General features: G+C 40.0%; 1 protein-coding gene across 6 annotated transcripts; it reads right to left on the bottom strand.

The window, feature by feature from the left end:
- Positions 1-61,858: 61,858 nt before the first annotated feature.
- trak1a (trafficking protein, kinesin binding 1a) lies at positions 61,859-120,087 on the bottom strand. Of its 6 annotated transcripts, none has more exons than XM_033640127.2 (17): positions 119,921-120,087; positions 106,831-107,257; positions 95,523-95,717; positions 80,473-80,549; positions 79,031-79,147; positions 78,814-78,914; positions 78,270-78,378; positions 77,805-77,883; positions 77,530-77,660; positions 75,915-75,989; positions 75,442-75,579; positions 75,270-75,346; positions 74,915-75,154; positions 74,268-74,596; positions 71,230-71,715; positions 68,933-69,035; positions 61,859-63,382 (listed from the first exon to the last, which is right to left on the bottom strand). In XM_033640127.2, the coding sequence occupies exons 4-17, from the start codon at positions 80,521-80,523 to the stop codon at positions 62,329-62,331; spliced, it is 3,090 nt and encodes a 1,029-aa protein (XP_033496018.2). In that variant the 5' UTR covers positions 80,524-80,549; positions 95,523-95,717; positions 106,831-107,257; positions 119,921-120,087; the 3' UTR covers positions 61,859-62,328. The 6 variants fall into 6 exon arrangements, with proteins under 6 accessions (XP_033496018.2, XP_033496016.2, XP_033496017.2 ...); XM_033640129.2 differs by lacking the exons at positions 106,831-107,257; positions 119,921-120,087 and adding exons at positions 68,394-68,490; positions 99,415-99,553 and having other exon boundaries at positions 63,247-63,382; XM_033640125.2 differs by lacking the exons at positions 106,831-107,257; positions 119,921-120,087 and adding an exon at positions 99,415-99,553.
- Positions 120,088-121,567: the final 1,480 nt, after the last annotated feature.

The raw sequence follows: 121,567 nt of genomic DNA, 5'->3' as shown, positions 1-121,567 counted from the left end.
AGAAAACATACTCATTGTATTATATTCCATTTCTGACAATATATATCCCTGTAAGTCTTACACACTGGACCTTTAAGTTAGAATAGCTATGAAGCTTTTGAACATATTGTGTTTTTGATGCCACTTCAGTGTTTGTTTGATCATAATTTTTATTGCCTTGTTATTCAGTGATATGGTGGGTTTTATAGGTGACTGTGAGGTGTGAGAATACCATGGCATGCATACAGAGCTGGGCCATGCTGAGTGGAAGATACTTTCTGATAGGTCTGAAGCAGTTAAAATGTGCTTTTTTTTTTTGCAGATATTACACACTTGTTTAAGTGAGTCTACGATGATTCCCAAGTACCTGACATTGTCAATCTCACTGATAACCTTGCACCTTAAAGTTGCAAGCTCTGCCTTTAGATTTGAACTCTCTTTTAAAAGCATCAACTAATCAGTGATTGACTTCTTTATCCACATAACTAAGTGTTACCTCAACAGTGTCCTTACTTCAAAAGTCAAATCACAAAACTATTTGAGAGAAAAAATAATTAGTCAAATAGTGTTTGGTATGCAGCAAGTCATAGACACACACAACTGTGCTTCACTTGCCAGAATCCAGCTATTATTCCTGTTATGTCTATTTAGATCCTGATTTGCTTGCAGGTCTTGTCCAAATCATTTAAAATTCTCCAGTCGTTCAGCTGCTGGCGAGGTCACAGGAAGGCTCTGAAGCATTTTTGAAAAATGTTTTCACTCTTAAGCTTTGTGTAGTCCAGGACCTGAAACTTTAGCTCCCCAGAGGATCTTTGCTGACACACAGGCTTAAATGGATAAAGTTATACTGTGTGGGTCTGTTTTGTCATTGTTTTTAGATGTCCTTGGAGTACAACACTAAGGCAACAGTGGACCAAGTTTTCAGAGTATGAAACTGAAACCAGTCAGAAATAAACAATACTGACTAACAAAATGTATAATGCATGCAACTATCTAACTATGATGTGGTAATTTCAAAACTGTACTGATGGATACTTCCCTGTATATTTACTTTTCAAGACATCAAGGATACATCTAACCATTTTGTTCTGTCAATGTTAAAGTGACTTCAAGGGTCACAAGGGTACTGCTGCAGACAGGTTACACTGGCAGTGTGTTAAATGTAACTGTGAGAGAGACTCTCTCTCTCTCTCTGTCTGTGTGTGTGTGTGCATGATGTGATGTGTGAACATGTCAGACTATCTTGGTCTGGCCTGGTGTGTTTTTAGCTCTACTCCAGTATGTTAATGAGTCTAACATTAGCCTGTGTCCTAACACTGTCATTAGCAGGTGTTTCACTTTTGATGGGACAATCACCTACACACTGTCATCGGCACCTGTCTTACTTCCACCAGACATGTGCACAGACACAGCATTCTGAAATTGCTCACCATGTTCAAACCTCCTGACCAGCTTTTGGGGTGCACAACAACATTGAACTGTCATGAATAATGAAGCTGCGCAGGGTTGAGAGGATAAAGGAAACATATCCAGCCAGTTGCTCTACAACATAGCTTCACCTTTTGTGGAAAACATTTACTGTTTACCTGCTCCACTGTGTTTCAAAATCTCATCCATAGATTCTAAGACACTGAGTGTGCTTTTGTGCAAACAGTCAACTGAACAAATGGCGCTCCTCTCCCACAGGGTTTCATTACAGAAGTACAGCTGTAGGCCTCATCAGACAGCTTCTGTCTGCTGTTCTGGGGGAAAAGATGAAGAGTCTATAAATAAATAACAGGTGTGATGATGCTACATTCTCTGTTTTAAAAACTTTAATCAGGATCACACTTTTCTTTTACCTGCCCTCTCACATCCCTCCACTCATGTACACATGTACCACAGTACTCTTTATTCTTCTACAACCTCCACATGCAATCAGCATAATTATTTTTATACACTGCATGGATATTTGCCTACAATTCTGTTGCATTAACTTGGCATTTGCTATTGTCAGTTTTCTAAAAGATACACCAGCAATACTCACAGTAATACTGGCCTGCGGGCCAAATGTGGCCCATCGACCATTTTCTAATTTACAATGAAAATATATTGATTCACAGTGGTTTTTATGCCTCTGCGCCAGCAATAGCTGCGGTCGGAGGCATGATATTTTCCAGTTGTCTGTCTGTCCATTCATCCGTCTGTCCGTCTGGCACAAATGTTCACTTGGACTCAATGATGAACTGATTAGACTTTGGTCATCAGAGGTCAAAGGTCACTGAATGCAACATATCAAGAAGGCCCTAAAGGAGTTTCCTTGTATGTAGCACAATATCCACATTGATTCAAGAACAAACTGATTAGAATTTGGTGGTCAAAGGTCAAATATCATAATAATTCAAAAATTCATACACTAATTATGACAAAATTCCACGTACAGTACAGGCCAAAAGTTTGGACACACCTTCTCATTCAATGCGTTTTCTTTATTTTCATGACTATTTACATTGTAGATTCTCACTGAAGGCATCAAAACTATGAATGAACACATGTGGAGTTATGTACTTAACAAAAAAAGGTGAAATAACTGAAAACATGTTTTATATTCTAGTTTCTTCAAAATAGCCACCCTTTGCTCTGATTACTGCTTTGCACACTCTTGGCATTCTCTCCATGAGCTTCAAGAGGTAGTCACCTGAAATGGTTTTCCAACAGTCTTGAAGGAGTTCCCAGAGGTGTTTAGCACTTGTTGGCCCCTTTGCCTTCACTCTGCGGTCCAGCTCACCCCAAACCATCTGGATTGGGTTCAGGTCCGGTGACTGTGGAGGCCAGGTCATCTGCCGCAGCACTCCATCACTCTCCTTCTTGGTCAAATAGCCCTTACACAGCCTGGAGGTGTGTTTGGGGTCATTGTCCTGTTGAAAAATAAATGATCGTCCAACTAAACGCAAACCGGATGGGATGGCATGTCGCTGCAGGATGCTGTGGTAGCCATGCTGGTTCAGTGTGCCTTCAATTTTGAATAAATCCCCAACAGTGTCACCAGCAAAACACCCCCACACCATCACACCTCCTCCTCCATGCTTCACAGTGGGAACCAGGCATGTGGAATCCATCCGTTCACCTTTTCTGCGTCTCACAAAGACACGGCGGTTGGAACCAAAGATCTCAAATTTGGACTCATCAGACCAAAGCACAGATTTCCACTGGTCTAATGTCCATTCCTTGTGTTTCTTGGCCCAAACAAATCTCTTCTGCTTGTTGCCTCTCCTTAGCAGTGGTTTCCTAGCAGCTATTTGACCATGAAGGCCTGATTGGCGCAGTCTCCTCTTAACAGTTGTTCTAGAGATGGGTCTGCTGCTAGAACTCTGTGTGGCATTCATCTGGTCTCTGATCTGAGCTGCTGTTAACTTGCGATTTCTGAGGCTGGTGACTCGGATGAACTTATCCTCAGAAGCAGAGGTGACTCTTGGTCTTCCTTTCCTGGGTCGGTCCTCATGTGTGCCAGTTTGGTTGTAGCGCTTGATGGTTTTTGCGACTCCACTTGGGGACTCATTTAAAGTTTTTGCAATTTTCCGGACTGACTGACCTTCATTTCTTAAAGTAATGATGGCCACTCGTTTTTCTTTAGTTAACTGATTGGTTCTTGCCATAATATGAATTTTAACAGTTGTCCAATAGGGCTGTCGGCTGTGTATTAACCTGACTTCTGCACAACACAACTGATGGTCCCAACCCCATTGATAAAGCAAGAAATTCCACTAATTAACCCTGATAAGGCACACCTGTGAAGTGGAAACCATTTCAGGTGACTACCTCTTGAAGCTCATGGAGAGAATGCCAAGAGTGTGCAAAGCAGTAATCAGAGCAAAGGGTGGCTATTTTGAAGAAACTAGAATATAAAACATGTTTTCAGTTATTTTACCTTTTTTTGTTAAGTACATAACTCCACATGTGTTCATTCATAGTTTTGATGCCTTCAGTGAGAATCTACAATGTAAATAGTCATGAAAATAAAGAAAACGCATTGAATGAGAAGGTGTGTCCAAACTTTTGGCCTGTACTGTATATGTCTAAGAGGATATAAAAAGTGATTACATTTTGTATTCAAATGGTCAAAGGTTAGCTTCACTGTGACATCATAATGTTCTGCTTAAAACTCTTTTCAACATCTCAGGAACAAACAGGGAGACATTTGGTCGGACACTGAACTTGTGACATTAATCCTGGGTGTCCACCTTGAAACTGTGCTGGTTGTTGGATCCTCTGTGCTGCTGGGAGGAAGAATTGTGTGAAGCATCTATGTTTTTGCAGACATGCATGTAAACTGTTCACAGAGGCCTAAAACCACGACACTAGGATCCCCAGAAACCCCTGACATAAGTTTGGGCTAAGCAAATCCTAAAAATGCCCCTGTGTACACCTGACCTGGCTCTTGGCAAAGATGATTGAGGACAGGCAAATCATTTATTATACTGAAAAACAATATCAATGTTTGTTTATTAAGTGGCCCCTGGCCTCCTGTCATTTTGCGAAAGTGGCCCCTCGGCAAAGCAAGTTCAGTATCCCTGCAATACACGTTCCAATCAAAGTGGGTGCTACTGAACAAATTTGGGTTCAGTTTCTGGACAGGTGACACCAGAGGAATGAAGCAAGTCAAACACACACAGTGAGCTTGCATCCTATAGGACCTCTTGGGGTAAAGGTCTGCCCATGGAACAACAGAAATGCACAGTAATTATTATTATTATGTTACGGCTCACTGGACACTTGAATAGAACAGAGCCATTGTCATGACCATAGTGCTTCTCCACCTGTGCTGTGCTATGACAAGTCAAAATGTCTACTGTGAAAAAAAGGCCTGTTGCCATTTGTCTGATATCGGTTGGAAAATATTTTCCTCCACTTCTTAATTTCTTCAGACATTTGAGCCACAGCTCCACTGTAACTGAGGCTATTTCTCCCACTCTTTATAGAGAAGCTACTAAAGCCTGTGAGCACCTCTACACTCACAAATGACATATTGACTGGTGGAAAAAACAAACGCACCCTCTGAAGGTCTTGGAGCTGTGTTTGTTCTGTTTGTTGCTTTTTGCTCCTGAAAATTTGATGAAATAACTGTGAACTTTTGGAGCAGCCCCTCATGAGCACTTTCTTATAATCTGTTGGATCATGTTTGTGCAGCTCGGCAATAATTGATAAAACATATTGAGCTGGAGAGAAAAGATTTAAAAAGATATAAGGGAAAAAAGTGCTCTGCTACTACAAGCAACCACACACCGCCGTCTGAAATAATCATTAGCAAATATAATTATAATCATAAATGAACAAAATAAATTACCATTATTATTATTACTGGTTCTAATATTACAGTGTAGTGCAGTTCTGGACGGGGTTTGTGCAAGTGGAGTTGCTGTATCCCAGCAGAAACTGTTGCTCGACTGCTGTGAGAAGGTACAACCAATGTCAACCTCTTTCCTCTTTCTCCTCTCTCATTACTTCCACATAAAAAGCAGGAAACTAGAGCCTAATATGAGTGTAACGTAGGCTAAAATTAGGATCCATTAATTAACTAGTGTTAAAACTTATTGTTTGGTTACTGTCGCCAGTGATTACACTTCACTTCAGTAAAGGACATGCCTAAAAAGATGATGTGCACGGCATGGCACAGTGGTGCAGTGGTGCATTGTCACCTCACAGCAAGAGGGTTCCTGCTTTGGGCCCAGGGTGGGAGCCCCTCCCCAAATCAGCGTGGGCCCTAAGGCTGCTCCGACTTCCTCCAACAATCCAAAGACATGCATGTTAGGTTAAGTGGTGACTTTGAATTGGTCATAGGTGTGAATGTGAGTGTGAATGTCTGTCTGTCTCTCTGTGTTAGCCCTGCGATAATGGAGCTATGGTTGTAGACATAAGATAAATATTTCAGTAATTGCATGGAATGAAAACAAACACTTGGTGGTGAAAATGGGACGATTAGCAAGTGTTAATGAATCAACCAACACTAATGTAGCTATTATAGATGCGTAACCTGCAGTAAATTAGCCACACATGCACTTGGTGACCAACAATGGTGCCCACATGTGCATTCAACTAATGTTAATGTCTGTAATATCTTATTAGGTAGCCTACATTCAGTGCAGGTAAAATTATTTATGTTGTACTGCATATGTGATTTTTGTAGATAGTATCAGTAGCTCTTATTAACTGCACATTTTTACAATACACTGTATAGCAGTACTTTTGACATGTTTTTGTGCAGGATAGTTTGATGGAGGAAATAACTGAGTTTGCATCTCCTGCATGTCGTAGATTTCACTGGACCATCTGTAGTTTTATTTTAGACATCTTCAATTGAAATAACGTTGTGAATGCATTGCTGATATCTTAAATGTAAATCCTGCCTGCCTTTGCCACACCTGCAGACTGTTTGCTGTTTGTCGGATCACCTGCTGCGCCTCAAACGCACCTCAAAGGTCAGAGGTGTCATGGCCGCGGTGTTTTTGTCTGTGCTGGACCAACTCTGAAGGATTTACTCTCCATTGTGATGAAGAGGAGGATCACTGTTTCGCCTCAGCAAGCTAAGTCTTTGCTGCTTGTCCTAACGTGTGCTGTCGGATAGTGTTTTGGCCTTTTTCACTTGTTGCTCGTGTGTTCATGTGCTCGTTGTGTGAAGTTGCTAACTGCCAGCTGCTGCTGATATCTAACTAACTATGTGCCCAGTTTGTTTTGGGAATAATTTTCCTGCAGTGTTTAGGCTCCTTTGGTTGTTTTCTTGGGTGTACATTGGTTTTATAGTATTAGTATGCTAATTGATGTAGTTAGTGGTTAAAATATATCCATGTTGGCGTTTTGTGAGTAAGCTGTGTAAGTCATAGGTTGACATGGTTTACATATTTCCCCTGAGGTGGTTGTTGTGTTTTGGTTTAAGAATAATATGGCAATTTTCTGTTGACTTCAGTGATGTAAACACGACCTTCATCTTGCTCACTGCTTATTCACATATTCATTGGCCTGTAACGTTATTATTTGTTTCTTGGGGAGCTCTGTATGGTCTCGCTCTACACCATATGCATTTAATACAGAATATTGATGGCTGGTTTATGCTGATGTTAGTGACAGCTGTATTCATAACCACTCTAGCCTTTGATGGCTACGATTATAAACCTAAAAAAAATTGCTGTTAGTAGTAGGCCTGCTGTAACTTTTATTTAGTAGTAAATTATTGTGGTTGGGTTTTATTTATTATGTAAATTTGTTTTGTTTGCAAGAATCTGAATCCAGTTTATTGCCAAGTAGGTTTCCACATACAAGGAATTTGTTCTGGTGTATTGGTGCATGACATAAACACAGTGAGAGAAAATGAAATAAAAATAAAAGAAAGTGTTGCAAAAATCAAGAAATATAAATATTAAAAAAAAATTATAGATTTTAATATACTTAAATTTATGAAGAGTTAATATATTGTTTAATTTAAAGATTAACTTTGCTTTTGTAAAAAAGAAAGATATTCTTTGTTGTTTTATGGTGTTTTTTTCTTTTCTTTTTTTTTTTTATTTGAAATATCAGTTCAGCCCAGGCCTAGAGTTTCAAAATTTAGGGCTAAGGCCACTTGGCTTTCAGTGGTTCAATTTTTTTTGAGGGCGCACAGTACACATGCCTGGGCGTCAAGGCCCTGTGTTAAGAGTGCAGTTTTCATTTCACATTAGGCGTGGGAAATTGATACAGCATAGTATCGCAATATATATTAATGGCAGTATCACATCAACACACTGATGGCAAATATTGATTTTTTTTATTATTTTAATTATCAATATCACAAATACAAATTAAACTTTTAGTAGCCCACTAGAATAATAAAATCAGTTGCTTTTACAATGTGCTGCAATAACAGTGACTGACATGAGATGAATAGTCTAAAATCAAATTCAATAATACAGATGTCGACAAAGCCTTCCTTTGGAGACATATTTTGCAGTTGAAAAAAGTTATAAATTGCAATATATCACGATATTTCTTCACAATATTTCTTATAGCAACATATTTAAAATCCCAATAATATTGTATCATGATTCAAGTATCGTAGTAATATCATATGGTCGTGATTCCTATCCCTATTTCATTAAATACATCAATCCACTTCTATAAGCATTAATAACTTTTCAATAGGCAGTGTGACATCAGATAAATGAAAACATTTTTTAGCAAAAATAACTATTTATTCAGAATGTTATTGATTTAGACTTTTTAAACTTTTAGAGTTTTAATGGGTTCTGGATGCAGTCTGATATGATGAGTATACAGTATATAGTGACTTATATTTACATCACATCTATAAGCATATATGTGTAGTCCAGACATATACTACTACTGTATGTAGTTTACATATTGCAGGAGCTAAGTCTGTCATTTGCAGTTACTGAGACGTTTCACCTGGCCTGACCTGGCAGATGCGCTTGCCTCGGTTGATGCCAAAGCTTCCTCGGTTGTGTTGTATTCAGAAAATGAAGTGCATGCTCCAGTTGCATCACAATTATCATATATATTCATACCAGCACACATAAGGTTGAATAAATGTCAACTTTTTCATTTTATCCAAAACCAAACACACAACTGTCAGGATACTGCACAACCGTCATGCCACAGTGGTCAAAAACAATTTGCCCTTCCTGGGTCAAACACCTGACAGCAAGAATGTCCTTCCTACCTTTATCACTGAGCTCAGGTTACATACAGTATGGTAAATACTATTAATGTCTGCTAAGTAAAATTTGCCCACATATTTGGCTCTTACGCATATTTGATCATATATTAGATATACATTTATGTATGGGATTGTTCTCTAAGGAGAAAAAGTTGATAACATTAATTAATATAACAAGTTTAAGACATTTTTCCTCGCTCAGTCCACCTGTCTGTGGGCGTCGTGGCTGTTAGTGATATTTTCGCCCTTGTTCAGGCAACGTTTAGGTACCAGCACGGTTTTAAGCACCGGTATTGGAAAAAACCCAAATGATACCCAACGGTAGCTATACACAGGTCTGTGGTTCATGATGACATCAAAGAAAACATATGCATGTTAGGAATGCATTCATGTTTATTCCCTCTGTCTCTCTCTCCCAGCAGTGAGTCATGACACTTGAGTTAATTGCAGCGTTCTGTTGTGTGGGACAGAAACCTCTTCAGTAGATGGACCCTCTTTTCTGCTCTAATCAACTGGCTCATTCTGTATGGTCAGACATGAAGGGAAGGCCGGGGGCAGAGATGAAGATAGAGGGGGATAGTGGGCAGGGACAGAAATAATGTTGATGATAAGAACATTAATCTTTTGAATCATCTTTAAAAAAAATGTGTATTACTTTTGAAAATAATCTGTGGCAGACTGTCTGAGGCCAGTGGATAGCAAAAGGGTCAAAAGAAAGATCTGGGAAGTAGTGGAAAGACTGATGATTTTAAATTGAAGAGGAGAAATTGAAATGTGCTGACAATGGGACACAGTCCAAAAATTAGAACATCATTTTGAGGCACATCAAAACTTAGCCTATTTAGCATTTAATTTGATAATACTGAACATCATGATTTTCTAATCGTCTGTCATCATCTGGATTGTTTTGATTGCAGATATTACCTCTAAAGTCTGTCAGCTTAATCAGAGTCTGCACATCCAGGTGAACAAAACCCTGTAGGAAGACCTGTTGTTGTCTCAGTCTGAAAAAAACAAAACAAAACAAAAAAACATTACTTGTTTTTTTTATGAAAATGCACTTCCAAGACACATTTATGAAGACCTACATATTCCTCACCACCCTTCACACACACTTGCCTAGTTTCATGATGGAATGTGTGCGATTAGACTAGTTGACTGGTTGAAAATGCTGCCATCATTGCTAGTCGGCACCAGAAATACTAGTTTTTCAGTATTGTACAGTACAGTATATGTTTTACAAAGGATATTACATAGTCCTATATTTGGGATCTCAGCTGTCACAAATATTTTATCAAATTTCTTAATCCATCTTTTGATTTATTGTCAAAATGAGTCAAGCTGTTCTGCGTGAAGGTCTTCATTTTTGATGTGATTTGTTGATATTTGTTTTTTTTTTTTATTTTGTTTTTTTTATTTTATACATACATGTTCGAAAATAAAATTCATTCATTCATTCATTCATTCATTCATGTTACAAATCTTTAAACCTACCACTGAACCTAATACTGTGTTTTTTTACTTTATACTTGCACTTACCTGTTAGTAAAATGTTGAACAACCATATTCCTGCATAAAATCTACATCTGCATGGGACCTCATATATCCTACTTACTTTATACTGAACTGCAATGCTTGAATAATCAGTCTTGAATTTGATTAAAATAACTCTTGAAAGAGTCTTGAAAAGCTTCTACAAAAAGTTCTGAATGAATTTTTGGGACAGTATGTTGTGCACATCCATTTCATAGTGCAGAGGCAAACTCTGGCTAAATGATTTGTGTATTAATCTAAAAAATATCGTCAGAGTAATCATAGTAGTGAAAGTATTTCTTTGTTGAGATATTTCAGTCTAGAACAAAGTGGTGGACTGACCAGCACGGCCATCCGCAGAGCCAGGCCGATGGCATGGCTAAAAATGGAAGCTTATCCATCATTAGTGAATCTCCTTGTAGGGAGACATTGAACCAAGAAAAAACATTAACCTAATTTTACAACTTGTAAATGGTATATTACTGTAATTACGGCCCTTATTTGTCTGCCCAAAGTGCTATGGAAAGTAATGCGCCCCAAATAAAATTAAGAAGGGCCACCCTATGATTAAATGAATGAATTCTTTCCTGGTTTGATGTCTTCTTAAACTTCCGTACTTACAATGCACAGACTTTGAGTTATAGTCCACAGGTGTTGCTGTGCAATATTGCTCGTTGAACTCCCCTTTCTCAGAGGAAATAATGTTGCCGCACTTTGCTGTCCTCTCTGACTTTCTGCAGTTTGCAGTGAAACTTTCTAACCAACCACTAAATCCAATTTGTCATGTGCAGTTTTATCAAAATCTGGAAAAGGGCTTAATAAGATATGTTCACATATTTTTACTATTTTGAGAATTTATTGAAATGGCTGTAAGCTATTTAATTTGAAATAAACAATCTGTGAGTTCAGGCCTGGTGCGCAGAATTGCGAGGTGTTGTTGAAGCATCTTAAGAATGAGTTTCTCAGGGGAAATAACGCAAGCCTGCATTCAGCCGCTTTTTCTAATAGATCCTTTCATCAATACTAATGCTTCTCTCTGGGCCATAAAAACTGTGTGTGCTCTGAGTGTGTAGCCTTTGCAGTATCAGTTGCATGTGTCATGAGTGTGTGTGTGAGACGGCAGTAATGACAGTAAGTTTCGTGGCACTTGGTTAAACAAGGGAGAACTGTGTTGTTATTAGGAGAAATATTCAGTCTGAAATGTTATTAAATGTTCCAGGAAGTCTGCGGAAATATCCTTAACTGTTCTGAATTATTAGCAAAGAGGAACTGCAAAATGCTGTCCTGGGGTGGACTAATTTTGTCTTGCATAACATACAATAAAACAGAAAGCGCTGTGTAAGTGCTGTTTCAAAATGTTAAGTTCATTCAGGTTAAAATCTCAGTCATATGCAAGATTTCTGTGGTGGAACTAAAGTTCATTGTGAGGTGTGCTGCTATGGCAGAAATCGCTGTGGGACCATGTACAGCGCAGTGTTGAGAAAGTCTTGCTAGACACAGCATTCTTTTTGTAAATGTCTGAGGCCGAAGTGAATAGTTGGAAAGACAGTTGGAGAAATGTTTGAAGTACTTTAACAGCTTTGGGAAACTCTTTTCATGCCAAGCAGCCAACGAGGTATTTTATTCCACTTTGTTTGTCATGATCGCACTGACCGCCATTTCGTTGTCTTTTCTGTCATGTTACAGTTTGTACACTATTGATGCATTGATGTTTATTTTTAAAGATAATTTTCACTGTGTGACGGTGTGACTAGAAGGAGATGCTTCAGAGAGACAGAAATGCCCACATAAATGCCCGTTTAAGAAAACCAACCTCTGTCTGTGTTGTTGTGGCACCCTGACACCTGTTTTTCTGCTGAGGAAAAAATGCTTTGTTGATACACGCCCTTACACTGAGTTACAAGTTCATTTGGTACACTCAAAAAAAAATAAAAAATAAAAAAGGGATTTTCAGCCAGATATTTCCACCAAATTTCTATCAACAGTTTAAGACTGTAAAATATTTTATTGAAACATCCTGCAAAATAACAAACTGACACACAAATTACATGAAAATATATTATTACGCAAGGGGAACTTTGCTGATTTTCAACCAGCCCTGTGTCATCGTAGTGTGTAGATGAACAGGGTTTGGAATTTGGCTTCCCTGTGTGCTGCGGGCTCCCTGAACAACCTGCTTATTTGCTGGTGGACGTATTGTCAAGGAGCTCCGGGCTGACACAGCACAGGGGTGGGAAGCCAAATACCAAATTTGCAATCAAATTTGCACACACTGTGATGACACAGAGCTGGTTGAAAATCAAAGTTTCCCTTTAAGTGCTCTGGAGGTTGTACAGGCTGGTGTGGAGCGTGTTGTGCCCATTTTTTGGTTTCACTTTATTGTTCTCTGTATGTGAAAGTTCACTCTGTGGCAGAGGAGTTGTAGAAACAAACAATACAATCTCTTTGCGTTGTGTTCTCAAACACAATAATTGAATAATGGTTGGTAGTTTCTCCTTGTGCTGGTTGCTCAGGCACAGTGTCTTCACTGCTGGCAGCTGAACTGGAAGATAATTCGTCTGTTGTGCAGATTTTCTCAGCTGAAATGTAACAAAATCAATATTGAAAAATAACTAATGGAACTAACTTTTTCATCAAGACCAGACATGATGCTGCATTCAAAGAAAAATCTTTGTCAGTATCGGTCAGAATACCAGACACTGTGATGACAATGTGGTTGTCAACTTGGTAGAAACTGTGAGCTCTGACTGAAATATCAATTCAGTCATTACTTGATAGGGGGTTTGGAAGGGAGGAGGAGGAGGAGCGGAACATGGATACCTTGAGTTTGTCTCATCCTTGTTTGGGTCAAAGGCCAAAATGATCCTCACTGGTTTGAACCAACAGACCTCCAGGTGCATCATCTGGGTGCAGTGAGTGAAGCCAACCTGTTGTATTGAGGCACTTTTGGGAAACATTTCTCAGTGTAATGTTAATCAATGCTACTGTGCAGATCAATGCAACCTTTTTTTTGGACTACTTTTTTCAGTGATAGATTTTGTGATAGATTAGTTAAGAGGCCCTGTGCTATTTACAGTTTATATCCTGAATCAGCACTACAGCGAATGTGGAGGTTGCCATTTCTGTATCTCACAAAGAGAGAGATGCTCGAGACAGAGAGAGGGCAAACTGGAGTCTCTCCTCCTCTCCTCTCTTTTCTCCCTTTGTTTTGACAGTTAGTTTAGACAGTTATATTGCCAGCCTGAGGCAGTCTGTCACTGGCAGGAAATGGAGGGGTTTTGCTGGATGAATGAAAAAAACGTGTTGGAAGCAGTGTGGTGAGAGGCTGCACATGTGCGCGCGCACACACACACACACACACACACACACACACACACACAGATGGATCTACAGGAGAAATGCAAGACTACATTGACATTAGCTGAAGTGAGGCAAGGTTACACCAAACATATGCATGAATACATTTTGTGACAGTTTGAGGAATTGGTGGTATTGATATTTTTCACTTGGCCAAACAAATATTTCTGTCTATTAAAGCACCTGTGTGACAGGCATTTGTAGTCTATTGTTTGAATGAAAAGACTCCTCCGTGTTAGTTTTCACTGGTTATCTAAATTATTATTTTCACTAAAAGGTTATTGCTGATGGTGAGGTGATTTGAGAGGTGCCCAGACTACATTCTGCACTATGAGAGTGAAGTGCAGTAAGAATAACCAAACGATATATGTCCCAACAGCGCTCCTAATGAACGGTCCAGTTCCAAAAAATAGAAAATCATTACGTGGCAGCAAATGTTGTTATCGTGGCGGGCTGCCTCAAATAAATGAATGTGTGGGAAACCCTGTTGTTCTGCAATGGTCAGATTGCGGTATGTGTGAAAATTTAACTATATCTTTGCCATTTTGGGAGTGAGGATGTATATTCTCCCATCCTGCCTCAATGACACCACAGTATACTGTAAATTGGCATGGAGAGGAGATATGTGAGAGAGCCCAATTTGATGTATTTTCATCAAAAGTATGTATGTGCTGTTTGGATATAATGACTAAGTGGGTAAATAATAGAACAGCTTTAAGAGTGTAGTAAGTTCAGTAAATTTCATAATCTTACTGTAATATAGACTTTAGGAAAAAAACACCATACTTTAATATTCATCTAAGATCATATCTAGTCTTGTGTCCTGATATTGATATGATATCAATGTATTGCTCAGCCCAACTTAATATGATAGTATTATTACTTCAGGGAGCCACTACACTACAGGATAGATTGGTCTCTGTAGGCTGGCCAGTATGTGATCCATCGTTACAAAGATAATGAAATAACAGCAAAGCCAGATCACCGACTCACACACGTACACTCTGTTACTCACCGCTTGCTATCTGTCCTTATAGCTCCCTATGGGTTTGAAATCAATACGAGTCCCAACACCCACCAAAAGGGGTAGGTGAGACCGACTCAGGAGAAGCCACTCCATTCTGTGATTAACCAGCAGGCGCTGGCTATATTGTTCAACTCCCACAAGGGGTGTGAGGTGTCACTGTGTGGGTCCGTCTGAATCTGTACCTGTCATCTGTCTGTGTCTGTGTGTGTCTTCCTCCAGGCAGCATGGCACCAATATAAAGGTGACAGGGACACACCATTCAAAAGATAAACTGAAAAGGGGAAATGAAGACATGACACCTCAGAGACCAGCCAAGGGAAGAGAGAACGAGAAAGAGATGCATGTAATATTACAAAGTGCTCGGAGAGAAACAGGTGCAACGTTATTGCTGCACTTTGTTAGAAATGTAAGGTGGTGCCCTCTTTTTTTTTCTTAGAGGCACCTCCAATGATGGTCAGCAGCTGAGACTTAATTCTGTTAGGAACACGACAAGAATCATTTCTTTCTCATTGTGTCGCTTTTATTGATTTCACAGTTGAGTCAGGGCATTCACATCAAGGTTTTATCCATTTATCTCAGCAGTAATGTGAGTTTGGCATTTGTCAGGCTCTTCTAATGTGACGCTCCAAAAAAAAGATTTGTGCAGGCTTGATGCAGACTGTCCCAGAGCTCACAGACGCCCCAGACACATCATTAAATGAACATGAACACATGTTGAAAGAAACACAAAATTAATGCAAGCCTAAAAGCGAGGGGCTGGTAAATTAGAGGGAGTTGAATTTTGCAAGGCATTGCTCGCAGTTGGTGTATGCAGTTAGAATGCCAAATTGTTCATATGAACCAGGAAGTCATTTTAGATTGAGAAGTTGTGGTCATATATGACTGCAGTGGTTCCATGCAGCATCAGAGCAGTTGTGGTGAGAATTAGAGATGATAAACTACATATGTTGCCACTAAGGTTCGGCGACATCTGCCGAATTTGGCATATGATGAAGTCCACTGTAAAACACCAATGTGGACGATGACATTTTTTCTCATGATGTTGGGTTCAATGATCAATGACTGACAGCCATCAGTGATGGAAAATCATCCATCAGCCCAACCCTGGTGGCCACATGATAAAGCTGAACTGAAACAAACAGTCATTCAAACTATATTCTTGTTTGTTTTGACTTTTTTGGTCAAAATTATAGTACACAAAACTTTCTGGCAATATTTAGAAAGAAAATATCCTCTTGAGACTTGAGTTTTTGTTTGGTATGCATGTTTAATTTGTCCTAGCTGTTTGGGATCAGCAGGACTCAAAAAGTATTAATAAAAAACTCTTATTACATTAAACATTATTAACATTATTAATCATAAATAAACAACTTTCAAGCATAAAATGTGATCAGGTTTTGGACCTTGTCGACTTTTGTGTCTGGATCGGCTGCAGACTGAATTGGCAGAGATGGCTGCCATTTTGTGTTTTTGATGGATCAGTGTATTATGCTCTACTTAGCACAAAAAAGCATCCAAGAACAAGGACAACAGGTCTTAGTTAAGTAGAATGAAGTATAAGGGTCAAGTAAACCCAAATGCGATGTCCTCATATGAGGACATTGGGTCTCAGGAGGACATACATGTGCAGACAACAAACACATAAGACACAATCAAGTTACCATAGACATAAAAGATTAGGTGTTATCTATTTTTTCTGAACTCTCAAATTTCAGTCGCTGCCAAAGTAAACACCCACTCAGAGACCTGAAGCTTAGACATAACTATGGACCTAACTAGGGGTGTAACGGTACACAAAAATCACGGTTCGGTACGTACCTCGGTGCACAAGTCATGGTTCTGTTTTTTTCGGTACAGTAATGAAAAAAATAGACAACTATTAAAATATCATTTACTTATTGGTAACCTTATTAAAACATACCACCACAGCAGTTAACTCTTTTTACACAATTTTTGAATGAAACAAATATATATAAAATCCTGCTTTTTCACATTGTTTGAATGAAAATAGAAATATAAAAGTGAAAAATAAAATCCTGCTGTTTTTTTAACACATTTTTTGAATGAAAAATATAAATATACATTTCTGCTTTAACAGTTTTACTCAATTAAAATAAAAAGTTACTTACTGCACTTTGTTAAATTGCAGTAAACAAAACATGCTTATATCTAAAGTGCAGCTTAAACAATTTTACTCAACTCCAATGGCGTTAATTATTTCTTTAGCACGATGGTCAGGGAAATGCTCTTTCTTTTTAAATGACGACGATAACGTAGTTTGCACCAGATTGCTTTTTCTAGTCGTGCCGGTTAACGTTCGGATGGTGTCGCTTTAGATGCGTTAGCATGTTAGACGTGTTTCCAAGTACATACCCGACCGCTGTTCTGCAGTGTCGACACACTGCTTTTGTCTTGTCAACTTGTTTATTTCCATCTTCGTATTTTACCCTGAAACCAAAGCGTTCCCAAACGGAGGACTTAAGGTTTGCGGGTAGGTCTTCAGGTTCGTCAGGCTCACTTGCCATGTTGTCAAAATGCGAGAATGCGCTGCACAAAGTGAAAGCGGAGATTTACGGTCGGACTCAGTCCGTCACTCAATTATGTCCGTCGGGGAACTAGATATTTTAAATGGTTTGGCTCGCAAAAATGGAATTAAAATAAAACAAAATAAAATAATATCCTGCGCCCAATAATTCGGTACAGGGTCATGCCGAACCGAAAGTCGTGTACCGAACGGTTCGACACAAATACATGTACCGTTACGGCCCTAGACCTAACCAATGTCCTAAAAATGATAGTAATATGTATTTACACACAGTAAAAAAAAGCAATTGTATCAACGCTGAATCTTCCCACAAGAAGAAATACAAAAACCTTAAACCAAAATAAAACTAATGGACGGGTGCAGTGGAAACAAATTGAGCAAGTAAATCATGGCATACAGTCATAACATACCGTCATTGCATAGGCTACTCTAAGCTCTCTCTGTCACCTCTGGATGGCTTTTCTTCTGCTTATGCTGTTAGCAGAACTGGAACAAGAGCACATAGCTGTTATATTAACTGTTCAAAACTAGAGTTGTTCCGATACTGATACCATTGGAAATGCTGCTGATACTGCCTAAAATGCTGGATTGGCTATTGGCGAGTACGTGAGTTCATGCACTAATTCGTGGTTTTACACTCAGATATCACAGCAGTTGTCCTGGAAATCAATTGCCTTTTGCTGCTCTAAAACAGTAGCTTGTGCAGCAGGTTGTCCTGTGCAGCTACTGGCTAATGATGCTTTAGAACAGCGAAGAAGAATTGATTTCCGGTGAATGGTGTAATGTTAGCTGCGAGCAAAATATCAGCAATTTGGCAATATTGAAACACTGTAAAGTCCCATCAATTCAGGGTTTAACCTGAGCCATGCCATTAAACAATGATAGCAATCATTTCACATTCTTACAGTGTTAGTAGTATACACTACAGCTGTTAATTTTTTTATTAATTGGTAAAGGGACATCTCATCATCATTTAAAAACTCTTGATTCTTGATTCCCTCTATTATTATTAATGCATTGTTTTCCTTTGTTTGAAGTTTGACTGGCACTCTTTTGATGATGTCTCCTTGTTGCACCCTCTGCAGTGGCACCTGACTGGAGAATAAGCTCCACTTACAGCAGCTTTCTGGGTGAACCAACTCCCAATATTCTCATAACAGTGCTCGATGGAAAAGCCGTTAAATTTGCGTTTTCATTTGCTGATTTTCTGAAAATTCAGTTAGAATATGCAGTACATTAGGATGGAAACCCAGCTATAGATAAGGAATACTGTTCCCTCGTCATTCCCTATTTTGCTGTGTATGTCATTTTTATGTCTCCAGACAGTGACTGGGAAGCAGTGGTGGGTTCATATTGGCCTTAATGATCAACATAATGTGAGATGCACCTGTGAATCAGTTACACAGGAGAGACGTAGATGTGATGAATAACATATTTGATACTTTCACAGTAGCTTTGTGGTGTACACACACACACACACACACACACACACACACACACCCTTACACAGGGGTATTTGTGAGCTCAACAACCTCCACACAGTAGTATATATATTCACAGTGCCTAATGTCTAATGATCTCTGCTTTGCATGTTGAACATAGATACACAGATTATACAGCACACTGCTGCATTTACTGTCCTCTTTCATCTGTCTTATATAACATTGACATGGTGTTGATGGATAGTATAAGCTGTTCTTGAGTGTCCTTAGTTTTACTTTTAGAACAGTGCACACACACACACACACACACACACACACACACATACACACACACTCTCAGTGACCTTTGCATAACCACAAGGATGAGATATGCTCCAGCACATAGGTGCTGAAGACACGTTGCACTTAGTCATACATTCATTTTATATCCAAACACACACACACAAATCAAACAGTGTTATCATTAGTGTGGGTTTGATGATCTGTCATCATAATGCAGACGAGAGTTGCATGTGAATCACTCGATCAACAACCTATTGTTACTCTGGTCTCTATGTAATTTGATAGAGAGCAGCTGGATGAGCAGCACGCATATTCCTCATTGATCCTGCTCTCTCATGACGAATTTGTTCTCTTAATGGGGTCACAGATAAATCTGCATTTACCTTTTTAATTCTGCTCTCAGCATCAGCATTGTCTCTCACAGCATCATATATGGTCAACTGTTTAGATAGCGGAGGGTTTCAAGATTACTCATCCTGTAACTGTATTGTACTGATTTCCTCTGGTGACTTAATTTACATTATGCAATTCACTGAGCAACAGCTGCTCTTCAAGTGTGGAAAATTGCATTGCAGTGTCAGAGCATGCACATTTGTAGGAATAGTTAGGCTAAACATTTTATTCCTGATATTGCTTGGAATTAGATGAGAAGATTGATACCACTCTCATGTCTGCTAAACCCAAAGCTACAGCCAGGAGACTGTTAGCTTAGCATAGCGCAGCACAAAGACTTGAAGCAGAGGGAAACAACTTGGATCTGTTCAAAGGCACCTCTAACTAATGTCAGAGTCCTGCAATGGTCTGTTTTTCAAGCCTTGTTCCTCAGCTAGAACTGCAAGGTGCAATACAGTACCCACCCCGCCACCCACACATATGACAGATTGGTTCCACGACCTGACCCGAACTGCGAACACAAGATCTGCGGCCCAACCTGAAACTGCAAATCCAGTTAACTGTTCAAGTTGGCAGCACGTTTAAAGTGATCATTTCAGGACATTTCATACATGTGAAACTAAGACAAAAGGAAAAACAATTCCAATGAATATATTTTTGCTTACTCTCATCATATTGAGCAGCACATCTCCACAGTTAACATAACTGTTAGTGATGCACCTGACTGAGGCAGCTCTTATATTCCAGCTGGTGCAGAAGACAAAGCTGATAGACAGAGTCAGCAGTCAGGGGATTAAACTTCAAGACATTAGATTATTATTATTCTCATTTTATTTTAATATATTCATCATCCAACACCTGTGATCCAACTTGCATGTTCATTTTTCACCCAGAACCAAACATGGAAATTAAGGATAGACCGATACATCAGCCGGCCGATATATCGGGCCGATATTTGAGTTTTTTACTTGTATCGTGGATTCGCGGATTTATTTTTCCCTGGCATGATTTACAGACAGGCATCCACGGGCAGCTCTGTGTTGCCGGAAGACCCTGCAGCGCACATGCAGCGAATCCTACTGTGTACAGTAGTTGTTGTTTTATTTATGCTTCAGCTTAAATATTATATACATTACTGGAAGATTTAAGAGCACTGAACTCTTTTTTTTATTTGAATGTATAATAATAATAATAATATTTAATAATAATATTCTACCTGTTCTACCTCAACTTTCCATCTAGTTTTAGTATTTTTTACTGTTCAATAAATGTTTCTTATTTAAACTTGAGGCCTGTAATATTTGTTATCATTGTGTCATTTTTTTGATGTAAATTGAGGGAGCAAAAGCAGTATCGGCCCCAAATATCGGCTCAAGAAAATCGGCAGTCCATAATCGGTCATCGGCTAAGGGTGATGGAAAAAAATCGGCATCGGCATCGGCCCTAAAAAATCCATATCGGTGTATCCCAAATGGAAATGAATTCAAGACAAAAAACCTTCCTGGAATCACCTTTTTTGTGGGTCACCTGTCCGGCTTCTACGGATACCCGACCCAGTGTAGGACACTAATTTCTTAGCTAGTTGTGCCAAACCACGCTAACCAGCTCATATTTATCACAGAGACAGGTGAGTGGTGTTGAGCTTCTCATCGGCAATAACTTTCAGCAAGAAAGCAAAATGGTGAACTATCCCTTTAAAGATTGTTAAACTAACAAGTTATCTGCAAGTTTAATTCAGAATTAAGCTAAAATAATTCTAATGTTTTTATTTGTCCAATAGTTTATTAATACTGCTGCACACTAGTGTTCTCGTGTGCCTTTCATGTACAGGAAAGAATCTAATATTCATTAGTTGCTGCTTCAGACTATCGCAGCTGATCTGACATTAAATCTTTGTCCTGAGACATCAGAGGGAAATTCAATCAATTTTACAAAAGCAATGACCGAGGAGGATTATCATAGTTTTACACACATAATTCCTCATAATCGTGTTGAAACAAAATCTTCAATCAAATGATCAAATCATCATCAATGAACTATTGAGACAGATGATTTGGTCAACATCCTGTTTTTTAGTCTGTAGTCCTTTGATGCATTTTGTTATGGTTCAGTTTCCATCAATCAGAGGCTAAATTTCATTTGAAATTGCTTAAGTGGAACTGTTTAGTCACAGTTAAATGGATCCTTTTCATGGTAGATTGAGATAAAATGGGTACTGGACAAACAAATCAGATACATCATTCACTGCACATGAACAGACTTGCAGGCTTGATTCACTTATTATAAAGTCTAAATACATGAGGCAAATCTCCATTAACAGGGGTCTGAGTGGGGTGGATTACCAGTCATAGTTTGAATGGCTGTTTTATTTTAAACATTTCAATTGCCCACAGGTGATCTCATAACATCACATATGTTATTATCACACATCTGAGCTGTGCTTGGGAGTGGCTGTTGCAAACTGTCTCCTAATTGATTTACACACCATTGAGACAATTTGTTAATTAGAGGAGGAAAATTAAAAAAAAAAATAAAAAAAAATAACAGAGGACATGGAGAGATTGACCGTTCTGCACTCAAATTGGAAGCGTCTGGCATTTGGTCACTGGAACAAAACAGATTTACATATTTCTGTCACGACTGAGTGGGTTTGATCTTCAGACAGGCGTGGGCATTTCAGCTGATATGTTTTCTTAACTTCCTAAACAAATCTGTAGACTAAAAAGGTCATGCATTTTTCAAGGTGTTTGATTTTTCACACACATTAGTGAAGTAGGGTCAAAGAATGGCAGGATTGCTGGTCCCAATCCAGAAGGTTTAAAGCATGCAGCCTCAGGTTCTGATGGGTGAGACAGATGATTCGAGAGGCTGGAGGAAGAAAGGCACAGTGTGAAGGAGAGAGGTTTAAGTGGATCAGAGCCACTCTGTAGAGTCACTTGTCTTTCATTTGGGACAAAGAAACACTCATCTGACACACAGTGACAGGGACAGTCATTTAAGAGACACACACACACACACACACACACACACACACACACACAGTGAAATAATGGCTTGCTGACACACTGGGATGGAGTGTTGTGTGTTGACCTTGTCTGTCTTTCAGTTTGACTAACAATCTCTCTGAGTGTTAAAACAGCCTGTCCGAGGATTAGCCTTGTGGAAAAGAAAGACCAGAAATGGCAGCTCTTATTTTTGTTCAGAGTGTTGTTTCATTCATATAATCCGTGACCAATTAGCAGATAACTGGTTTATAGAAACAAACACAGCAGAGAGTGACAGAGGCTGAAAGAGAAACAGAGGAGAGGGGACTCAGCACAGACAGTCAAGGTTATTGAAAGATAGAAAAACAATAAGAATGGCAAAGTTTGTCAAGAAAAAATACAGTTGTAGAGTTTATTAGACGCCTGCAGACATTGTGTAGGCTATATGTTGTGCAGCAAATCAATAAGGCGAGAGTAGAAACAGACTTCTTCATAGATAACACATAAATTCTGATGGTTCCTGGGGCTGAAGTGACAAAATCTATGTACAAAGCAGGGAATCAAATAGCACATTATTCCCTGAGCATCCTATGTGTTTTTTATGCCAAGAAAAGTCATGATTTTAATGTGTGTAAAGCACAGGCTCATTAAAAGTTTACGTACTACTCAAACCAGACATAGTGCATACTAAACACAATGTAGTGCACACAGGAAATGGAGATTTTCACTGCTGGGAAATAAAATTAATAAATGGTGGGTGGAGGTGAAACGTTTCTTCAAAGATCTTGGAAAACAAAAGTATTAAATCTGAAAAAAGACATTTTGCTTTGTGTTTGTGAACTTTGGCAGTGACACTCCAGAGTCACAGTTTAATGGATGTCTGACATGGCCCACGTTGTGTCTCTTCCTGTCAGGGTTTCTGGAGGATTCTCCCTGGCTCTTTTTTTATTCAGAGTACCAAAAAATGCCCTGTGTCAATCAGTTTATTTTTTATTGTGAATTAGAAGATGGTTGGCAGACAACTTGGCACTCTATCAGGGGCCAAATCTGGCATGCGGGCCTTAAGATGAATATCACTATAAATCAAATGTCCTGGGACTCAGTTTAGAAAGGAAAAAACTCCAGATCAGACCACCAGAGGAAATTTAAGGAAGCTTTGCTTGAGCTGTACCGGCCTTGATCCAAAAGTGAGTGTTAATGGAAGCCATCAGAACAAGGACATTGCTCCTTGGTTTTCAATTTTGTTAGAGATGCACCAATTTTGAAATTCTGGATCAGTACCAATGTTTAAAATGACAATTTGGCTGAGAGCTGATATAGATATTTTGTTGTTGTTTATTCTGTTTTTTGTTGTTATTGATTCCCCTTTTGTGCCAGGGAAACAAAGAAATCTGCACTTTAAGAAATAACTTAACTGTTTAAAAGTAATTAAGCCCTTCATTATAATACCTTTGAATGAGCACAAATTCAATCATACAAATGTATGAAACAGGGAGAGGCCTACCATATATAATTCCTCTCTAATATCTATTTATTGCTATGTGAATATCAACAAATTTCTCCTTCAAACAGCTGTATTTATTCAACTTTCTTGCAAAAAAAATATATTTTACAATATTACATTAAACACATTATACGACTACTATAATTTACCTTTGCCCAGTGCTCATGTTAACTGAATAGACCTTGAACATATCATAATGCAACTTTGGTGCATTAGTTTTGGGCACCGGACACAGATTCGCTGTTATCAATGGAGCATTATCAGAGAAGCAGTAGGGTGCGTCCAGTGATGTGACACTAGTGAGTTTACTGTCCTTGTTTCCGTCCATCTCTGCTCGTCCCAAATACGTTTTCTTTTGTCCTTGGGACCTGTAGGGAAATTAATCTTTGACTCAGGAGCTGCAAATGCTGCCTTACAGTAATAGTCCAGAGGAAAACAACACTGCACATCAGCCATTTATGTACTGCATATAACACCAGCACACAACAGAGCACCATAAATGAAGCAAACACAACTCTGAAAGCATCAAGCGACATGATTTAAAATCTTAATGGGGTTGGGACGAATACATTTTTAAACAATTCAGTTCAAATTTGGGCATCCTGTATCATCTGCCTGAGAGTAAAAGGTCGTACTCAGTGTGAAGAATGTGAGAAGAGTCAGACAGAGCCCATTTGCCAAAAAGTCATTGTATTCTTGGACCTGCTTATTAATTTAAGTTTGTGGCTGTTAGTCTTGAGCCCTGTGTTTTAGCCTGTGCAAAACTGATGTGACACAACAGAGAAACATTGGCCACTGCCATTGGTGAATGTCTTCTTATTTGATGATAGGCCAATGGCAGTCAACAAGGCAAATATCTGCCGATACCAGTGTTCAGCCCATTTATCGGTGCATCCCTAAGTTTTACAGTATCTGTTCCTAAAGAACAGAAATGGGCGATATGTTATCGTCTGCGATATACCGTCAAAAAATGTCCCCATGGTAAGAATTTTTCATCTCGCGATACAAACGATAAATTCCCATTGATGACGTATGTGCATGATGAAGTGTGCGTGACGCACTCGCAGCCCAACTCCACAATGTGTAATGGCGGAAGACAGAGCGGACACGCCGGACAGCGAGGAGCTCTTTCCTAAACGAGCCTCGGTTTGTGCCTCATACAGATCTGCTGGTAAAGTTAACTAAGCGTTAGCAAGCGTGATAAAAGACGGCAGAGAGGCGACGTTGTGCAAATAAACCAAAGACTTATTAATTTTCTGTAGCAGTGAACACATGGGCTGATAACAAATGTGTTAACTAACTATGCTAAAGCTTTACAAGCTATTCAGGGCTGCCGACGATAACATTAACATGACAAACAGCAAGGCTACGGCTAACAAGTTAACGTACTGACACTCCTCAGACAGACACACACACATACCGGAAAGCCTCTCAGTCCTTAGCCGCTAATGTTAGCTCATGTAGTACAATACAGGTACCACACAGAAACTTTTACAAACGGTCATAATGTGCTTCTAGTGACTGTCAAATGCCAGCGAAAGTTGTTTAAAATGCGGACATGGAGAGCAGCTGTTGGTGCCTGCTCTCATGGGACAAAGATCCTCTGCTCTGCCGCCAGGAACAAAATGGGAGGCAAAGATCCTCTCTGAGGAAGAGGGTTCACTTTGCTGCAGGGTTCACCAAAACGTTTTTTTTTTTCTTTTAAATAAATTGAACACACATTAAAGGGACATTGTGTAACATTTTCAGTTGTTTATTGGCAAAAATTGATGTCTGCATTCATAAATATGTCATCACTGGTGTACTATTACCACCACCAATAATCTGACTTATTCTCGTAAAAGGAGAATTTCGGATTTGTTTGTACATTGTGCGGGTAAGTCGTCTGTGGGGTTCCATTACGTTTCGCCATCTTGAGAATACACCCGCCAGCAAGGGACATACAGCACCGCCTTCGGCGTTTTCGTTGAGAGCCCGGCCAGCACTGCGTGACTGAGGAGCCGAAGGAGAGGAGCAAGAGGCGCTTTGCTACTACCCTGGCAAATCTGAAACAAAGTCCCGCTCTTTGAGCATAATGCAGGATCATGCATATGCAGCATCATGGGAGACGGAATCCTTGTCGCCAAGAAAGCACAAAAGGGAATAGAAAAGGCAGCGTGACCGGCGAATTAAAAAAACTACTGAGGGAGAATGGTAATGCAATCACAGGCCAGCGCTGCTGTTGGCTGTTAGCCACTGTTAGCGGCCAGTCGCTAACAGCCTCATCCCTCTCCTCGCATCACTGCACCGCTGTTAGCTGTTAGCGGCTGTTAGCCGCTGTTAGCTGCTGTTAGCCGCTGTTAGCGCTGGCCTGTGATTGTATTACCTTTCTCCTTCAGCAGCTCTCTCCACCTGGGAAAGGCAACCCCAATGCTGACCCTTGTTTTTTTAATTCGCCGGTCACGCTGCCTTTTTGATTCCCTTTTGCACTTTCTTGGCGACGAGGATTCCGTCTCCTGTGATGTTGCATAATACATGATCCTGCATTATGCTCAAAGAGTGGGACTTTGTTATGCGGCAGTAGTGCCGCTGGCCACTAACAGCTGTTAGCGGCGCAGTAATGCCAGGAGAGGGATGAGGAGTGAGAGGTTGAGCCACTTGTCAGTTGTCAAAGGACAAGACGTGATTGGTTTGTTTCAATTTAAATCCGCCCCAACAGTCCTACGTTGTAAACACAGCCAGCATGGTGAGGAGGGGGTTTGTCAACTCGCGTCGCGTGTGTCTGTGTAGGAGCCTGAATGAATACTCCATGTAGTATCGGATGACATGGTTTCATCAGTGTTATCATAGCTTTTTGGTACACAGCGGCTACAGTTGTTGCAATACGTGTTTGAAACAGTGAGGTGCTAGAGTGCGCCATCTGTTTGAATACAATATATGATTTCAACGTTAGATGGGAGAAATTCCTACACACTGTGGCTTTAAAGAACATACAAGCTCATGTAGTGAATTAATACATATAATATTATACAATAAACACTGTCAAATTAAATGAAGGAAGAGTATTTTTCTTTAAAGGCAAATAAAATATTGGGGATTTATGTAAAAATATACATAGAGACATATAAATAATTACATAGTTAAAGATATGTAGGCTATGTTAGGTGAATACTCCTGTCAAATGCATGGTGTTGAAATGTTTAATTTTGATCTTCCTTAGTCCATTTAGACTTTATTTTATCATAACAATAACAATGAATATTATGAATTGTTCACATTTTAATTTCATTTTAATAACAGTTATCACACAGCATTTTGTGGGAAAGTCAAATGTTCAGTTTATAGTTTTAATAAACTCAGTACTGTTTTTCAACACATATATTGCAGGGGTTAAAGTTCCCCGGCACAGCGCTGGATTTCCGGCATGGAGAAGTTTCTGTCCGGCACGGGCAGAAGTGCTCTACAGTGCGAGCATTTCACTCGCATTTGCCCCTAAAAATATATACATGTGCGAACCGGGAAAATGATTTAGGCGCACAGTGTGCGAGTAAACACAGCCTATTGTTTACCATAATCAGCATCGGATGTTTTTTCTTCGATAACCGGTCAAATAAATGTATTTTAAAACTCACTCACTCATTCCTTTGGCTCTGATACAGCTGTCCCCACTGGGCTTTGTAACAATGTCCCGCCTACAGCCCCCTCTGATTGGTTATATGGCACAAGTGATAGCCAATCAACACTGAGGCCTGTGAATGCTTTCACATCATGTCACATTGAGACACAGAGCACAGGCGGAGCAGGAGAGGCTCTGGTAAGCCAGTGGTAATTTTGAAGGTAAGGTAACAGAAACCAGACAGAAATGAAAGTTGCAATAAAAGTCCTCTATGCTGAAGTTTTAAAGTCACCACCACAACATTGTATGATCCATTTCAATGATGACATGCTTGCCCAGAGGCGAGATTTTGACATAACTGCCTGTTTAATTCACATCAAGCGCGATACAATTTTGCATACAGCCTAAATGATTTAGCTTCTAAAAATAAATAGCACCAAGGCAAAAAAGAGATATAGGAGCTATAAGTCAAAAAGTCTGGTAACCACTGAAAGTTTAATCGTTATTTATAAACTCATTAAGCTATAAAAGTTTAATTTGAAAAGTAACTACTAAAGCTATAATCTTTTTGTTCGTTTTGATAATAAACACGTTCCTTTGCAACACATACATTTCAGTTTCTTCATTTTGTGACCGCAACACCAAGCCCCCCGCTCCGGAAAAGATTTCAGGCACACAAATTTTTTTCTTGCTTCAACCTCTGATATTGTTTTGTCTTCATTCAATGTAATTAGCACATATTGTTATTGTGCCATTGGTTTTGGCCTTGGTGCCCCACACTTTGGCCGTGATGCCCCAATAAATTTGTATTTATCAAAGGCCAAAGTGGCCTTGCCCTAAAAATGACTTAATTCCAGGCCTGTAACACCACCAATTTGTTCCATTGATTTCATAAGCTAAGTTATTTTTGCTGTTTGCACTGTTTTGCCACTGCCTCTGTGCCAAAAAGTTTGAAAAAAATGTTGAATCTGTTCTCACATTTCAGACTTCTTTGATTGGTGTCACTCACAACAGTTTTGCAGTACAGGTGTACTACTTAAACTTACTTGGTGTAGTTTAGTAGCCTTTAGTATTATTTTAGGGCTCAGACTGAATTTGGTGATAGATTTATAGTCAAAAAGATGAGGCTGAATTGGTATTTTTTATCGTCATCGCAATAAATACCAGAAATTATCAGGATACATTTTTTGGTCCATATCGCCCATGCCTACTAAGGAAGTCCGCTACTTGTTGTCCTGCAAGAAAATGCAAGTAATTGTTGCTCTACCGTTCTGCTCTTACCACCTGCCATCTTCCATGACATATAATGATTCATCATTAGCAACTAACAGGCTGTTGTACTGTTTTTTTTCCGCAGAAATCATTCAGAGTACCCACTAAGTAGTGATTAGTCACAATGCTGTTGGTGCCTGACAGGAAAAGGACTTCCATTTAAAGTGTGACTTGCACATTTTTTCACTTGAACCAGTTGCTATCAAATATATAGACAGGTTGATCAATATGCCTGATAATAGACTTACTAAACAAATTTTTTTATGGGATCTCTTAAACAATTATTCTTGGGCCAAGCAGCTTGAAAAATTATTTGGTATGGCTGGTCTTCAATATGTATATAGAAATAAATTATCTTGTTCTGTCAGTCAAATTAAAAGAGTATTATTTGAAAATTATAAACAAAAATGGTCAGAAGAAGTTCAGTGTAAACCAAAATTGAGAACGTATCGTCTGATCAAAGGTAATTATGGCCCAGAGCACTATGTCACCCTCAACCTATCCAGAGCTCAGAGGTCAGTTTGTGCCCAGCTGAGGTGTGGTATTCTGCCTCTGGCTCTAGAAACTGGACGTTTCCATTCGATCCCTGAGGAAGACCGAAAGTGTTGTTTGTGTGATCTGGGAGAAATTGAAAATGAATTTCATTTTTTGTTTTACTGTCCTTTGTATCACGACCATAGGCAAAGGCTTTTCTGTAAAATTTTATCTGAAAATGAACCGGATTTGTTTTCAATGTCTGATGAAGGCAGACTCCACTATTTATTTTCAGAAAAGGTATTCCTATTAGCTAAGTTCATCCAAAATGCATACGAGCAGCGTAGGAGTACACTATATGTGTGAAACACTATTACCACCTAACATTAATATGTATGTAGGTGAGAAATTTCCATGGGTATATATATGTATGTATGTGTGTATATATATGTATATGTGTGTAGGTGGGTGGATGCATATATGAAAGCATCATTTCCTGTGCTTTCCCTCTGGTTATGTTGTTCGGCTCCTTCATGTCGATTTAAGTGTCATGTAAGCCCATGAGGGCTGGGCACCTTTGGTGTATGACACTTGGAAATAAAAAAACAAACAAACATATAGTGATGAGAATTAAGACAGTATTCAAACTTAACCTCTGAGACAGAAGTGGCTCTAACAGAATTTGATGTCTTAGTCTTGCCAATCCTCCATAATATACACAATGTCCTCTGTTCTAAATGTTTGCGTATTCTGAACCTTTAAATAAGTTTTTTATTTGTTATTTTCTTCCACTCAGCTGTTGAAAAGTTTAAGCTGACACTTCATTACCCTTGAATAGAGATTTTAGCCAATGTTCCATATAAAACTGTGGATTTACTCTATTTATCCATCAGTGTGAAACTAATCTTTAGTCCACATCATCCTTTCATGTGTTTTATCTCTTATTACAATCATCATCCATTGGCCAGCTCAGCGGATGTGTCCATCCATCTCATAGCTGCTTTACCTTTACTTCCACCTAATCCTTTTCGAACATTTCTGGGGTTTTTTTGTTTGTTTTTTTCCCATTTTTTTGTTATCACAACATTGTTTTAAACTTTGGTTCGATATAAAGTCATTCATTCATAGCTGCTAGTTTGGCACTTAGACTGTCATGATATGATCACATTTAAGTGTTTAATGTCACATTTTTCTTATTCTGTGTAACAGCAGCCAAAAAATGGTGTTCACTTCCCCTCAGTGAACACGTCCACTTAAATCATCTTACTGATTTAAACCAAGAGAAGCTGAACTCTGTTGCTTAAAACCATTACACAAGATGGAAGATGAGTTATAACAGGGTCCCCTAACTAAAGCTGTAACATTTGTGACTGGCTTTAAACAGTTTAATGTGCAAAACATCAGAGTCGCAAAATGAGCTTTAATTAAAAATGGATTCATTGCATACGTTTTCAATAAATGACAAAAATTACCTGAGATGTAAGTCACGTTAGAAACTATGATGTTTAGTGATCAGTGATGCCTTTAGTTAATTTTACTGACTGCTATCAATTCAGATTTTAATTTCAGCCCCACACAGCTTCTTTCACTTACAGCACGAGCACCTTTGACCTGAGAGGGGAGAACTAATGAGAACCACTGCTACAGTCCATTCATCACCAGGAAACCATAAAAAACTGACTTCATAATTCCTGGTCTCTGCAGGCGGGTGTAGACACATGCTGACAGGCTGATTAGTGGTACAGTTTCTCCCTGTAAACTCTCTGTGGGGATTAACCAGTTAAGCTTATTAAATCAGGAAGTACCACAATCCATGTAAGTGAAAATGGCCTCAATTGTGCTGGATCAATTCTTTTAAAGCTATCTGACATTAAAAAAAGAAAAGGAAAAAAACAACAGAGAAATATAGGGCTTTACATAATGAGGTGATGTTTAGGATCACCACAGGAAGTAATCCGCTGAAATTGAATCTTTGACTGCTGTGACTACTGTTGGAGAAACATTCAATTAATTCACATCTATGCTTTAGAAAAGAAAGCAACCTCAAAATAAAGGAGGAGACTGTGTGGCAATGGAGAGCCCGTCACCCTTTCTTGGTCCAGTGCTAACCCAGAGAACCTTATAGTCTGCTGCTCACATTGCCAATCATATTTTTTTTTGGATGAGGGAAATGAGGGCTGCTGTGTGCAGGGTTTCCTGCGTTCTATAGCAGAGGTGAGCTTGGGATAAAGACAACCTCCAGTAACATCATGGACATTTTGAAATGAAACATTACCTTCAAGAAAAAGAACAACAACTCAATAAATACATGGCATTTCATACAGCAAATGTCATGTATGTAATTAGTGATGCGTATTGCTAAGGGCCTAAACAGCCTTGAATTAATGACAAGACGAGATGTGTCAGGATCTTGATGGCTTACCACCTCTGCTGAAAAATGACCGAGGGGACACTGAGATGTTTTGTACCAGAATGAAAGAGATATATAGATGGTGGTACAGAGAGCATTTGTAGTTCAGTGTCTTTTGGAAGATGTGACTGTCAGAGCTTTATTTGACTGAGCAACAACCTGTGTGTCCCAGACAAAAGGTGTTTGATTTCTATGTGTTGTTTTTTCTCGAACTGCAAATTATTAGGCTTTTGTTTACCACCTGGTTTAATTTCTTGCCTTAGATGACACTGTCCTGTTACTTGTGTGCAGGAATCCCCTAACAAATGATCAAACTATCCAGTAGGGCTGACCAATACAAGAAAATATTCTAAGTGTGATTATTTTTATTTTACCTCTATTGTGATTTCTGATTTAGTATGCATTTTTTTCGAAGTTCCTTATCTTATTATTGCTATTATTATTATAGTCGGAAAATGAATATTTTATTGATCTCAAGTCAGTAACAGTATTTTAGCAAATCTCAAGCTGAAGTGTACACAGACTATGGCCACTGTGAAATATTTAGATACCTCAAAGCCCCGTTTAAAACATGTTAACTGTTCCTGCCTCTGTTTCCAGACCCTGGTCAAGTTGTTGATGCTCACTTTAGGGCTTACCCAGGGCCCAGGAACATAGTTCAGCCTTGCCCTCAATTTTTCCCAGTGGGCACTAGCGGTTGCAGTTCTACCTTGAACTGCAACCCACAAAGTATGACTCTTTCTATTATGAATTTCTGATCTATGATGGATTATATATTTGTAAAACTTTCCATGAGCCAAGTAAAGCAATTTAAAATCTTTGGCATCAACTCAGTATAAAGTCTACAAGCCAGCCAGTATGCACCAGAAGAGCAATCCTCACTGGACTGAATAGGCGCCATGTTGGGGTCTGGTATGTGGTTATAAACATCTGTGAGCTAACCCCCTTCACTTAGCCAGCAGTTGAGAAGCAAAAATACAGGAGCTTTACCTGGTCTTGAGGAGCTGCAGTGTGTATTCATGGACAAATTGAAGCCCACACTGTACCATTACTACCACTTAACAACTTTACCCCTAATTTCCCCTCAGCTCCCATCACCAACACCTGTCTGCTCTAAACGCATCCACTGTCCCTCTTCCTCGCTTGCTTAACCACATACTCACTATACACACATGCTTCGCCCACACCACGCACTATTCCCCGAGCTATTCCCCTCAGGAGTAACACCACTCTTACAACAATTCTATTTTCACAAGTCAAGTACTTTTCTTCATCTACTCTCATTCACATATGTCACGTTGAGCGTAGGACAGCGTGTGTGCACGTGAAGCCCATAAGGACCAGCTTTTTACGGCTCTGGTTGGTTAGATTGTTGTAGCATTAAAAAATCAGCACATTTGTAGTTTTGAAATTTCGTTCAATTTCATCAATTTGAACTCTATAAATTGTTCAGCTCTAGCAGCCGGTTTATAATTTGATATGATTTGCAGCTGTGGATCACGTCGACTCTGAATGCTGAGTGAATTCTTAGAGGACAGCAAAAGCCCAGACTGGAAATCATCAAATAATAATGTCTCTTCTGTTGGTCAGTAAATACAGTCAGGAGCCTCTTATCAACAGAGAGAACACAGTACACAGACACAAACATGCACATACACAGGTAACACAGATAGTAACTAATTAATCATTATTAATCACTATTAATCACTAAGCAGTAAAAGAATTGTATCTTTGCCCTTCACATACACACATAACTAATGAGCTCCATCAATAATCCAAGGTACTGCTCTGCTGACAAGAACCAGCTGACACATCAGTGGGAACACACACTTGTGTCTACCACACACACACACACCAGCTTACACACACTACCTGCTGTCTCCTATGATTATTAACATAATGGTTTCCTGTGAGAATGCTGAGCAGCATGATGGGTAAGGGTCATTAGTGGTACAGGTGGGATCATAAATCACATTTAACACTGGTGAACTTTTCATTAATGATATATGCACACAAAAAATCAATATTACATTGCATGTGTCCACTTATGCAACATGCTCACAAAGAGCCAGCTGAAAATGAAATAAACAGCAGAGATCAGGTTAATTTTTTGACCTTCTAATTGCAAATTTCTCCCAGACAAAAGGGAAAAAACATGTATGATACAGATAATATCCACTGTCAAAGAAAGGAAGAAGAAAATATTCCTTCATCCAAAATATGCTCCAAAAACAAACATTTTTGCAGCTTGTGTAACCTGCTCTGTTTCAACTGCATCACGTGTGAAAGACGTCTTATTATCCTCCCATGGGGCACTTTGAAACCTGAGACAGCTGAATGTTTAATCGTACAGACTTTATACAAAAAAATCAATACGCAAATGTCTCTGTCTCCTAGAGGATCATAAAAGTGTTGTCCATCTATCAAGTGTCTCGACTGTAGTATACAGTACAGTGTGAGAGCAAGCACATATTTATTCAAGAACAGATGTATTAATGATTTTTTTTCCATTGCTGTGTAAATGTTGGATTATATTGTTGATAATGTTACATAGGGAGCCAAAGCAATAAGACTCGGGTACAGTATCACGACTAAAACAATAGACTCTGTACATTTAAGAAAATTAATTCCTTACAATTTTGATAATTGACCATTCTTTTAGGTAAATGCCAATCAGTAGCTGTTTCTAGCCCCTTTAAATGTGAAGGTGTACAGCTTCTCCTTTGATTTTACATCTTTGCAAATTAAATGTCTGTCAGCTGCAGCTCCACTGCACCTTAGAGGAATTCTCATAGCATTGGCAAAAATGGATAGATGCACAATAAATAGTGATAGTAACATTAGAAAGAAATGCACGTTGGGTAGAAACCATCTCACTTTCACAGAAGCAAACATCAGATCTCCAGTTTTCTCCCCACTTGACTCCTATTTGATGCACAGAAGTGCATTTGGAAGTGCTGTTATTGACACCATTGATTCAAAATCCATGTTTGAAACTACCATGAATCTTTAGTTGGAGCATGGTGGCAGTGAAGCAAGCAAAAAAAAACAATACAACCAATATTTAGTTATCTGGTGTAGTGTTGGGCGACATGATGGTATACACTGTGCTTTGGTATAAATGTGTTGGTGTCACTGGTTGAAATTTGGTAATACCTGTCTGTTATTCGGAGCTGACTCTATAGCAATAGCATTCTCGAGTGGTCTTGTGAATCCACAAGTCAGTGGGGTTTGGGCAGACACGGAGGAGGAGAGTGAAGCTGTAAACACAGAAACCTGCAACACCTACAATTATTGTTTTCAGGAACCTTAAAGCCTCCATTTTAAAAGAATTTTATTTTTACTCACCATTAATATGAAATTACATACAGTGATAGGAGATTTTTGCTGTATCTCCCACCCCCAGTCTGGTGTATGTGATTCTTTTCAAACCCATAATTTTTTTCTAACAATTCATAATCAAATCAGCAACACAATCATTAACACGGCAACGTCTCAACTAGGGCCATAACGGTACATGTATTTGTGTCGAACCGTTCGGTACGCGACTTTCGGTTCGGCAGGACCCTGTACTGAATTATTGGGCGCAGGATATTATTTTATTTTCTTTTGTTTTATTTTAATTCCGTTTTTGCGAGCCGAACCATTTAAAATATCTAGTTCCCCAACGGACATAACTGATTGACGGACCGAGTCCCGTAAATCTCCGCTTTCACTTTGTGCAGCGCATTCTCGCATTTTGACAACATGGCAAGTGAGCCTGACGAACCTGAAGACCCACCCGCAAACCTTAAGTCCTCTGTTTGGGAACACTTTGGTTTCAGGGTAAAATACGAAGATGGAAATAAACAAGTTGACAAGACAAAAGCAGTGTGCCGACACTGCAGAACAGCGGTTGGGTATGTACTTGGAAACACATCTAACATGCTAACGCATCTAAAGCGACACCACCTGAATTTGAACGTTAACCGGCATGACTAGAAAAAGTAATCTGGTGCAAACTACGATATCGTCGTCGATTAAAAAGAAAGAGCGTTTCCCTGACCATCGCGCTAAAGAAATAACCAACGCCATTGGAGTTGAGTAAAATTGTTTAAGATGCACTTTAGATATAAAGAGATATAAATAGAGTATGGTGAATGTGCTAGTAAAGGTAGTATCAGCATTGCTTCTGCCTGGAGCTCGCATAAACGGAGCCTGGGCTTGGTTGAAGTTGGCAGTGCTGTTTGGGCTGAGATCACTGTCCAGCCTCCTGGAGGTGTCATTGTTGTGAGGGCTCGTCCTGGGGAGGTAGACTGTACAGCCTAACCCGGCGGGGGAGTGTGATAGCCTAACAAGGCTTCCTTCCCTGGGTCTACCTCCTCTGTGGTAGTATAGGTAAGGTAAAGGAGGTTGTTCGGTTAGTGTGGGGAGCAGTGAGACCTGGCATTAGGGGAGTGTCTCTGGGACGCCAGAGATCACTGTCTAGCCTCCTGGAGGTGTCGTGGGACTAACTAGACGAAACACCGGTGAAAGGAGGTTCCCACCCGATGACCCCAAAGACATGCTAGTTATCACTGCTCACGGGTCTGTATAGTTAAGCCTTGCCATAATAGCTTATCGTAGGGCTTAGGAGGATTATTCACTGAGCGCTGATCCCTTTTTTTTTTTTTTTTTTTTTATTATTAGAGCACAAACTTCTTGTGTTTATTTGAATTTAAGCATGTTTTGTTTACTGCACTTTAACAAAGTGGGAAAGCTAAGTAAGTTCCTAGTAAAACTGAATCTGAGCAGGCTTCAAAGCTGACCAGCTGCACTATACTTTTTATTTTAATTGAGTAAAACTGTTTAAGCAGAAATTTATATTTCTATTTTCATTCAAACAATGTGAAAAAGCATTATTTTATATACATTTGTTTCATTCAAAAATTGTGTAAAAAGAGTTAACTGCTGTGGTGGTATCCAATAAGTAAAAGATATTTAATAGTTGTCTATTTTTTTCATTACTATACCGAAAAAAAAGGAACCGTGACTTGTGTACCGAGGTACGTACCGAACTGAGATTTTTGTGTACCGTTACACCCCTAGTCTCAACCATGGGGGTCAACTTAGGGTCAGTTCAGTCATTTCAGAATGTAAATAGAAACTGCTTATGTTTTACTAATAATGAGCCCTTCGTCACATCAGTTTGTGAACTTTGTAAACAAGTTTTTGGCTTTCAGAAAATTGTACTTTTCACAAAAAGGGTGAATATGAACTCCCTCCATCCCTGATGTATTTCAATTCAATGGGATACTGCTGGTGTGTCTGTTTAAAGATTGATTTTTGAATTATCATATCATGATTTAGCCAACCTCTCAAGATTGAATCACTCTTTATTCATAGGATGTATGAGGGCAGTTAAAGTGGAAGACACTTCTGATTTAATAGCAGAAGCCATTAAAGTGCAGATCCCCCAAGCGATCCACCAAGGACCCTGTTTGGTTCATTTTATCAACCAGAAAATCATAAAGCTGTATCACATTTACAGCTGGACCATAATATTGTTTTAGGGAATATTTGTAGTGTGTATAGTGACAATTTGAGAATTTTAGCTCACCATCACACAGCAGTTTAAAACTCACATTAAAACTTGTGTGTTCACTATTCAACCAAAGACATAATAAGAGAGAATGATGCAGGCTGCACTTGTGACCGACCGTGTTCTCACAATGACAGATGGAGAGAAAGAGAGTCCACTCATGATGTGAGCAGTGCTGATTAGCAAAGCAGTGTGCCTGTGCATACTAACAACTGGCATGAACTCAGAGTTAAGTGGCCGCATGAAACAATAAAACTAGCAGCAGAATAACTGCATGTTTGTGTCAGTTTCTTTTATGTGTTTCTATGATGGTGTGTGTGTGTGTGTGTGTGTGTGTGTGTGTGTGTGTGTGTGTGTGTGTGTGTGTTGCAGTGCTGTTATGTGTGTGTAAATGTGATGTGCGTATGTATGCGTCAGCACAGTGCTTATGAACTTGCGTAGCAGATGATGTCATACGCTTTGGTACGGGGCACTCTCACACTGGGGGTAGGACACAGACACAAACACACATGCATTCAAATGAGTGCATCTATTTTGGTTTCTGTTACTTTTGTGGCATGTTGGCTCTATGAGATAGTACACCACAAGTAATGAATCTAGATGGGAGTGGAGAAAAAGAAAAAAGTGCCTATGTTCAAACCTTGAAATTTGTGTATCTTCAAGATAATCTGTAATGTTTAATTTTGAAGTTTAACCTCTCGGGTGATGTTTTAAGAACCTCATGTCTGTTTACTTCCTGTCAGCTAGACAGTAATGTGACTTTCGCCTTCGACCTTAGTGATTAAAGTGCTTTTTTATCCTGAGGTTAAGCTAGTTAATGCAACTTCACTTTTCACATTTAGTTGCAGTTACGTTGTACATATTGTTGGTAGGATTACATTTGTGTTTGTGTACAGTGTTATTGATCATTTTTATCATCTCAGCCTGAGGTTAGTCAGTCAGTCAGTTAGCCTGGCTGGCTACTAAAAATAAAGAAAAGCACTGTCAGGTTTATGTGGAGGTTGGTCAATGTTATGGAACTTATAGGGTCGTGTCCACCAAAACGTTTCCTTGATGCTTTGCAGTGGGAGGGCTTTGTACTTACTGTACACCATGCTACAAACACTGTTGGGCCTTTTTTTTGCCTGAGCGCCAAGACTTGACTAACTGTGCAAAGTGAAGTAACTAACTTAAGCATGAATAAAGCATTTTGATCTCTTTGATTAAGTTGGACACACAGAAAAGGTTACTGTAGACAGAAAGTAAACACATGAAGTGGGTAAAACGGAAATAGGTTACACTAGATTGTGCAAGTAGAGAACAGCTATGTTTTCTTTATATAGCCTTACAGTCATCTCAAAATGGTTTTCCTCAATGGTTGGATATCATTTGGAAACAGTGCATATTGGTTTTTAATCTTTCTCAGAGAAAGTGGTATTTCTGTCAATGGGACGCTTTGAATTGATGATGGGACATTGGCTTGACGTTGCTTGATAGTTACATAGGGGACATTTCTTATTAGAATGCCACTTCAGGTTAGACTCGAGCGTCCCAGACATAGTAATCATGGTGCCAAAACTCATCATGTAAATAGTCCAATAAAGGCTCCAGCTCTCAACAATAAGACTCACTGTATAAGGCCTTGGAGCGATTCTCTGACAAATACACACACACACACACACACACACACACACACACACACACACACACACACACATCCAGACCAACATCTCAACCTTGAATTATAAAATGAAGGATAATAGATCAGTGTCATATGACTGTTCGGATAAAATATGGATAAAAGAATACGGCATACCAAAAAGGTACAGCCCAACAACAAGATATCCAACATCTAGAAATATAAGAACACCTATACACAAAGACAAGAACCAACCGATTCATAAATCCTGGTTCTTAAATGAGCTTTAAAATCAGCGAGTTGTAGCTTTGAACCTTAAAGGGGCAGCTCACCCCCTAAAAATAGGCCTACCACTAAACAAAAATATATAAATGTCAACACTTTTATTTTTGCTCCTGTTTTTCAAGAGTTGAAATAAAAGATTAAAGACGTTTTTTATGCATACAAAAGACTTACTTATATTTGAGTGAGCACTTACACTTTTGTCACGATAATCCATCCATATAATATTAAGGTGCTGATAAAAAACAGCCAACTTGCAACTTTCTTGCTAGATTTAGCAACTTTTCAGACCCTCTTAGCAACTTAATTTTTTTTTTTTATTCAGACCAACAGGGGAAAAGTGAGGGATACATTCAAATATATTATATTGTATATGAGTGCATAATGTCATCCAACTTTTGGAGCTAGTACTGACATTGAGAAAGAATTGGCAACACTAAATTAAACAGCATCATTACCAGCATTACTGTATCACCACATGGAAGGCAAGCTAACGTTACAGCTCAGGTGAGGAGCCATTAATGTTTATATCCTTTGCTTTCACAAACATGAGCCTTTCATGCATGAGTAGATGCACACTTCCTTCTGCACAGTGTTATGGTTGGTTGGTGTAGTTTGGTAGAAAGATAGTAGATCCAACATGAAACTGCTTACAGCAAGTTCTGTGGAGCAACTGGGTCATGATTTCTATAAAGAAACATTGGTGTTGAGTTTTTGGTGCTTTGAGCACCACAAGCTCAGGCTGATATCTCCAACACAGCAACTCACACCAAAACAAACTAGATTAATAAATAGCACTACAGGTAAGAGGAAAAATAAGCAGTTTTGTTTTGGGGGTGGACTATCTCTTTAAGAGAATTATCAACCAACAATACAGTTCTTTTCAGCTCTGTGGAGCATTTCAGCTCCTTGTTTTTGTTGTACAGCTTGCAGTTTCACTGTGTCATTGCTCACGTACCATCGGTTTCAAACGCTGCAGTCAGTCAGTGACCTTGATATAGTGGAGCATTTTGCAGCTAATCACACCATTTATTACAGGTTATTTGCTGTTCCCATATTGCCAAAATAAACAAAACTACAATAAACATTATTCGTAACCTGGTTCCTCTTCACAAACATCATTTCTATAAGATTGTTTTTATTTTTGAGGTATATGGTCATGAGAGTGCAACTGCAAAGAAAAAAGAAAAAAAAAGGTTTGAGGTTTGTTTGTTGAGGAGTTTCTGACATTGATTACCTCAGGTTGTTACCTCTGTCAGACGGTCTGACAGCTCTCTGTAAGTTACATATACACGTATCCTCTGCTAAAAATAACCGTGTCAGTACAGAGTTGTTGCTAACAGTGGCCCATCAGAGGGAGATGCTCTGATTGGTTACTCTATACACAAACGGTTCTGCACAGGCAAAGACTGAAGTCCTAACACCAAATATGTGACATAAATCACACAACAGACAGCAAAGATACACACACAGAGCACACTTTCTTTCTCTTTGCTTTTTCCTCTCCTCTCCAGTCCAGCTTTCCTTCCTTCCCTCTCCTCTGTTGGTGACCATTACAAGCAGCCATAAAGACATTAGGATATCACCAGAGGAGATAGGAGCCATAAAACACCACACACAGAGTAGAATGTGACCCTAATGTGTATTAAGTACACAGATCAGCAGGATCCATCTGATATCTAAAGATAAGAAAGCTAACAAACTTCAGTTATTACCATGTAAGGTGTAGGTGGTTGACATGAAAACCTGTGTGTGGTGGTTTAATACATACTGTACAATAAATATATCACATTATCATTATTTATTGGTCAAGTTGGGATTTATTGAATGCAATCCAGATGTCACAGAAAACTCGTCTTATTTACTCCCAACATACAAAATCTGTAGTCATTAATAGTCTTAGTTTGATTATATTGCCTCAATAAACATAACAAAAATTAATTTTCCAAGCTCTAATGACAAAAAAAGTGTATAGTTGATATTGCAATACAATAAACATACAATATATATTATGCATATTTTTTTGAGCATTTGTAAACTTTGGAAATTAACAAAAACATTCAGTGGATCTCAAATGCTTTCCTTTTTTTAATGACAAAATATGCTGCTGACAGATTACCTCGTGAATGAAGAGTAGATTATCTGATATTTGAAGGGTAAAGGTAATTTTGTAGAGTTTGGGTTGTCCCCCTCAACTGTGTCTGGTATATTGTCTTGATTGGTCAGTCAGGGTCCTTGAGGTTTTAAAAGCTGATCCATCAGCACTTTCACTTACTTTTTTCAACTGGCATCCACCCTTCATCCTCTTTTCATTTTGCACCTACTTCAAATCCATTCTTTCATCCCCAACATTACGCTGCTTGCGTGAGCAGAGTTACTCAAGCGTGGCGTGGCTGTACTCAGCTGTGAAACATCTAGGGAAAAGGAGTATCGCCTATTTGCAGCATGATGCACATGGTTTCCAGCAAAAATATACAGTGAAAATGGTCTTTTGATCATTATATTGACGTTATCTAACCTTTCAGTACAGTTTCATCTGTTACAGACACAAACAAAAATAAATATTTCTTTTGAACTCAAACTTTCCTGTTACCATTTTTGAAATAAGACCCCCCTTACAATGTGTCAGTTGCATCCCTTCATTTGATAACACAAGGCTTTTATTGTGAAATACTGTCTTGACTGTGTTAATGAATATGCAGTGGCTTGCACTAGGGATGCACACTGATATCGGGACTTCATCAGTATCAGCCAATATTGGCTTTAAAATTAACTATCAGAATGATAAAATAACAAAAAATAAGTTGTTATGTACTGGATATCTGCAAAAAATCTAATATCGCACCTCTCTAGCTTTCATGGCTCCATAAGTGAGTGGACTATCAGCTTTCAATTGTGGAAATACAGTAATGAAAGCAGCAGGCATCTCTGCAGCAGCACAACTGTCTGTGTGAACGCCACACGCGTGCAGGCCACAGCAGTTTAGTGAGGTAGATCTCATGCATAGCTCATGCAGGCAGTGTGGCCCGGGTGTTACACATTTCAGTACCCTATTGTTTATTTAGGTTAGCTAAGGGTTTGGTTCCAGTCCATGTGTTCTGGAAGATTTCAATGTCCCTGATGACTGGGAGAATTTCCACTGAACTATCTGTTTATTGAGCTTAAAAACAATTGATAGGCAGGCTGTATAAAGGATGACATCATCAAGGTATGTAGATTTATGTTTTTTATTGAAAGTAGGCTACTTTTACTCATATATTATATTCCAGATAAAATAAGGGCACAGCTGTTAGGTAGCCTTCGTGGTTTGTTTACATTGTGACAGAAGTGCATATTTAATGGATTTAGTGTGGACAGAGAGAGGACACAGTATTAGCCCTACGTATTCTCAGAGGGAATTATTTTCAAAGAGCAAATGACCAGACCAAATGTGTCAGAGATTTTTCTGGGGAACAAAATGCAATAACAGGATTAGGGACACCCAGGTTTAGCTTTAGTTCAGATGATTGATATTTAGGTTTTTCTCAAACACCAAGCCAGTTGTTGACACCCTGCTGATGATAATACACACAGTATGAAGCTTTTGTGGCTTTTAAGTCCATTAACTGTACATCTGCAACTGATGGTGTAAGTGGTCTCAGCAGCCATGTGGATGACAGTAATTTACTGCAGGTGAAACATAATGCACTGTGGGATAATCACAGCCTCTTGAAGGCCACCAGCTAGTGGCATTGGCCATTTAGAAGATAGATGTTTGTCTGTTTCATATATAGTGTGTGTGTGTGTGTGTGAATATATATATATATATATATATATATATATATATATATATATATATGCAGTATCTTAGCTGGTTCTAGGACTGCACACTTCTGGACTGAGGCTTCAGATGTTGTTCCTGGAATCTGCTGGAGGCACTCTCCCAGTCAGGGGGTCACTGCCCTGAGTGCTCCTACTGCTACGGGGACCACATCAACTTTGACTTTCCACATCTGTTCCAGCTGTTCTTTCAACCCTTGATACTTCTCCACCTTTTCGTGTTCCTTCTTTCTGATGTTGCTGTCGGCTACTATCGCCACATCTACCACCACTGCCCTTTTCTGGTGCCTCTCAACCACCACGATGTCCGCTTGGTTAGCCAGCAGCTGTTTGTCAGTCTGGAACTTGAAGTCCCACGGGATCTTAGCCCTGTTGTTCTCAACCACCTCAAAACCCATGTGTCCCACCATGGGTTTTGGTACTTCGAGTCCATACTGGGTACAGATATTCCTGTACACTATCCCAGCCACTTGGTTGTGCCTCTCCATGAACGCTGATCTTGCTTGCATCTTACACCCTGCCACTATGTGCTGGACCCTCTCAGGGGCAGCCTGCACCTTGGGTCTGATCAGCTGTGGTAGACTCTGGCCTCTATGACCCTTGTGCTTAGGGCCTGTTCTTGTGCTGCAATGATCATTGCCTCCGTGCTGTTTGTTAGTCCAGCATTCTCCAGCCACTGGTAGGTCTTCTTGATATCAGCCACTTCCTCTTTCTGACGGTGGTATGCACCATGTAGGGGATTGTCCATCAATGTTTGTTCCTCTACCTCTTTGCCCTCATCAGGTTTCTGTTGTCTGAGGCATTCACTTAGCAGCTCGTCCTTTGGGGCCATCTTCTTGATGTACTCCTGGATTTTGGATGTTTCATCCTGGATAGTGGCTCTGATGCTCAGTAGTCCTCAGCCCTCCATCTTTTCGCTTAGTGTATAGCCTCAGGGTGCTGGACTTGGGGTGGAACCCTCCATGCACCCGCAAGTTCCCATTCGGCTGATAGACTTAGACTTAACACTCAACAGAATTTTAAATTGCTTTTCTTGGCTTGAGAAAAGTTTTACAAATATAAAACTACCATGGCTCAAAAATTCAGAATACAAAGATTTGTGACTGACCTTGTGTGCAGTTCAGGGTGTCCTGTAAACAGTTTTACAGACATCTCTTTACAATGGTGATCCATAGGGAAAATGCTTTTTGGGTTGCAGGGGATTTTTTGCCACAATACTGCAAATGACTGCTTGGAAAATTTTGCAGCAAGGCTGTGTGGCTTTCCTGGAGGCTTGGTGGCAACCGACTGCAGACCATTCAACATTATGGATGACATGGGTCTAAGGGACGTGCTCAGGTTGGCATGTTGTAACCAGTCATATGCCTTACTGTTGCAGGGAACAATAGTTTCACACATACAGGACCTGTATGAATTATGGGTGTGACAATTGATATATCGATTCAATGATCAACGACCCAGTATCATGGATACAAAGTGAAAACATCGGTCCATATAATCACCATTAGGTTACGCTTTTATTTTGAAATTCTTTGTCACCATGAAAAAGCAGCAGGCAGATGGCAAGCAGCCTAGATAAAGATGGAGAAGATAATGCTATATACTGGGGAATAAATCAGCAACGTGGAAATCGTTTTGACCATGAACCTTGACAGTTATTATTGAGCTGAATGTTATGTTTTAGTTGAATGCATCCATGTTTTATGGCTGTTGGAGAAATCTGCCCTCAGGGCTTTAAGCCTGGTAACCCTAAAGTTTTAGGAAAAAGGTCATGGTTTGGGTTGAAATTAAGATTTCTTCTATAATTGGCTCTCTGGCAGAAACCTTTACTGCACTTAAATGGTACAATTATTAACATTATTTTTATTGTCATTATATTGTATGGCCAAAAACAGAAAAGTGTCAGCTTTTGCTGTAACTGATTGTGTTAAATGGGTGTATGATATTGTCTCATATCGATCGCAGGATCCTGAATCACATCACATCAAAATAGTATCATGGCAGACTTGTAATATCAGCAAATATTGTATCATTGTCCAAAGAATCAATATAATATCATAGTGTGATGAAACTAGTGATTTACACCCCTAGTATGAAATCAGAGAAAGCAACTTAACTGAAGCCCCTGAAAAGTGCAAATGCTTTTTATTTGATTCCCAATCGAGACACTTGGGGTAAAAATTGCTTTACCTAGTTAGTATGGCCTTCAAAATTGTTTTGAATTCCATAATCGAATTTTAGATATGCAATTAAACATACGATTAATCGCAATTAACCACTAAAATTCAGCAATTAATCACTGTTTCAAAAAAATATATATCATTTTGTATCAGGACCTACATCATCTAGCAGACTACATATCAAGAAGTACAGTGGCTAGAAAAAGTATCAGACTTCTTACTATCTTCATCAGTGGTGTGCAGCATCTATACTGTCGCTGATTCCAGTGTTTAGTCTCCTGTTGTCATATCAGACTGATGTACCTGCTATCATAATGACATCAATGTGACCGGGCAGCCCTGCCGTCATACTAGCACCGTCACAGCGCAGACATGAGACAAATTTAGAAACATCCGGAGTTATTACTTAATACAGCAAATTAAATCTCTCTAAAGACTCTTAAACTCTCCAGTCTATGGCTACATAAGCAAATAAATGAGTTGAACACATGGAAATAAAACTTTATAGGTAACAAATCTGCCATGGCAGTATAGACATGCTATACGACATGTTTCCTTCACTGTTAATCAACAGCGCTTAAAACTTGTGAATCAGTGGAACAATATTAAAAGTTACCTGCAGCATCAATAAAACTGCTGCCTCACTTTGTGCTTTAACTTGATCACATATTCTTTATTTAATCAGTACATAACACTGTATGTAATGAAAATCTAAATGCTTAATTCTGACAAACATAATCCCCCTCCGAAAACACAGACACACATATAAATAAATAAAAGCGACATCTCCGTCTTCATGTCATGTCATCTTGTTCTACATCCCTCCGGTGACGCAGGTGATATGAGCAGAGAATGCTAAATATAACCTTGCACTGGAAATGTCATCACTGTCACATTCCTAAATAAAAACCCCTCACCACAGCTTCATATATAACCAGGATACATGCTGGTGTCCCAGAGTAAACTTTTGGGTTTGAATCCTCTTGCATCTGTGCTTCATTTCATCACCACCATTGTCATCTGCCTCTCAGTCTTCACTTTCTTCACTCTGTTTCTGATGTGTACAATTTAGTAATTTGTGAAATGCAGCATTGAGAAATACAAATTATGTATGAGAGTATGTATGTAATTGATGCAACAAAGGGCTGACAGACAGGTTTCAACTGGGAGACATGAAAAGCAGTTCTCGTGGCAACTTCAGCTTCACAACTGAGGGGTTAAAATTAAAAAATCACTCCCACTGACAATAACTGCAGTGCCCTTGTTGTGCAAATGGACCATTTTGTTGTGGCTTTATACCTGCATTTACTCGTGCTATGATAATCTATTTTCAATGACTGTGCTGTAGCCATTATTTATAAACAATTTTCATTTTTAGTTACTGAAAAAAAGTATCAGAAGCCCCATTTCCACTTAACACTTTCGGCAGTGTACCTTAGGAAACAAAAGTAACCCTTTAGTCAGACAATGATGAAGCTCATGAGAGGAGCAGCAAGAGAGTCAGGCGCTTGTCATGAAATGAGCAGCGGGCAGTTCAGGTGCCTGTCTGATGTCATCACCATCAGCGACACAAACAGCGACGCTGAGGAGGTCGACCCAGCGTCAGTGCCGTCCTGTGGCCCGGCACCAAGTGATGCAATGAGCAGCAGGCAATTCAGTAGCCTGGCTGATACCATCTCCATCAGCGACACAGACAGCGATGCCCTTTCATCTTCAGTTATTGTCATAATTAAGATATTAGACTATTTAAAGTCCCAGTTTCCAATGGAGTATATGAGAATGTCCTTATTAAAATGTAACTGTTTTGGTTTCCATTGTTTTTATTGAATCTGCTCATAATGATAGCTACTCTCACCAATTTTTAGTGCACAAGGCAAACGTATTTCCTCACAAAGAGAAATGGGGGTGTGGCAGTATGCTGATTCCAAACAGCAGACACGCACTTGTCAATTTAGAATGATTATGACTCACTATCATTCACATGGTGGTAAGGACAAAATCTGCCTGTGTGCACTTCATGAATCTGACAGTAATTTTATGGGTGCAGTTATTTTATGCACAGCAAAAGAACATTTCTGCACACATATTAGTGAATGAGGCCCATTGTTTGGCAGCATATTGGTCAAATGCCAGCGAAGAATCAGCGTTCTTTTCCAGCACATAGAAATAAATGCAAGTTTCTGTGATTTCTTGAACAGCTCATCAAATGGAGATTAGCATGCCAAATCAGGAGGTGATCTCTTGATCGCCGTCTGTTCAGTCAGGCCAAACTACCACACTTTAAAAAGTGGCTAGAATTTATTCTTGTTCTTTTTAGTCGTGTATAATCTCATTCAGTTATTCCCCTCTGTGATGGAGGAGAAAAACTGCAACACAGGATTTTAATTATGTTTTATTTAGGTGTTGTGTGGTTACTGAGTTTTCATTCAGATTACTTTTTTTTTCACGCAAGCTGTCAAAGTGTCGCAGGAAAACAAAATGGTTTTACCCTGAGAAAGCTGATGATGCCTGATGTGAGCTCATGTTTTTTTTTTCCCCAGCAGACTGAGTGAAATTCAATTCTACTTCATTTGGCTTGATTCAATTTGCTGTCTGGCAAATTCTAATCATCTAATGGAAATATTGTTAAATTTAAAAATGTCAAAATGAAAATGTAATGAGTGGTACAGCCACACACATTCAGAGGCTACAGCAGCTGAAGACAGTAACTCTCATTTTGTTGTGCCTTCAGGACCTGCTGCTAATCACAGGATGGATGTTGCTGCTGAAACAAACAAATTGAAGATAGTTATCATGTGCTCATATTGTCTCAAACAATCACAATATTGCAATGATTACGTCAAAGCGTGAGGAATGCTCTCTAAAGATGCAGCGCTATTTTGGATAATGACATATGTTCTGCTTCTCACAATAGTACACTAATACACATTGGCACATTGAAGTCACAGTTGTTCCTGTAAGACACCGTCAAACTGGTGGATTCATGTTTTTTTACTTACTGTATGTATTACACTTGATGAAGTGCACTAACTGATTATGAGCTCCAGATCAGTGACATGGCTTAAAGTGCTCAGAGGGGAATATATGTGGGATATTAGTATGACTTCTTGCAGACATGATGACCTAATACAGTGACCCAACTGAAAACAGACTGACTGAAAAGCTCAAACAGACTAAAGGGGAATGCTGAGTGCCACAGAGGTTCTTACTTTGTACTGAGAGCCCTTTGAAGCTTTATAACACAGAAAAATCCCAAATTCATCTATACAGGCAGCAACGCAGCTCATGTAGATATGAGCTGGTGGTATAGTAATACAGTGGAATATAATTGAGGATACCCTTCTAATGACAGACTGCAGCTCTGTTATATTGTAGGTTGCATTATATGCACACTAAATGCTGAATTTTCAATTGTTGCAAAGCCCCGAAAGGGACAAAAATGACAAAATATTAGCTATTAAATGTGACTGTGTAACTTTTTTAAGGAGGAAAAAAAATATCTTCCTCTTACAAATGAAAGCATGAATTCACATGCTTTAAAAGCAATCTTAGATCAGTTTAATCATTGTGGGATTTTGTTGAGACAGCCTTACTTCATTTTGTACAACCAGTAGGTTATGATTGCTTATGTTAGCCGATGTTAGCTAGCTATTATTAGATACATTTTGTTGTATGACTCTTATCTACTTGTGCTACAGTTGCATTTTTTTAGTATTCAGCAATATTCTGCAATTGTTACTTGTGGCCAGAGTGGCTCATCACTGTAAGACTGTGAAATCTGTTTAATAGGCACAGTAAATATTTAACTCGATTGCCAGAATAAATGTTGGCATTGTATGTCTTGCATATAATGGATACATAACATTTGTAAGTTATTATATAGAGGTTAAATTTAATTTTTACCTTTCAAAAATGCTGTGGTAAATGTGCAGTCAGGTGTAGGCCCAAAAACCACTTGGTTAAGGTCAGGAAAAAAGTTTTGGCTTAAAATACCCAGGTTTTGGTGGCAAAAAAAAAAAAAAATGCAGAAAATACAAGGTTACAGTAAAAAATAAATGCTTTTGGTGGCTGGAAGTGCAACTAAGTCTCGGTTAACAAAACAACCATTTGCTAAAAAACACCAACATTTGATGGCTCAAGGCCCAGACACCACGAAACGGACTTCAGAGAACTACAGCCGACGAAAGCTCCCTGCTGCGTTGCCTCACGTCACCTGTGTCTTGGCCAAAAAGTTGCACATGAACGTACTGCAAAGATTGCTAACCAGCAGGTACATTCTGCACTTGCTTGAGAGGGAATAACTCCCCCCATCAGCAGATGGCAGTAGTCTGTAATCATCATTAAAAAAGAGAAAGGGGAAGACCATCTTGACGCTAGTCAGCCAGTTAGCACATTAACAATACAACCCAATGCTGAAATAACAAAGCATATTTATAGTGTGCCAGTGAACAATAGCACAAACCATTAGAAAACTTTTCTGCTAAAGAGCTCAGTGGCTAAAGAAAAATAATCTTATGTCATATAACAAGTTTCTTTTGGTCTCACACCATCTTGACTTTAGCTCTTTGTTTACTTTCCTCACTTAAGTTTCTCCTCTCATGCGCTAAACTGAAATGCCAATCAGAGTGATTGCATTCACTGACAGGCGCTGCAGTCACCAACGCCGAGTCAGCATGTTGAATCTGGAAAAAAAAAGCCAGCTAGTGCCAGTGAGGGCCAACAGTGTGGGACACACTACAGGGACATGGGCCACGGATGCTCACCAATGACCCAACACTGACCGTCAGCTGACTGTCGTCGTGTCAGGGCCTTAAAAAGCTGCTGGAAGATGCAGCAATGACTTGCTAAAAAAGAGCCACTTTTGCTGTTTGTTGGTCTTGGACAGAGGTCTTCAACTTGGAAAGCGTCTTACCTCGGTGTCATGCCATCCACCATCCCCTTTAGTTCCCAATGACCAAATTAACTCATGTCACTTCAGAAACGTTAATATGATTTAGACCAGACATACAGATGTTACATATGTGCTTTGCAGTAAAGACACAACATTTTATTCTGGTGACTGGGCTGAAACATGAGCTCATGCAAAGTCTTTGTTGCTTTTCTTGCAAAAAGTACAAATCAAGTATATGATTCTATTCCAGTTAGAGTATCAGTTATTTACACTAGTGTTTGAGATGTTTATGTCTCCTTACTGTGTAGTTTAATGTCTTTATAAATATTGTGCAGCAGTCATTATTTCTGTCACCTCTATAATTAGAGACAACAGAAATAAAGATGACTAGTGGCAGCAGCCTATAATTGTCTTTTTAAACAGGACAGAAATGAAGCAGCAGGAGACGCACTCAGCTGATTACTTGACAAGTGCCTGGAGGGCATTCATCTTCCAAACCCATAGTGTATCTCAGGAATGTGCACCTTCATGTGTGTTGGGGAGCTATCTGAACACTGCGGTGAACATAAACAAGCTTGGGAATCGAACAAGTATTGATTTATGGAGAGAGTAAACTTACAATATTTCAGCATAAATACATGGTTTGAGCTGATCACCAATATTTGAGTAGATTTTAGGCATTTATTCCCTATTCCTTTTCTTTTTGAGTAGTTTGATGATAATTCAGAATTATTTTCAAAGTTAAATTGTTCTTGCATAAGTGTAAACTTGTGAAATCTTTACAACTACCCCCACCTATAGGGCTGTAATGTATCAATCTTTGCAAACAGTGTGTTTGTGTGTGTTTACACTGTATGCTTACCGTCCTCCTGCTCGGTGTCCTGCTTGCTTTTTGCTCTGGTGTTCAGTTATTTCTTTCAGTTGGTTGTTATTTGGCAGCTACAGAAAATGGTTGGCCGATGTATGGTCTGCTGTGTGTTAAAGATGCTTCATGCTGCTGGAACCAAATTAAATAATTGGTAGTGCACTGCAGGATGTTCATAATGATGACTGCCAAAGGGGAAATCAACTACTCATGAAAATTTAACTTTTTCAAGCTGTAAGAGTTCTGCAGTAAACTTACAGAATGAGACACATAAAAGATTTATATCCACACTATGCCATTATGAATATGAATGAGATAGAGGCTCTGACTGAGGTCAGTTAACATGAGATCTCATCACTATCATGTCTGAACATGGATGATGTTTAGACGTGGTAAGTGGTTGCAAAAGCACATTGAACGTACCGTACATGTGAATGCATGCTATGTTTTGAAAATGACCTTATCTGAAATGGAGAACTGACTTTTTGGTAACTGCTTTGACAGACACAGACACACAGAGCCAGATGCTGTATTTAGTGAGTCAGACTTAAAGTACCCAAAGTCACTGATAAACATTTAGTCAGGCTGTGCAGAGATTACCATGTTTCTGTGTTTCTTTATAGAAGTGGCAGAGAGGAGAAAAAATGCTTGATGGCATAACGGTGATGCATTTAGTCTGTGAGCTCCATAGCACAGCATGTATCTGTGTGCCATCTTCAAAATATTGAAATTGTGAATTGCATAATGGAATCATGACAAAGACCTAATCTACGAAACTCCGAGAAAAGACACATGGAGAACAAGTGTGCAGTCAAAATGTGTGACCAAGATTTTAAGACTTAATGTACTGGATAGTTCAAACAGTTCATATGTTTTTATGAATAGTCATACAATCATCAGTTGATCATATTTTAATACATGCATCAGCACCTAGTGACAAACTGACAACCTTTGCTTTAAGTAACATTTCATATGCTCTATTATACTGACATTCAGTTTATCCATACTGTGTTGTACGAATAAACAATGCACTGAATCGTGAGTATCACTCAAAGAAACACTGCGTTTCTCACAGATTTATTACATCCGGTTGTCCAGAGAACATATGTTGCATTTGTTTACACTGAACTAGAAGACCTCTAATGGCTGCACTTTAAACCCTGTGGCTGGTCTAACTGTGTGTGTGTGTGGTGTGTGTGTCTGTGTGTCTATACACGTGGGGTATGTGTGTGTGTGTGTGTGTGTGTGTGTGGGTCTCAAAGAAAAACAGAATGACCAAGAGAATCGATCGAGTCAATCTTCAAAAGCAGAACCGACTTCACAGCTCTGAACTGCCGTCAGAGGTCTGACATCAGTCTGAAGAAAAAAAATACAGTGTGGAATGAATTCTCTATAAAAAAAAGTGTGAATGGAGAAAATCGTAAGTTTGTTCAGTGACTGTAGAGGAGAGAGTTAGTTTGAGAATAAAATAATAATAATGTAATAATAGTTATAATAATTTATTTATATAGCACTTTTTCAAACATACAGTTAAAAAAGCGATTCACATTTGGATAGGATACACACATAAAAATACAAGCACATGTATACACATACACACAATTGTAAATACATACATACATGTGTATATATATATATACATATACATAGGCAAGAGTAACATGACCAGAATAACAAAACTAATGGCACACAGAGAGAATTTATAAAAAGGCCAACCTATAGACACAAGTTTACAGCAGCCAATGAAGCGAAACACAGATTCAGTACTTGTGATGAAACGGGGAGGGCTGCTTTTACGATTCTTATGATGATTTATCTTTCACCACATAAATAATTCAGTTCATATAAGCCTAACACAAACTCTTGTACTGAGCGTCCAGCAGCAGTGATTAACCTAAATATTGAGATTCTAATTAACAAGAGACAAAACTTTGTGTTTTTCTACTACATGTAGATCCTAAACCCATGGATATTAAACTGACTCATTGCAATTGGTTCAGAAATATAAATGTTAAAGTGCTTTTTACGTTTTATTTGGAGCTCACACTGGAGTGAATGAATAACAGACAACTGCTTAAAAGAGACAGCAAACTGGCTAGACAACATGGCCAAATGTGAGTATGATGCTGAATATATTTACTTTGTGGACCTTGAACTAATGACTAAAGAGAAATCTGGACCCCTTGGCTGGACCATTTGGAGTCCACCACTACACAAGTGAAGAGGGAGTTGCAGTAGTCTAAGCAAGAAGGATAAATAAACTTAGTGCACACCATATCTACACAGCTTAATTGACACATCATTCTGTACATGAGAACAGAAGAAATCAATGAGCCAATATAGTTGTCATAGATAAGTAACAAGGAAAGCAGTTGCTCTGTTTGCTGGCTGAAAGTTTAAAATATCGCAAACTACCATGTACAATGTCTCACAGAAACAACAGGGAAATGTCTCCCACATGCTTCATGTCCTGCTCCAGCTTTTGGCATCTTTAGTGAACATCTTCAGACACAGTAAAAGTTCTGTGAGGCTGTGAGGCCTAAATGATAATGTCAGTATGTTAACATCTTCACAGTGCAAAAATGCTGAGGTTTAAAAGATGTAATGTTTAGCGTGTTTCTCATCTTACAAGTACTTTAGCATGCTAACATTTCCTGATTAGCACTTAACACAAAGTACAAAAGAGGCTGATGGGAATCTCAATAGTTGTTTCAGATATTTGGTCACAAACCAAAATATTGGTCAAGAGTTTGACCAGGTGATGACACTAGGTAAAGCCAAGGAATCACGGAAGTTGGTACAACTTATCCCGTGTAAAACATAATGTCTGGAACAAATATGGCAGTCCATCCAGTCCAGGTTGAGACATCTCATGTTAAACCACAAATGGCTACAACATTGATCCATTTGGTCAGATTAGAGTTTGAAGGCCAGAGGAGCTGTGCAATTGAATCATTTTTTTCCCAATCAAGTTAGCAGAGGGCTAAACTAGAAGTTAGCCACTTGGCCAGCCAAAGTTTTTACGGTGCCTGCTCTATGGGCCCAACAGTGAGGAGGCAGTGTAGGAGATCGGGTACTTTCACACATGGAAATCAAACTTTTTTGGCTTCATGTGCCACTCAGTAACTTTCATATGAACATGGACCCACCTCCAACCCTGTATCCCGTTCTATTTATACATCCATGATATCAGCCCGGTACGAGATCATGTGGGTTGTTGCCAGATCTTGTGAGAGAGTGTTGCTGAGACAGACAGGTCTCAAACAAAGTTAATCTTCTCCTGATTTGTCTGTCTGAAAAATGACATGTGAGTGTCAATCTGTTCAGAGGGTATGTGGCTTGTAAGAAACGGGTCCAATATTTGCTTCAGTGACTATGAGATGAAAGAATCAGTCATAATCTGTGCTCATGTTTACTTCTCCCATTGGAGTGAATTAACTCAGGACCTGCTCAGTCTCCTAAAGGGGTGGGGCAGTGGCGAAATCCATGTGATCCAGATACAGGAAATGACCCTTAAGTGTGCTGTCTTGTTTCTGAACAGTCTCATAAGTCAATACTTTGACCTGCAGGTGGTGCTAGATGAAAAGTCAGGGGATCATCAGAGTAATGATGAGTGCCGTCATAGAGTCTTTGGATTCAGTAAATTTCACCTAAATCATGGCCTCATAGCTCTTGTTGGATTTGTTTTCTCCAAGTCTTCGTGTAGCAGAGGGACAGAGGAAGCTAAATGACCAATGTCCTTTCCACAGACATAACAGAAAGACGAGTGTTTTGCCCACAACAGATAGGCAAATGCTGACAGTGTGTGTGGGTCAGTTAGGCTGAAAAGCCTTCCTTATGGTCACTGTTTGAAGGATTGCTGCTGAAGGACATTGGCTCTGCAGCCCATCATACTTTACCTCTCGACTTGAGGATATGATCGCACATCCTGTCACTGAAGTGGACCTTTCTGTGCTGCTGTTAATTACTCCGTGCCTAAGAGTCTCTTGAGTAATCTTGGCTTTGAAGCATGCAAAGCAGCTAAAGCAGAAGAGCACAGCAGAGATCCAGACTTACCTTACCTCAGGACACGTCTGTAAAATTGAAAGTCTTTCTATGAATCAATTCTAATGGTAGTTCATGGAGCACATGTATGTTAAGATACAGAGTTCTTGAAGGGGTACTTAAACTTTTTTGTTTTCTCTTTGATAATTCGCAGTAACACCATCTAAAGACTACATGAAACGAGCACAGCATTAATCTTGAAGTCTGCTGTGTTCTCGTTGCTCCATCTGATCACCTTCCTCCACAGATGACAAGATATAACAAGCTGCCCAAATATTAATCTGCACAGACCAATTACATCCCTAGACAAGCTGACCAGTACATGCCAGGGAAAAAAAGAATCCTCTCCTTTATCATCTCATTCTTCCTGCTCGTCTTTACTCTTCTGGCCGCACTGACTCAACTCTACAGAATGTTTTTCATTTCCCCTGTGGGACCACACACACCTGCTAGTCCTCCGCTAAGCATCAAAAACCATTTCATAACCATCCAGTGCTGCCTGTATCCATATGTCTTCTCTCTTCATTTTCATCTCCATCTCTCGCCGTCATCCAGATAAAGAGTGGTTGTGCTTTCCGTCATCTGTAGTTGCTTCTCTATCATCTATCACTTTGTCTCTCTGCTTTTACAACCTCTGGTTCGGGAATCAGTGTATTAAGAAAGAGGACACATCCTTTGATACATAATTAAAATGTCCAGCCAGATTTTCTGTCCCCATCTGGTTTGCCAAAACTAGAAGCTACACCAAGTAGATAACAGCACATTATAAGCTTGTTTCCAATATCAAGCTGCAAAAGAAAACTCAATTTCCTTTTGCATCATTAACAGTTTATAACTGAAGAGAAAGAGAGTGGTGGCGCACTCAGCGTGGTGTGCTTGTCTTTACTGAGACACCCTGTAGGACAGACAGGTTGGAGGAGAAGACTGAGCGAAGGATCTGCTGAGCTTCGTTTTAAGGCCAGTGGGAGCACATATGGATTTGCTCGACCAACACTGGATGCATTTCCTAATCTCTCAGAGCTGGTTTGCTTGCTTTTCCAGGCTTAGAGTTGGCTGCTGTTTTTGTTTACACCAGCTGTCAGTCTCCGAGACACACTGCCACCCTGCGGAATAAAGCTCTAACTGCAATATGGAGCTGCAGAAGTTCCTCAATGCACTGTAGTCTCCTGTGGGAAACACACGAGCCAATAACCACATCAATATACAGAGTAATGTTTATGAATTAGGGCTGCAAGACATGAGGAAAATATGCGGTAACATCGTTGAATATCGCGATGAGATTACTTGCAATAAATAAACAGATATTAAAGTGTTCTCAGTTTTGTCTACCTGCTGCTTTTAGAATACAACTAAAATACAACAAATTGATTGTTGAATTAAAAAGAAACAAAAAGAAATTATTTCCAACATTATTTTATTGAACTACTTGAACATTAGCTGAGACTTGGGTGTAATCACTAACTAAACTGACTCAATAGGTTGTTTTGATGTACACTTGGAAATGTTGCTCTTGGACCCACCTCTCATTACACACAGATATGATACCACCTTGTTCTTTAGGCACAAATTAGCAGGTGTATGTATATATGTATGTATACCAGAGCTTACATCTAGAAACATTTTATCAGCTGTTGTTAAAGGGGCAGTTCACCACAAAATAAAAAATACAGATTTTTCCTCTTATTTGTAGTACTGTTTATCAGTCTAGATAGTTTTGGTGCGAGTTGCCAGTGTTGGTGATATAGGCTGTAGAGATGTCTGTCTTCTCTCTCATATAGTGGAACTAGATGTCACTCAGCCTTTGGTGCTTAAAAAAACTGAACAGCATTGTCTCTTTCCAGAAATCATGACGTGGTTACTAAAGATAATCCAGAGACCTTGTTGTGGGCATTAGGAACTATTTTCTCTCTACCAAACTACACCTGCCACCCATATGTCTGTGCAGAAAGAAGCGTGCATCTTACAGCTCAGCCGAGGAGGATGAAATTAGTATTACATGTCACAAGCATGGCCGTTTTGTCCATGAGTACATAGATGTCCACTTTCTTCTATGCAGTAATGTGGTTGGCGAGTGTAGTTTGGTAGAGAGAAAACAGTGCCATCTCATTCCATTATATTAGAGAAAAGGCAGACATTCCTACAGCCAGGATATCTCAAACACTCTGCAACTCACACCAAAACAACTGAGACTGATGAATAGCACTACAGGAAAGAGGAAAAATATGTATTTTTGATTTCAGGGTGAACTGTCCCTTTAATGTGTTTATGGGATGATGGCGTTATTTGCTGTGAGTGTGTCTGTGTGTGATATGAAGGTGGAGCAGTGTTGCTTTGAGCTGTGACATTGTTAACTGTTTGATAGATGTTCCTGCTTACAGTATTGTACCCAAAAGAGACTGAGGTATCGCAGGCAAATGAGTGTCAGAGGATAAAGTCTGGTGTGGAGGTAGGAAGGAGCTGTTCCCTTTACTGTACTTCATACCTTAATGCCAGTTCTAACAGGGAGCCAGTGTAATGAATGGAGAAGCTAGTGAGGTTGAACATGAGTCAGACTTTCAATAATCTTACTATATAATAGGGTTGTCAAAAGTATTGATACTCTGAAAAGTATCGATACTCAAACGCTGTATCCGGATACAATACTAATTTACAAAAGTATCGATACTAACAGTGCACGCCACCTCAGCGCCTGTCGGGTGCGTGCGATGGGTCCGACGGACACGCGCTGTGCATGCAGCGTCTGGCAGGCACAGACCCCTCGCTGCAACCCGGCTTGTTGTCGTCGCTGTGCATGCATGCACACATTTCTGTTGCTGTAATATGGCCAGCGCGGCTGCAGACGGCAGGTACAGCCCCTCCCCTCACTAGCAGCTGAGCAGCTGGTGTTGCCAGCATCAAACTAAAATATAACTTCTAACGTTAATGTGGGAGCTAAGCAGAAAACTTTATCAGTCCTGCCCGTCTGTAACATTAATAGACAATGTTAGTTTAACAGGATAACACAATTATGTGTGTCTGAAAAGTTATGTGAACTGTAAAGTCACAGATTGAAGCTGAAAAAACATTTGGTTTCTCCCGTAACCCCTGGTTCTCTGATCACAAGCAAGCACTGGCCCAGAACCAGCACTGGAACTGCTTTGGTGGAAAAGGGGTAAGTGTGAGGTAGAAACAGGAGCATCCTGAGCCTAAACTACCAACTCTATTTGATCAGCAACGAAAATATGATGCCAATTCACCAGAAGCACAGAAAATAAACAGGGCTGTAGATAAATACATTTGTATTGACAGATCTTGTTTCTGGTTGTTATTTATTTATTTATTTATTTATCATTGATGTTACTGTTCTGATCTTTATTTAAAAAATGACATGCCTCTTAATTTTTTGCTGCTGTATCGAAAATGGTATCCAGTATTGAATATTTTCCTGGGTATCGATATCAAGTTTGAAATTTTAGTATCGTGACAACCCTACTATATAATGACAAAACTCTGTGGGTGTGTCTGTTCCACGTATTTCTCCTCACTGACTTGGTCAATCCATGTGAAATTTGGCACAGTGGTAGAGGGTCATGGGAGGATGCGAATGAAGCAATATTACATCAATTGGCCAAAGGGGGGCGCTATAGCAACCGATTGAAACTGCAAACTTTGAATGGGCATATCTCATGCCCCGTATGTCGTAGAGACATGAGATGCCTCTCCTCATGAGGAACAAATTTGCCTCAAGAACCCATAACTTCCGCTTTATATAGATTTTCCGCCATTTTGAATTTTTTGAAAAACACTTAAAATTGATCTCTTCCTAGGAAGTTTGACAGATCTGCATGAAACTCGATGAACATAATCTAGGGACCAATATCTAAAGTTCCCTTTTGGCAAAAGTTGGAAAACTTACTAAAACTGAGCTTCTATAAGGCAATGAATATTGCGGAGGGCGTGGCTCATCACATAAAGGTGTATAACATCTCAAGGGTTTCACCCATCACCACGCAACTTTGTGGGCATATGACCACACATAATCTGAGGGGACCCCTCCATTATTGACCTGATCAAACAAAATGGGGGCGCTAGAGAGCTAATTTCATATCTAGGCCTAACCGCCATATTGATTTTTACTAAACTTGGTAGATATGTAGAACAGGACGCCTCAAGGTGACTGGAGAAATTTAACTCTAATTGGCAACTGGGTGGCGCTATAACAACAGAAAAATGCTTAAAAATGGCTAAAATGTGGCCGATCGCTGTGGCTCCCCCTACGGCTGAATGTTTGGGGCTTTTTTTCTAATTTTTGGTATGACTAAGTCATGGTATGGTATGCTGTACATAATCACGGAAACTGTATCATTCTATCAGTCAGTCATTCTGTCTGTCCCACGTTTTTCTACTCACTGATGTGGTTAATCTATGTGAAACTGCACATAGGCATTGAGGATTGGCATAGGTAGAAGGTGACAAAGCTACCAATGGGTATGGACTAGTTCAATATTATTCATCATTATGCATCATGATTTTATGCATTTTCATATTGTGGCATATATCAGAAAATTGTTATTAATGTGATACTGATTTCCACTATATTATTCAGTTGTATTACTGGGAGTGATTTATGGGCACTTACTGAACCATCAGGGTTGACAACTTGTTCTCAGACCTCGACAGCAAAGGGCGTATGATCCCATCAACATTCCTTGAACCAGCAAAATTTTGACATCCTGTCAATTTAAGCTGAACTCACAGTAATGATTACTGTTATCAAATGATGCAAACAAGTCGGTCTTTATGTATTTATTTTTATTGACGTTACGGCCTGTTCTGTAGAATAGAACACTCCATTCCCTGAACAGAAAAGTTTGTTTCCCTCTTTACTGAAAATAAACAACTTAATTCCCTGTATTTCTGTTCTACTGTTACAGTTTCATCTTAAAAAAAAAAAGTTAACATGACTATATGTGTTGCATACATTTACAATGCAATAATAGTTCCCAACACAAACCGAAGATAAATCAACATACTGTACAAATAAATGGCCCTACAGCAGGTTCACTGTTTGTAATAACTTACATTCAGATGATTCAGTGGACACACAGAAAAGCAAGCACACACGCAAACACACACCAACTCCTTGTCGCTTCATGTCATTCTTAAATACTGTAAATTGTTTTGTTTTTTCCCCCCAAATGTGCAACTGTTACGATAGGCAGCATCACTGCACTGTAAGCTTGTAGACAGCTAACTGTACCCATTGTTTTAAATGGAAATGTTTCTATGAAGCCATTTTAAAAGCCCCATAGAAATGTTTTATTTTTTAACATAAACAGGCCAATGAAAAATGATTCAAAATGTCAGTGTGACCGTTAAAAATATAAATACAATCTGCAAAAGTCCTTCACTTAAACATGTACAATGGACATTCAGTTATACACGTGCCTCTAATAATCCAAGTATTTAATAAATATATTTGATGATTATTAATCTCCCGCTCAATAACATCAACTCCTTAATCATTAAGGATTTCAACAGATCACTGCCAGCATCACAGCCAGCCATTTTGTCCATTCATTCAGTGTCAGACAGTCAGTGGCCGAGTCCCAGTGTCCAGCTTCAGACTTTAATTGACACACAAACAGCATGAGGATGCAAAGGATCGATGTTAATGTGGCCAGTAAAGTGTTTGTGTGAGGGTCATATTCAAAATATGGACTGATAAAACTTAATGTTGCTCTCTTTTTAAATATAATAAGACGTAGGGGTGTTCCCGAGTCTGGACAGTGGAACTGGTCAGTGACACCAAAAATTTCCCCTTCAGCAAAAAATTAACACAATCTCTCTCCTGCTCTTAAAAACCAACATTTGGATATTTCAAGTCACTCCTTTTACATTTACATTCAGAAACATACACATTTTATAATGCTTAATATTGATGTTTTTTTCACCCACACATTTGTTTGATTTTGACAAAATAAATAATATGGCATCATTATGTATGCACGTGACAAGCAATATGGGAAAAAGTGAATCTGAAAAAGCAAGTTTTGTGTTTTCTGCCGGTGTGCCTCTTGTTGTCTGTAGTCACAGTGTTTGAACAGGTGTCTGTGTAGCTGGACCTGTTACTGTTCATGTGCTACATGTCCCTGTGGATTATAACTGAAGCGGGTGCTTCACCCAAACTACTCGAGACGAAAACACAAATGTTTGGGGACGCTCAGCAGGTTCAGATGCAAATACATTAATCTGCAGTTATTCTCCTTTACTCACTCCACTGCATTAAAATGATAAAGTAATCAAATATTACAAACCCATCCTCCAATGAGATACAGTATGTTAGCTGTTTTTAGGCACGTAAGAACGGGGAGTCACAGCGAGGTCACACATTAAAGTCCCAATCTGGATTTTTTTTAATATATTTTTTCTTTTATATGGATTATATAAAGAAAAAAAAAAGTTGCTGGTAGAAACTAATCTCTAGTGCTAATGTCACTGCATGTGACAATATAACTTCCATTTATCTCCAATGCAGTTAAAGGCTTAAATACAACTCCTAAATAAAGGCTCTGGTAAAAGGCTCCCTTCAGGCCTAGCAGCCAACTTAACTCTGGCTGTATCTTTACAATGGGAGAGACATATTGGTCTTTTCCTGGTGGGCTTTAACATTTGTTAGTTATTACGACAGACTGAACACTGGGATGACATTACTCAGTCATTTTGAGCACTTTGACAACATTTTTACAGATATCAAAAATTCAATTCTGAAACCAAAGACCACAGATGTCTGTCATTTTTACTGGTTGTTAATGCTTTCTGGAGATTTTTGTGTTGCAGTACCACGGTTAAACCTGCTAGCCTAGCCACATTCAGGCTACAGATGACCCATGACACAGCGTTATCTTAAAGTGCAGCAACAGTAACACCTGCTGATTGAATGCGTGATGGTTTAGTCTTGGAATATACAATCCCCATTCCTTCATAAATACCTGTAATCTTAATAAAAAAAACAATGTTGTATTCAGGCCAGTGCAGTACAATTAAACATTTGAATTAAATTTCATCCATATGTTGCCTTTCTTTTCTCCAAAAGGGCACTCATTAAGGTTGAGGAGGAAAATGAGACTGAAAGGGGTTGTGGGAAAACTCTGCTGTACTTCCACCAGATTGGGCCTTTAATATTACACAGTATATGACACAGTATATTGCACATACAGTACACCATTACAGTGGACACAGAGGAAGGCAACATACTCCATCATTGTTAGCCTGACAGTATATGAGTATAACACAGTGTAACAGTGTCAGCCACCACTGGATCATTCACCACCATTTCATTGAGTTTACATTTACTGGTGACTGTAGATCAGTTGGAGTCTGGACTGGTTTGGAGAGAGGATTTACTTGAGTCTGTAGGTGGCCTGTACTGTTCATCAGTGTAGCTGTTTGGTCTACTCTATAGTTGCACGAAGTCTATATGGTTGCGTATGATATTTGGTTTTATAAATAAATTTGTATGTGTGCAAATGTCTAATATCGTATGTATGGTACTGTGAAATGTTATATGCAGTAAATGTAATATGAGCCAGTCCGCTGAATATCTCCCTTTATGTCCAAGTTTCGTCATCACTGAGTTGGTCATTGCTTGTTGAGTGCCACAGCCCGTAGTTTGGCCTGGTGTGTCTCTGCTTTATTGTCTGTGGTGTGACTGCTTCATGTAGTGTCTGTGGTATGTGTGTGAACAGCGTGTGATTTGTTTGCATTTTGTCCATTTCCTGTGTGTTCACTGCCTGTTGAGTATGTGGGGTTTGCATCGTATGTGGTATGACTATCTCTGTGCTGGGGGGGCCCCCTGGGTCTTTCATAGCCATACTAGCCCCTACCATGGCGGGATAGCTTCGATTCCTCCTCAGCCCTGCATTCAAACCTGGAAGCCCCCTACCCAGGGCACTGCTCCCCAGTCCAGTGGAGCTGAAGGGGGCTAACAGAGTACTCCCAGATGAAACAGAACCAGCATGAGGGGAGAGAGTGCGGAAACGTTTCAGCTTGTCCACAAGTCGCAGGTTCAGCTTCTCTGTTTGGCCGTCATCATCTGTTTGCCCCCCTCGTTCCCTCTCCGCCTCCCCCAGCACTTCCCTCAGAATGGTACGAGCCGGCTTAGAGGCGAGGAAGGTGTCATAAAATGGCGGGTCATCAGCAGAAGGGCTGAACTGAAAGACTGGGCGGTTGTTGGAAGAAGAAGCAGATTTAGAACGAGGGGAGTTAGGCGGGGTTGATGGTTGGAGAAGGAGGGTATCCGGGCGTTTCTTCAGTCGTCTGTGTTCAGTCTCCCCTGGTGTGCTCCTCTGTGCTTGCACTCCTCCCACGGGTGTTGAAGCTCTGCTGGCATCCAACCCTCGGTCCCAGCTGCGGGGGTCATACACTGAGGCAGAAATCCCATGCTCCAGCAGGAGGCGCACCAGGCCTAGGGAAGTACTGGTGGTCTTGGTGGAGTCCCGAAGGTTGGTGGAGGATTCGGCTAGTGAGAGGGAGAGGGAGAGGCGGCGCGGGGTGCAGCAGGGGGTGTAGGAAGGTGTATTTGGAGCCGAGAAGGGTATGGGAGAGGAAGCAGGGGTAGTGGTGCCGTGGCAAGCACTGCTCTGACAAGAGGCCAGAGCCGAGCTGGAGATGGAAGAGTAAGAGGAGAGAAGGGAGTGGAGAGTGGGAGGAAGGAGGAAAGAGCAGAGGAACAGGAGGTATTGGGTGTGCATAAAGCATGAGAAACAGCATGGGTGATGGGACACAAATGAGTGGACATGAGTTATTAAGTCTTAACACTTAGCTTTTAGTGACAGTTAGGACTCATTAAGAATCACATGGACAAGACCTAAAACATAATCATGCAGGAATTAAACCTTTCTTCTCTTTGGGCAACAGGGATGTGGAGATCAGGGGTCTGTTTCACAAAGCAGGTTTAGTGAAAACTCAGTCTGTTAACCCTGAAATGAGGGAAACTCTAGGTTTTCCGTTTCAGAAAGGGAGGTAACTTAAACCAGAGAAAGCGGAGTAACTCCAGCCTGTTTCAGAAAGAGAGGTAACTGAAGCTCGGTGTCAGTTACTATGGCAACTGACTCTGTGAACCTAACCTGGTCGGGAGCAGGTTTTCTTCAATGAACCTCGAGTTTCTAGCTGTCTCCTCCCTCTTACGCCACACACGCAGTGTGATTCCTTCATTCATTCGTTTAGTGTTGCGCGGGTTTCTGCAAGTTTGATCATCTGTCCTCAAGGTGAAGTCGGATCCTAAAGTGTGTTCTAGTTCTAAATCTACTTTTTTCGACCATGGCATGTCCGTTCTTGGAGGACCTTGTGGACGAAGAGGCAGTGTTACTGAGGAGGGAGTTACGCATTCGTCGGGAGATTATTCACAGGCCCAGAATTGACGTATTATCATTTCCAGAACATTTTATTTTTGAACGGTACCATTTCATATCACAGTCCATCATTTATATCCATAACCTCATCCATTGTGACATAACCAACGTCACCAACCGTGGACGTGCACTTTCATCTACCCAGATTCTTTGTGTTGCTCTTCGTTTTGTATAAAATCGGAGATGCAGAAAAGATCTGTAAGGCCACTGTCTGCAGAGCCGTGAGAAAAGTGTCCCTAGCTCTGAAACGCCTATTAAACTCTTTTGTTGTGTTCCCTGGACATAAACCTGTGAGGGTCATCAAGGAGGAGTTCCACGGGATTGCAGGTGAATGATGTAGAAATCAGTTAAAATTTATGATTATAAATCATATTCAGTTAATGACATGGTGCTGCAACCTCAGACTGGGATTAGTCATTTTAATTTCTTTTAGGATTTCCCAGTGTGATAGGGTGCATTGATGGAACCCACATTCCCACCATTGTTCCTTCACAAAATGAAGGAGACTAAGTGAATATTAAGTCCATTCACAGCATTAATGTGCAGGTAGATTGACTGTCTCAAAATGTCAGACTGCATCACACTGCAAAAACTCAAAATCATACCAAGAATATGTGTCTTATTTCTAGTCAAAACAAATCACACCTAAAAGTAACTTGTTTTTAGACCATTTTCACTTGAAAAATAATGAGGTGGGATTGCATCTAAGTAAATTAAATTTTAGCTTTAACACCATTCCACCTGTTTGCATCTGTAGCCTAACATTATTGTGATTGCATAAATGTATAAAATAAATTTAAACTTAGGCTACGCATTGACTCGAGCAGTAATTTTCTCCCACGCTGACTCCCGTTCCTTCGCTGTTGCAGCCGTGTTACTCTTCTTCCTGAAAACAGCTTCAAATTCGCTGTATGAGCGCATTAAAATATCCAACTCCAGAGGAGTAAAAAAAATGCAGACCTTTTCTTGTCACTTGTTGCCATGGTGAATCGTGGTATCGGGGCTCCATTGATGACGGCTTTTTAAAGTCGTGGTGCACGCGCTTAACTCAGAGTGAACAAACTCTGTGTTGATCGAACCGACTGAAATCACCTGTTCTGAAACCTGTAACCCAGAGTTTCCCATCTCAGAGTTACTCAACTCAGAGTTCAGGGTTAGGCTCAGAGTTTGTTGAACCTCCTTTCTGAACCGGACCCCAGTTTAGGTCTGCATAAAATCACTGAGTTACGTTTCACAAACAGCCCTATCATCAGTGACAAATAACACATTTTAAATGATAATGACAGTCAGGAGCATCAGGACGTACACACATTCAATTATTTGACACACAGTTTAGTTGAGTAGCAGTACAAAGAAACAAATCACAAAAATCCACTTCATCCAGCAAATTATACCCACTCAGGTGCCATCACATAACCTATATCTGGTCATTGGGTCATGTGGGTAAAGCAATCATACACAAGGAGGATGTTATTACTCCTCTCTCAATTTAAAGCAGACCTTTGGCATTGGATGCAAATGATCCTCTCCCAGCCACTGTTGTGAACTGTATTGGGTCTGGTGTTCAGACTGTGCTGTTATCATATTCAGGAGTAAGGTAAAGGGGACATGTCATGTTATGCTCATTTTCAGGTATCTACTTGTATCTGGGTTTCTACTTGGACATGTTTACATGCTTTGTTGTTGTTGTTAATGATTTAAGAATAAATAGTGACAATGGTAGGGTCTCCATTTTAGTTTTATTGGATCTTAGTGCAGCATTTGACACTATTGATCACAATATTTTAATTGAGAGGCCTGAGAGATGGGTTGGCCTATCTGGGCCAGCACTGAACTGGTTTTTAACCTACCTTAAAGGACGTGATTTTAGTGTTTCTCTTGGGAATTTTAGCTCCAATAATTTTTTAATTTCATGTGGTGTTCCCCAGGGGTCAATTTTAGGTCCATTATTATTCAATCTGTACATGTTGCCCCTGGCTCAACTAATCAAGAAACACAATGTATGCTACCACAGTTATGCCGACGACACTCAATTATATATTTCCCTGTCTCCCGATAACCTGAGCCTTATTGATACTCTTAATGAATGCATCAAGGGTATCGATTGCTGGATGTCCAATAATTTTTTACAGTTAAACAGTGACAAAACAGAAACAATAAGGCACACAGAGAGGAAATATCTTTTAAACTGTCACAACTGTCACTGGAAAGTGTCACACAGGTTAGAAACCTTGCCGTCATTCTGGACGCTGACTTAACTTTCCAGAGCCATATTAGCAACATAATTAAAATAGGTTTTTATCATTTGAGAAATATTAAAAAGATAAGGAGCTTTTTATCCCAGAGTGATGCTGAAAAACTTGTCCACGCTTTTATCTCCAGTCGACTAGACTACTCCAACGCACTGCTCACGGGAATACCTCAAAAGCATCTTCATCGACTGCAGCTGCTCCAAAATGCTGCTGCTAGAGTTTTAATGAGAAAAAGGAAGTATGAGCATATAACACCTGTTTTAAGGTCCTTACATTGGCTCCCAGTAAAATTTAGGATTGATTTTAAAATTTTAGCACTTGTTTTTAAGGCCCTGCATGGTCTGGCACCTCAATATCTGTCTGACATGCTTTTATTCTATGAGCCAGGTAGACCCCTCAGGTCAACTGGGACAGGCTGTCTGGTTACTCCCAGGGTCTCCACAAAAATTGGTGGGGCTGCGTTTAGCTCCTACACTCCTAGACTATGGAACAGCCTACCCAGTCATATTAAGTGTGCTCCAACATTTCTATCTTTTAAATCAAAACTCAAAACATTCCTTTTTAGCCATGCCAGTAGTCTGGTTTTACTGGTTTTTATTATTTTTATGTGTATTTTATGGTTTTTACTTATGTCTTAATAATATTTGTTTTTTATTATTTTATTTTGACTTTTATGGTTTTAATGTTTTAAACTTATTTATAATATAATAAACTTTATTTATTTATTTCATTTTATCTCCACTTTTGGTGGTTTTTTTTAAATCACATTTATTGTTACTAGTATTATTATTATTATTATTATTTTTTTTAACTATGCTTACTTATGTGCTCATGTACATTGTACACTTTTTAACTGCAACCTCTATGGTGGCATATGCTCTGTGAAGCACATTGTGTTTCCACCTGGAATGAATTGTGCTATACAAGTATAAATAAAGTTTTGCTTGCTTGCTTGCTTTGATGGTCAAAAAACACCTGTATTCACCCTCTGTCCTAAACCCTCTCTTTTAGCTCCTGTCTCTTTAAGCCCCCCTCCCGAAAAAGCCCCATCTGCTCTGTACTCTGGTCAGCATTTCTGAGTCCTCTATATCTTGGCATCTCTGCACCGTCATTGCAGCCAAGGAATGATGGTAATAGAGTATAGCAGCACTTTCTACTGTTCAAAAAAAAAAAAAAAAAAAAAAAAAATATCACTTTTTAGCACGCAGCTACATGTAGCAGTGTATCTAATGTAAACACTTGCAGTAGTGTGACTGGAGCAGATGACCATATGTAGAAATACATCAAGAGCTGATGCAACTTGTCACAAAAGTAGAAAAAAGCAGAAACCATTTATTGAGAACGGCCAATGGTTTTTGCTCACAGAGATGAATTTTGCATACATTTACTTCATTATTTGAAACTGTGGCTACGTTCAATATTGAACATCCGACATTGTAACATCATGTGTATGATAGAAATTAATGAAAAGCATATTATGTCCCTTTTAAGTCTCTGGTCCTGGGTCTTTTTCCCCATTGTCTGTCCAGTCTTTCGGGTATTCCAGCAGAGGTCTTAAAATGTTGAATGGCCTTGAATTCAGACAAAGGGTTACAATCTCTCTCTTACGTGTACAACAATTCGTTATCAACTGACTGAAGGACCAGATTAAAGTTACATGATGACACCTGAGCCAGTTCCTTTCACTGAGTGAAGATAACTGTATGGTTAAAAGCTCTGAAAGGCAAGACATTGATTAGATCAGATTAGATTATTTTACCAATATAGTTTTTTTAAAGGGCAAGACAGAGCACCTATGCTCAAATCCTGATGAATTTAGATTTGATCAATGATTGGAGTTGTCAGAAGCTGACTGTTAGTAAGGAACATGGTGACAGGGAACGTTAGAGGCAAACTACATGTAGGCCAACAACACTGTGACTGTCTGTAGAGTTAGGGCAAATCACTGATGTTATTCTGGTTTACACACACCCACAGTCTTTAGGAATGCACTCCCATGCATTGCCTCACCCATGTGCACCCCAAAGGGTGCACTCAATGGGTCTGCTCTACTCCGGCCATGACAACCATATGATACAACTCCACTTCATCTTCCTCATCACATGACCTGCCAAGGCCGAATCAGACAGCAGGGACACAGAGTATGAAGTCAGCCACGTGCTGTGGTCTCAAAGTAGCCCTGCCTCAAAATCTACAGGAGGGGAACAAGAGGGGGATTTGCTCCTTGGCTGAGAAGCAGCTATTTGATTTGCAGTATACAGTGGTGTTTTTTTAAAGGTTAAACTATCAGACATTAACTGTTCAGTTTGTTGTCATTGATGTCTGTCACAGGCTTCATGTTTACAGTTGATTTAGTAGCAGCTCTTTCCTTAATGTGCCATTTGGTAAAAAATTTAATGCAAAAAAAGAAAAGACATCTGCCATCATGTGTTCATGAAAGTACACTACACTCAGTGGTACACACCAAAAACTAAACAATATTGCAGATATTTTCAATAAGAGTACAGTACAACTGCAATAATAAGTACTCATGCATTTCATTTGCTTACCTCGGGGACACAGAGGTCAGCTGATCAGAAGGGTGGAGAATCCTGCAGGTGGTGAAGGTGTATGTAGAGGAGGTATGGGACATACACTTCCCTGGGAAATTAACTAGAGGAGAGGAGAGGAACAGGAGATTAGAACAGAGGAGAAGGCCGTTAGTACTGAGACAAAGTGTACCAAGCAACACTGTAAAAATCACTGTACACAAAGTGGAGGAAAAACAGACCATGATTATAGCATGAGCCCCAAGCACCAGCACCAGCACACATTAGCTCCATAATTTGTAGGACACTGAAGTGATGAAGAGGTGCGCACAGCGTGTACTGTTTTGTTGCTTACAGTGACTGCTGTAATCATTCCTCCTTTTTATTAACTCAGACTGCTGAAGCTTTATATTTATGTCAGATACATTTTCAATTGTTTTTTACAGAACAAGGACATTACTTACATTGGAAGCACATGGGGGAACTGTTAATGGCCAGTGTGAACAGGAGTAATGATTACAGCAAGTGAGCTGTTGCAGTGGATGTTTGACTGTTGTCTTAGGGCTGAACAATCACAATTTTATCGAAATTGCAAGATGAACAAGTGCAGTATCAAATTGCAGGAGGTGCATGGTGAAAGCAAAATATACCATCCTAAATTAGGTATTGTGGTGCTGCAGAGATGTCCCAGCCCACACAAGTTGTATTCTACAGACTGAAGAAGAAATCGTTTTTTTAGTACAGATCCTCGCAAAGAATTACACCATTATCACTTTAATATATTTTCCAATAAAAATGAGAATGACCCAAATCATTCCCTAGTCCTATCACAACTGCAATATTTGTCAAAATAATTATTAGATATGTTTTTTTCTCCAAATTGTTCAGCCCTAGTTGTAAAACAGACTTAAAAAATTGTGAGCTCATGCTTTCAGTGAACTATATGTGTAGTCTTGTGGTTTGTGTTATAGTATTTACATTTGACACTGACTTTGTCAGTGTTGTTTATCCTCAGTCTTGCTTAAGGTCAAATTCATCATATCTTTTGTGTAAAAATGTTGACAGTGTATTTTGGAGTTTAGCCAAAGAAAATAGTTAATGAATGTAATGACTATTCACTGGAGAAGAAAGCAAGGTATAAAACACATTATATGGGCTATTAGTCAGATGCATCTGGCACAATGTCTTACATAATGTGTATTGTACTGACTGAAAAAGGTGAGTGATTAATAAGCAAGACAATGCCGAAAAAACAGATGCACTAACATAAAAAGCCAGCCACATTAAGATAGAAAAGCAAAGCTGTGAAGCTGAAGTCACTCTCTGTTCTATTGATGTTGACATAAACTAACACATTCTGCTATTGCCTTTTTATTCTCCTCACTTAATACTGTTTATTGTCATAAAATAGGGTTACAGATTTTTAATGAAATTTTCAGTGTCATTTTTACTGCAGCCTTCAAATAATCCCTGCCGTACTTGGGTGTTTCTTCTTTAATTTGGATTTCAGGATTTTCAGGTTCAATTTCACGCTGAACATCTTGTGTTTTTCTTTTACCACCATTTTTTTTTAGATGGCTGCAATCCTTAAATAAATACATCTTGTATCATATGTGTATGAAGGTGACCATGCATTGAGGCTACAAGTCAGCTCCTATATTATCCAGCCATGGTGTCATATGTTCATGTGACTTGGACAGCTGCACTAACAACACCTGATATATGCATACGTGCCCGCATACTGGACTCAGGCCATGAGATTTCTGTGTATGTGTGGTACACTGGTGTTTTAGTGTTGACTGCTGGAAGAAATTACGTAAAAACTTTAAGTGCCAACATATTTTCCGAGTCAAATTTCTATGAATTACACCAAAGTATGAAAAAACTCTCTCACAATTGAGAGAGACTGAGATGATTAGAGTTGTAAAAGACACCCTAAAGTTAAAGCCCTGTTGAAGAGGATAGATATGGTGTGATTGGTTGGAAAAAGGCAAGGTGTGGCAGTGAAACAAGATGTGAAGTGAGAAGGAAGAGTATGAAGATGTAAATGAAGTAAATTGATGAGCAAAAAACATGTACTTGATGGGGTTCGATGGCTGCACAGACAGGGGCTGCCGGTGGGATGGGTGGGTGTGCAGGTGTGACATCAGGTGCAGGTGTGTGCGTCACATTGGGGTTGTGAAATGTCCAGTGAATGCCTTCCCCAATCCCTCACCACCCCAGCCCTTCTCTTCACCCCCCTCCCCTTTATCCCCATGCTCCAGGGTTACAAGGGTGGGTGAATGCAGTGCAGTGACCTCAGCTAAGTGCTCCCTCACCAGGCATATGGTCTACTGCGGCGGCCTGTAAGGCCTGGAGCTCCTTGAGGTCCACGTGCCCGTTCATCTCAGAAGAAGAGGGGAGAGGAGAGGAAGAAGGGGAGGAGCAGGAGAAGGAAAGGGGCATGTTTGCAACATGTCCGTCTTTAACTTGAATTGGTTCTCTTGCCCTGCACAAGTCTCCTTGCAATGTTTGCGACTGGCTATTGTCATCGGCGTCTTCCATCTTGTTGCAGCAGATGGAGGGAGAGGAGGTAGAGTGAGGCAGATCCATGGGAGCAGAGCTCTCTCCTGACAAGCCGGTGAATGTGTCACACAAATCTTCGTCCTCCTCTGGTTGGTCCAGGTGCCAGCCGTCTTCCTGTTCCTGCTCCTGCTCGTGTGCTAAAGTGCGAAAGCCCTTTGTGACTACACCAGGCCGATGATCCAACAGAGCACCCATGTGGGGTTGAGCCAGCTGCTGCCATGCGTGGAGAGTAGCAGAGCCTGGGAAAACAGTCAGAGAAAAAAACTTACTGTATGTTACCTAAATCTGTCTTAAGATGATTTCTGCCACAAATGCATCTCATGAAAAGGATATATGGCCCACAGAGTGGTGGCAGTGTTGGTGATAATCACAGAAAATGTTGGCTTCAAATGTCAAACCAAAAGATGTTCCAGGTTTCAACCCTGAAATACTGTACATACCACTAGTTAAATTACTTGCTATCAGTGTGTTATCTTAGGTTAAATTCTATCTAAAAATTGGTGTGTTGGTATTGGTATACAGTAGGTTAGTCCGATAATTACGTGACTGCTTCCTGCAATGTTTAACTTCTGGTTGTGTAACAACTATAAGTGGCAGTTAAATGCTGTGCTCAAGGGAGCTTTCACTGAATTTAATACTGCTTATAACCTATATCACATCAGCTCCACAGGATAATGTCTTACTGCTATAAGTTTTACATTTCATTACATGATCATACGCTGTTCCAAAAATGTGCACTATACTGTATGTAGACATAGTGCCGTTATATCTGCTCAGTAAATGTCACTTCTATATTTAAATGTGTAAAAATAGATCAGTCCGCTCCATCTACTCCAGCTGTTTACTGGCAGACATTGTACTGTATATAAACACATACACAGTAAGCAGATAGCCAACACACACACCAGAGGGGACAAGTCATGCATATAAACAGTCCCACAGTCCATGTCACACATACATGTACTCACACAGACAGGACAGACATGCAAAGGCATATTCTCAGACGGTTATAATATTTCTTCACACAGCTCACACAGACTGTCAAACATACTGCAGTGACACTACATAGTCCGCAATGTCTTAATTTATTAAGCTTCCTGCATCTAGTAAATTGGTCTCATTTCAAGTCCAATGAATGGTTGTTTTCTCACGATACCTTAAAGGTCCTTTGAGAGATGTCAGTACACAAACTCATCAGACCAACACAAAAAGAATGAGAGAAAAGGGAAGGTGAGAAAATTAGTGAAATTTTATTCAAGAAAATATCAACAAAGGAAACAGACAAGTTGAACAGAAAGGGAGTAAAGTGTAAAGACAAGACAAAACCAAAGTTAAGTAAAGAAAAAAGGTGGAACAAGAGAGGAGTGAAGGGAGAGACGGTACATACATCTCATTAAAGGCTAACACAGTAAAAATACTGTAAAAACCCAGAGTGCTAGATTTGTTTTTACTGGATTTCTGGACTGTTTTAAGCAGTATAAAAGCCAGAATTATTATGTATGAGAATTTTACATACAACCATCATTAGACTTGGAATTAAACACTACCACATGCTTTATTTGTCTTTCACTCGGACACAGCACCAAGTTGTGTAGCTGAGTTTGAACACTAGGTGGTGCCACGAAACAGGAAATACTTATGTGACAGCAGTTTTTCTGCAATTTTTGATCTCCAGTGGACATGATTTACAATAAATGCTTGAAAGGCAACACACTGCACATGTACAATTAAAAAGTATCTTTAGGTTTAGGGCTGTCAGGTTTTTTTTTGGCCAACCCAACAATGTTAGGATATATTGGGACACAATCATATCTTAACTGCCGTCTGGTCTGTACTGTATCTGTAACAAGGATATCATTGTGTGGGAAAAATTTCTGGCAGCAAATACATCCACAATTCAAATCTACAAACTCCACAACCAAAATGGTATGAAAATAAATAATCATATGATACTAATCATCCTCTACAAAATATGAGGCATTAGAAAACCTTTTGTATTAAAATACACATTTTTTAAAAATACCACACACACACTGACTACTCACTGCAGGAAACAGTGTAAAGTGCTCATCTTTTGGGTTGGGTTTGTGATAAATGTAACACTGGAAACATGCTATTTTGTAAAATGTGCTGACATTGGTATGAAACTGTAAACCATACCATACAGGGATGTATAGAAAATGCCACGTTTAAATTTCTGAAATTTAAGAAAAACAACCACTCAGATCTGATTTGAAAAGAAATATACAGCAAAATTCTCTATATAAATTATTAACAGGTCTTAATGTCTTTTTGACAACTTATATGCATCAAACCAGCATCATACAGCAGCAGCCTGTCGTCTATATTTCAAACCAGCAGCGTGGCTGTGTGTGTCTGAAGTAAAATGAGTGCTGGAGATTTAAACTATCTTCCTGTTGTTCCACCACCTCCAGCAGGCCTGTGACTAAAGCCAACGGAGCTCTGAGGTGAGGCTGTGAGACAGGTAGGCAGCTCAGGTCAGACAAACTGGAGCTCCTCTGCAGGATCTTTGGATCCTGTGAGGCACTCAGAAAGATTTTGGATGGACTGCGGTGATGAAAAATCAGATACTGGTTCTGCTGCTGGTTCTGAAGGGCCTGGTGTTGGATCTGTGATTGTGTCTGAGTCATCTGAGTGTGGAGAAATCCACTGTTTGAATTCTGTGCCTTCTGAAAATGTTCATTTTCATTGTGCGAGGCATTCTGATTTTGATTCTGTTTGTCATTATGTGGAGGATTAGAAGACTTGTCTCTCTGAGAGGAATAATCACCTTCTAGCGGCTTTACAATTTGCAGCTTCTCCGGCAGGTAGGATCTCGCTGTGAAGGAGTACCCTGACCAGACGCTTCCTAATGAGGGATGCGAGCACAGCGATAACAGGCTCTCCATCGGTGTCCCCGGGCCTCCGCTACTCCCCTCGCCTCCCTTTTCATCCTCTTTGGCCAGGTAAGCCAGCTTTCTCTCCCTCTCATCTTCAAAGAAGCGTTTTTCTGAGAGGTAGTTGTCACGACGGAGCGACAGACGCCGCAGGGCCGCCTCCAGGTCCCTGCTGCCCGGGGTCCCTGGGGTTCCAGGGGGCCGCTTGTTAGAGTCCTCTGACCTGGGAAGGGGGACACAGTTGACATTGTTGGGTTTCAGTGAAGATTTTTAAAAGCAGTATGTCTCTCTCTCTGTGTTTCATTATTTTGTGAAGCTCAGTTAGTCCCTGTTGTGTTGGATAATAAAAAGGCAGGAGCTGTAGAAATAAACACCAAGGTTACCAAACACAAATAAATAAAAATAGAAACACATGATAAAATGGCATCCCTGTCGTTACTGGAGACATTGAAGAAGAAACAGGAAACAAACAGAGCCAGACACTATAAAGTATACAGTACAAAAATCTAAAACATGTGTTGCAGAGTCGACCGGTCCATACCCATCATCTGGACACTCCAGGATACTGCTTGTCCTGTTGTCCAGGATGATCCCACTTCCTGTCTCGCTACCATATATGGAGTTGGAGCGCGGCGTGCCCACCCTGCTGGAGAGCCCTGAGGTGAGGCATGATGTCTGGTTGGAGCCTGGGATGTTGAGGGGTGAGGGGGCCAGTGATGAACGCTGCTGACGCATCAGGTTCAGGTTTTTCACCGTCTGGAACACTCGCTTTGGGTGCAGTCTGGAGAAACATGATTGCATATGTACTCATTTTAAATATTTAATATATCAACCCCTGAACATTTTACTATTAAGTTAACAACCCTTTATCTGTGATTTCATTTCAGGTTATATACCTCTGCTCTTCTACATCTGGATCGTCCATCTGAAGTTCCTTCCTCATGGTGCCCTCTATTTCTGCTGCCAGAGAGTCCTGGAAAGAAAATGAGGGGAAAAAAAGGTTGCAATTATTTTGTAGCAGCTGAGACCACAGAGACGCTGCGATGCTGACAAAGAATGTGAGCTCACCATCGGGAACAGACCCAGAGAATGGAAACGCCTCGGTGTGCTGAGTGGTAAAGTTTTATTTCTCAGGTTCTTCAGCTCCTCCTGAGCCTCATGAAGCATTTCCATGCACTCGGCATACTTATCCTGTAATTCTCGCAACTGGAGGAAGGGAAAAGATTGAAAGAGATGAGAAGAAACTTAGAAAAACATGTTTTTGTTATGGATTTAGTTAAAAGCACTTTATAGTGTAGTTTTAAGTATAGACATTAACTGAAATTGACAGGTATACAATGTAACTGGTGTATGGTTGAACAGGTTTGATTCAAAGAAGCTCTAGTTTACACACTGGACCACACAGCAATACTGCAATTGTTATATTATGATCTGGATTGTGCTATTAATATCAGATATATCACATATAGTGCTATAATAGCACCACGACTATCGCGGTATATTGATAGTGTGAGTAGTCAGCATGTGTTAGATTGCCTTACTTCAGCAGTGAGTTGTCGCTGGGCATCTTTGGCTGCACCTAGGTGCTGAGTCAGCTCCTCGTTCTCCACAGCATACTACAAAAACCCCAGGTGAAATAAGATCACACTGAAAATCACTGAATCCAGTGTGTTCAGTCTCTGCTTCATTGCATTGCACACAGGCTTTGTAGGGGAGCAATGGTCATTAAAAATTTAATTGATTTTATCCTGGAGGCTTTATGGCATTATGGAAAAAATACTGCAACCTCATCATGTAGGCACATATTGCTAGGGCACACCAGGAAACCACCAGGTGGCAGCATCGTCACAGTAAACAGTTACTGCTTGCCAGTGGAAATATGAATGGAGTATAGTATTTCAGTATTAGCATTATAAACAAACATGCTGTCACTTTTATGTTAAGAATAAACATGTATAAGACAGGGAAACTGTGTTTTACCTTTCTGACTTATTTTGTATAGTTTAAGTGCTGTCCAGTGGAACAGAGAAATCCATGACAGGATTTCAGTGCATGTTGTATCAGTCCTCCCACTCAGGGGAATAGTGGCTAGCAACAGATGTGACATTATGCTTTGATAGCTAAGTAATAATAGTGTAAGCTATCATTAGATATACCTAATGCCATGGATACAGTATTAGACGTTTGTTGATTAAGTAGAGCACAGATGGGAATGGTTAAGTATGCCTTAACTGGTGTGCTGTTCTGACTGGAAACTACAGGCTGGCTGCTCAGTTTTAAAGAACAACACTTGCATATATTATAAAGACTTGAAGATGAAAGAAGTCAGATAGATATGACAGTTTCCTCTCCTATAGGTGTTTATAGTTAACATTGTTTGTTTATATTGCAAACTGTATTCTATACTCCATTCATATCGCTACTGACAGACAGTAACTGTTTACTGTGATGAAGCTGCCAATACCAATGGTTTCCTGGCACACCCTTAGAATATGCGTGTACATGAGCAGACTGCAGTATTTTTTCCATTATGTTACAGAGCTTCCAGATTATTATCCATTTCCAAAAGCAACAGCCACACAGTCATCTTTAGTATGGTCCTTTAAAAGAAGATAATCTTTTTTTTTTTTTTTTAGGTTTTTTACAATGTAAAAATTAAAAAACAAACATAGTACATGCATTTGAGATAACTGAATACGAATGAAGAGTTGAACATATTTAAACAAAAGAAGGGCGTTGGGGGTAATTATACTTTTTCCACTTCTTCCAAATTTCCTCAAATTTAGTTTCCTGAAGCCTCACTGGTAAGGTTATTCTTTCCATTACAAAGATTTCATGAATGATAACATACCAGTTCTTTACAGATGGGGCATCTGGCTGAAGCCATTTCTTTGTAACTGCTTTTCTGGCAGCTACACTCAGTATTCCTGTAAGTATTTTGTTTTAATATTTGTAGATGTTGAAAGTAAAAGACCAAAAAGGAGTTCATCCCACTTAAATATAGTCAATGGTTCTGAATAAATCTCACAACAAACAACATTTACTTTTGGTCAGGTCCAAAACAAGAGGTACTGGTTGGCTATCACAATGTTTAAAAATGGCTGTTGCTCCCCTTTTATAAGACAAAATATAAATAACCCATAAACTGTACTGTACCATCTTGGCCTTTTTCTGGAGGTCTACTATCTGGGAGAGGAGGTGTGTGATCTCCTCCTGCTGTCTGGAGGCGTCTTCAGTCTTCCTGGCCAGCTCTTCAGCCAGAGAGGAAATCTGCACGTTGGCATCACCTGGAAACATCAACAGGTGTGAATCAAGACTGAAAATCCATCACAAAAATGCCTCTATACTGCCTCACTGCATTTAGAGAGTGAGAGAGCAGCTGACAAATATAACATTGAGCATAATATGGCTCCAGACAGTCCAGTACTTACGTAGTTCTTTGACACAGTCATTTACAAGTTGTAGCTCTTTCTCCTCGTAGGAGATGGTTTCTGTCTCCAGGTGACTGGCCTGAAGAAACACACAGACATTAATAATCAATACCTCACACAGTAGAGATTATTAATCACTATAATAAATAACTTCTTCTTTAAGGAAATCCAGAAGATCAGGCTTATTCTGTTTGACATTATAATGAAAACAGTACTCCTGCCGACAAACTAAATTAAACAAATTAGATTTTAATGGTCATTATTCTTGGCTTAAACTTTGATGTCACTCACTATTACATGTGATTTTATTAGATTTAGAAAATAATAATTTCATGCAATTGTACTTTAGAAAGTAATACATGCATTAATATAGATTTATTGTGAGCAGAAAATGTGTTCCTTAATGTATAAACCATTCATAAAAAACATTGAGCGTGTATGTGTGAGTGTGTGTGCAGTGTGTACCTCAGATCGCAGTGATTTGTTTTCTTCCTCCAGATCTTTGAGTTTCTTCTGCAAAGAGTCGAGAGGGAAACTAACTGGAGTTGACACACTGGTTTCACTGGGACGCACACTGTAAACACACACACACACACACACACACACACACACACGAAAGGGAAACATGTAAATCATCAGGTCAATCAATCATCCATTACTATGCTACAAAACAGTGTGAAATGCCCATTATGTTCAGTAGTGGTAACGGCCTCTGTGTGTAAAAATGGTGTGTAAAATGTGACAAAGACACTCATAATACTTACAATGAATACATAATTCTGAATACATTAATTAGAGAGGAAATAAAAATGTAGTTTTAAACAAATACTAATCACCGGTACATGTTCTTATGCCTCACGCAGCTTATAAAAGCTTAAGTAGGGAGTGTTTTTAATGATGTGTGTTTGTTTGCATTGGACTTGGATTTCATTACATAACAGCACTGCATAATGTTTAACTCAGGAGAAGAGGAAAGGTGAGGAGAGCAGGTGAATGAAAGGAGACTTACGGTGTGGAGGTGGTAGACTCCCCCTCACTCTCCTCGGCAGCGCTGGTATAAAACTGTAACAGCTCATCTTTCATGGACAAGTCATGACGCAACTGAGACACCTGTGTGTGGAAAAGTTGAAGGATAGATGTAGACAGAGGAATGTTAAAGTAAAAACAGTGATTCTAAAAGTCACATTTGATCACCAAATACAGAAGCACACCCGCTGTGTCCCTACCTCCTCTCGTATGTGCTCTACTTGCTCCTCCAGCAGTTCGTTCCTCTCACTGAGGGCTTTGTTTTTCTTCAGCAGTGACTGTCCGATGCGAGCTGCTAACTCCAAGTCACGCTCTTTCTGCACCGGGATAAAGATATAAGTGTTTTAACAGCAAAACAGCTACAAACATTACAGATATTAAAGGAATAATTTGACCTTTTGGGAAAATGTGTATTTGTTTTTTTGCCATGAGTTAGATGACACTGATACAGGTCTTGCTTTCAGACAAAGCCAGGCTAGCAGTTTCCCTGTTTCCAGTCTTTGGGTGTTTTCACACTTGGTCCTTTTTAGCCCTCTACACAGAACTCCACATACAGTGCGTGAACACTCCAAGAGAACTGAGACCCATCTGAAAGTCTGCGTTCTCTGAAAGCCGTACTCAGACCACCTCCGGAGGTGGCTGCTGGCTCCTGCTTGATATTCAATAGGTTGATTTTTCATCTAACTATCCAGAAGAGTGAACTAGCGAGGTTCCCGAATGTTGAGCTATTCCTTTAAAATGACAGCAGTGTAAATTTGTCCTCTGGGAATAATGAATGTGTAGGTCAAGCTGCATCATCCAATTTAAAGCATGAGGGTGGACTCAAGTCTGCAACCATTGGGAATGAAGAAATAAACAACAGAGGGTGACAGAGACACAACATAATGCCCACACATTACGCAACCAGGACCATTACAGTCTCCTTTAACAAGGACACCTACAGTAATACCTCAACATCTTACTGCCTACAACTACACAAATCTCTTGTGAGTGCAAACCCACTGGAGCCGCAGGACACTCCCACCATCTCACACTGAACTATAATTAAAAGCGCATTATTAAGATGTACAAAAGACTTCCAGGCAGGCACTCCTCTTCTTCTGCCCGTCTTGGTGCAATCAATAACAATATCACTGGACATTTATGTGCTGCTGAGCAACACAAAAGTCCACACCTATATAAATCTGGAGGTTCAGCTTAGCTTACAAAACTCTGAATAGAGGATATTAATGCATTGTCTTCTAAAGGAAGTTAACTTCAGTACAATGATCTCTAACAGGGCGTACACAGTTTGATGATGCTAGGACATCTTTAAATGCCATGTTTAGTCAATAGCTTGATGGCTTGCTGTTGAACGTCATGGTTCCTTTAACAATGGCACCATTCACATTTTTTATTTATGCAGAGAAAGCCGGCTGAACTCCTCACAGGCAGCTGATGTGGTTCACTTAGATTTGAATATCAGCTGTTGGCAGCTACTTTTATGATGTGGTTCCATCAAACATCCTTTGTCGTGAGCCTCATGAAGCAGCCTGTGTTAAGACTATCAGACCGCATAATAACATTTAACCAATGTGCCCCATGGTCTGCATATACTTAATGTTTTTTCTACTTTAACTGCTCTTTCTCAACATGATCTTACCTCTTCCAGCAGCCGAGTCACAGCATCAATGTCACTGTAGGTCTTCGTCATCTGGCCCACTCTGTCAGCACACAGCACTGCACAGACACAAAGAGAGAGAAAGGATCAATATTAAATTCCCAACAGAAAACTGCTGAGCAGCAGATTCACTCAACGATAAATAACAATAGTAAACCATTTAATAAAATCATGACCATTTAACATTCATCCCAGGCATCATGTTGGTGCGACAGCGACTTCAGCTCTCCTCTACAGTATTTAGGTTGTATGATTGGACTCCCCTTGCTGAAGCACTGTCAACTTTTTGCACTCCAAATCACATGGGCTCACAATGTATTTTAGGATAAAGGGTGTGCAATATATAATGTCTACAGGTGACAAAATTCAGGATATATCTCAGTTGAAATATTGTTACAATATTGGCATTTTTTACTTCAATACAATACCTACAAAATATTAATATTGGATACCTTTCTCAATAACAAGGGTATAACCTGACAACAAAGACTTTTCTTGTCTTGGTTAGTCGCAGAGAACAGCAGAATGGACTGTAGTAAACTCTTTAACAATGAGAGAGAGTGAGAAAGCTCAGCTGGTACCAGTCTATCGATACTGTGGAAAATGGGTATTGAAACCATTTCAAATATTCAGTAACGATATGAATCAATAAAAAGATATTTTTGACAACACTACTCAGTTGTACCAGGTTTTCAAATGCATGAATAATGGTCAAAAAAAAATTTGATCCACATAAATAGTATTTAAAACCATGCGGTAGCATATCATAAAGGGAAGTGGTTCCCAACTGGTGGATCGCAGTCCAAAAGTGGGTTGCGGGTCCGTTCTGAATGGACGATCAGTGACTCACAAACACATCAAATTTGCAAAAAACACTTTTAAGTACAGTGAATTTCCAGCACAGAGTTTTTAATCTGAAGTGCCATTTCCTGCTATTGAATGAGTGAATAATGGACAGCTACTTGGCAGGGACAGCAATCTAGCTCGACAACATGACTAAACGCAAGTATGATGCTAAATATTTTTAACTGTGTAGACCGTGAACTAATGACTAAGGACAAATTTGGATCCCATGGCTGGACCAGTTGGGAACCACAGATGTAGGGTACACAATAACTTATGTGTAGCTTTTTGAATACGGCATTAACCTGCCTAAGAAGTCTCCCACCTAAAGCCTATGTGGCCCAACACAACTGCCCTACAATAAATCCTATCTTTATTAAGTTCATAATCTTCTATTTTTAAGCTTTAATAAATTTAGTGTTATATTGTATTGCATCATAAAGAAAGTTTTTTTTCCAATATTTACTCTGTCTTCATTGATATAGAATGGAAGAAGTGCATTAGTTTTAGTCATCTAAGTATTAATTCTGGATTACCTAACTCAAGATTATATAAAAAGCTTAGTGTTTCTAAACATTGCTATGTGCAGCTTGTGCCTGTTTACCCTGCAATCTATTTTCCTGTTGTCAGTTCGTGAATCCTGTAATATTCCCAAGAAGTGCACACCTACATGCAACACTCAAGTACACCTTACAGCCCACAATTAATCAACCTTCATACCTGGTGACTCAGAAATGATAAGCAACTGAATGCAGAGTCAGTGGTGACGGTGAGAAACCACACCCCAGCACTGCTATTTCAGCTATGAGCACAAGTTCATTATTAATTCCTCACGTCCTCATACAAAGCTCTGACTTTAATCGCTTCAATTTAGACTGGAAGTTAAAACAGTGTCAGAATACATCACAATTGTAACTGTATGACCCTCCTGTCTTATGACGGGGACAGGGATTCTGAGAAAAACAACAAAAGCACTTTCTCTGCTCCTTAGGAGTGGTTTTATTGGCCCATTAGAAAATGTGTTGCCCAATTGGTTTGAGTTGTTTTGAAGTTACATTCCCACGTCAGTGCGGATAAAATGACTGGGTGGAGATATACCAGAGTATGAGGATGTTTATTTTTGAACAGTGTTATTAGTCACTTTTAACACTGTCAGTTGGAGAGAGAAGGTGTGTGATGCTACACTGTCTGGAGGTGTTATGTCCAACATAGCATGATGTGTCATACAGTACCAGGAAGCAAAGCCAGATAATATGACAACAAAGAACCATTTAACTATTTCACTTTCCACAGGATTAATGTTTTACTCAAGTTTAGAAACACAAATGTCGCATCAAACACGTACACAATAAGCCAACTCAGAGGCCTCCCACAATGCAAAACAGAGCTGGCCAATGCAAACAATATATTTTCATATCCTCATACACCACAGACAGTGTACTGTATGGCTACTGGACACAAGGCCTCAGTTGGCTCTGCTTTGGTTAATGATATTTCCCATTGTTATTCATTATTAAATAGGTTGCTCTTTTCCAACAAGACAATGTCAAATGAGCACAGATGACACTGACCAGTTTCACAGAGGCATTTTGTTGATTGTCATTCATTTTTACCAAAAGGTTTCCAAGCAGTTTTCCTCTATAAATCCATCACTCGTCAAACAACTCGGGACTATAAATGCTTAAGAGGTGATACAGAAATTCTAGTTCAACAGGGGACTACACGAATCATCTGCAGCCATGCCAGCAGGTCTGTAAGGCTGTACTTAGGCATAGGAGCTAACATGCTGCTGTTTGGTATGATGTTTACCATGCTCAACATTTTAGTTTAGCATGTTAGCATGCTGTCATTTGCTAAATAGCACCAGAACTCATTAGTTTTGCAAGTATATGGTCATGATACAGACACACACAGTGAAGCCACACAGACATGACCATGCAAAAACAAACTAACAGAAAAACATCCGTACACATAACCTTCTCTCCTAGGTGACCTGCTAAGGCACAGAGTGTTGCCCAGGGAATGAACCAGCATGGTAACAGCCAGGAAACATGCATACATTATGTTTACGTGCAAGACACATACACACAACAATGCATCACTTGTATCTGTTTGCCATCTGACCTCTAATGAGATTGTACACTTGATAGCACAAAGTGCAGCCTGTTTACCTGTCTCATTGTCTGTATATGTGTGTGTGTCTGGTTTCTTTCTATAGAACCTCATGCTGATTTATTTCCATGGTAACACTCCGCCCAAGTTGGATCAATAAGGGTCCAACTAAAAATAATTAAAGGATGCTTATATGCCAGTGGAGAGCCTTGATAATGACAGTGGACATTTCACTTCACTTCTACTTGTTGCTGTGTAAAGATAATGTGCAGACAGAAGGAATCAGGTTGATTCCGTAAAATCCAGCAATTCTGCACAAATATGTAAAGATGACTAAAAATATAAGGTTTCCCTGCTCTTCAAAGTAATGTAATATTCTCTTACTGATTTATGTTAGTACTCCACTTTGGTCATAAATGGGTGGTGAAGGAAAAAGTGAAGACCGGTTAGAGAAGGAAGATGTAGGTTACATAAAAGGATGTGTAACTTAATATTGGAATGTGATCCGGATGTTTTCTTGGTGTTTTATATGAGGAGCTTGTAACTGAAGACTGATGCACTCACTCATCGTCTCTCCCTCTCTTTCTTTTTGTGTCAGGAGGACGATGAAGTTAGTTTAATTCAAAAGCACCCGTGCAGATCACAACAGGTGTAATGTTAAAAAAAACTATACAGGTTCTGCCTTTACAAATAAGTTTAATAACTCAGAGTCCTGAGTGGAAATGTAATTACTCAATAAAGGACCTATTAGCAAACTCTTGGTTGTCTGCAGAGGGGCTGATGGAGCCAAACGTCTGGAGTTCTGGCTACCCTGTTGCTACTGGGCAACAGACAACACACAGGTTCAAGGACAACAAACTAACACCAAGACAACGGACAGAAAGGAGCTTGTTATTCTAATCAATACCCCAAATACAGCCTGGATTTCAAAATGGACTGTCAATATGTAATAAAATGCAAGTATGTACCATTGAGTACCATTTCTTTATTGGACCCATGTTGATATTGACCTTTATTGCCACTATAAAACCATGTTTATGCCACAGTAACCTCTGTGTCTCATGCACTGACCCAAATACTTCTTACAAATACTACAAAGTGACCTAATCATGTTTTTCTTTCTTCTATTCATGCATATTTTGTGATAAAATCTCACTTTAGCAGTTTATTTTCAGTCGACCAAATTACTGAAGAGTCCTCCGTTGTACCTGCATGAGTCTGCACCTGTAGTTTGTATACACATCTCTCAAAATGCTCGTCCTTCTGTGTCATCATCAGCCCCTGTCTCTCTCTGTCTTTCAGCTGTCTTTCTAACCATGCCTGTGAACAATTCAGAATAGTAACTCAACCCTGAAATGAATCCCACAGTAATTAAACTCGAGCTAAATACTAAGCAAGAATCGTTGTGCATTTTTAAACAAATTGTGGCACTTAGTTTTGAAGTGACAGCTGGGATAAAGAGCCAAGCCCATATTTGAACATGTCAAAACAGCATGCACAAGCTGTGCTGAGAACAGCAACCTGAGGGAATGCACCTGCAGTACGTAGCCACAGCCCACAGGAGACAGTAAACCATTTAAAGGTTACACAGGTATCTTGTAATTCCTTTCACAATCTACATAGCTTCATAACAAATTAATTAAGACTGAAAATAACTCACTACGAAGGTCAGACACATTGAGCAAGCTAGCACAAAGACTACAGAGAACCAAGAGGAACAGCACAACAGAGATGATGCCCTCGATTACTAAGCAGACCACAAACTACCTTCACACAGAACCTGTTGCTCTTCATCCACCTCCTCTTCTTCCTCCTGCTCTGTGCTTCCATGACTGGGAAGACAGACATACTCTTCCTCCTCCTCCTCTTCCTCCTGCTCCATGCTTCCATGACTGGGTAGACAAATAAATTCCTCATCCTCCTCTGGCTGGCTGGAATACTCCAGCTCGTCCCCAGTACCAGCAGCTGAGAGCAGAGCCATCGTCCACTCTGGCACTAAGGCTATCTACTAAACCACAAAGCCTGCAGGTGCAATGCCATGTCTCCTACCTGCGCTGTGTGCATTTGTGGGTGTGTGTGTGTGTTTTAATCTATGAATCAATACCTAATCTGTGTGTGCCTAGATGTGAAAGTCCACATCTAACAAAGTGTTTGTTCCAAAGAGGACAGTAGGTGTGCATAAAATGTGTCTCTCTAAACACTCCATTGTACATGACTGGCAAAGTCTGTCTGTGTTTATCTGTCGAGTGCCATACAGTGTCTGCTGAGTGAGTTTCTAAAAGTGTGTGTGTCATTTGTCCCCTGAGGAAGCTCTGCGAGAAAACCAGATAACCTGACTCCTCCCCATCTCCTCTGTGACTGGTGAGTAAATGGCCTACTCCACTTTAATGCAGACAGGGGGTTGGACACAGACATGTACTACAGAGGAGGCTGCCCATTAGCCTTTAAAGTCATAAAACTAGGTTAAAATAGATTTAACACAACAGATGAGGGCATTAATAGTAATCTGCGATATTTATCTTTAACCCTATAATCCTCAACCTGTTGACCCATTTCAACATTTTCCACTTAAATGGTCGGAATGGTTTAGGCTGGCACCAACAGCAGCCAATCAGGGCTGAGAGAGACACCTGTTTCTCAGGTGAAGTTCAAGTCCAGTGGTAGCATGTCATTTTACAACCCCCCCACAAGTGAAAGTAACTTGGTACAGTCCTGGCTAGGCCTCTATGGTGACAATAGGGCAAAGCAAACAATAACAGACCTGCACCTGTTTCCAGGGTGTGCCAGTCACAGCAAAACCTTTATCGGTGAATGTTTTTACAAATATTTCACCTCCCACCTGTATCATCAGGTGAGATTTATGGGCCAGCAAACTTAATTGGGGCTAAAAGGCTGAAGCCCCATCAAATGAATAATGGGATATTCAAAGCTTTTACAATATGCACCATACTGTCAAGTCATGACGACAGACATCTATAGAATGGGCAGTTTACTCATTTTTCCTCCCCCCAATTACTCTTGAATAAAAAACATAAACAAACATTTCTTGTAATTGTAATGTAAAAATGTAATTACCACACAATTCCTATAATAGATATAGAAGCCTTAATAGAGTGGTGCAGGAATAACATTTAGTAGGTCAACCAGGATGTTAATGACATATCTTATGTCGTAGAACAAAATGTGAAAGTATCTTAAGCTTGTGTTAACCACAGTCCTTACCTCAGGTATCTAACTAAAAACCCATTCCGGGAACCCATTGACAAAAGGACGAAGGAACCAGAAGTGCTAAAATGCCAACACATTTCCTGGAGAGTTCTGGCAGGAACCATTTCCAGATCAGAAGCAGCCGTTACACAGGCAGGGTTCTGAGTAGGGGTGGCAATCACCAGAGGCACCATGATAAGATACATTTTTAAAATGTGGTGCGATAAAATATATTGCGATGTACTACCTTTTATCAACTGCAAATTTTGTCTCCAAAGGAAAACTTTGTCATCATCTGTTTTATCTAAAAAAAAATAAAGTTTTTATTTCAGTCTTCATTTTTATTGCAGCAAATGTATCTGTATGTGTATGTATGTAGTGGACTGAAAAAGCAATTGATTTTATTATTCCAGTAGGCTACTAAAAGTTAGACTCACAAGTCAGTCTTTAGACGCTTTATCAGAAGGCGGAGATCTCTGATTGTCTGGTGGCGAGACTAACTAAAAGTTGAATTTGTATTCATGAGATCTATAATATATATGATAAAAAAAATCGATATTCGACACAACATTGCCATGAAAAAAATATTGCAATACTATGCTGCACCAATTTTTCCCCTCATCCTTAGTTCTTAGAGAGTACACTTATCTTTATGCTCTCAGAGTTTAACACCAAATCCTAGACCTGCTAGCCAAGAGTCCACACTGTCAACCACTGAGCTAAACTGAAGTGATGAGAAAATGGGCCTTTCTTTCTCAGGAGAATATGAATAAATCTTAAAGCTCTAAATCCATATCCATATATATTGAATACAGAAAAAGCTTTTAAAACCACTGCCCTGAAAACTGGCACAAAAGACTGTTACTATCAACTTTAAATGCAAGAACAGACATAACTGGGTCAAGCTGGTCAGACCATGCAGCACCTTCAGTAAGAGTTTATGGAAAATGGACACAAAAGGAAGAGTTCAATGTCTTTAAACCTGTATCCACAAGCCAGTCTCCCTACCGGTCAACTTTAAATATATGGAACCATGAGTTGAGTCTTTGTAACGGTTTCACAAACATGACTGAGTATCATCCTGCATGCTAGTCTACGTACATTTTAATAAACTGTAAGAAATGTCACTGTTTTTGAGAATTATTACCATAATACACCTTCATATTGTCAAGACTTTGGCTTTCACATGCATAATGACAAAAGACATGTATGTTGGTGTCACATGTCTATTTAAGATGAGCCAGTCCAACCAACAGGACCCAATCTTTTATAAATGAATATGGGACGCATCAAAGCAGCCCAATTTTCTGCTCATTAGTCACTGCTCAAGTGTTATAATTACTGTAATTGGTCTAGAAAACTGATGCCAGCTCAGTACCGTCCTGCATGCTTGAGTAACTCCGCTCAATGGTCCTATGGATGCAATGCTGCAGGCAACAAAGGAGTCCTGGACAAACACCGCTCAGGGCTTCAACGTGCTGTTTTCCCTCTCCCATTGCTTTTCTGGTCACATTCACTCTTTCCACTCCACTTGGTTTTCCGTTGTCCCTTTCATACACTCTCCCAATTCTCACCTAAATTGTTTGTAATGTCTCTGTTGACATGCTTTGTACAATTGTCTGGGAGAAAATTACAAAATTTGACAAGGTATTTAGACAAACAACATTTTTGACAGTTACATTAACGAATCCACCCAGCTTAAACGAGATTGTCTGAAATGGCTCAAGGCTTTACATCCCTCTTCTTTTGTCCTTCAGACCTCTTAGATTCCTATTCAGTGTTTTGGCACAGAAACTGTAGGAACATTACCAACAGAGCAGCAACAGCTAGGGAACTACTATCTGTCCTGCTTGCTGACTGAGTTGCTAAAATACAGTGACAAAACTTCCAAGATCGGATAATTCTTCCAGTGAACAGTTTGGACTCCTAAAGAAAATGCAAACTCATGTGTTGTAGGGGAGATGTTTACAATTTGGAAGCTATAACCTTTATACACTCAAAAACAATTAATTTGTGCTGGTTTCTGAAACCAAATTAAACGCTGACATAAAAATCCATGTTTTGTCTCCCAGTTTCGTTCTTGTTTCCTATAATTATCCTCCCCGTCACATCTCCTGTGGAAGAATTGTCTGCCCTCTTTCTCTGCCCTGGTTGCCCTCCACCCATCCAGCCATTTGTTTTGAAGACTGCTGAAAGTGCCAATGAATGTTTGGCCGGCTGCTATCGACAAGGGTGGCTTAGTGCAGCATGCAAATCATTTGGGCTAAATATAAGCCAACCTACTTCCCCATCCCTCCCATGCATACCTCAGAATAACACCAAACCAGCTGCTTTCTATTTCTGTCTCCACACATCACAAGAAGATTTATCAAAGACCCCCCCTCCCCTTGCCATTTGGTTATTTGATCATTTCAGCATCGTTTTACAGTTGTAAAATCTGTTGTCAGTGTGTAGCAGGAACAGGCTGTTTCAAATAAGTCGAATTACCAAGGACTGGAAATCAAACCTGGGCTAGCTGCCTTGGCTAAATACTACTGCAGACGTTTAAGCTGCACAGCTCACATCAAGGAGGTGCTGAGCTGTCTCCAACTGTTATGTAAGAATCTCCACAGAGCATCCCTGCCACACATGCATAATATAGTGCACATAACAACTAATAGATCACACTCTCTCCCACAGAATGCACAGATCTGTTCTACCAAAAGATACTACTATCAAATTCACAGAAATGCACCTGTGTCCAGCCAAATGGAAAGCAATTATCGCAAGTTATAGCTGCATTGAGTGAAATGGATTACATAGCACAATAGTACATGGAGCATAACGAAGCTGCCTCACAATACAACAAGAGACAGACACAGACAGCAGTAGAAAGGTGTACCGGGAGAGGAGGCAGGAAGAGCCAGAGGCAGTGCCAACAGGCTGGTAATAAACCAAGCTCTGCTATAGCCTGCTGTTAGTCACAGCTGTCACATGACCAGGCTCCATCAGTCCCCCCACATGTCCTGACTGTGTGTGTGTGTGTGTGTGTATCAATCTGTAGAATCATTATCAACACAGGTTACATACTGCTGGTCTGCTAGACAACACAACAGGCTCTTGTAAGAAACTGGAGTACATTACATAATGCACATCACTGCACCATTAATGAGCAAATTTACAGATTTGCAGCGATCTTTTATTCATTATACTTATTCATTCATTCATTATTGTTTATGATGTTGTTGTTTTTCTTGACATAAGTGGGGTTTTCAGTTTTGTTTTGGGGATTAGTCGTTATTTATGAGCGCAAAGCAGGTGGTGCAAAACGAAAAAAGTTTTTAATTACTGGGGATGGACTTTTGTTTTTTCTTTCGGGTTAGGGGAGGGACATACAACTTTAAAGGTTGTATTCTGTCATAATTTTAACTACCCTGTAATCCCCCAAATTGCCAGTGGGTTTGAAAGGCATGTTTTCTCTAAAAATTGCCAAAAATACATAATTCATCAAAGCTGCAACTCTAAAAACAGAAATCATCTGTCCATTTTTAAATTCCCAACAGTACTTGAACATCATGTGCGACAATTGCTCCTGTATGGAAACATAACCAAATCTAAGCTTAAAATAGTGTGTATATATATATATATATATATATATATATATATAAACAAAAAAATAATTATGCACTCAGGATTTCATTTACAACTTTTAACTTTCAATTATCAAAGGATAAGTTCTTAAATGTAATATCAGCCGCCTTGTCAAGTTACTGATATAATTCTGGCCGCTGCTGCCACTGTTATGTGCGTTAACCTATGATTTATTTGGAAAAACAGTCATTATATGCGCATGTTGTTAATGGTGGTGTGCACACTGTGATGTGTGTGTGTGTATGTGTGCAGGCATGTATTTTGATTGATTTGTAGGCTTATGAAATGTCGTTGGTTATTTATGGTGGAGCAAGGGTCATGTGTTTTCCCCAGTCACCCAGGGAGGCTCAAGAAAAAATATTTGTAGCTATGGGAGGGTCAGGATATAACAAAGTCACACCCCAACCTCAACCCTTCCCTGATAAACCACCAACGGTACCTTAGCTAATCCAGAGTCCTAACAAACTGACATTAACATGTCATGCCCTGATATTAAGTTTATTACACTGGTCTCACTGTCTCTCGACAAACTGTGATTCCTTTCTCTCATCACCTTTGTCACATAGACAGTCCACCAGCTGCCAAGATCTTTATGATGATCTTTATTTCTTCTCACAGTAAACTGTTTGTTACCTGTGACTTCCCTGATTCTCTACAGGTCAGCTGGTATCTCCCTCTTTCTCAGCTGCTGTGATAAGAAGGTAGCTGACATCAGCACAAACAACCCTCTTATTCTGATTCAAAACCTGCAAACAGGAATCACATCCCCATCCCCATTTGTAATTCCTACACCCACAGCTAGACATATAAGCCACTCTGTGGCTCTATTTTAGAAGCCACACTGACTCAGCTACCACAGGGCACCTGTTACAACACCTTCTGTATGCCTGCTGTAGCTACAGCTTTAATGCTGCTGTGTTCGTCGTTAATGTTACATCATTATTTTCTTGTGTCGTGAGTGGCACTCCACAAGGTCACATTCTCTGGACAGTCTTTGATGGCGACTAGCAGAAAGAAATCAGTTTAGTCTGACTCCATTGGGGGTTTAGCTAAAGGCCTGTTATCTTTTTTGAACTTAAGTAGCTTATAATCCACTTTTGTTCTCAAACGTTGGGAGTATGTGTCTGCCTATTGACCAGGCTTAATCCCATCACCACCTCTCTTCATGTTAACCTCAGCCTGTGTGTCAGCAGGGGACACGTTATACAACCTGGCCAGTGGTTATCAAACAGTGTTACAACATACACACATCAAAAATATCACTTCACATCTATGAACGCAGAATTTTGAAATCCCAAACTTACCTACCAGGAAGCACTTTCGACCATAAAGTCTGTTTCAGTTTCTTTATTGCTGTGATCTAGATCTAATGAACTAAGCAGCTCACTTGTTGTGTCAGTGTAGTTTCTAGACAGCTTGTGTCTACCTTTGGTACCATCAGAATATCACAGAAGTTACACTAAAGCCATCACTGTTGTGTTAGGATATCTCAGTTCAACTATCCAACACAAAGTACCATGTCTACATAACCAGTAACATCAGAGGTATAAGTGGTTTGCATCAGCTCTTCAAGAACTTGGTGTCACTGCGTGAAACCATCGTCTTACCATCAGTACACTCCTCATAGTACCAGTCCAGTTCATAGTAGTCTGCCTTGACAAACCTCTGACCTCTGACCTGGCCTCGTCTGTTCATCCTCACTGCTCTGACAGACAGCTGTGTTGTTTCCAACGTCCCAGCATACTTAGCCGTAGCATCTCTGGCAAATCCAATGTCCCAGCATGCTTTGAGACAACCATTTGACCCTGGGATCTTCCTAGTTACTGATATTGTCCGTTACTCAGTCAGTCAGTGGCCAGTTCTGCTATCCCAGCATGCTTAGCAGTTACCAGCTGGCACACAGTCATTAATGGTGACAGTCTGCCCATTCTCATCATATGTCCTTTCTGTCCCACACTCATTAAGAGCAAACTGTCAAGTTAATATGCTCCATATCTGTGATGGTGCCAGTGCCGTTTCTGCGTGTCATCCCCCAGAACTGTTACTTGCGTCATCGGTTGTCAGCAGACAAAAACATTGTCACTTTATCATCCTTTTGTCCATTGTTAAATCCCCACTGTTTCAGCAAAATCGGTCAGTTGTAATCTGACATTTTCTGGTAGTGTGTCCTGTCTCTTTATCCTTTGGTCTCTGTCTGTCTTCTGTCTTCTCTGTCCATTAGTTTTCCTCAGTCCCTCAAAAGCTTTAGCAAACGTGCCAGCTTCTATCCTCTCACGTCTCCATCCATTTATAGCTTTCTGTCAATTCATCTTCCTGTGCTCCCAGCAGTCTGTCCTCTGGCCGAGTCTTCCTGAGGTCATATTATACCAGTTGTCTTCTCTTTTGATACATTCCTTGCTCAGTGACAGCACTAGATCTACACATGGACCCACCGCATTTCTGACAATGACTCAATAAACACAGAGCATCAGCGAGTGAGAGAGAGCGAGCAGCAGCAGTCACGGGTTTTGCAGCAGAAATGATGATAACCATGACACAGTGGGGTGGGCGGGGTTTGAGGATGCCTATCAGCCAATCTGAGGGGAGAGTATCACTAGCTTGCTCCCGCCCTCCATTTGTATGTAAGCGTCGCCCCCCTCCTCTCCTCTACTTTGTCCTTCTGTGAGGTTGCTATAGTAACAGGCTCATGCTCCAAGGCCTGACGCTGAGCGGCGTAGCATGTGAAAGCAGGAAAGCAGTGCAGTGTTGGAAGAGGTGACGTGGCTCGCCAAAAATGAATGGGCATTCAGGGATTGGTCATTTTATCCGGGGAGGGCTGAAATAAGCACGTGCATTGTGCATGGCAGACAGAACAATGATGTTTCATCAGGGCAAAAGCAAAATGCAAAATACGATAATTTCAATGACAATAGGAGCTCAATTCAATGTCAACCAGCCTGAAAATGCTAACAGAGACCGCCACGATGCATATGATGGAAATAGCTCTGCACACTCTCATACTTGCAGAATAAAGGTAACACAAGGCCACAACCAGACCACAACCAGCTATCAGGCTAAAGGCAGACTCACAGCTGATGCTTACAGGGAGTCAGTTGGCTTTAATAATATGCCTTTAACACAATTCCTGCTAATAAAGTGACTTGCACACTGTTAAATGATAATGTGACATATAATTGCTCTACATTTTATATGTGTGATACAGTGAAGTCACATCACCTCCATAACAGATTCAGTTACAGTTCATTACTTGTCACTATGTATAGGAATACATACTGTTTATGGTCACTACTGGATAACAATGACATATATCTCCATCTTTTGTAATTACAGTAATAAACCATATACAATAAAAATGATCATTAAAGGTATACTGTGCAGGATTGTTGGGTAGTGTCTTCAAACACACTCACTGGCAAAAGTAAACCCCAGACTCATTGTCGTTTGGTGTTTTGTCTCATTATATTTGCATATTTTATGCACTGTGTCTCCTGGATGTATGCTGCTTACAGTCTGGCACCTGGCTGCTACCTTTCTAAAAGCCCAAAACTCACCTGAGTGCTGTGAGAGTACACGTCCATAAATGTCTCAACACACACAAGAGAATAAGAAGAAAATAAGAAAATGCAGGCAGACGAGACAGAGTTTCTGCAGAAAAATGCACCAACACACACTTCTATAGGGCCATAAGTGATGACTGAGAGGCTTACATCTGTGTTTGACTATATATTATTTTTTTGAAAGATCAGGTTTTCAGTTGCTACACCAAAAAAAAAAAAGAAAGACCGAAGACTAAAAGAAGGAACAGTACTGTCCATATAAATACCTTATAACTAGCAGGGCTATGAGAACATCTATCAATGAAACAACCTGTCTCCTCTGTGTAGTGAGATGTGGGTGTGATGTCATTATCATGTCCTCATGCAGCAGGTTACATACTTCAATAAATCAGTGACCAACCTGGTGATGTAACAGTCTGAATATTCCCCTGTCAATTCATATTGCTTCTATTTAACCAACCAGAGCTCCAGGGTAAGATGAATATTACACAGGACAAACAACTGTATAAATATATGTATAAATAATATCACCACATGGCTAATTTAAGATGGTTAAGAGGAATAATATCCATAAACAGCTTTATGACCAGGATGAAACCAATATGACCCGCCTCTCCTCATTCACGGCCCCCAGGGTGTCAATACCCAGCCATCTGTTTGAAACAATAATGAGAAGCAACATGCCTCCAGGATGAGGATCACTGGGAAAAATATGTGGATAATACAGGTGATAATAAAGCACTGCATTAATATCAAAACACCCCTTGCAGAATATCTCATACTGTTTCTTATGTAACATGACCTTGTCATTATCTCTTAGCCGGGCTAGCTGTGATGAATGTCAGGGGCCAAAGTGACCGTGTCAATGCAGGGCAACAAGGTGAAGTTACAGTTCACAGTTAAACCTATTTATAAGACGCTTGATCTATTTTTAGACTCTGTTTTTTACCCTGAGTCACTTTACAAGCAGACGTGAATTACAACTGAATTATTGATGGTGAAAAAACCCACTTTGCGTTCCCTCGGTTTGTCTTGTGCTGTGAGTGCACGTGTTTTATGTGAGCGTGTGTATGTTTAGTTGCCTCCAATTGTGTGCAAGTGGGTGTGTGTGGTTTACAGCTGGTGTGGCCATCAACCACAAGGCAGCTCTTAGTTTGATAAGACGAGAGCAGGCACGTGCATTAATACACAACAGAGGGCTGAGTGCAAGAGGGAGCAAAACATCAACCAGCAGAGAGACAGAGAGAGAGAGACACAGCGAGTATGTTTATTGTGGCAACCATGGTCAGCTGTTGCACCAGCAGTGATGGGCAGATAGCCATCTGTCTGTCTGTCTCTGTGATTCCTGCTCATTCAAGGTTATCTCTCACCTCTCAGTCTTAAATCCTCAGTGTCGCTCACCAGTAACACTTTCCTAAAAGTTAAATCTAGAAATCTACTTATCTGTCACCAGGCAGACAGAAGTTCATCATCAAGAGTATTAAGATGGCAGTGATGGGAAATACTGACACCTGTTTGTTGGCTATAATGAAGATAATACAGTATTTCAGAAGGGGGCAGTAATACTGGGCATGATGAGTCGTCTGATGTGGAATTACTAAACACTTACAGCGTTGCGGTCTGGACAGAGTTACATTTTTGAATTAGAAAATCAGATTCTTCATTAGCATGTGATGAACTTACGGAAGTATTTGAGGGTCTCCTCTATCTGTTCAGTAGTCAGGTCGAGGGCAGAGACGGGATCCACCAGTGGCGTGTGCAGCCAGTCATCTTGGTCGTAGCCAAAGATGGTGTCGGCCCTCAGCTTGTAGACTGGCAGCTGTTCCTCCAATAAGCTGATAATCTCAAGCTCCGGCAAATCAGTACTGTTACACACATCTGCACAGAGAGAAAGACAGACACTGTTCAGTATATGCTCTTTTCTGTAACAAAACTTTTTTTGAAAATCATGATGAATAGGCAGTGTGAAAAGGTATTATTATCTTCAGCAGGAATGATGATTCATGATTGGCGGAGTGCCAAAATGTCATCACTAGGTTTTTGTAACACTTTTTCTCCTCATTTATAACCAGTCCCAACGAAACCTGTTAATAGTCCATCAGCTGAAAGTATAGGATGCCCTCTAGTGGTGAAAAGAGGAATTAACAACCACTCCTTGCATCTAATGTGCAGCACTAACAAATGGAGACCAACTGAAGAGCAGGTTCATTTGTGTCAGTTAAGAGTCAGTTAAATTAATCAAATGCTCAGTTGGATTTGGGGCTGTACAGTTCATACCCTTTTGGTTAAGACAGACTGCAGCAAATTAAAATAGAATTCTGTGTGTCACAACCTTATCTGTTAGTGGCTACAATAATGCAACCCTAGCCCATGGTTTTAGTCCCATCAGGCAAACATTCTCAGATAATATTCACTACACAGTAACTGTACATTTCAAGTGATCAAATAAACAGTAAACATGGCAGCAAAACCGGTCTACAGAGTCTGTGCATCTCCTTAGCAAAGTCAACAGCAGCCTCCCACTGAAAACCACTGAGTCAACCAGAGCGTCACGTTTGTGTGCTGCTGTGGAAAACTAAGTAATCTTACCTAAGCTTTCAGCTATGTGCCTCTCTGTTAACACACCACTTTAGTGTGCTATTAAACAGAGCATTCATTTAGGGTCTCTGAGTACACATTCTTACTGTTCACACACAGAGTTAAGGTTTCGGTCACTTATTTCTTTACGGAAATGTTGAATTAAGAAGCTCCTGGTTAGACAGAATGAGCATAGACATGGAAAGAGAATTAACATACAGTAAAAAATAATGTCCTTTGTTTCCCCTTCTCCCTCTATTTCTGTCTGTGTCGCTCTCCTCTGCTGTCCGTCTCTCCCTCTGTCTGTCTGTCTCTCTAACAATGCTGTCTCTCACAGTTTGCTAATCCAGACTGAATGACGGACTGTGCTGAAAAAGGGGGAAACACACACACACACACACACACACACACACACACACACACACACACACACACACACACACAACAGCTGGGGAATCATTCAGCAAGCACAGCCAATGAGGTTTCAACACAGAAGTAAGTACTGAACTGCAGTTCCTGCTAGTGCTGATAGAAAAAAAAAGGGACATTTTAACATTAATTGAGGTTTTTACTTATTTGTTGAGAATAGTGTGAGGAGTCTTTGGCTGTTCATTCATTTGGTTTGAATCTTCCTTTACATTATCACTCTTTTTGCTAGTCAAAATATACAGCAAACCTTTTAAGCCATCTTTTTGTGTGTTTCATTCTCATGTATTTGATCTTTTTTCCTCAGTCTTATAACAATGCATGGAATCGGTGTTTGCCTTCTGGATAACACCACTTGAGTGTTAAATCCCAAACCTTTAGACCTGAAACAAAATCAGTACCATTTTGAGGATAATAAGGATAATAAGCCAGATCTCTGTTTCAACTAACTGCCCCTGTGAAGCCACGAGTCTTATTAAGTTTAATGTCAACTCTCTGGATGTTTTAACTCATCTTAAAATTGTTTGACTGAAACTCCAAATGGATTTGAATAATCTTTGCACAAATGATCCTGATGGGGATGTTACTGGTCAGAATCAAACAAGTTCTCCTCTGCTCTGATATGAAATATGACCAAAGCACTACAGCTATTAGTATGAGTCCTGATAGGACGTCGATGAGGATAATTATAGCACAAACCCCTCTATGCTGTGTATGCTGACAAAAGGTCAATGGAGACAGCAAAAGTGTGTGTGTCCCTGTCCGTGTTTATTTGGTCAAACAAACACTGCAATTTCTCTTTCTGTCAAATCAACAGAGGCACCCTGTATGAATTACCTAGTTTTTATTTAGCTGGTGATTATTTTCAATTATGAAATGGAAACTGTGTCTCTAAAAAAGTTGCAAAGAGTGCAAAAAAAAGTAAACAAGGACTGTCCAAAGTGCAAAGCAAACAAACTGTATGCATGTGGTGTGTGTTGTTGACTCGTTCTCCTTTGAGACCATGACCTGTGTCACACTGTATCAAACACAGTCCACCAGTAATGAGCAACTCAAGGGCTACTTTTTATCTTGTAGAGGTGTAGTAACAGTATTTACTTATTTTCTACTCTTAATTCCGAATCAATGCATTAAAGGAGCATCTTGTAGAAACCAATTTAAGTTTTGACTTAATTAAGACTTTCGGTTTAGATTTGTGATCAATCATTGTTGACACATGAACGGAGAAGTTCAAGTTCAATATTCAAATGTAAAAATAGACTGCTGGCCCAAAGAACACAACCTAAAGGGTCGTGCTGACCTTACTGTAGCAGCAGCTAGAAGTCACCAGATAAAGACAGTTCAAGTTCAAGTGTAAGAATAGGCCACTGTCAGATTGAGCAATAAACACACCAACATGGACAAAGGACACAGAGTCAGAAGGGCATAAAGACTGACAGACAAGTGTCAAAATCAAGATCAGGTCAGTCTGCAAGCTGGGATACACTGGTAATATTTACACAGATCCAAAAACAGAATTCAGAGGTCTAGCAGATCTAGCAGAGGTGCAGGACTGGTAAAAGTGGCAAAGCCACAATTTAAAAATACTCTGTTACACATAAAAGTCCTGCTTTACAAACCTTACTAAAGTAAAAGTGCTCTTAACACCCCAAAATGGGCTCCGTCAGTGGTACTTTTTATTATACAAGTGTATTATTATCATTTCATGCAAGCAGCATTTAAACATTGTAGCCGACTAAGGTAGAGCTAATTTTAGTCATTTTATAGTCTGCCGTGTGACTTACTTTATTGTATAACGACTGGATCGTTTTTTATAGGATCATTATAGGTTTTTTAAACCCTATATGTGAAGAAACTCGTAACTACAGCTGTCAGATCAATGTAGTGGGGCAAAAAGTACACCCCTGGAGTAAATGTACTTAGCTACTTTACATAATTGCAAAAGAAGCAATGTGTTAAAATATATATGCTCACTGCCTTACTAACAGTTGACCCACACAAGTACCAACACTGCACGTATACTATGACTACCTGTAGTATCACTGGACTGAGACCCCAAATTAGGTCACCAAAGATCAGATGGTTTAAATCCTATTGCAACGCCTCGTATGTCCAACATGGCTGCCTCCTGTAAACTATTAAGGTTCAGAAGTGCTACTTGTAGCAGAGAGATGGTTAAAGCGCCAAGTTGACCTTTCTATAATACAGTCATTGTAGACTTTTGCCCTTTTAAAACAAATCCTTGAACTTACAATGTAGGGTGTGAAGTTTTATATTTTTCACACCTACTGTATGAACAGACTTACAGTGTAGGCTTGAAAATACAAACAGTTAACTCGAGAGGGCAGATCCCTGAAGCTGCCTTAACAATGCAAGTCCAAACAGCTGATTCACAGACAGGCAGAGAGACGGACAGAAAGAGGCAAACAAATATAATAAAGATAAAGAGATAGAGAGAGCAAGACAACCTCTATCTCACACTATCTATCCAAATATTAGCCAGACTCGTCTGAAACTTGACTAGAAAACAAATGAATTTGGCAGAAACCCATGCTGTGCATAGTGTACTCACTCATGGTGCCTGAAGCCCGACAACCACCAACTCTCCTGCCCTCCAATCACATTTTCCAGTGGACCAGGAGAGGGCAAGGTCGCAAGAAATAACACGGAGAGGAGAGAGAGAGAGAGAGAAAGTGTTGGGAGGGTGAGAGACAGGAAGAACAAGAGAGAGGGTGCTAAAAGTTTTGGAGGACAGCACTGGATGTAAGAGACAGAAAGACAGGAAAAGAGGGAGGGAGGAGTGAAGAGGAGACCAGAGCCAAACTGGTTCGTCATGCCTGACATGCCAATGACGATATCCACATGGACCGCCCCGCGGCTTTCTCTGCCCCCTCTCTCTCTCTTCCTCTGACAGCCAACAAAACCAGCTGGACTCTTCCTTCGAGTTGTACTAGCAAAACTCTCTCTCTCTTCCTATCCTGCCTCAGTACAAACACACTGCAGCTAACGGCAAGCCTGAAGCTGTTTTTGTTGTTTTACCATTTGTCAACATTTAACTCCTGAATGGGGAGACACAGACCTGATGAAAGATACTATGTGCTGAGTGCAAAATCATTCTTAACTGCCAGAGCAACAGGTTTAGCATGAAGCAGATTTAGGTCCGTTCAGCAGTAATCATGGCGTGTATAACACGAGCAAAGCTGCAGCAGAACAACTGCCAAAACCCCACTCAGTGTGTTTTATATGTAATCCTACAGATGCCAGCGTGTTTGGTACTGAATGGTACCTGACATGAGCACATTTGTTTTTAAGCTTGTGTATAAATGTCTTGACTAATAGCTAAACTAATCCGATTCTAATTACTAGTTACAACACTTCCCTTTTTGAGTGGTTAGGGTGCTTCAAAAGTAGTTTACACATAAAAAGTAGAACAAAAAATCAATGATCAAAAGGTTTTAATTTAGAAGTGTTTAAATCAATTTTTGGAAACTATTCTGAATGGAAGAGACAACATGACTTAATTTACTCTGAAAATCGGCACTGATGAATGTTGCATCACTCTCTCTCTGGGGTATTCAGATACTTGGTGGATTCCTGGTAAGAATATGTTTTCATTGTGTCCATTTAATTTAGTAACACTTTTTGATTTAACTTGATTTAATGTATTAACTACAGACCATCTTGCAATGGGATCAAACTGGCCACAATACAGTAATCTGCAAGTTTAAATGAATGTGGGCCAAGGGCATAAAGTGGGGTGGCCAATGACCCCTTCCCTACTTCCTACCCAGCTACTTCCAGCCCCTATGCTCGGACACACTTCCATCTTTAAAGTGAACCTTCATTTTGATGTCAGCTACACACTATCTACACACTACTGTATCTTGCATGGTTGTGACGCTGTTGACAAAATCTGTACAGAGACAAACCGAGCAATGATTGGTGTCACCTGGACCATTTCCCCATGACTGTTCACACACGCACACACACGATGAAAACAATACCAGCTGTTGTGAAATTGTTGCGGCTGGTAAAGATCATATTTTGGACACTCTAAATTCAGCACTGTACGAGCAGGTCCATGCTGCTTTTGAGACTCAGTGCACCTCTCATGACAAACGTAAATAAAAACAATGGCCAGACTGTAAACTATAATCCTCTAATACTTAGAACCAGTTCCCTCCTTTGGACCCATTGCACCAAATACTTCAGTGTGGTTCTCATGGAGCTGTAGCACAACCCTGTCCAGAATTAGACTGGGCAACAGTTGAAAGCTGCCGCCGGTCACAGAGGGTAAGCACATGAACTACAGGAGAGTACGTCAAGGTGGTCAGATATCACTGGCAGCCTACAAGAGCTACGTGCGTGAAGCTGTACTATGGTGCTAAAATGTCTGACTCCAGTATGTGTGTGTGTCGTTCTTGTATATGATATTAGCTTGTTCAAAAACAATAACCACTTATCCTAGAGTCAGAGTGGAAGTGCAGTGGCACAAGTCCAGTTCGACTGCAGCTGTAGTTTTCAACTATAATAAATCTGACCACCATTTTAAAGAGAACTCAACTTTAAAGAGAATGACACATACTAAGTGATTATTTTCTAGTATTTGCTGAGCATTCAGTTGCACAATAACTTAATTAATTACACCACCTACATAGAACAGACAATTATCCTCTCTGTTTTTGAAAACGGCATTCCAAAACCAAAAAACTTTGCTATCAGGTCAACAATTACAAAACAAACCTGCAAGTGCTGCTGGTTTGGTTACAACAGCTAGCAGAGGTAGTGTACATGTGATTTCAATGTTTTATGATGTTTCAAGATATGGTCCTGTGTTGGTTTTGTCAACCAAGAGTGAACTGAAATCAGTTGGACATTCAGATTTTCTGGATATTAGTGTAAGCTGGTGTTTGTGATTGGTTATTATTTAAAATACAGGAGTAACACACACCACGTTCTGATCACTGGCAGTCGATTTGATTATAGAAAACAAGTGTCGCACACTCTGGCTCCATATACATTTCTTTTATTTTGATGATGTTTCGGCCTTTGGCTTCTTTTTGAGGATCAACAATCAACAAAACTGACTGTTGCTCCTGAAGAAGGCCCAAAGGCCGAAGCATCATCATAATAAAAGAAATGCATAAGGAGCCAGAGTGTGCGACTTTTGTTTTCTGTGATTGGTTGTTCAACAATTTTCAAGCTGAACATGTGGGGAGGGGTCATTATAGACATAAACTAATGGAATATCAGAGAGAGGCAGTTTTAATGGAGGGATTTATGATATCTAAGGAGTTGAGCTTATCAATATGTAAAAGTAGCACAACATATTTTTGTATGACAAAACAAGGAGAAAACATGATTAAAATGGAATATAATATGAGAACTGGCTGAAAAGTTCCAATAAAATGCTTTTGTTGTGTAACATAAGATACAAGAGCTGTAAACAATCAAGTACTGTAAGAAGGTGTGGACATGACAGGACATGTGGCTGTATCAGATATGTAAACACGCAGCGTCACATGCCAACAACACCCCTTTCATGAGGCTGAAAAATGAGCCTGAATAACAAAGAAAGAAAACAAGCAAGAACTGTGCACCTCTTTGTCTGCGTTTCTGTTTGAGGTCAAAATCAATCTGGCTTCATTTTCACAAACTCTGTCACAAAAATCAATTTTCAATCTTATATTCAGATGCAAAGGATCAACCAGTAAATAATTTCATTATTATTATGCAGCAGGGCAGAATTGTTTCTGCAATAATCCAACTAATGCAGCCAGTTCAGCATGTTCTGTCAAGTAAGGAGCAAGCTGGTCTCCTTGCTGTCGGTTCTACATTAGATGTTCCAGACCTTTTATGTACAAAAAACACCGTATCTATGGCAACATTGTCAGATGTGGCATACATCTGACGAACCCCAAGTTCATTCAAAATCCTACAAAATGACAACACTCGCAGACAGCCTTCAATAGCTCACAGAAGCTATTTTCTCCACCCATCACTGGGTCAACACAGGTTCACTCCCATGCTACCTGGCTCCTGTCTGTCTGTGTGTGTATGTGCGTGTGATAATGCAAACAGTGAGCAGGAACCGAGCTCTGGTCTGAACATTACAGCACAATGGATGTTTTCACATGCCGTGATTTGATCAGAGTCAGGAAGCAGACTCAGCACTTTGGATTCTACTCCGTTTGACCACTTACGTAACTTTGCCTCTGTCTCACTCAAAGTCCTCTGTCCTCTGTCTGCCTGGTTGCTCCTGATCGCTCCCTCCTCACCAAGCACCCCATAATTTCCCAGTTACTCAACTCTTTACATCACTGCTGGCTGGTAACCACGGAGAATTAACCTCACGCTCAGGAACTGCCCCATGGCAATGAGCTGCCCTATTCAGCTCTTTGTGTTCATTCATCCTCTAGACTTGGTGAAATTACACACACACACACACACACACACACACACACACACACACACACAAACTTTCTCTCGGCGAGGAAGTATTCAACTAGTGATTTAGGCAGGAAGATGTGACAGACAGAGAAGGATGAGAGAAAGACAGAAGCAAATGAGACAAAAAAAGAAAAAAAAGAACTTTAAAAGTAACAGATAATAATGAAAAGTTTTTATGGTAATGTATGATACCAGCAGATGGCAGCACTGACCTGACTTGCTCAACATCTCTGCCCGTGAAAGACACATGACTACACTGATAATAGCCCAGCATGTCATCATTTCACCATCTGATTTTGCAAAAAACAAGTGTTACACGGTTTGTTGTTGCACTAACAGGTTGCCAGTCTGTTTCTGTTCAGTTTGTTTGACAAAGCTGAAATTCAGATGTGATTTTTCTTCCTTTGACACAGTCAAATACAAATCTTTAGAGCTCAGAACACTGAAATAGAATATTACATTAAAACAAAGATGAAAGATGGACAATGTTAAGATTTGAAACAACAAGCAATGCTTGTGAACCAGGAATTTAAATATCATTTCAGCACCAGCGAAAGAAAAAAGTTCTTGAACCAGTTCTGCAATGTTATTCTTTTCCCAGATGTCGCTAAATATTACAAGTTTTATATTCTTCAACACTAACAAATAACAGTTTACACTATAATACAACACACTTTTTAAACAAAAATGGAATTAATATGCTAAAATAAGCTTTGCAGGGCTACTCTAATAAACTACAATACAGCACACTATACTGCACCATGCAGCGTTTTTTTTACAGTGTACAACACATTCTGTTCCAGTGTGGTCTGCACTTGCCAAAAGGCTCAATGGCTGGCGCACTTTCATAAAACATGAGGATGCATTTGCAGTCAAACACCATAAGCAAATGCCTTCTATCTGACAATATTCCATTGGATATTGGCTGCCATCCATTCAAGCATACCCAAAAAGTTCTGACAGGCTGAGTGCACCCAAACAGCACCTGAGCAGACACCACCCTTATCTAGTGCCATCTGCTGTGACAAGTCAACATTGCAGCTCCAGTTACACTGCACATGTGTCATACCCCATAGCTCCCATGGTGTCAAAGACTGTGTCCCAGTCTACATTTAACAGCCTTGGCATGCATTAGGAAGTAGCCATTATTGCACCGATCCAGTGACCATAAAAAAAAGTTAGTGCCCCCTTCCAGTGCAGTGACATCAAATCTTCAAGTTACACGCAACATTTAGTAAATTATTCTCCTGAAGAAGCTCTGGTGTTCTGTTGCTCAAAATAAAGCTAAAATCAACCACAGCATGATAGCACTGAAGCACAATGAGGTTCCCTACTACTATTTGTAGTAAGTAAGCAGCAACCACCACCACAGCTGAGAGGTGAAGCAAATACTAAGATGCATATATTAGGATGCAGTTCTGCTTCCAAGATGTCTCCCGCTGATACCCCAGTTCTTGAACCAGTTCCTTTCAGGAGTCTTGGACCTTGGTTGTATCTAGCAAACCAGCCTGCGTTTCTACCAGCTTTGAGCGGAACCATTATAATCAAGGAGAAGTAATCAACAGAGGGCACAACAGAAGTAAACAGCAGTAGCAAAATGGCAGATCGCATAATAAGCTGTGAGCTTTAGGTACAGATATTTAGTTTTAATGAGATCACTGCTGCTACTTTCTTTCCATTTTCTCACTTGACTTCTCCACTGTTGCCTTCTTCATCCTCCCTTCCCAGTATAGAATACAGAATATGACACACCCACTGATATTGCCACAGTTCACACTTCAGGTGAAGAAAAATCTACTATTTTTTGGTGCCAGCTAAGTCCCATCTTTCCAGGTTTGGACCCATTTTATTTTTGGTTGATATACTCTGAATGGTTCAAAATTAAATGTGGAAACTGGAACTGAACCTGTTCCAAGTTGGTGGAAAAGAAGTATGAGTGAAGTCAGTAAACCAAGACATTGTACCAACTGCAGTAGGGGTCGAGTTCCAGCTCTGTGGGATTACCGTGTGTGCAAACCTTTGCTGTGGTTGGACTGAACATCGATGATGTCTCCAACCTGGAGACGACGAGACAGGAAATCCAGGTGATCTGGTTTCATCAGATTGGGGAATCAATAACTCTAAACTGCCTGTAGCTGTGACTGGTAATCTATCTGTATGTGTTAGCCCTGTGATAAACTGATGACCTCTCCAGAGTGTATCCTGCCCCTTGCTCAGTGTATACTGAGGTAGGCTCCAGCGCTGTAGGACCAAGCTAGAGGATAAGCTGGTTTGCAAACTCAGTACATGGATGATGAACAAAAGAGCCAAGTTTCTATGTGCTCAATGTGAGAGACTCCATCAGAAGCTCCAGATTTCTTAATGCCTTGCTCTGTAGCTGTTACAGGGTAGAGGATGAAGGGTGCTCAAATAATACAAGGAACCTAGGACATGGTCAAGGGTGGGGCGGTGTGTGCTATAGGAAGCTACAGGAGAGGCCTTTCCTGTTTTTTGTGTGTGTAAGAAACTGCCATAGTCTCAATCACTGCTCAGCTGACTCTATAGTCTGGTGCTGTACAAGTGCTTGGCAAACCCTATGGCCTTGTTGAAGTGGCTTTTGGCCAGGTTGTATCAAGCTTCCTTTCCCTTCCTCTGGGCCCCATTTCCTTACTGTCCCTCAGGGTCCTAAGCTCCCTGTTAAACAGTGGCTTAGTGCTGCTGCATTTAACAGTTGTCTTTAGAAGTTTCCTCACAAGAGACACAAGATGGTGTGCTGGACTCATCAGTGTCATGGCCATGATTTGTACGGTCTCTGCTCTGCCTGGTGCTCTGGAGTCATAATATTATGATTCTAAAAGATGTGTCTGTCCTCAGTGTTCGTTTCTGGGACAATCTAGACTGCTGAGAGATTAGGAAGCAAGAAAAAAATGAGAATCAATATCCATTAATCTTTTATCACTTCAGTTGTTACAGGCGTCTGCCAGGTACTTGGTCCAGACAGGCTCATGCAGACTGCAAAGAGACAGAAGATGGGCCACAGCACAGCTAAACTGTGACCACTGGAGACGAGACATTAGTGTCCCTCAGCTCCCTCGGAGAGAAGGATGAGAGAAAAAGAGAGGGGGAGATGAGTGAAAGAGTTGACAGAGAGAGTCCACTGGGAGCTCCTCTCACATGCTGGCTTATACACAGAGCTGAAGTCCCCTGGAGCTGCTTTATTGACAGGATGTGACATTAGAAAAGGGTCACACAGAGGGACAATTTCTCACAGCTCCACATGCCTCGCTCTTACCACCACACGCCATCTTTCTCAGACCACAATATTCCTCCCTGCTTATTTCAAAACCATCAGGGATGGTGGGTTTTATTAGTGTACTTTAATTGGATTAAATTCTGATGAAGAAAGTCTTTGATACATATCTTTTATTGAGTCAGACAATGCAACCAGATGGAAGCATTTTTGACAGTTATCTAGTCATCTTGTGCTGACTCAACCCTGCCAAATGGATTCCAGTAAATTTTGTCTACCTATGGTTATAACATATGCATGCAACATTACCAGTAATGGTCTCTGCATCTCTGTAGGTGGCTGTGAACTCCTGCAGTGCAGCCGGCAGACTCCCTTCACTGACATACTCCTCCTCTTCCTCCTCTTCACCGGCAAATCGAAGCCCTGGGTAATGAAGTCGCACTGTGTGTTCTGAAGACTTTTTAGGGGGCGGGGCAGAGGAGCAGGAACAGGTGCGGGGAGGCGAAGTCTTCGGGTCCAGCTTGGCGCTGAGTGGTTACCGATTTAAAACACGACCAGCCATGGACAAAACTTGGACTTGCCAAAAGAGGAATGGGACAAAACCAAATTAGATTTGTCTCAAGTGCATTATTGGACTGGAGCAGATAAGACTGGTCAGGATGTCTCGAGCACAGGACAGGTGGGAGTCGGAGAACCAGAGCCACACACGAGGATGTACAGAGGTTATTCACAACATCTGGAAGAGGAAGAGGAGAGACAGCAAAAGACAAAAAAAGACTTAGTTTGCATTTTTTTAATCAATTGACAATAAAACACAGTGTAACATAAGTTTATCATGCACAAACATGTTCCTGTCTAATGACAGAACAGAAACAGCAGGATTTAAGTGAAACAACCCTCTTTTTCTCACCCACACCAGGCCCTGCAGTAGTATTTATAGATATGGTGTCACACTCATCTGCGTGATGGCTTCATAAACAGACCGTAAGCTACAGCGCAGATAATTATAGACACAACTTCACTTTACACTGAGTTATCAGCTTTTTACTGCAGATGTATAGTCTAACACAATACAACACAACAGCCTTGCATCTGTTGTATTGTCTTCAAGTGCAATAATGGTTGTGATATTGATCTGACTTTGATAGACTGAGCTGTGTTTTTGTCAATCAGTACTGCAACTAACCATTTATTTTCATCAGTTAATTTGCCAATAATTTGTTTTAATTAATCTAACAAAAAGGGAAAAGAAAAAGTAAAAAAAAACCAAAAAATCTTTTACAACTTCCTCGAGTCAAAGGTCATTATGTCTTAAATTGAGTTTTGTCTAAAACCCAAAGATGTTCAGTTTCTGGTGATATATGGCAAGCTTGGATCTGGAGACTGTTTGGCATTTTTTCGGCAATTTTTCCACAATTTTTGCTTTAAAAGCGATTGAAACAATCAATTATTCAAACATTTGCTGAATATTTTTCGACTAATTAACTACACATTTCAGCTCTACTGTCAAACTTGAAAAGGGGGTCGACATAATATCAGAAAAACCTCATAATATATCTGCAACCCTACTACTAAGCACAGCCTCCAAATGACCACAGAAGTGAATCAACCCCTCTCTGACACACTGACGACCAAAACTGAACACATCACCTTCACAAAGATGATTTATTTCAATGCTGTTGTGAGGTGCAACTAATCAACTCTTCACTTGGAACAGCACAGAGAGGATGCAATAAGAAGCCAGTGAATATAGTCAGCTAAAGCACATGAGCATCAAATGGATGCAGTAGATCTTATTAAGCATATGATTCAAGAGCAGCCAAAGAAGGTATAATGCACTTTATAAACTAACCCCTTTATAGTGAGACATAGCTATTAGTAAAATTAAGAACAACCAATAGTGTCAGCGTCAATAGGACAAAAAACATGTCTGACAGGCTAAAACGTGGACAAAAGTACAACATGATAACATTGCACAGCAGGCTGCCTGCCCAGCACTGAAGAGGAACTTGGCTAAGTTTCTATTAATAGTCAACTCTTGAAACACACACAACCCCCAAGACAAGCTGCTTGATATGTACAACTGGACTCTCCTCTCTGCCATCATTAAAAACACAGCTGTGGTTTTTCTGTTTCTCTACTTCCTATGTACCATCTTTCTGTCTCCTGTTTTTATCTACACTCATCTGTCTTTTTCCACCCAGGCCTCCTCTTAGACATATGGAGTCAGGTCCTGGTGCCTTGTGGGAAGTAGAATTTAGGTCACAGTTTCCATTATTTAGGAGTGAAGGACCTCCAAACACTGTTGCTAATGACGACAAACCATACAGTCACAGCAGAACATATGACAGACTGCAATGACGTGTTCCTTCTACAGAGTCTTTGTGATGACTGAAACAAAAGTCCCATGGTGGATACTAGGCTGGAAAAGTTAGAAACAGGATTTTTATGGATTTGAAAATCTAATCTGAAACCCCAAACCTAATTCGGAATCACAGAAGGTGACTGATGAAGAAGAAAATCTTTACAGCTCTTTATAACAGAAACACTTCAAAGCCAGTGCCCTTAATCAATGATGTCATTACAATTACAGTAATGCTGACCAAACAACACTGTATTTTTCCAAATTAAAGTTCAGCAGTACCAGGATCAACAGTACCAGGATCTTATATATTGTGCCCACAACATTCCCACCGTTTACTGTCCCACCGCAAGGCTTACAATAACAGGATTGGGTTGAGTTTAAAGGAAGTGAAAGATTTCAATGGGCTGACTGAGCCGCTGCTCAAGAACAACAGTAACTGTTATCACCCTCTTGGGGACAAAATGTGGTTTTCCACTTTGATCCTGTTTATTTTCTTGAAATTCCAATTTGAAACATTTTTCCCTATATTGCTTCAGTGAATGTTCGTGTTTACAATACATTGGGTTCGCCCCGCCTTTCAATTTGTTTTGTTCCTTGGTCCAAAGAGGCAGATGGCAGAGGCAGATCCTGACCAATGCAACGTATTTCTGAACTGGGTTAGTGCACGGTGATACACATCTAAACACAGACTACATATGGCAGGTGATGTAATGGGTGGGAAGAGCCACTAGTTACAGTCCCAGTTGTTCTTAATGACCCCACAAAATACCATGTCTGTTGTGTAGTCCAGTGTCTCTGAGGAGATTCTCAAACAATGATGAATGTATCCCTCCCACGGATGATTTCTCAATGCATTCTGTTAATCAGTTACTCCTTTCAACTCTGACAATATGGACATTACAACACAGACCACAGACATTCAGTTTGACCTCCTAAATGGAAACCAGTGCTGCACCACCCAAACCTCTGTCAGTAACAGCACTTCAAACTCTTTCCATCCAAAACCCTATGAAGACTGAGTCAAGCCCAGCTCACTGTTTTGGTGTTTCAACTTGATCTCCTAAAGACCATAAGATCGTAAGACCCTATCATCTCTTAAATGTAGACACAAAAACAGCATACATCAAGCACCTAAAGCAGGCCGATATCCATTTTCAAACTCTGCAGTGTATTTTGAATGGATTTCCAGGGTCATAGGGCCAAATCCACTTAAGTGAGGTCTAACTGATAATACAAACTCGAGTCAGATTACATCTTCATGTCATCATGCAATAATTGATGCATGATGCATGCACAGAATAACAGATATCACACCTCGCCATGCAGAGAAATTCAAGCCCAACCTCATCACATCATCACATCGACAACCTGTCAACACACATGCAAGTGAGTTTTAATGTATGTGAACCCTACAGCTGTAATGACAACAGTGTGCCTGATGTTCTGTGACAGATGTGACAGTATGTAAACTCACAGTAATACAGAGGTGTATATGTTTGTGTGTTCTCCTCTTTCCATCCTGACATGTATACCCTCTATGGATGCATTGAGCTATAGACAATCCTCAGTGATACATTATTTAATAAGGAATGAAAGCCATTTAATTTAACAATATAAATTAACAGTTTAATTTTTGTATTTTTAAATTTTATATACTTTATTAATCCCCGAGGGAAAATTCAATTTTTTCACTCTGTTGTCAATTACACACAGGTCCAAACACACACGCACAAACTGGACCTATACATGCACTAAGTGGAGAGATGTCAGAGTGGGCTGCCCATGACAGGCGCTCCGAGCGGTTGGGGGGTTTGGTGCCTTGCCTCCTGGGTACTGCACCTCGGCAGTGCCCAGGAGGTGAACTGGCACCTCTCCAGCTACCAGCCCACGCTCCATATTTTGGTCTGGACGGGGACTTGAACAGGCGACCCTCCGGTTCCCAACCCAAGTCCCTATGGACTGAGCTACTGCCGCCCCAAATGTGTAATAATGTAGCGTAGTTTAACAGTGTAAAGAAAGGCAATCAAAATCCATCATTACGATTTTACCATCTGATGTTTTTATACTATGGTTTATCCTTTTAGAGCTGTTACAGCAGCGTCACGAGATTTATTTAGTTTTCCAGGATTAAGATTAATCTTGCGTTGATTGATCCTCACAAAAAAGTTTAGTGGAGTTTCAAATGTATCTACGATCTGTTGATCAAGACAACAGCCACAGCTAGGCTGGTTTACACTGTAGCCTACACTAAAATATATATATAGTGATGATTATGCATGCTGTGTATATTTTATATTGAATAAAACAGTTATCAATTGAGTAATCAATCAGGCTTAAGAGCCATACAGTGAAAAAATAATGGACAAAGCTACGGTGACGTCACCTATTGGTTTGTGGAAGCCTGGAATTCGGCATTCCTGCCATCGCCATCTTGTTTTTTTTTAGGCCAGAAGTGACCAAATTTGGGCGAGAGGGTGGCACTCTGGAGGAGCAAGGGGTGGACCTGACTGAGAAGCTGAGGACAGTATCGGGCAGCCTCAAGTGGCTATTCAGTGAACAGAAGTTTTTGGCACTTTCGTGTTTGCTTCATATTTCAGCCCCAGAGGTTGGCGCTTGTTGAGAACACACCCTGCTGCACCTTTTCAGTTCGTCCATAGTTGAATGTCTATTAATCCACAGTATGTTTTAGCAGTCTATCCTGAAGTATGAGTCGGCATAGGACAACTAATTATGGGTATCCACTTATCAATCAGCCTATGAGCTAACCTTTTGTAGCCAGCTTGCTCAAAAGTTTTGAAACATAGTCTGTCTGCTGCTGGGTGCTACTGCGGCAAATACATCAATGCACAAAACATGCCTGTACTGTGCAGCACTATTCAGCAGCTGAGTGCTGGGGTTTGTCCTTGCCAGAGGGGATTTCCTTACTCTCAACAGCTGATAATTTAGAAGCACTTTGACTCGGAGCAGAGTTGTGTGTGTGTGTGTGTGTGTGTGTGTGTGTGTGTGTGTCCGTCCTGACTAATGAACTATAGTAGAGACATGCTGGTGGATAACTTGTTTCCAGTGGTCATCTGTCTGTGAGCAAGAGTGTATCCATATGCGATGACTGCCTGGCTTTCAGGTCAAACACAGGAAACACTGTGTACACCATAAACAACTTCCTCCGAATGTTCTTTGCTGTTAAACACTCAGCAGGATTTGTGCCAGAGATCAGGAATCTCAAAGCAGCTTCAATACATGTTATAGACACTGTGTTTCCATCTGCACTGTGAAACAGGTTAGGGCCTCAGCGACAGATGGGATCCATACTCCTGCTCAGTTGTTAGAAATCCATATCGGCTCTAAACATGTAAACACTGGCTTCCTGACATCACCATGGTGAGAAGATCAACACAAAAATCTCCCACCATAAAATCACCTGTTATTAGAAGCTGAAAGAGATCAGGAGAGTAAACATCGGTTGCTACTGAAAACTGCAATGTCATCATTACCCTGTGTACACAAATATAATTACACAGTAGCTATGTATAAAAGCACAAAGGCTCAGGTGCTGCTGGATAAATCGTTTTAAGTGGAGAAGATTTTGTTCTCAGCCTGAACCTCATAGGTCACACTGACCTGATGAGTTCAGCCCGGGCTCAGATTTCTCTTAAACTCCCTCTGGCATGATTGGGTTGAGTTTCATTTAATCCCCCATTCTTTTCTCTTTCCATGTGAAAGCCCCTCAGTCTTTGCAGCACCTTTTGTCAGGGTGCCCTACTGTAGGTTAAAGATATTAACAAAGCAAAATATTGATGAAAATGTGTATAAAAAAGTTCTCTAGTAGTATCATAGGGTTTGCATGACCCTGCAGCGGCAGTGTTTGTTATAAAATGTACCTCGCAGTCAACAGTACCAATTAAACATGATCACATAACTGCACATAACATCCAACAAATCATTGGAGTAAGGCTGTAAATGAAGGTCAGTTCAGGCTGCAGAGCTTCCTGTCGGCTTCTTTATGATCAATGGATCCAATCAATACTCCTCTGTTTGACCAGGGATACAATCAATAGCGATCAATATTTTTACTCAGGAGCAAACAAAGATTTATCAGAGATGGATCTCACAAAAGAAACTGGTAATACAGAGCTGATAATAGGCTATAGAAAAACCTTGGTGTGACAGAGACCTAGAGGCTTACATTAACTGTCTTCAACAGTACATTCATTTTTTCCCAACTGACTCGCTACACTTAATGCACGGAGCTTCAGAGGGCTCAGTAACACACACACACACACACACACACACACACACACACACACACACACACAACCTCCAGGGCTGAAATATAAAGCCAACATACAAGTGCCAAAGGATGCAGTACTTTGAATGGCCACTTGAGGCTGGTTCCAAGAGCGAGTTACTCTCCATAAACCCCCATGTTAAAATGCCCAACTTAACAGCAGAAATAAACATGTTTACGGCTGGTACAAAAAACAGTTTTGGTCTCTTTTGCTAATTTCCCTGTTCATTGCAACTGTAGTAGGGTTGAATTTTTGTATAACTCACCCATTTACATTTTTATCAAGGCTTAAAGTTACGCATAATTAAGGGAAAGTGCCTTTGATTGACAGGCTGTCTGTCAATAGTGTCCTTGGCTTCTCAGTCAGATTCACCCTTCGCTCCTCTACAGCTCCAGCTTCTGGCCCAAATATGGTCACTTCTGGCTCCAAGAAACCAAGATGGCGACCAAAATGCCAAACTCCGGCCTTCAAAACGGGAGTCCACAAACCAATGGGTGACATCACAAGTAGTGTCAATTATTTTTGCAGTCTATGACACATTCTCTCTCTGCTTTCCCTTTTACAACTCAGATCTCAAGGATAACTCACAGAAGGCAGCTGGGAGGATTAAGATTTTTTGCTTATATTTAAATATTAATTGTATCTAATTTTGTGCCAGTGTAAGGATATTATGCTATTGGGTTATTGATTAATACATGACTCAAGAAATGCTGTCATTTTTCAATGAGGATACTCATATAATCTGACGCTATATTTTGGAAGACAAACATCCAGCGTTACATCTGCAAAACTGTGTGAGTTTCACAAGATATTTTTGTTTGGATTTTGTTTCACGCTATGCATGCCAAATTAGCTAGCTTAGCTAACCTCTGGTTGAAAAAGTGCATCAGTGACTATATTGTATTAACTGTATTATTATTTCATGGTTGATAGGTGGTACTATTTTTTGGCCACTATGGTCTCAAAACAAGCAAATTTATTTCATTGAGTTGAGTGTCTCATTGTTTTAATTCTCTAGTCAGTAGCAAAGTTTGACAAACAAATGTTGTAAATAATTAGGCGCCTTTTGGTCAATTTAATCACGTCCTTATCTGTATGCCCGTTCAGAGCACTTTATTTTATTACTTGTGCTTTTTTATGTGGGGACACAATGTTAAGATAAAGCAGAATATTAAAGGTCTTTCCCGCACATGGCACACCCACAACAGGTGTTTTCACTTTCACGAATCAGATGACCTCTCTCATGCTGAGCTGGACTGACATCTCCCTCTACCGCACAGTCATCTCGTGAGCTAAAAATTGAAAACACCTGTGTGCGTGTGCAGGGTCTTCAACTTTTTTTTTTAATCACAGGACTCACCTAATTACATGTCACTTTCCCAGTAATTCATTGATCAGAACTCTTGACCCTTCAAGATAAATGAAGGCCAGACACAACCAGCACTGATAAACTAGGGCAAAAAGAACAATTTTCAAGAAAGTTTTATCATTGTAAACAAGAATTACTGGTGTATCTCATACAAAGTGAACTAAACAAAGTCTGCTGCTTACCTTAACTTGAACAAAAAAAGACCTGCTCTGTCTTGTCAGGCCGATTGCGTCACTAAAGCATGTTTGAATTCTGGTCTCAGTGATGTGATTTGTTGACGGTGAGCAGAGTAGGGTTTAAAGAAAAGGAACAGGCATACAAGAGAAAATCTCTTCTGTCCTTTGTAGCGCTGTGCAGTTTCAGCAGTGTGTGAAAAATCATAACCATGATCATTTTGGTCAATATTGAGTTCACAATTATTTAACATGATTACTCATTGGCTTTGGAAACATCATGCATTTACTGAACTTTAAAAAAAAAAAAAGGTGGATTTTTCTTGAACTTTAAATATAATTCAACAGGTCTGAGGTGAGACAAAACTTGTTGCAGCCCGGGTGCGAGTAAGATTGGGCTTGCAGGGACAGGCGAAAGAACACTGCTGTAAAGGAAAGGGGTGCGCTGGATTTCTAACAAAAGACAAAACAAGAGCATCATTGCAAAATGGAATGTGGCTCAATGATTGTTTTATCTCAATTATCTTGTTTTCATAATCGTTTGAAGCCAAAATTGTCATTGAAAATTTAATCGCCCAGCCCATAGAATGCCTATTCAGTGCATCTGACAAATCACATGGCAGCAAGTTCTCTGTTTTCCAACAAACTAAGATCAAGCCAGATTTTTGTCCCACATGACTCCCAGAGACACACACAGTCTCACTTCAAGTGTCCTCACAGGAAAGAGAGACAAAGAGGAAGACAAAAGAGAGAAGTTAAGGTGAGATTAGAAGAAGGAAGCTGCTGGTGGATTTTAAAATCCAACAAGTCACATGATCAGTCGAAGGAAGTTGAGACATCTTTCCCAGAATCCTATAAATCCCTTCATGTAATGTCAGGACACCTCCTGGCTGGAGAGTGTTGTGTTCTTTGTTCCTCAGGAGCAAAGTAAACTGGAAAAGACTTGATGGATGTTCATGACTGTATGTGTGATAGCACAGCCTGTTTGAAAGCTTTGCTGGACAGACTGTCCCTGCTTTCATGTCACACTGAGCAGAGAGGAAGAAATCAGATTCGGGAAGAAGACAGATGAAACGGAGGGTCAAGGAAGGGTGAAATAAAACAGTAGAGTGGTGGAGGGCTTGATGGTGGAGGGAAGAAAGATGTGAAAGAGGAGAGAGTGATAGAGGGATGGAGGAATAAAGGTAGTAATGTAAAATAAGTGGAGTTGTTGTTCTGCAAGACAACAGGAAGACGGAGAGAAAAGCCAAAAAACACAGCAGAGGGCACAGACACTCTTTACAGTTCAGAAAGCCGTACAAGGCGTTTGGCTGTATGGCTAATCCTGTTGGAACCGAACAAAGTTGGCACAGCAGAGGAGTCTTGCTAAATCTCTCAGCCTTCAGCCCTGTCAGGCTGATTTTATCAAACATGCAGCAGGTACAGTGTAAACAAGACCTGGGTTAAAGTTTCTATTGTTTTGTTTTGTCCTTACATATTCCATAAAGATGATTTCCCGCATGTGGAAGAGAAAGACAGACATAACAAAACTTCTGGCAATCACATTTAAGGGATACCTTGCCAATTTTCAACCAGCCTTGTATCTTAACAATGTGGGTAGTATGTGCACATGAACTGTTAAACATCCCTTCATCTTGTCAGCGCCCAGATCTCCCTGCTCATCTTTCACCTCAAACACATCATCTGGTGGATTTTTACGAGCTTTAGGGGTGTTGCTTGAACAAGAGGTTGTACTGCTGCATTGGGACAAAAGAGAAGAGGAGAGGGAGCCACCCCTCTTCGGACTCAGGACTTTCACCTGGAGTTTGTGTCCCGTGTGAAACCAAAAGTCAATCCAGTTATTTTAATAGCTACGCTGTGCGCTAGTATGTTTAGCATGAGTAATGTCACGTGGCGTGACATTATCTTGGTAAGAAACATAGTTATTGAAGTCATGTTTTTTCATGTTTTTTTTTGCCTGAACTTAAAAGAGTAAAAGAGTAAAGACTAATGTTCTAAGTTTATTTAGAAAAGAGACTGTGTGAATTTAACAAGCAGAAACTGTACATTTCTTGTCAAAAAAAACTGAAGTTTATTTTGAAAAGGCACAATGCATGTAATGAACGTAATTGGACACGCCATCCCTGTCACAGGAGGGGAACCTAAAGGGTCCTAGTTTGATGCCGAGGGGCACTGACCAAGAATCAGTATTTGACAAGTTGGGAGTGAGAATGTGTTGCAAACTCAAACCAACTTCAGATCAAACGGTAAAACAAGACAGCGCTGATCAAACATAAACCAAGATTCTATTACTGCATTGTCTATTTTAGGGCTGCCCCCCAACAGTTGACCAAAGGTTAGTCGACCAGAAAGGTCATTAGTTGGCCAGATTTCATTTCATTCTTTCTCAGACCTTGAACTCAAACCATTGTGTTGCCCCACCCAAAATATATAATTTAATAATTAAATTAATGTCTTAAACATGTGGGCAACTAGTCGACTAATGGCCCTAAATGACAACTATTGGTCGACTAGGAAAATTCTTAGTCGGGGGCAGCCCTATTTCTCGCCTAAGATGTTCTCTGAAAAATATTTAGCTTACTACTTAACTGTAATTCCAGATCATTTGATACCAGTCCATCGCCATATTGTTTTCGGATGCTAAAGTTGCATTATATCATCCACCATTGTAAGTGTTTATTGGTTTGGTGTGGCGCAGTGCATACTGGTAGTTGTAGGTTTTCTACCTCTTGAGCAAAAGCAAATGCTAGAGCCGTTTCTCTGTTTTTTTTCTGGTCATTTAGCATCAACTTCAAAAGTATTTGCATCTTTCTTCTGCACAGACAGCCCAGTTTTATGAAAAGACCATCTTTCCAGCAGTGAAATACTTCTCTACGTAGGCTGCCTGAAATACAATACAAAAGGTTCAAAGCAACTGCAGTGCTGTATGTAAATCTTCTGGTACATTCACATCTGTCATTCCTTGTTAATTAAAGACATTAACGTTTGTTTACAGGTGCAAGTCTGACAGAGAAACACTTCAGCATGATTCACTATAACCTCCTCCAGTCTGAACAGTATGCTTCACACCCAACTGCATTTCATCGTTCAGTGAACTGTAACGCTGACACTAAAAATAACTCATCCTGTTTACAAATTTACAGGCTTTATTTTGTTTTTAAATAGTTTAATTGCATCAAAATTACTACTAGATTTAACAGTATCATGTTGTCCATAACACTAAATTGTTCTGTATCACATCATACAGACTGGAGGATCGTCACTTTGAATGCAGTTGTGGTGAAGTTTGTCTACTTTAATGATCCACATATTTTATTATCTTCCCCCTTCATTTGATTTTGTTTAGAATTTATTCTGAGTTTACTGTGGCTAAACTACTTTTCTGGTGCTGTTATTTGTTATTGCAGAAATAAATGGCAGTAATATCAGTATGGTAACATCAGTGTGCCGGGCCGGCATATCAGTCCAGTCCCTGTCAGTCATGATCAGCCAAACGACAGTCAGTCCCAAAGGCAGCCAGCTGATAAAATCCCTTCACTCCTCAAACAGTGTTTATTGAACACACACGCTGACTCAGGCCCTTCGTCTTGCAGTTTGTATTGTGCTACATTTTTATTGTTTTTCCATCTGATATTTTTTTGTAATTTTTCAACTGAACTGAAGCTACTCCAGTGATAGTGCTCCATAAAATAGCTTTGAAGTTAATACTGAGGGCCATATAAAAAGCAACCTTTGACTTTTTCCTGTCTTTTCAAGACATTTCTGCCAATACAGCCTCAGTCATCAGTCTCTAGCACACTTAGATAAAAGCCCATGTGCAACATATTACTCACTGTCATCACTTGATAAATTTGTCTGTTTTTTTACAGGACATCATACCAGAATAAATGAACACAAATCTGAATATTATAACTGATTTACCATATGTCCCCGGCTTTGAGTGTGTGTGTGTGTTTAGAGTGAGTCACAGAGGTCAGATAAGAACAAATGACCCCCCGCCGCCCATCTGTCGGTCACTCTACAGTATCTGTATGACACTCGAGCTATCTGTTCAGGTCCAGCTTGGCTGTGTGAACATTCTCAGAAGTCTGTGTGTCAACAGTGAGGCCTGCTGAGTGTCCGTGCAGAGACACGGGCCTTCCACAGATCATGTGCTGTTTGTTGGCAAAACTAGCTGGAACCTTATATAGCTTCTGGGGCCTGGCTGAGACACCCTCCTCCTCAGCAATAAAAAAAACACTGACCCCTCCATAGCTTTCACACTGAACTCATGATCTTGTGTTGCAGCCCCTTTAACACAATCCACATCTCTGTTAAGCATTACAAACCTTCTTTAACTAGCCTCAGGCTCATTATCTCAGTTGTAACTGGTTTGTAATGGGAAAGTAAGTAAGCTCATTCTATTTCTATATTAGTTATAATAAAGAAAATCAATAAGGGATAATGGGTTTAATTTGAATTCACAAAGTAATTGTATTTAATGACAAAAAAACCTTGTAGCAGATGTGCAGTACATGAAAAGATGTAAATAAATAAACATGAATGCATCACAGTGCACAGAGGTTGTTTTCTTTGGCTCTATGACATCATTTATATGTTTAATATAGCAGCTTATGGTGATGGAGGGTATAATTGGAAAAGTACTGGCTTTTCAAAAGCTTTAAAAAGACAGAAGATGACTAATAAGCCTGATGACCCTGACAAGGAGTATTAATAAACATATTACTTGACACTAAAGGCAAAAGTTTGTTCACAGTTTCTAAGAAGTATAGGTGTGATAATTACCCTGGCTGCTTGTGGAGACTTCAGTCACTTTTAATGAGTGCAGGCAGGTTTACTCTGATAGGATTAGTCCTGGTTAAATCTGAAATCAATCTTATTAAAAGGTGCCCACAAGCTGTGACAAACTCACAAGGCTCAACATTTTCACTTCTGAGTGTGCAGGAAACACAGGAAACTCACCACATCAGACAAACATTAGATAAGTCACCACATGGGCAATCTATCACACAGCTGAGTAACACTAACTCGACAAGGAAACGACATGAATTCACCGATGGAGTTCAAAGAAGTTAAAGTTATATAGCCTAGTAGCGGTTGTCCTATCAAGAGTAACCGCTGTCCAAGTGAAACCATGTGGTAGCCTGCTCTGCACCTGCTCCAAAACTATCACCAAACTTAAAATATGAGGCGTTCACGTACTCACATGAGACTTTTCACCATGTCAGGCTTCCTGTAGAGGCAGAGTAATTCCGTTTTCTGTGTTAGACGAGTAGCTGACCGGTACACTTCACACTCAGCGCTCCGCTCTCACAATGAGGCTGGTCCAAAATGCTACCATGCAGCCGGTGTTGTGTCAAAGTCTGCCCCCCAGTCGACGTGTGTGTGTCCCCTCACATTAACCTGGCTGAGCCTAACCTCAGTCCAAACCACAACCAGTCGTCTTCTGAGAAAGTAAACCTCACCCTAACCGTACCCTTACCCCTAACCAGTTATCTCTGCTACGCCCAACCATAACCCTACCTAAACCCTGACCACTCCACAGAGGGGGGCACCCCCACGGGAAACACACTCCCACACAACACCGGTGACGGAATATAAAGTCACAGTCAGCCGGAAAACACTGCAGGTGAACGGAGCATTCAAAAACATGTAACTGTAAGTAAGTCCCGTGTCTGTTCACCAGCCGCCAGTGGCTTTTTTGGCTTCTTTTGATGGAAACAAAGCTGCTGAGTAGAGTTGTGTCAAGGTAGAAAAAATATGCAGCTACATCCGGTATGATGAATTTCAAAATAAAATACATTAATGTTACTTGGTAATGGTCTGTTTTGCTCAAAGTACATATTAAGTTGGATAGACAAAAGTGTGGCACATGAAATAGATATCCTAAAAGAAAGATGTAAACTTTCCTCTTGCCTGGGAAGTACATACGAAGTGGGTGAAGTCAAATAATTCGGGACGCTTTTTGGTAGATTACCAAGAAAACCACCTCAAATTCCGGAGGCTACCTTAAGTGTTATTTTTAGAACTTGTTATGCATCCCTGCTATTCATATTAAAATCATTGCCAATATTGTAAAATATTTATGAAATTGTGGACCTTCAAACACATGAAGACACCTAACCTCACTCTGATGACATGTTCAGGTAAAATTGATCCAGCTTCTATGGTACATTTAGAGAGTGGTGTTTGTTTGTTTGTTTGTTTTTTTAAAATCCAATTATCAGTTTAGTTATTAATTCATTAAATTATTACTGTAACCTCATAAAAAACATAAACACTAACACCAACTCAAAGCAGCATCTGAAATATTTTAATTTTTGACATTATCTGTGTTATCCTGTGTCGCTGTTGTTCTGGTCTCCATGGTGGCCATGGTGGCAGTCAGTGGTTGAAGTAGGAAACTGAAGCTTTGCTGGTCAGCTCTCCGGAGTTGAAGGGAAGATATGTTACCAAAAAACAAAACAGAGGTAAACAAACAAACAAACAAACAAACAAAAACCTTACCAGAAAAAAACAAAAGGTAATTCTGATTAGATTACCTTTTTGTTTTTGTTTTTTTTTTTGTTTTTCGATCACAACACAAAAAGGACTATTCTAATTTGTCACCAGTCATTAAAACAGCCTACTTTTGAAAATCGTGGGCATTACATTTATCTATTCACATACAATTGTAAGAAAACGTTTTAAGATCAATATAGCCTATTTCATGCTTTTATTCTGTAGAATAAATTGCACTCACAGGAAATGGTACACTCAGCGTCTAGAGTTAACTTTATAGGTTTTAAGTTGTGCGCAGTGAGAGGATCTGTATGTTCGCCTATTGTTCACTTTTCATTTTTATGCACTCATT

This window comes from Epinephelus lanceolatus, chromosome 10 (genome assembly GCF_041903045.1).
Source record: "Epinephelus lanceolatus isolate andai-2023 chromosome 10, ASM4190304v1, whole genome shotgun sequence".
Lineage (NCBI taxonomy): Eukaryota > Metazoa > Chordata > Actinopteri > Perciformes > Serranidae > Epinephelus > Epinephelus lanceolatus.
The sequence above is the reverse complement of the archived record's forward strand: the minus strand, read 5'-3'. Positions and strand labels throughout refer to the sequence as shown.

Excerpts from the sequence above, each read along its gene's own strand:
- trak1a (XM_033640124.2), bottom strand. The coding sequence starts at position 85,426 with ATGGCTCTGCTCTCAGCTGCTGGTACTGGGGACGAGCTGGAGTATTCC. Across the intron at positions 80,550-85,212 it reads GCAACAGGTTCTGTGTGAAG|TGCTGTGTGCTGACAGAGTG; the intron begins GTAGTTTGTGGT and ends GTGTCTGTGCAG. Across the intron at positions 75,990-77,529 it reads TCCAGAAAAAGGCCAAGATG|TATGCTGTGGAGAACGAGGA; the intron begins GTACAGTACAGT and ends GGGTTTTTGTAG.